The 123,832-nt window shown below is 48.8% G+C and overlaps 1 protein-coding gene and 1 non-coding gene across 2 annotated transcripts; one reads left to right on the top strand and one right to left on the bottom strand.

Moving 5' to 3' along the window:
- Window positions 1–29,991: 29,991 nt before the first annotated feature.
- CLIP2 (CAP-Gly domain containing linker protein 2) lies at window positions 29,992–89,149 on the top strand. The gene is made up of 16 exons (XM_054394282.1): window positions 29,992–30,103; window positions 51,237–51,775; window positions 63,496–63,620; window positions 66,997–67,210; window positions 68,132–68,329; window positions 69,427–69,530; window positions 71,600–71,660; window positions 76,114–76,218; window positions 77,788–78,732; window positions 80,325–80,382; window positions 82,081–82,164; window positions 82,588–82,744; window positions 83,247–83,406; window positions 84,527–84,712; window positions 88,442–88,504; window positions 89,120–89,149. The coding sequence occupies exons 1-16, from the start codon at window positions 29,992–29,994 to the stop codon at window positions 89,129–89,131; spliced, it is 3,123 nt and encodes a 1,040-aa protein (XP_054250257.1). The 3' UTR covers window positions 89,132–89,149.
- Window positions 85,260–85,341, bottom strand: TRNAS-AGA (transfer RNA serine (anticodon AGA)). Its single transcript has one exon. It is a non-coding gene; the product is annotated as a tRNA-Ser (tRNA).
- Window positions 89,150–123,832: the final 34,683 nt, after the last annotated feature.

Below are 123,832 nucleotides of genomic sequence, written 5' to 3' on the forward strand. Positions count from 1 at the left end.
TCACAGAAAACATCTGGTTGGAAGAGACCTGAAAGATCACCCAGTCCAACCCTCAACCCAGCACTGAAACCATGTCCCTAAGTGCTAGGTCCTCAAGCTGCTTAAACACTTCCAGGGATGGTGACTCCACCACTGCCCTGGGCAGACCATTCCAGTGTCTGATAACCCTCTCCATGAAGAAATATTTCCTAGTATCTCCAGCCCAGGAGATGTTGGAGTGGAATGGAGAAAGGCAGAGCTGCACACGGAATTTTTGCTGTAAAATGAATGTGGAGCAGCCACATGAACAGCTTTGGTTGTGTGGTTTTATCAGTCAGCTGCTTCACTGGGCTCAACTGTCAGTGGAGGGTTTAACAAAACATGACCACAATAAGGCAAAAGGCCCTTCAGGAGCATCTTTTGTCTCAGTGCATTGTAAGGGACCCAACTGTGCTTTGTAAATCTCAACTCAGAATGGGAGCCTTGCCCATTGAAAGCACCCTCATGATAAAGGTGCTGCAGGATGGAATGTGCTTACATGGGCATGTGAGCAGTCCAGATGAACTAGACACACATCAGCTGGCAGGGCTGCAGGTTGTAAATGGGTTTATTACAGCTGGGGTTGAATGGAAATGAAGGATTGAAAAGACATAGCTGCCAGAAGTACTCTTTATTTCCCCAGTACATCAGGCAGTGTAACCTTGAGTAAGGCATCTTATGCAGCTGGAAAACATGGTGAAAGGCAGGGATATAGAATCATAGAATCAAGAAGGCTGGAAGAGACCTCAAAGTTCATCGAGTCCAACCTGTCACCCTACACCTCATGACTATCTAAACCATGGCACCAAGTGCCACGTCCAATCCCCTCTTGAACACCTCCAGGGATGGTGACTCCACCACCTCCCTGGGCAGCACATCCCAATGGCCAACATCTCTCTGTGAAGAACTTTCTCCTCACCTCCAGCCTAAACCTCCCCTGGCGCAGCTTGAGATTGTGCCCTCTTGTTCTGGTGCTGGTTGCCTGGGAGAAGAGACCAACCCCCACCTGGCTACAACCTCCCTTCAGGTAGTTGTAGACAGCAATGAGGTCTGCCCTGAGCCTCCTCTTCTCCAGGCTAAACAGTCCCAGCTCCCTCAGCCTCTCCTCATAGGGCTTGTGCTCAAGGCCTCTCCCCAGCCTCCTTGCCCTTCTCTGGACATGCTCCAGCAATTCAACATCTTTCCTAAACTGAGGGGCCCAGAACTGGACACAGGACTCAAGGTGTGGCCTAACCAGTGCTGTGTACAGGGGTACAATGACCTCCCTGCTCCTGCTGGCCACACTATTCCTGATGCAGGCCAGGATGCCATTGGCCTTCTTGGCCACCTGGGCACACTGCTGGCTCATGTTTAGCCTACTGTCAACCAGTACCCCCAGGTCCCTTTCCACCTGGCTGCTCTCCAGCCACTCTGACCCCAGCCTGTAGCTCTGCATGGGGTTGTTGTGGCCAAAGTGCAGCACCCAGCACTTGGATTTGTTGAATGCCATCCTGTTGGACTCTGCCCATCTGTCCAGCCTGTCAAGGTCCCTCTGCAGAGCCCTTCTACCTTCTAACAGATCAACACCTGCTCCCAGCTTGGTGTCATCTGCAAATTTACTGATGATGGACTCAATCCCCTCATCCAGATCATCAATAAAGATATTGAACAGGATGGGGCCCAGCACTGATCCCTGGGGGACACCACTAGTGACAGGCTATCAGTGACAGATGTCATTGGAAAATCAAAGGCTGGAGCAAAGAGGATCTTTTTTGAGGAAATGAAGGATTTACAAACGAAAAGCTTCATGCTGCCTCTAACAGCATCCTGTTGCTCATGTGTTCTGCTGCCTTAAATAATGTAACAGAGGGAAAGGCCTGATCCTGACAGGGAGCTGTGCACCTGCAAGGCAAAGCACAACAGTGCACACTTGGTATGGAGCTGACTTTCACTGTGTCTCTGATGTAATTAATTTCACAGGGGTTGCTCCTCCCGGTGAAGTTAAGCCTGCTCTTAGGAATTCTGCCACATGGGAACCTAAGTTTCCTACTAAATCAGCAGACTGGAAGCATGAAGTGCTTCCCAGCACCAGGAGCTTGGCACTGTTTAATTGGAAAGGGTGGCAGAAGCATCCTCCTCACTGGTGTAATTGTACAGTCTGCTGCAGGCCAGAGGGCTGTGGAGGTGGAAGATGACTGCAAAGCTGCTGCAGAGATCAGAGACTGGCTTCCAGCAGAGCTGGGTGGCAGCACATCCTAGCTAGGCTCAGGGCTTTGGCAGTCTGCAGGCACAGTTCCAGTGAAAACAAATGCCAGAATCGTGGGATGGGTCTTGTTTTGTCTTGGGAATGGCACCCACCTCCTTCAAGGCCTGCACTGGCACAGGAGAAGAATTTGACCCTTCTGTCTGCTTCTGTGATAGAGGCTTACAGTATTTTGTATACACTCCACACCTCTCTAAACAGTATAATCTTAAGGCAGCAACAATGGAATGAATCCAACAAGGTTCTGGCTTCATTTCATCTGCTGTCCAGATTGACCTGCTGATGTGCTTCCAGATCTACCAGGTACACAAAGTGAACTTTAAATACAGTGAGATGAGGGGCACAGAGTGAAAACCCCCTATAAGTTTGAAGTGCTGCTTCCAGGGGTTAACATCTAATACCCTCCATATTCTGTGGACACAACTGCAGGGCAGAGCCCTGCATTCCAAACCTCCTTGGCTGTTCTTCCCCAGATCAGTCAAGTCAGTCTTGTGGAGGGGCATCTGCATGAGCTGGGGACTGTGAGTGGGGGAAATTGTCAGGCTTCAGCTCCTTGACTACTGGGACCTGAAGGTCACTGCAGTATGTCATTCCCAAGGCAGTTTTCTCTGGAACTGCAATGTGCTCATGGCTTTGTTTTACAACCTTGATGTCACAAAATATTCATCAGCTCTTAAAGCAAGCCCGTTTGCAAAAAAAACCCAAAACAACTCCACCAAAAACTAACCCAAACAAACAAATGCAGCAAGGTTTGATCATTTGTTTAGTTGTTTTTTTTTTTTTTTTTTTGATCAGTATTTGTAGTCTGCTTAAATAGCACAGCTTTTGGTGTGATAGGTGTGGATGTGAGTGGCTGGGTTTCTGTGCCATACTTGCCTGTATACAACAAAGAAATGAATTTTCAGTCTGCTAGGAGGGCAGCTGTTTCCATGACATTTTTAAGCCTAATTTGCAAATATCTCCACCTCTTTTCTGTAGCTGTACATACCATTTGCATGCTAGATGAGTGTGACATGACTTAATTCATGTTTTTAAGTGTTTTTAACAACCAAAAAACAAGACTCTTTTAATGTCTTGTTTCCTTTCTTCAATGAATACCTTGGGTAGTAATTCATTATTTCTGTACTTTTGCCACAAGTATTCTTAGATGTGTGGCAAAGAATATAAAATGAAAAGTAGAGGAAAGTTACCTACTGGGACAGACCAGAAGCCTGTTCCAAGTGGACATCCCCTCTGGGAAGCTGGCTATTGTCACAAGCTCCAAGAAAAGAGAGGCCAACCTGGAGTGTGGTATCAAACAATTACAGAATCTGTTTATTTTTCAGCAGGAGTTAAGGGTTGTCTCCCCTTTTTTAAATTCTAATTAGAATTAACATAGCTACCACTGCAACATCCTTTCCTTAATTACCTCTAATGTATTCTGCCATTGAGTTCCAAAGGTTAATTCCCCTTAATTGTATTTTTCCACTTGTTAACTTCATATTTGCTGCCACCCTCCTCAAATTCTTGTTTCTTCTGAAGAGGCTAACACACACTTTACCTCCTTTGTTTTATTTTTATCTTCATAACTAAGAAGCTGGCATTCTCTAAGCCATGCATGCTGCATTTGTGCTGTCTGCAATGCAAGCTGGCATGACTGAGCCCTGACACTTGCAGAGAGGGGCATACAGCACAGTCTGGTCAGGAATATTGGGTGTAATTACCATGTCCCCTGTTTCTAGACACACTCCTGGTGTGCCTGCATGCCTTTCACTATTAAAATGGAGTAAGTATGGTCTTTAATGGGCTCTGTGAAAGGGCTGTCAGATTAGTGTAGCCTGAAGATCAGGGCTAGCTGTAAGTTCTGACAGGACTGAGCATTTGCAGCATTCATTGAGCTTGTCTGTGAGCACTTAGGGCTGAGTTGGAGTGGGCAGCATAAGCTGTTTGAATGGGTGCCTTCCACATTTAGTCTGGCCAGCTCAAAGCACTTGACAGATCAGGTTGGCATCATTGTTCCTTTTTCACTGTCAGTTGTTGAGGTGGAGGGAATTCCCATTCCTCACCAGCAGTAAAACCAAACTAAATTAGAATGCAACTGCCCTGCATCTATTATAAAGCCACACTGCCAGCATTCTTGTGATGATTCTTCCTTATTGGAACATAAAATGCAATTTATATAGAGAGCAATTAATAAAACTAAATTGGCAGGGAACTGAAGGAGTGTGTGCAAGTGCCTGGATCTGGGCTGTATCCCACTATGTGACAGATAAAGAGCCCCCACAAAACCACCCAACAACATTTTAAAGGATTTTCTGCAATAAGTATTCTAAAATGAAACCAAACACCCTGATCCTTTAATCAGGCTTTCCCAACCTTTCTATGTTCATTGTAGCAAGGCTGGGATTTTGGGGGGGAGGGCATGAGTGCCCTTTCCAACCTGGCAATCACTGCAGCAATATCCAGTTGGTGAGTGAGCTCATTTGGGGGGGCATCTTGTTACTCTGCTGTCACATGAGGTATTTCTGTGTGAAGAAATAATCTCCTTTTTTTTTATGAAGGCATCACACCAATTCTTTAAACCTTTTAATTTCATGCTGAAAAAAAATAAAAATGACAGCTGGGATCAGAGGAGGGTTGAATGGACTGAAACGTACTATGGAAATACACAGTGGAAATATACTGTGGTGGGAAAACTGAAATTCTCACATATGGTCCACGGTTCCCTGGTACCAGAACAGAATGCTGCTGTTGCAAATGGACGTTTCTGTGGCAAGGGAACAAAATGCAGTTTCATTTGCCATCCAGTGCTCTCCCCCAGACAGGATAGCAGCCCATTCTCCTTCCCATTCCATGCTGACACAAGATGTGCTGTGGTTTTTGAGCTCTGTATTTGTGCCGTGCTCATTACTGCAGCGTTTCAGTTGGTTAGAGACTTTGGTTGGAACCTCTCCTTAATTAAAGACATGCATATGTTTGCAGGAAGTAGAGGGCAGCTAGTTGTGCTGTTGATGGCTTCCTTCCTTTCCCATTCTGCTTTTGCATTACACAAGAAAACTGCTAACATTCCACAACTGGATACAGAGCCAGCACGCCTCTAGCAGAGCTCCTTGACATAGGCTCAAGTCTCACCCAGCATGCAGAGCTGGCTGGGAAGAACAAGGTATCAGCTGCTTTAGTGACTGGAAATTAGTGAACTGTAGGTGATCCTGCATAGGACTAAGTCACGTAAATGTCTTTATGCTTCAGTTGTCTCATCTGCAAATTGCTACTAAACTCCTCTGGTACAAGGACAGGCTGAGGGAGCTGGAGAAGAGAAGGCTCTGGGGAGACCTAATAGTGACCTTCCAGTGCCTGAAGAGGACTATAGAAGGATGGAGAGAGACTGTTTACAAAGGCCTGTGGTGATAGGATGAGGGGCAATGGCTTCAAACTAGAGAAGAGCAGATTTAGATTGGATGTTAGAAACAGGTTCTTTACTATGAGGGTGGTGGAAGACTGGAAAAGGTTGCCCAAGGAGGTGGTTGGGGCCACATCCCTGGAGATATGCAAGGTGAGGCTTGACAGGGCTCTGGGCAACCTGAGCTAGTTGAGGTTCCCCCTGCTGACTGCAGGGGGGGGTTGGAGTGGATGACCTTTGGAGGTCCCTTCCAACCCAGACCATTCTATGATTACCTAGGACAGATGGACCAGATGATCCTTGGGGTCCCCCTTGGCATTCTGTGATTCTGTGTGTTTCTGTGACTGTGTCTCATGTGCTTTGGGATCTTCTGGGAAAGCATGCCCTGTGTTAAATTACAATGTCAGGGCCCTTTTGGGGATAGCCTTGCCTTTCTGCAGATTTAAAGGCTAAGAAACTGCTGTGGCAGGGCTGGAGGTTTCAGTGGGCAGTGCCCACAGTCAGGCCAGCCCTCCAAACTACCTCCACGCATTGCCTGCTGAAAAGTCTGGCTTTTCTCTGTCAAAATTGGAGCTCATTCCCCTTTCTCAATAAAAACAGCCTTGGTTGTAGGCACTGAAATCTTTTTTTCAAGTTCTAGACACAGATAGGAAGCTTTTTTTGACCCTGCTCCCAAACCTCATCTTTGATCTAACACACTCCAGTTCATGTGAAGGAAACTGGACTCTCTTGCCTTTCACAGGCACATTCTGTACCCCTGGTAGAAAACATCTGGTGCTTCTATTTGGTCTGAAATAGTATTTGTGTCAGGGCTCAAACAACAGGAAAACAAACTGCTTTTTATTGCTGTTTTTTTTTTTCCCATAAAGTACAGCCTGGCTCAAGTTTCTTACAGACACAGTTTGACTGTGTCAGAGAAAACAATAAATCCTCACCCCCCTGGCAACAATGGAAAAGGTCTGGTGGCACATTCCTAGAGAAGTGGGGAATCCTTTTTTTTTTTTTTTTCGTACAATGAAAAATGGTAAGCAAGCCAGAAGGAATTTTGCTTTGCAATGCAGAGACAGAGCTTGGATGGTTTGCAAACATCTGGGGCTGGTGTATGTGGTGCTTTGGCAAGGGGAAAAATGTAGGGATGCTCTGTAATGAGTGAGTTGTGTCTCCCTGTGTTTTCCTGAGGAGACACTGAGCTCCATGCAGGTATGCAGAGAACTACCAGAGGCCTTATGAAATAGGCTGCATCTTCATGCTGAATAGACTATATAGGAAGCCATGCTGGAGGCTCTAGAGCTGGCTTTCTTCTCTGACTTGAATGTGTATAAAAAGAAATGCACCAAGTGAGTGAATGATAATACCCAGAGTGTGGCAAGCGAGGTTCTGCTGAGCTGCTGCATTACAGTGAGTCTTAGGAAGAGAAACCAGTCCCTCCCAGTTTGAGTTCCCAAGTCTACAAACCATAGAAGTAATGTTTGCTCACCTTTGAGGTCAGTAAGCATAAGAGGCCCTTTATTAGTGCAAGCCTGGCTAAGTGCAACTGTCAATTGTTTTATCTTTGGGAAAAGGACAAAGCAAAATACAGCCTGATCTTTAGTCTGGACTCAGACAAGCAACAAGCTTAAGGGTAATAACAAAGAACATGAAAATAAATACGTGGTGCTGAGATGGGAGGGCTGCTGAGAATGATTTATCCACTACTTAACCTCTGTTTTTTTGCTGTTATTGCCCCCTGTCAGCCCATATCTAAAATATTCTTCTCATTAGTGCCAACTTTCCCTTTTCCATGCTCTGATTCTCCTGTATGACTTTCTCTTGGTCATGCCTAGTTCGACACTGAAAGGAGGATGTTGACCAACTTCTTTTTGTGTCAGCTGGATGATCACGAATATGTTATGTTTGTGACTCATTTACTTCATCTAGTTTCACCTTCGAATTAAATATGGGTGATAATCTTCTGACTTTAAAAAAAGAACTAATCCAAGTTCTCCACTGCCAGTGTGACCTTGTGTAGGTCACTTGGACAAATGTGGTATTGCAGGACAGAACTTTTGAAGGCCTCCTCTCAATGGATACTGAATTTCCTTGGGAATCCACTTGCCTTTGGGCTCCTGGATAGGGAACAGTCTTTGTGGTGGATATTACACTCTTGCTTTGACCATGCAATGTGGCCCATTTTCCTGTTTTGCATTTGTGTGGAGTGCTGTCCCACATTCCTCAGCACCATTGCTACTGCAGCAGGGTAGTTTGTTTTAAAAATGCAGAACAGGAACCAGACTGTGCTAACTGTTAAATTATATGCTGGTTGGAGTTTAAGTAACAGTTAATGCATTAATTTCAGTATAGGAAATACTATAAAAAAAGCAGTAAGAGCTCCTCTTGATCTTCAGAATTAATGAGAGCTGCCATGATCCTTCAACAGATTTCCACCCACACTTTCTTTTATGTTTACAAGTGTGTAGGAGTGCACAACAGCCAGCCCAGTAGAAAGCCTTCTTTCAGAGCACTTTCTGTCACAAAGTACAAACCACATGTGCTCCCCTGAAGGCTTTTGGAGCCAGATCTTGCCCATGTTGAAACTTGGTCAACAGTCTGATGTCTCACAGTGAAACAGACCAAGTGAAACAGGCATTCAGACAAGAACATACATAACACATGTGCTTGATCTATGTGCACCCAAATAAACATCAGCAGCTGTGCTGGGCATTTCTGGGGGAAGATGAGTGGAATTATATCACCTGACCTTAAACATCTCATTTGGGCTAATTCTTGACTACCCCTGTAATTCCTGGGTGGAAGCAAGGGTTGTTAGAGAGAAATTAATCCATTCTAGCTGTCTGCAATGAGGTGATCTGCACCCCAGTGCCTGTTTTCCTGCACTCATTAGCTAGGAAGTCTAGACAGTTGGCTCAGATATAGGTGTCAAAAGAGAGATTTCTTTCGCCTAACGAGATGCAACAGAATCTGCTGGACATTAGAGGCTTTGCAATGACTCTCAGCTGGATAACAAATCCCACTTGGGCATGGAAAACATAGTGCCACGTGGCTAAATCATTGCAACTGTGCAAGATCTTAACAGTTTAAGAGCTGTTTACACAGATTCTGAACTTTAGCCTTGGCCTAGAATGAGTAAGGCATAAAGCAAGCACTGATCCTTAAGATAAGAAATTCTTCCAGCAGCTCTGTCATCAAGGGAAGAAACCAGCTTCTCTTTAAATCACCCCTTTAATCTTGTTTCTCCCACCGATGCTGGAATTTTGTGCTTTGCCACCAAATGCAGCAGGCTATTTATAGTGTCAGCTGGAATGAATAGTAAGAAGTTATCTTCTTGTTGTGGCTGCATCTTTGACGTGATGGAAATCACATAACTGCAAGCTGACAGTAAGGAAGTTGCAGAATATTTTTCAGATGTAGCTCTTTCTGCCACCACTCAGTTCCCACAGCACGTTGGCAATGGGATATATTTGGTGGGGATTTCTAGGGATGTGGTAGGGAAAATGCTGAAAGGATTCAAGTTTGACGCTTGTGTTGATTTCCTGGGCCCTGATTTCTCCACTTTGTGTGGCCTCTGTACAGACTCCAAAGCCTTCAACTGTAGCTGCCTTTGGGGAGCAAGTGCAGGATCAGAGCTTTAGGAGGCTTAACACATCAACCTCTTTGCAGAGAGGTGCTTCATCTCCTGCTGCTGGGTGATAAAATGGAAAGAAACTTGAACACTTTGGCTATTGCTTATCCACTGTCTTTATTCAAACTGCAGAGATAAGAGCAAAAGATTTTCTCTAGTTACACGTGTGAGTATTCCCTTGGGTTTTGCATTACTTTGTCTTGTGTTCTTCAGTTTGTTGGAATAATTTAAAAGCAAACAGCTCTGAAGCTTTTCAGTGATCCCAACAGCTAATGCAAATAGTCACCAAATCAGAAGAGTGGCTCAGTCAAGTGGAGACAGTTTAGGCTCTCTGTTAGAAGCTACTTTTCAAAACAAAATGCATATATCTCTCCATAAAACAGGAGGGTAGGATATAGCAAGAAATTTATCAGGCAAATATGATAGCCCAGAAATGTCAAGAGCCTGCATGCCAGCTTTCTACATCTACTGGCTTAATTGAAAGCCATGGCTCTCTGTGAAATTAACAAATCCTCATCAATTCATAGACTGAAGCTTAAGTGTCTCCTCTGCTTCTCTGCATTGGGGATCATCAGTGCAGCCTCTGGGAATAAACAAATGTTTCTTTGGAAACAGCAGCGTCGCTCTGTAAAATGATGCAGCTTCTACATTTACCTTTGTCCTGAAGCTTTGTTTTTAAAAAGCAAGTACCACAAAAGCTAAGGATAGCTTTGTGGGAGAGCACTTGATGGCTAGGGGGTAAGTTCAAATCTATGGGTACTTCAGCCATGTCGCAGTGAGTGCTCTGGCCTGAGATGATCTTTCCTTCTGTCCCTGGAAATTCCCCTGAGAAAGTTGAGTCAGAGGCAGATTTGTCAAAGCTATTCTAGGAAATTACTTAAAAACTGTGAAATCTTTCAAGCTTCATTTTATGGAAGGCAGTGGGCTCGATTTTCCTCTTGCTTTTGCACCAGCTTTGCAGAATGCATGAGCATGAGGGAAGCCTGAACGCATGGTGTGCAGCTCTGCCTCTTCTTCAGGGAGCAAGCAGGACCTGCACAGTGGCCTTGAGTCGCAGGACACCTCAGGTCACCTCTGGAACATAAAATAAAGCAGGCATTGCAATATATGACTGTAAAACTCAAGACAACTTCTGCTGAGATGGAGAAAGCAGGAGAAAGATGTCAGCTTGCAATACAGCAGGTCCATCCTGGGCCCCATCCCACAACAGTTCAAGACTGCGGATGGGAATGGCACCAGGCTGCTGCAGGCAAAACAAAACCCCAGACTTGCTGACCTCCTTTGTTGAGAGGTAGACATAGGGCTGTAAATTAAATGTCGATATGGACATCTGTGTAATAAGAACAAATTAGTTCTATTAGTTTTATGCCATATAAGATATGGCATAAAATTTGGGCAATTGATCAAAAATGAGAAGGTTTAACTTCTGAGCAATACCTGTTTTGAAATTCTACCCTGAAGCACCTAAAAACATCAAAGAGGATTTTTTTCCCCCAAACCTGCTTTACATTTACATTTATGCATGGCTATGTGTAGCATTTCTTGTTAGTCTCTCTGGAGCTTGTAAAGGGAGGTTACCACAGAATAACAGAAGTAGAAGAGAAGTAGAATAGAGGTAGAAATGGAATGGAATGGAATGGAATGGAATGGAATGGAATGGAATAGAATAGAATGGAATAGAATAGAATGGAATAGAATAGAATGGAATAGAATAGAATGGAATAGAATAGAATGGAATAGAATAGAATGGAATAGAATAGAATAGAATAGAATAGAATAGAATAGAATAGAATAGAATAGAATAGAATAGAATAGAATAGAATAGAATAGAATAGAATAGAATAATCAAATGCTTTAGGTTGGAAGGGACCTCCTTCATCACTCCTATTTTGATAAGGAAAGAAAGTCAGACATTAGGATACACACTGGCAGAGCTGGCAAGCCAGGGCTGAAGCTATCTCCTGTGGGAGTCCAGGGCTTGATTCAGTAGACACCTTCTCATCTAGCTCTTCTCCTGGTGACATACTGTCTCCCTAGGCAACTGTAGATTAGAGGAGAAACAAAATCTTGCATCCAGAACTGCAAAGCGATGCCTTGAGCTTGGATGTAGGGAAAATATCAGTGAACTAACAGTTGAAGCAGAGGCGTCAGAGTCAGGTGCTTCAGCTTCTATTTTTGACTTGGACCAGCCATTTCACTTCTCTTTGGCTTCCCTTTCTGCAAGATGGAAAATGAGGATGCCTGTGGCTGCCTCATGGGCCTGGATTGTCTTGCAGAGGCCAGGGCTGTCAAATCCCATATTCTGGACAATGCTCAGTAGAACCCAGCCTTGTTCTTCTCTGCTTTGCTGCCTGCATCTTCTGTGGAGCAGAACCACAGCAACAAATTTTTGGACTGTTGCCAGGTGGGACTCTCCTCACTCACTCCACGGCCTGGGGCCTTCTTCCATAGTGTCTAATGTGCAAAATCTCCTGCACTGCCTCTTGGGTGGTGCAGGATGTCAGTGGAGCTAATGAAGCATATTGGATGGAGCTGTGACCCTTGCACAAAGCTCTTCCACCGCTCTCTGAATGGAAGATGCAATCTCGGGGCACAAGCAGTAGATACCACCCTGCGCGGTTGTATCTCCACCTGATGTCAGTGCAGATACAGCTGCGGGAGCTATCAGCAGAGGGACCAGTGATGGTTATCATCTCTGCCTGCCGTTCTTGCCTTTCAATGAAGACGTTTCCAATGTTGCAGGTGCCTTTTTTTTTTTTTTTTTTTTGCTGCATTTCCCAGAAAATCCCTGGCAATTAGGGCACTGTCCCCTTTCTCCAGGAAGGCATCGCCACCTTCTCCCCTTCTCGCATCAACCACACTCGTTACCCGCTACATCCAGGTGTTCTGGGAGAGCTCCTTTTTCCCAGAGCCGCAGGGAAGGGAGGCCGCACCCCAGCCGAGCGGAAAGATGAACTTCATGGCTATTGCTTTATTTTTTAAGGCATGAGCGCTAAGGGCTGCGGGCTGCCAGGAGGAGCCTCCGCGCCGCCTTTCCACCCTCCCACCCGGCTTCCGGCGGTGCCGGGGCTCGGCAACCAGGAGGATTTCGGCGCGGGGCCGCCCCGGGCCCGGCCCCTTTGTTCGTACGGGGCGCAGGGCCCGGCTGTACTGCGGCCGGGAGGCGGGAGCCGCGCTGCCGGCCCCGCCATCCTCATCCTCCTCCTCCGGCCCCGCCAATCCGGGCCGCCCGCCCAGAGCCCTCCTTCCCGGCTCAGCTCAGCTCGGCTCTCTCCGCCGCGGCCGCGCAGGGAGTGGCATCGGCGGCCGCCTGCCAGGGGCTGCAGCCTGCGGACGCTCCGGCTTCGCTCCCCGGCGGGCTGCCAGAAGGTAAGGAGGGGGGGATTGGGGAGGGCACCGGGGGAGCGCCTCTGCCAGCCCGCGCCGCGCCGGTAACAAAGGAGGGGATGAATGGAGGTGGGGAGCGGGGGCTGTCAGCGCCGCGATCCGCCGCTCCGTCTCCTTGTTGGAGGAGGCTCGACCCCGGCAGAGCATTGTCCTTGCTCGGAGGAGGAGCGGCCCCGTCCTCACGATGCGGGTGCGTTCGGTGTGGGGAGGGATGGAGCTCCCGGCGTGCCCTTCTGGCACTGGGACAGGGAGCTGCGGTGGGAGCGGGCGGCGGCGGGGTCTGCTCGGCTGCTGCCCGGCCCGGGGCACACCCACCCGACAGCCACCCACCTGCACACACCCAGCCCTGCCCGGGACCTGCAGGCACAGGGGGCTCCAGCCCTGCCCTGCCCGCACCTCGTAGCCAGGTGATGGTTTGGGGATGAACGCCCTCCCTGGGTCACAGCAAATGGCCCTGACTGGGAGCAGCTGGAGAAGCAGGGGGCTGCTGCTGGGAAGATGGAGATAAGAGTGGGTGTCAGCATCGATTGCTCAGTGCCAAGTGAGTTTTGGGGTTGAAATGGGAGGAAATTTTTCTTTTGTCTCTGGGAACCTGGACTGCTTGCTGGGCTCTGTCTCCTCTCTGGATTTTTGTTCTCTAATGATCTGGATATCGACATTATACTGCAGGATTTGATGGTTTCTTTTTGTCTGTAGCAAGGAGCTGCTGAGGAAGGCCCAGCTGGGTCAGGCAGCTGGCAGTCACATCCTGCTTAGGTTGTGCACGTGAGGGCAGCTCCAGCAGATCTCTGCCCATTGCAGCTCCTGGTACAAAGCAGCAAATGGTCTGTTTGGGGAAGCATCCAGGGCTGGAGGCAGAGGCACGCGTTGTTATCTCCAGGGTATCTAGGCAGGCTGCAACAGCCTTTGGGAAGTGCTGAGAGACAAAGCACTGTGTCAGCACTGACTGTTATTTGCTGCTCTGTTGAGCATCAGTCTTGTAGGCCTGAAAACCTTGTCTCAGAAACTCATCCTGCTTGAATGGATGTCAAGTTTCACCAGCTCATCCTTCACTGTTGAGTAGAAGCCTTTGCTTGAGGGTGACTGGCACTTTGAGAAGAACTGTTATGTATATGGACAAAGATATATCCAGGGTGCCTAACCAGGCCTGTTGGCCTTAGCCTCTGCTGCAGTATTTCTGTGCCCAGCAGTGCTCCAGCAGTGCCCCTTTGATCAGCATGGATCAGTCCTGCCCTGTCATTGCTGGGGAGGTTATGCTTTACACGTGGTGCAGCTTCCTCTTCCTAAACTTGGGTCTGAGATTTGGCATTTTAAGAAGTTACCTGCCTGCTGTTACCACCTGCCAGGGCTAGGAAGGAAAGAGTGTGCATCAAACAGCTCTGTTCTCATGAAAGGATGTCACTGTGCCTGTCAGAAGTCACCGAGAGTACAAAACTCCAAAGGCTCAGCTCTGAGACAAGCCACAAGTTAAAATATTAACACCAGTCCTTACAGGCATGTCAGAGAGAAGCTGTGCTTGAACCAGCCTGTCATCCCAGGAGCACTCGTGTGTGGGGCCTGCCTTCAATTAAGGGAAAACCTGTGTGTTTCAGAGATGCTCTTTGGATAAGTATGGACTGGATTATCTACTGAGGCCAAGGGTTTGTATACTCTCCTCTTCTGCTTGGCTTCCTGCCACCTCTAGCTCAGAGGCTGCCATAATTTACTCCAGCAAGTAGCAGTTCCTGGTCCATTTCCTCTTTCTCCCCACTTGTGCTTTTGCTCTGGCAGAAGAAAGGAAGAAAGAGCCAAAGGGGGATTCTCCAATGTCAAGGGGTGGGGCTGCTTATGGGTATGCATAAGCAGTTCTCCCCTTGTGTTACTGGGTGGTTAAAATGGGTAAGGGCACAGATTCCACCTCCTGACCGGGCTTGCTGCTTTTATTCATCAAAATGCCTCCTCTGTCCATGAAACTCAGGGAAATGAATAAATTTTGGGGAAGGAAGTGTCATAATTCTGGTGAGCACAAGAGATAATACATATAAAGCAAATTCCACCCTCCAGTTGCATGGTGTCAGTACCACTTTGCAAAGTGTATGCAACGCATGGCAAGGTTTATGTGCTGACTTTTAAAGCTCTGGGAAAGCCCAGGTACAGGTAGCTAGACCTGAACATGAGTTGTTGCTAACCTGTATTAAGACACTGGTATGGACTTACTTGCAGAGATACCTATTGTTCATAAATATCTTCTGTAACTATCTTCTCCCTCCATCTCCTGACGGGTTTTGAGTACAAGATAGACCAAGAAGTTGCTGATATGAAACAAGAAAGCATTTTTTTCTGCTGCTCTGTTGACGAGTTAAAGACAGCCAACCATCTCAGGCTGTTGTTCTTTTATTGCTGTTCTCATGACATTTACTGTAGAATTTCAGCTTCTTTCAGTTCTTTGAAGCTGTTGCTTCAAGGACAGCACCTTGGCTGGTGGTTCTGGTGATGTTGGACTCAAACAAGACTGGAGCTTTGTTTTACTGGTCAGTTTTGCACAACAATCAAATTAGGTAGGTTGCTGAATAGAGGATGCAAACTGTCCAAGGTCACTGCAGAAGCCCTTAGAGAAGGGAATTGATCTTGGTCTTCCTGAGTCCTACCCTAATGCTGCCTGCTCCATGCAGCCATCCTTCCCATCCTGTGTGAATGCTGTCCTCTGTGGCTGATGCTGACAGAGGAACACAGAAATCTGCCAGGGCATTGATGTGCAGTATCTCTCTGCAGTACCACCATGTTCTCAGCAATTTCCCCTGCTCTGCTGAGAGGACCCTGTGTGTTGTTTGTCTTTTGTACTTTGTGTAACTGCAGTGCTCAACAGGACAAACCAAATTTCCTTTTCTCAGTTTCATTTCATTTCTTGCTCTTACCATTATTGTGCAGTAGCTCTTGCTGTAGCTCCCAGTGGAAAAATGACTTCATTGCATGTGATTCTGACTTTGGCACCTTAAACTGATACTTACTGCTATTCCTGGGGAAAAAAAATTCCAAGAAACCCCATTAAAAAAAAAACCAACCAACAAAAACTCAAACCACAAACCAACCACAACCCAAACCTACAACATTTCTGCATCAGACTTTTTGGAAATCATTCCCATGCTCCTTCTATCTCCTTCTAAATGAGTGAAGCTGTCTGTGAAAGGGCCATGGTTGTTTCAGACACAGATGTTTCAGTAAGATGTGTGAAGAAATAAACTCAAGCGCTGTCAAATTTTGTTGTCAAAGTTTAATTTTTTTTTCACTTCAGTATGATGGAATAAAATACAATGCTGACTTGAATTGGTACTGAAATTAGGTGGTACTTTCAGTGCTTTAGTTTTTATTATGCTAGTGTTTAACCACCTAGATGGTTACAACAAAACCTGGCATAGACCAGTGAAATGCCCTTCTGTGGGTTCTGAACCAGCAGCAGAATCCCCATCTCCCTGTCCCCATCCCCCCATTCCATCTGTGCTGAAGCACAAAGGGAATCTTCAATTTGTTTAGTTTATTTTGAGAGTTAATGTTCTGAACTCTGATGCTGACTCCCTTGATAACTCCATTTTTGCCTGGGAAAGCCAAATGATTCTTTTTGAGAAGTATTTATACTCTGTGTCTATAAAGTAAACATTTCAGAAAGTCTTTCCAAGTCCTTTGATGTGTTGGATATTCAGGGCAATAGTGATGCCTGATAGACTCAGGCAACTCTTCATCTCTGATGCAGTTTTTTGAGTAATCCTGGGAAAAGTCTTTCCCTTCCTTATCTCTTTCTCCCAGGTACAAACTGGGTGATGCAGTTCTGACCTCCTTTGAGGTCTGTGAAGGAAATAATCTGTGGATGTTGGATATTTGCATCTTGCAACTCTTTCATTGTTTTCTGGTGTTTTTAATCCCCCCCCCTCTGTGCTCCCTCAGACCATTCCTTTAGAAAGATGACATAAATAAAATTGTACTGTTTGTGCCAGAGCTCTTGGTCAAAAATAATCCTGTTTTATTGTGGAGAATAACTTCTGTTGTGTAGTAAAGGCTGACTGGATATTGGCTATACACCGAAAGGACTTCACAAAAAATTTGGGGGTGCAGAAACTTCAAGAGGTCGTCTGATCCATGAGTCCCAGGTTAGAAACTTCTTCATCTCTGCCATTCAAAGCAGAGGTTTGAAGATTTTTCTTTTTTAAAGAATAGTGTGAGCAGTGAGGGAGTTTTGCAGTGAGGGAGTTTTTCAGCTTCTCTGGACAGTCATGCTCAGTCTGAACTGGTGTTGCAGCTAGAAGTGCCTAGTCTGTGTCTTCGCCTTTGTTTTATTTGTTGTCATTGTCACTTGGTATGTCTGCCTGCACAAAGGACCAATACAAAGATGTTTCATTGACAAAACCAGCAGTTGCATTTGCAGCATGAACTCCTCTTGCAGCACATCCTCTGTAGGGGCAGAGGAAGGCTTCTGACCCAGTGCACCAACTTCTGGCATAGTCACTAACAAAGGCTTTCTCTGGCTGCTCTGTTCTTTCTCTTCCTGTGACATAGTCCTCCCTCCCTGCTCTTTATTTTTGTTGCATCATGCTCTGAAAAATTCGGTGTCCGCCAATTAGTGCTGGAAACTTTTCAGTAATCCTGAAATCCAGGCTCAAAAAGCAGCTGCCTCTTGAAACAAGCAGCACTTTTCCCATCCCTTGCAAACACTCCCATTCATGACCTGCCAGCGTGTCCCCTGGGTGCGGCGCCTGCCCTGCCTGGGGAGAAAACCTCTGTAGAGAAGGAGGCCTCTCATGGAAGATTTGGAGAGGCACTTCCATCAGCAGATGCATTTAAGGGACTTTCTAGCTTCATATTTGGCTGTCATGCAGTGTGTGCTATGCTGCCTCAGTGGCTCCTGTCAGCCCTCTGTGTGAAGCCTGTCCTGGTGATTAAAGTCTGCTCCTTAGCTATATTTAGCAGGTAGTTATTTGTTTTATAGCTGAGGTCCTTGCTATGCAAACTAGAGTAGGTCAATCTGCAACCTTCAATAAGTACTTTCCCCTCCCCTCCCCCCCCCCCCTTGGACTCCTGTTTCCCAGCTGGTAAGTTTAGGCTGTTCTAGCTGATGACCAGTCTGCCAGCCATTCCTAATGGAGATTTAGTGATGGGCAATATGGCACAAACTGGCAGGCTTGTGTGGGACATGCTGCTGAGGCAGAGGAAGCTGCTTGGCCTTCCCCAGGTTCTTATTTTACATGTCCATTTCTGAAGGCTTTTACTGGGATCTGTGGAGTCACTCTTTGAACTTACTGAATCTCTTCCCTAGGAAAATTTAAGTTTCTATGTATATTTGTGTATATTTCTAGTAAATTATGTATAGCAATAGCATGCTTTAATCTTGGTCTTGGTGTCTCAGAGGCAGCTGCCATTATATTTTTCCTTTTTATCCCTGAATCTCCCCTCAAAGCACATTGGCTAGGTGGCAGGAAGGTGAGGGAGCACTTCCAGCACACTGAAATGGTGCTTTTGGGTGATTGTAAGGTTCAGGTTTATGGACTGCTATGATACATTGTGCCTCAGGATGCTGGCAGTGTTGGTTGCTGTTGTTAGAAGTGACATCTTGGTGTTTGCCCTTCCTTTTTGGTTGAAACAAGACCAAGTCTGTGTTCCTGATGTCAGGCCAGCTCTCTGCATTGTAGAGAGGCTGCTGGTTGTAACCACTCTACACTTGCTTGGCTCAATCAGTTTATATCTTGATCTCTGTACAAAGTCCTGGCTGTGGTCTTGCCTGTATTAGAGGAGAGATAAACAACACTTGTGGTGTAGAAGCAACCCATATCTGTAAGAAGTGAAGGACACTTGGTGGCTCTGTAAAGTTCTCACTTGAACATGCAGTGCTGCAGTACCCCAAGAGTCATCTGGATTGATGTCTCTGTCCTGCCTATCTGCATGCAGGCTGGGTTCACCCCACCAGCATCACTCTTTATCTCCAGAGATATGAAATGTTAAATCCCATTTTTAGCACTGACCCATCTAGCCAGACCTGTTCCTTTTGGCTGCCAGCATCTGTACATCAAGCACTGCTGTTACATGTTCTTCCCAATGGCACAGTCATGTATAGATGGAAATGTTGATTAAAACCTGGCTTTGGAGCAGTGCAGCTCTGGCAAGGTCCCTGCTGCTGGAGGAGGCTGGGATTGACAACCTTTCCCAGCTGTGCTCAGCCCCTGTTGTGACAACCTCTCTTGTCCTAACCAGCCCAGCAAGTCCCACCAGAGCACGGGCAGCACCCTGAGCATGTTCAGTCTCCACACCTGCATTGCAATCTGACTGTGAAGGATGGTGCTTTATTTTTTTCACCTCCTAGAGACTGTAATCTCTAACCTCCCCTGGTGTAACATACTGGGTACCCATCCTATGGTGCTGTCATGGCTTAGTGCTTAGAGGCTTTGAGCTGGGATCTGCTCCTCTGCACGTCCACAGTAGATGACGACCTGTGCAAAGCAGATGGTGAGGTCTGGGTGAAAGGAACCACAAAGCAGGAGAGGATAACAGTATTGACAGATGAGATCAAATTCAGTACAACTTGCCAAAATGGTGATGGTTTTGGTCATTGATAGGAATGTGATGTGAATAAGAAGCAGGCTCCTTCTTGTACTGTAAGGTTTATGAGTGTCTCAACTCCTGGCTTTTCTTAGCTCCTTTGTGCTGGGGCTGCAGGTTGTAAAATAGGAAACTCCTGCCCAAAAGCAGACTTGCTGGATTCCTGGACTCCCTGCCTCCACCAGTAGTTATGGTGGGAGTTGTAGAGGCATGTTGGTGTCAGCCAAGGTCTGGGGAAATGGCAGCATTAGTCGAGAGGCTCAGGAGAAAGCAGCAATTAGTGCATGTAGTCCAGTGGTCAGCTTCCTAAGTGGGAGGCTGAGTGCAGGGTGGTGAATCAGTGAGGAGGAGGAGGAAGAGGGTGCTCCAGGGAGCAACTGCATCCAGCATTGCTCTGCTGCTGCCAGCACAGTGATGGGGGGATGTGCCTTGGTGCTCTGGAGAGAGAGTGGGCTTGCTCTTCCCTAGCAGTTTTGGTTTGGTGGTCACAGATCTTTCACTAGGTACCAGTGTTCTACCAGCCTTCTAGTCACAGGCTTGGTACCATTATCATCCTTCTTTGTGTGGCAAGGAGATTGCTGACTGCTGTGGAAGAAGAAAGCAGAGTTGTGGCTGCCAGTGCTGCAGGTTTGTATTTCCTTTCCAGCTTGCCTCCTGTTGTATCTCAGCTTACTCTTAACAGCCAGAGTGTGAAGGTGGCTTAGTTATTCTTTCAGCTTTGAGGGACAGTTGCTTTGGTTGAAGGATGATGTTAGCTTCTGTTTGTCCAAGGCCTGGGGAGAGGTTGCTTGGGTTCCAGAATTCATTTTGAGTTGTTGGTGTCCAAATCAGACTGAATTCAAGTGATGGTGGTTTAGAGAAGGTCTCCTAAGTTGAAGCAGGGAATGGTGAGTTTTGTATCTCAGGACCTCTCAAAGGAAAGCATTGCTTGTTCAGAATGGCACAGTGAGGGTGACAAAAGGGCAAAGCTGTCTCATGGGGGTTGGACATAAGGGGAGAGGGTCAGAGTTGTGCAAAGGGCAGAGCAGCAGATCATCTGGACTGGCAACTGGTGGGGGGCTCGCAGGCAGCAGAAGCTGAAACTAAGGCTGCTGAACTGCAGGAATAAAAAATTGTGTAAGGTGGCTTTATAACTAAACAAAAGGGTGCGGGGTAGGCCCTTCCCATCCTGCTTCCCTGCCTGTACTTTCAGCAGCTTCTGGAGCTGCAGGGTCAGTTTGCCTTTGATTGTGACATTGCTTGCATCAGGATTCTTCTGAGGAGGATTCTTACCAGAGGCTACACCTGCAGTACTGATGGCCCAGGGCAAGGCTTTGCTGTTCCTGCTGTAATGACCACATCTCCACTGCATTAAACGTGTGACTGCATCAACAATGTGTCCTCTCCTAGTGCACTGGAGGGTGTGTGTAGGTGTTAGGCAACATTAATGGGGCACAGCAGAATCTTCAGTGCCAAACCCAGCATGTCCCAAGGTGCTTTCTGTTACACCAGAAACATATTTCATTCCACTGGGATTTTCTTTGCTTTTAAACAAATCATCTGCAGGTTTGAACCAGCACAACCATCAGACAGGCTGTCATAACACTCTGCTGAAAAGGAAAACAGAATTCTTAGTTTCAAAAAACTTAGATGTGCAAAGAGAAAGAGACTTGCCAGACTAGTTGTTTCCCATTTTCAGCTTTGTTGTTCCAGACTTTCAGTGACAGCCTACAGAGCAAGGCTGACCTGCAAAGAAGTCTTCATTGCAGGTGCAGGTTGTAAAAAGGGGAGAAAATTTGAGACAAGAGGGACCTGGGTTCTGGTTTTTTGCTTAATGACCAAAGTCCATGGCAGAGGTTAGGTTACAGAAGTGCACAAATCAAAATCTCTGCTAACCTGAGCTCCAGGGAATCACAGATTAACAAGCAGGGTGAACTTTTAATGCTGCACTAAATCAAGCAGTCAAAAAGGCAGGAAATTCCAAAAGTTCAGATCCTTCTGCAGCTCTGCAGTGTGTGCAGCATGGCTGAGTTATTGCATAGCTCATATTTAATTAAAGAAATTGTTTCTCCAGCAGTAAACTACCAAGCCATTATAATGGAATGTGTTTATCATGTGTCATTGTCTTTGCTGCACTCTGCCTGCTCTCCTCATGTTTCTTTTCTGACAAATCACACTTTCTGTGAGCAGGAGACTTGGATTTTCACATTTTGTCAGAGGCTCTTGTATGGTAGAGAAACCTTCCAAGCAGCCATTGGATCAAGTCTAAACTGACCTTGGAGGACAGCAAAGTGTCTGTGGATCATGCTCCCTTCCCATGTGAACCATGCAATTGTGGTGCCCTGACCCTGTGTTTTTCTGTAGGGACACTGCCCTAGGGCTAAACTCCAGGGAGCAGAAGCTCATGTAGATAGATCCAAGACCATCCCCAGGATTTTTCCCACAAATTAGAGATAGTTTTGCTCTCCAATTAGTGCAGAACTGTTGCTATCTACTATGTCAGTCTTCAGTAGGCATTTTGCCAGCATGGGGAGTGTGGGCTCCTCAGCAAGCCCATAATAACTCCCCAGTTTGTGTATGATGACTTCCTTGAATGTCCTTTGTGTTCTTGGCCCTTGCTTTGCCTCAGGTTTTGCGTTGTGGCTTTTAGTTAGAGTGCAGTGGGATGTTTTTGCACATTCTTCCTTTAATAACCATTCCTTGATAACTAAATCACAGGGTGATTAGTCTATTTATAGTGGTTAGAGCTAGCTTTAAAATTACCTGAGTTTTTAAATAAAAAGCCTCTAGGCTTTCCCTTTGTGCTTTGTGCTAATTATGACAGAGCTCAAGTGAGAAAGACTAAAGCTTTGCTAGAGGTGAGCAACCTTTCAGAGGTGTAAGGGAGACTACATAGTGACGACAGAGCTCTGTGGCTGAAGAACCTTTGTGAATCCTTCAACTGCAAGATCCTGATGGCTGACAGGATTCCCTGGTTCTCCCTGGGTGTAACTGAAGGTGTTTCATTCTTCTGGATCTGGGATCCCCTGATTTTCCCTATGTGTAACTGAAGGCATTTCATTCCTCTAGTACTTTACCTCCATTCCCTTGATGGGAGGAGGAGAGGTTTTCTCTGGAGAAGAGTCTGTCCTTAATTAAGAGTGTGTGCCTCTTATTTCCTCTCTTCTTCAATTAAGTGAAAGGATGTAATCCTAATCTGTCATGTGCTGCAGCATTGGGTTTTCGATTGCTTGCTGGAAGGAGGAACCAATTGGAGAAGTGAGAAGGCAATGGCATGATTACCCTGGATCAGATGGAATGTCTTAAGGAATAAAAAGATAAAACTGCCCTTTCTTCCCAGCATAATCCCTGTCTCTATTAGCAAAGCTGCAGTTTGGCTTTATCAGATCCTATCTCGATGTCTATTCAGTTTCATTTCCTGTCCCTGTCACAGAAGGCTGAGTGGTTTGAGCCTGGCCTTTGGATTTGGATTGCAAGGCAAAATACTCTTCTTAAAACCCCTGGCCTGTCTTTGCAGCATGGTCAGTGGTGTGGGGTCATGAGCCTGGGGCACCAAACCTTTACCTGGCTGTGGCTCTGGTGTGTGGTGAAGTGGGCAGCAATCTATCCCCAGAGCTCTAGGAGATGGCACTTTACTGCCTGAAAATCTTTTTCCTGCAGGAGGGGAAGGTGCAGAAAAGCTTGGAAATACAAAGTGCATACAGCAGAATGAACAGAAACAGAATCAAATGAAATAAATTCACATAACTTAAAAAAAATTAAATAGATCAATGTCTTTAGGCCAGTAAAGGTTTTGTAGAAGGCCTCATTACTGATTAGCAGAGTTAGCACTGAAAACCTTTTCCCTTTATTCCCTATGCTTATTGCAGGAGCGGGTGAAGGGCTCCTCCAGGGATCAGTGGACTAAATTCTTCTCTAGCAGTTTGTTTTCATGGAGTTGTTTGGTTTCAGGTATCATTTTCAGCATTTGCAGTGCCTGATGCTGAAGGGTTCTGCAAACAGTAATGCTCTTTTCAGAGGGAGATTCTGCACAGGGAGTGCAAGAATGAATTGCTGGAAGAAGCAGCTGTGGGTGTTGTGGGGAGCAGGAGTTGCTCCTGGGCTGTGCTAAGGTAGGTTCAGTCTTGTCCAGCATCCCAGAGGTTCTTGAATGACAGAGCCAAGGAGACCAAACCCAGAAAGCTCTTCAAGGCTCTGTACTGAGCAAAATACAAAGCCAGAACATGGGGAGAAAATGAAGCTCCTGCTTTTAGATTTAGCTCTCCTGCATGCAAAGGATGTGTTGAAACCAAAGGGCTGTTGGAATTTCCCCAGCTACACCTTGTGTGGCCACATGTGGGATTGTTTCCCTTTCCTGCAGAGGATGGGGATTCACCTTGCAGGCCTAAAGTGCACTTTGCATTGCTCCGTACGGAGTCGCTGTTATGACACTGTCAGAGCAGCTGCAGACAGAATTCCTGGGCTTTCCCAGCCATGTCTTTATTACTAATCCAGGAGTCTTTGTGGAGATTCAGCCACACCACCACATCTCCCAACAGCCCTGTAAAGGGCTGAAATGCTGCTTACAGATGTGCTGCCATAGGGCTGCATCCCAAACCCTGGTGTTCCTCATCCTTGCTGGGAACCTGAGGAAAGCTGGCACAGGGTTTGAAATAATGGCACAAGCAATTGCTTCTCCATGGTTATCTTAGATGGGAGTAGGTATAAACAGAAAGACTATTGTGCAAACCTTTCCCAGTCCAAACAGTTGTCTTTTGAAGTCACTGACTGATTTTGCATCAGTCAGGATTGTTTTAAATGGGAAAAAAAAAAGATTTCACTGCTTCTCTGCATTGTCTTTGTTTATTATGAACCTTCCATACAACATGATCACCTTGATTTCCTTCACTTTAAAATCTAGGTACTGTTCTTTACCTCTTTTATGGGCCCTTGTCCACACCACACATTCTTAAGAGTGAATTTCCAAATGTTGGCAATTAGAACCCTGAGTTTTGGTACTCACTTTTGGGACTATCTAATCTAATCTTAAGAAATAAGGAGTTTTAAGGCCAGGCTGGATGAGGCTGTGGCCAGCCTGATCTAGTGTGAGGTGTCTCTGCCCATGGCAGGGGGGTTGGAACTGGATGATCCTTGTGGTCCCTTCCAACCCTGACTGATTCTATGATTCTATGAGTTGTTTTCCCCACAAAATCCTGTACATAGCCAACTGCTATGGCAGTGTTCAGATACAGCTAAATTCCACTTGGGTCTGCATTCAGAAGGAAATCCCTTGTGCCTTGCCTGGAGTTTCACATCAAGAAAACACTTCTTACATCTAGATCCAGAAGGAAGCAGCAGGCACAGGGTGGGATTTGGGCCAGCTCAATCTGGTGTCTGTTCCTGTGTCTTGCAGTTGTTTCACTCAAGATGTCGAGGTGAAGAGATCCTTAGATTGGCATTTACTCATGAAGGTTTTCTTCTGGGAAGGGTGCTGAATCTGGGAGTCTGCTTTGTTGCTTATGTCTGTCTCAAATGGGATGGCCTTCCATGTGGCAAGCAAGCACCCAGGTGCCTTGCTGAGGGTAGGAGGGTTTGGATGAAGCAGAACTCATGGATAAATTGCCATGAGGGTGGTCAGAGGGCTGGAGCTCCTCTCCTATGGGGACAGACTGAGAGAGTTGGGGCTGTTCAGCCTGGGGAAGAGAAGGCTCCAAGGAGACCTTATTGTGGCCTTCCAGTATCTTAAGGGGGCTACAAGAAAGCTGGGGAGGGACTTTATAGGGTGTCAGGGAGTGATAGGACTAGGGGGAATGGAACAAAACTAGAAATGGGTAGATTCAGATTGGATGTTAGGAAGAAGCCATGAGGGTGCTGAGAGCCTGGCACAGGTTGCCCAGGGAGGTGGTGGAAGACTCATCCCTGGAGGTTTTTGCAGCCAGGCTGGATGAGGCTCTGGCCAGCCTGATCTAGTGTGAGGTGTCCCTGCCCCATTGCAGGGAGGTTGGAACCTTGAGGTTCATTCCAACCCTGATTCTATGATTGTATAATTCTATGACTCGAAATTATATTGCCAAAACTTGGCAAAGGCTTTTGCTTCCAACCCTTCTTTTGTGTTACTCCTCTACTATTTGAGAACTAATCGAAGTTCGAGCACTTCCAATTGTCTCTGTTTTTAATGTGTGTTTTTCTGATGCCTGGCCAGCCTTGTGGATGCTTGTGGATCCAGATATATTGCTTCTGGAGAAACATCTGTTCTTAGTTGAGCACTCTTCCCCTCTTTGAATCTGTGCCTAGGTGACTCAGATCCAGCTGTCCCCTTTTCTGATGGAAAAATGGAGAACAGAGTATTTTGATCATTTGAAGCAGGCTTTCACATTGTGCATTCCTGGGATGCTTTCCTTGGTTGTGGGAACAGACAGAACCATTCATCCAGTCTGAAAAGATTGCAGGAAGAATCTAGCAGAGATCCAGAAAATCCTCGTAATCTGTGTCCTCTTGGAAAAGGAAGAAAACCAAAACAAACAGAGCTGGTGGCCTGGGAGTATCCAGAGGGACAGATGTTTAGTGTTTTTTTTAACAGTGTCTGGACAAAGCTGCATTTCCATGAAGTTATAGAGAAGGGCAAAGCTTTGGTAGTCTTGGAGTATCCAGAGGGGCAGATGTTTAGGGTTTTTTTTTTTACAGTGTCTGGACAAATCTGCATTTCCATGAAGTTATGGAGAATCACAGAATGAACCAGGTTGGAAAAGACCTTCAAGATCATCAAGTCCAACCTATCACCCAACACCATCTAATCAGCTAAATCATGGCACTAAGGGCCTCATCCAGTCTTATTTTAAACACTTCTAGGGACAGGGACTCTACCTCCTCCCTGGGCAGCCCATCCCCATGGCCAATCTCTCATTCTGTGAAGAACTTTTGTCTAAGATCAAGCCTAAACTTCTCCTTGCTCAGCTTGAGACTGTGTCCTCTCGTTCTGTCACTGATTGCTTAGGAGAAGAGACCAACCCCCACCTGGTTACAGCTTGTGCAGGTAACAGAGGGAGTAGGAAGGAGCAAACTGCTTGTGTGGCACAAGTGGCATCATGTTTGGCTGTGTTCAGCATCTGCTGCTGGAAACATTTCTCTGAAGGGCTCCGTTAATAGAGGCTGAGGCTACGATACAGGAGCTCAGGGCAAGTTGTTATCTCTAATGGAGCAGGGCAGTGCCCTGTGGAGATGCTGGCCTGTGTCCCAGGCTGAGGATAATTCTGCAGCACAAAAGCTGCACCACTCAGCTGGGAGCTAGCGTGGGACTTGGATGGCTCTGAGCAGCGTTGCTCTGGGTGGTGAAGATGACCTAATGGTGTCATTCAGAAAAGCTCCGTATCCAGTGTTCAGAGCTTCCTAAAACTCTGCTCTTACACTGTTAATGTTGAAGTGGAGGGGAAACCAGTGACAAAGGGAGGAGTGTCTGTCCCCTAGCAGCAGGCATAGCCTTCCTTAAAAACAGTCCAGACAAGTGCTTTTATCTATGCATTTCTGAGGATCTGCATTTACAGTAAAGTTTCCTCAAGTTCATCCTCATTTCCCTGTGTGCTAATGAGTGTGCAGGCATACCCCAAGGCAGTTTTCCCTCTTTCCTGGCTTTGGTCAGTTCACTCTGCAGTTCACAGAGGTGAGAATGTCCCTGTGGCTGCATGAGTTAGCTCCACGTGGGCTGATGTGCAGTGAGTGTATCTGGGCAGGGGTATCTGCTGAGGGGCCTGCAGCATCTCTGTGAGGAGGAAAGGCTGACAGCCCTGGGACTGTTTAGCCTGGAGAAGAGCAGCCTGAGAGGGGATCTTTTCAATACTGATCAATATCCAAAGGGTGAGGGGCAGGAGAAGGTGGCCAGACTCTTCAGTGGTGCCCAGCAATAGGACAAGCAACCACAGGTACAATGGAAATCTGAACGAGAGGGGAAAAAATTCTTCATGTTGAGGGTGACAGAGCACTGGAATAGGCTGCCCAGAGAGGCTGTGGAGTCTCCTTCTCTGGAGAGATTCCAAACCCTCTTGGATTCAACACTGGGCCACCTGCTGTGGATGACCCTGCTTTAGCAGAGAGGGTGGACTAGGTGATCTCCAGAGGTCCCCTCCAACCCCCATCATGTTGGGATTCTGATCTGGCTGTGATGTTTTCAAATCTGATGTGTGGTGTGGGGACCCCAGTGAGCACTGCTCTGAGCCAGTTGTGGTGATAAAAGCAGCTGTCTGTTCTGGGGGCAGCTTCATTAGCAGCCTGTGGAGTTTGTTTGGTTTTCAGCATTAGGATGTTTGAAAGCAAATGTGTTTGCATAAGGGTTTCTGGCAGAAATCTTTATGCAGTGGGAATGGACTTCCTCTTACTTCTCCTTTCCTGTGTGAAAATTAAATCCAGCCATCCTGAGAAGGAGCAGAATATCACAATATCCTGTGGCTTCTCTGGCCAGCTGATCTTCAGGAATAAAGAGTAGTGGAGGGAGAATAAACTGAATTTCCTGTCTCTTTGTAGATGAGCACAAAACAGAGGAGCAGACTAAATTCCCTGTCTCCCTGAAGTCTGTGTGGTTCTGGCTGAGAAGTTAGGGATCCAGAGACTCCCTCTAACATAGGCCTGAAAAGCTGTAAAATATTTTTACTTTTTTTGGAATCTTTTCCATGCTTAATTTTTTCACTACTACTGTTTTTTACCCTTCCCCTCTGTCCTTTAATCCTTCCCCATCCAGGTTCCTGGTTGTGGATTCAAGCAGCCATCGTGTTTTGTCCGAAAGAAACAGCATCCCCAGCTTGCTTAATCCCAAACCTTGTAGCCAAAAGGTGGGACTGGGCAGTGAGATGGGTAAACCAAGAAGTGAGGGCATGTTATGAAGAGAGCAGACTTTCAGGTTGAAGGGGATGGAGGTGGGGTGAGGTCTTTGGTAGAACACGTCACCTGCCAGCAGAAGTGCTGGAAATCGAGTTGCTCTGTGTAAAATCAAAGCTAGCCTTGAGCAAAATGTGTCACATGAGATGGAGTGGGTGGGAAGGGGGACGTCTGATGACTTGACAGATGGGAGGAACCAGGCTGAGTGGTGTTTCTCACCTCCACATACTCTTACATGGCTCCCTATTTTATGCTAAGCAGCTGGAAGCTGCAGTGTCCAGTCCAGCTCTGACAGCATCTGGTCCTTGCTGGCTGTTTTCTCTTTTCCTTCACAAGGACTGTTTGCTCTTGTGCATTGTTCCTGCTGCTGGTGATGTGATCAGACCATCCTGCTTCTCATGAACATCCCTGACCTCTGTGTAAGCTGCTTAGGTGGTGCTGGTCTGCAGGTGTCTGAAGCCACCCCAGGTGTTGAACACCCTTTGTGGGGGCATGGGGAAGGGGCTTGTGACCCCTTGGCTTTTCACTGAGGCTCCCTCCCCAGGCTGACTCTGCTGAGTCCTCCTTGCTTTGTCTCTCTAAGCTGGTGTGGGATGACTGAGTATTACTGCTGAAACACTTTGGTGTCTCAGAGATTTGTGACCCCTCAGGAATACAGTTTTGGAATTCTCCTTGTGGTTTTTCCTCCTCTGTGTCTGCCTGCAGCTTTCCCTGGAGCCCTGCCAGCCCTCCCCTTGCTCTGAGCCAGCCTGTGTTGAAATTCTTGCTCATGCCTTAATCACTTCCCATCCCTGCTGTGGCAATTCCCCCCTCGCAGCATCTGTAAGTCTTTGCTCTGCTAATTCTCCAAAGTGCTTTCTGCAGCAGGCTCCCTCCTTCCTTGGCCTGGGAAGCAGGTCTGGGTGTCCCCCAGCTTCTGGCTGGTCCTCGCTTTGCTCTCTTTGCAATTCCCTTTGCTGTTACATCAGTGTTATCCCTGGCTCATGCTGCTGTCACCTTCTTCCCTCCACATCCAGCCTGCTCAGTCAGTCAGCCTCAGCTTCCTTTGGGCTGAAAAATCTCCATTTTTGGATTGGTTTTCTTTATCCATCAGGAATGTTTTTGCATTTTTTAAAAGCAACTTAGTCATTTCCTTTATTTTTCTTGAGGAGTTGTGTGCTCATTAATGCAACATCCTTGCAAGGCATTTGGAGGTTTTATTTTGTTTACCTACCAGGCAGGGAATGGCACAGGGCAGGGTTGTGTGACTTCACTAATGACTAGTTGATAGAGTCATGCTTTGGTTTCAAAAGGGTTGGTTTTTTTTCAGTCTTACTGCAAATCCATGGGGTCAGATGCCCTTTTTCCCTAACAAGGTTTGGGATTTGTCCTTAAGGAAGGGAACTGAAAGCCCCATCTTGGACACTGGCCTCTTCCTTCCTCCTCTGGTCAGTTTGGAGAGGCTGCCCTGAAGTCTTGTGGAGATAGGGGCCATGCTCCAAAGGTGCTCAGGGTCATTAGTGTGCTTTTGGTAGGGATTCTTCACAGCAATTGAGACTTTATAGTTTAAAATCAGTCAACAGTTTCAGTCACTCATGTCCCAAACTGAATTGAAATTCTTGCTCAGTGATTCTGTGAGGTTTCGTCTTTGGTTCAGAACTCCAGGGTGAAAGTGAGACTAAGCCTGGGGAAGAGAGTGTAGCATTAGGGTGGGAGATGAAGGCAATGATCACCCTTGTTTTACAGGAGGAGAAGTGAAAGATTCTGACTCTCCTAGGGATGCAAGAAGGAAGCTGAGCACTGCTTTCGGGGAGGCTGTTTGGAGCTCTCCCACCCATTCTCTATCTGATTTCTCTGTGCTTTCCTCTGCCAGGTCTGTGACAATGGAAGAAGAGGTCCATCATGGAGAAGCCTGAACAGTAATACCAGGACAGCTCTTTGAGGCACTGGCCACATAAGCCTGAGCTACAGGAGACAGCAAACATGCTGAAACCAAGTGGACTTAAAATCCCTGGCAGGGCTGGGAAGCACTCCAGCCCAGTGGGACGGGCGTCAGGGACCACTGCTGCTGCTGTCACCACTGGCTCAAAAGAAGGTAAGGACATGAGCTGACCAGGTGATCTGGCTTAAAGGGAAAGGTAGTAGGATGTGAAATTCCCCAGCTGTACATAGATTGGTCATTAGCATGGATTAAAACCAGTGCAGTGAGTGAGCAAATGGCCTTCCTCTCCCAACTGACTCAAAGACCCAGCAGGTTGTGGGGGAGACAGGTGGATCTTCTGATGTTTAGGGGTGACAGAGAGAGGTGCTGCTCCTGTCTTGCTTGTTTGTGTATGCATACATGTACAGACACCAATATCTGAAGAGCTGGTGTGATAATCAGGCAGATGGGAACCTCAGCCATGACCTTCTTAAGCACTGTCCTGTAGCCATTCCTTTGGCCTGTGATAATGCAAGACCAAGAACCAGGCACTTAAGGTGATTTCTGCTGTGCTGATTACCTCAGATTAGTGCCTTTGTTTGAACAGAATAATTTGAAGCATGGGAATTCAAGTAATGACTTACCTAGACCTATATACATAGCTTTACTGTCTGCTGATCTATATCCAGTGTATAGCTCAGCTGGCCAGGATGCCATTATGCAGCGTAATTATCACTTGAGAAGTATTTGAGGTGTGTTTCGCTGAGACTTTTTTTTTTTTTCTGGCTTCTTTGACTGTTGGGATGTTGTGGTTTTTTTGGGTTTTTTTTTTTTTTTTTCTTAAATTGGGTATGATTTAGCAAATAATCAAAGTGCAAGTTTTGTATGCAGTGGTTTTTGTTTCACTTTGTTTAAGGCTTTGTATGCAAGTTTTGTATGCAGTGGTTTTTGTTTCACTTTGTTTAAGGCTTTTCTGTTGATTCTGAGGAAAAGCACCAGGATGATGTGTGTCCTGTTAATCACTGTATTAGACTTTGAGAATGTCACTCGTTGCTTCATGAAATCTGTCAGCCTCTTGTCCCATAATAATTCAGACCACTGCCTTCATGCCTGGTGACTCTGCTATGTGTTTTAAACCCCAAAATACAATAGTGCTTGGCAGAAGCAGGAAAGCCTTGTACCTGTCAGACAATATTTTTAGTACAGGGCACAGTATTGGTCAAATTTTGCTGTAGTGTGCCATGACAAATCAGTGTTTCTGCAAACATGAGGGTCATCAGGCAACACTATCTCGTCAGGGGATTGCAGAAGTGTTATCTGAACAACCCTCTCCTCCCATCTCTGAAGTTTCTGTTGTGTTGGAACATGTGTGCCTCTCCCCTGAACATCCCCCATTGAGCTGGTGTTGCAGGACGTCCATTCTAAGACCCTGCTTGCTGCTGAGAGACTCTGGATCTGCTCTGTTATTACACATCAGGGGCTTGGCTTTGCTCGTGGAGTTCTTCAGCTGAGCTTTCTCTTCTTTCAGTGGCAGGCAGAGTATGCATCATCTCTCTAAGGTCTTTTCCTAGAACAATGTTGTAAAAGCCATAGTTTTCACTTGGGTTTGTGCACATGTGCAAGGTCTGACTTGAGGGCTCAGCCACCGCATGAGATCATGGGCTGAGTTCCAGATCCTTTGGTGTAATGCAGCACTGTAGGGAGTGGAGCAGCATTGCTCTGTCTTGGCTGAGGACATGGCCCTAGATGGAGAGACAAACTCTTGAATTGCACTTTTCTGTCTTTGATTGGGTTTTATTATCAGAAAGACTAACTTAATTCAGTATCCAAATCAAAGATGCTGAAGTCTTCTTAGGTGTGTTTGTCAGAGGGCAGTGCAAACTGACTGAGGGAATTCTTAGGGTGAGGTTTATAGGTTTGGCCTTTTATTTTGAAGTGATCTCCAAACCCATTTCTCTGTTTCCCTCTTGCTTCTCCTAAGTGCTTAACTCTGACAGAAAGGAGCTTGAAGTGCTCCACGGAGTGAGTGTTTAGCTACCAGTTGTGCATCCCTCATGGTGCTTCATGCCGGATTTATAGTCGCAGTGTGACATGGGGGTCGCTTTCAGTTGATTTTTATCACTTTAGAAAAACCCAACAAACCCAAAAGAAGGGAAAAGATCCAAGGCCTGTCTTCCCTTTGGAGGCTCTGCACAGAGGCATCTGGGCAGACACAGGCAGTGAGTGTATTTTGGTGTCAAAGAGTCAGGGCAGCACCGCCAGCCAGCACCGGCGCCCGCCGCAGCCTTACCACTGAATGCTGCACTTGTTTGCTGGAGCCTCTTTGTGCCTTGTGCAGCCCCAGCCATCTGTCTCTGAGAGAGATGCAGCAGAGCTGGCCTAGCGTGGGCAGGATCTGCTCCAAACTGAGTCTGACCTTTGCCTGAGAAGTTCTAACATCAGTTTTATTCCTGGAAAAATGCGTATGGGGAAGGGGAGAAGTTTCGGGATGATGGGTTGGTACTGTGCAGCCAGGCTGCTGTGAGCTGTGCTGCTGCTCCTCTGCCTCTCAGGACGGTGCAGAGGGCTTTAGGGAGTAGTGGAGCTGCTGGAGCAATCACAGCACTGAGCTGTTCCTTCCTAGAAGGTGTTCCTAGAAGGTGAGGACAGAGCACCAGGGTGTGCTAGATGGATAGCTGCAACAGGATGTGCAGTGCCCTCTTTGACGTCACCCTAGCATCATCACCTTGCTCTGTGTCCCCACTGAGGTTGTATCTTCCAGGCTGGGTGTCAGCAGAAGGTGCTTGTTCTCCAGTGGTACCTGAGAGCTGTCAGAGAGCCAGTAGATGCAAATGAATTTTGAAAAGATTCACACTTTCTTCCTCCTGCCTTCCCATAAGCTGATCAATCTTGTCTGCAGAAGTGCAAGTACCTTTCCTTCATTCTTAGTCTGGAACACACAAAGATGCTTTGGTTTCTGCTTTCTCTTTCCCCCAGCATTCTGTTCATAGTCTTGTGTAGGAAGTCAAGTGTCTCTCATCCATCTCTCTCCCTTTCCCAGGCAGTGGAGATTGTACCTTGTTAAACACTTCCACGTGCTCTTGACAACTTGCTCTTATGTAACAGAGCAGAGGGCTGATGCAGATGTGAGATGCTCTGTGTGTATCCATATGGAATTTCACAATTGCCAGTAGGTTGCTGGCAATAGGTAGGACCAAGCATGATGTAGTCTGGCTCATTCTGTCAGAATTATTTCTCATGATAACTTACTTGGAGCCCCTGTTTCCTATCAGCTTGTGGAGTGTCCTCTTTGAACTTCCCTGGAGTGGAGAGTCACTGTGTCTCCTACCTGAGCTGGTGCTCTCAAAACCCCACCAGATGGGGTTCTGGGGTAGGTACATTGGCTTCTTGTAGGCAGAGCCTTTTGGTTTTGTCCAATAGAGCTGAAATGGTCATTTCCACTGAAATACAATGCAAGACTGGCACCTGGCATGGATTCTTGGAGAAAATTAGCCTTGCTGAGTGGTGTCCATGCTGACTATCCCCCTCTGTCTATCCCATAAAGTTGGAACAATGGAAAAATAAATTCTGCTGCTTTGTGGTAATGCTTTTCCTTAAATCCAGACTGAAAATTCATCTCTGGCCCTCACAGGGGAGGATTTCCTACAAATGTGTTGGCTTGTTTCCCATGCTTCAAGTCGAGGTGCTGCTCTCAACCTCATGTGCAAGAGAGGTTTGTGCAAAAGGTGTGGGTCACTGGTAAAGGGCTCAGTCTAATGTTTGGATTTCTGGCTGCTTACAGAGCTCATATGTCTTGATTTCTTTCCCACCCTCTTCCTGGAAAAGCTTTTGCCTGGAGTTGCAAGATGGAGAGAGAATGGAAGCTGTGATGAATGGGTCCACACAGCCCTCCCAGCTGGTGGAGCAGGTGAAAGCTGCTGGGAATGGAAGTGTTCACATTTCAGAGTGGTTTTTGTCTGCTCAGAGCAGCATTGGAGTAACTTGGTTAGAGGAGAAGTTCTTGCCTTTCACATTGTGTTTTGCTGCTTTTTGAGTCTTAAATCTCTTCTGCGATTTAAGAATTCTGGCAAAAAGGGAAGAAAAAAAAAAAAGAAAATTAGTATTTGCAGATGGAGCTGGGGAATACTGGGTCATCAGTGCTGGAGGCAAAAAAGGTGACTGGCTCCATAGGGCAACTAAAATATGCATGTTATGAGCCTGAGCTGTGCTAGTTAGTGAGGTTGGTTAGTTGTGCTTGGCTTCTGGTTGCTAATCAGCTGAGGCTGGTTGGGTCCTGGGGGATGGTTACTGCTGTGCTGATAGGATGAGTTTCACAGTGCTCAGGTGTGGTCAGAGCTGTCAGCCCAGCCTGAGTGGGATCAGCTGCTCCTAGCTTTGGAGAACAAGGGGAAGAGGCCAGGAGAGGGTTGGTCAGAGGGGGCTACATGGCTTGCAACTCATGCCTCTCTTTGCATTTAGAGGTTTCCTTTGGGTATTGTGTGGTATAATCTTTTTATCAGGGTTGAGTCTGACTATGAGTGTCTCAGAGTGGGGTGCAGAGGGAGTTAACTTTGCTTTCAGATTTGTTTTTTAGAAATGCAGTTACCTTCTGAGGACTGCTTCTAGTTTCAGAGACTCAGCAATTCTATATGGCTAGATGTCTTTGTATACATCTAGAGTCTTCCTTTAATGAGCTCTACCTGCATGAATTCTGCTGGAGGACTCAAAAATATCTTCATCCCCTTAGCAGCTGTAAAATCCATGTCTTGTTCTTACCTTCCCCAAGAGGAAATCTTAATTCCTTTGTAGTTATCTGCAACAGGGTTAGCAGCAACATCTTGGCAAATTAACCTGGAAGTCAGCTGCTTGCCCCTCAAGTTTCTCAGGATTTTGTTGGAGTAAATTGGCTGGATGCATAGCAATAAGAAGTCTTCTCTGTTGCCTCTAGGATTATTTTGCAGTAAAACAGAGAGAGAGAAGGTGTCCTTGATGAAGAATTCATTAATGAGCGAGCTTGGGCAGATTATTCTCAGGTAATCACTGGTGGTTTGGGAGTGTCTTACCATAGACTTTTTTTTTTTTTTTTATCAAACTGCAAGAAAGAATGCAGAAGCTGGTTTTGTAGCAATCTCTTCATTCTCATTCCCAAACAAATAGGAAAAAAAACCCACAAAACTGCTGTTTTGTCCAAAACAAAAGAAATAGGATTGCAGTGTCCGCAGCAGCTGATTGACTTGCACAGGCACAGGGAGCTAATTCTTGTCTATTCAAAGGCTTTGTGGCTCTTGATTAATATTAACTTGGGGTGTTGTGCACTGGTGAATTGAGAGAAAGGACCCCACATGGTGGGGCCAGGGGCTGCTATTATTTCTAGCAAACATTTGGGTTTGCTGTTTTGCTTCAGGCCTCATGGAGCGCTCGGTATTGTCAGCTCTCGTCTGAGCTCTGTCCTCAATTAAATCCATGCTGCAAGCATGAATGGACATTCCTGCAGTGGGATTAGGGAATCCTTGCTGGAAGGGCATCACTGCTTGCTCCAAGTTTGATTAGCTCTTGCTTTATCCTAGCAGGTCTGTGTACATAGCATACTCAGCTCCTAGGCGAGTTGGGAGGATGAGGTGCCAAGGAGTGTGTTTGAAGATCAAATGCCTCTGGCAACTACAGGATCAGCAGATGATCTATCCATTAGTAGCAAGAGCTACAGCTCCCAGGTACAAACAGGCAGTCACCTGTCCAAGAAGTTACCAGATATCTGAAAGAAAGCAAGGCTGTGTTTTCAAGGGCTGCACAGCAAAAAAACCTACTGGTTTGGTGATTCAGGATTGATGTGCAGCTCAGATCATAGCATCATAGAATTGCTTTGGCTGGAAAAGACCTCTGAGTCCAACCATTGATCTAGCCACCACCATGGCAGAGCCCAGAGAGTGGTGGTGAATGGTGCCACATCCAGCTGGCAGCCTGTCACTAGTGGTGTCCCCCAGGGATCAGTGCTGGGCCCCATCCTGTTCAATATCTTTATTGATGATCTGGATGAGGGGATTGAGTCCATCATCAGTAAATTTGCAGATGACACCAAGCTGGGAGCAGGTGTTGATCTGTTAGAAGGTAGAAGGGCTCTGCAGAGGGACCTTGACAGGCTGGACAGATGGGCAGAGTCCAACAGGATGGCATTCAACAAATCCAAGTGCTGGGTGCTGCACTTTGGCCACAACAACCCCATGCAGAGCTACAGGCTGGGGTCAGAGTGGCTGGAGAGCAGCCAGGTGGAAAGGGACCTGGGGGTACTGGTTGACAGCAGCTGAACATGAGCCAGCAGTGTGCCCAGGTGGCCAAGAGAGCCAATGGCATCCTGGCCTGCATCAGGAATAGTGTGGCCAGCAGGAGCAGGGAGGTCATTGTACCCCTGTACACGGCACTGGTTAGGCCACACCTTGAGTACTGTGTCCAGTTCTGGGCCCCTCAGTTTAGGAAAGATGTTGAATTGCTGGAGCATGTCCAGAGAAGGGCAAGGAGGCTGGGGAGAGGCCTTGAGCACAGCCCTGTGAGGAGAGGCTGAGGGAGCTGGGACTGTTTAGCCTGGAGAAGAGGAGGCTCAGGGGAGACCTCATTGCTGTCTACAACTACCTGAAGGGAGGTTGTAGCCAGGAGGGGGTTGGTCTCTTCTCCCAGGCAACCAGCACCAGAACAAGAGGACACAGTCTCAAGCTGTGCCAGGGGAGGTTTAGGCTGGAGGTGAGGAGAAAGTTCTTCACAGAGAGAGTGGTTGGCCATTGGAATGGGCTGCCCAGGGAGGTGGTGGAGTCACCATCCCTGGAGGTGTTCAAGAGGGGATTGGACGTGGCACTTGGTGCCATGGTTTAGATAGTCATGAGGTGTAGGGTGACAGGTTGGACTCGATGATCCTTGAGGTCTCTTCCAGCCTTCTTGATTCTATGATTCTATGGTCACTAAAACATGCCCTGAAGGGCTGTGTCCACATGGTTTTGTGAACACCTCCAGGAAAGGTGACTTCACCACCTCCCTGGCCAGCCTATTCCAATGCCTGACCAACAGGGAATGGAACCATGGTGGCTGGTGGTCAGTGCAGCTGAGGTGTAGGAACTGCCAACAACCCCTGGAGAAGCTCTTCTGGGTGGTTGTTGGAGCTTGAGTGTGTTGGTTCGTTGATGCTGCGGGGTGGCTGAAGTGCCCTGTGTGTAGGTCCCATCATGCTGTACAAATCCACTCCACTGATGCTCTTGTGAGCCCCTCTGTGTTTGCTTCTCATCCCCACTGTACCCAGAAGCCAAATCTTTTCTGGCATGGCTGTGGACCAACCATTTGTCTGTTGTTTGCATAGGGCTTGTGTTCAGCTCACGTGTCCCTTGCATGAACCACTCTGCCATCCTGCAGTCTGGAACATGATTTAAACTGAGGGTTGTAGGGGGGTATTTTGGAGGTGGTGGTTTCCCCCCTCCTTCCAGTCCTCCCCTTGAAGAGGGAAAGGACCTTTGGCCCCATTCCTCTCCCAAGGAGGAGCAGTTTGATGCCTTCTAAGCAATCTAAAAGGGCAGTGACTCAGTCTTGATTTAATCAGCTTTACAGGTGACATCTAGAGACACCTGGGAATGTGCTTTTAATTGTCTTAATCATTAGATGCTCTTAGAAGGATTTGATATAGTTAATCCTTAATATTCAGTGCACTCATTGTAGAATGAGACACGAGCAGACTCTGAAGGCCTATGGAGGTCAGACACCCTCCTGCTCTCTCTGTCTGTAGCTCCTTGCAGAACAGCAGGGAAAGAAAATCTGCTTCTCACAGATGTTCAGCTTATGGTGGTTTGAATACAATGAACTGAATCCTATTGAGCTGGGCTGGTGTAAGTCTGGAGTAACCTCAGTACGCTGCTGGTTACACCCATTGGAGTAAGGCTGCAGCTTCAGGGCAGGATCTGCCCCTGCATGTTCTGCCTTCAACAGTTGAGCTAATCCTGCAAGAGCTGATTAATCATTAGAGGCCTGAGCCAATGTTCCTTGGAATCAAGGGAAAAATTCCCTTTGCATTAGATGGATTTGGGATGAGAAACCATAGGCTTACAGGGGCATTAGGCTGTTACCACATTGACAATATTGACTATTGGTTGGATTTAACCATCACACACTGACCCTGCATGTGAACATCCTCCTTGCAAGCACTTAAATAGGTCTCCACAAAAGCCTTAACATACTTAGAAGCCAGGTATTTTTTTCTGTAGTTATATTGGATTCACTGGGGTGTTTATTTTCTTTTCTTATAAAGGTGCTAGCAAATAATATCCCCTTAAAAGAAAGAAATTGAGTTTGTAGGTGGTAGTGAGGTCTGTAAGAAAACTCCAATTATATCCCAGTCTTCACTATAAAATAATAAAGAGTTCTCACAATTGGACTGTGGCTTAAGCAGCTCCATTCAGAACACAGCTGATGGTCACTCCACTACAGAATGTGACTGTTTTGGCACAATAAATGTGTCCCCTGTGTGCTACCTCCGGGTGGTGGATGGCCTGGAGGATGAAGCAGAGCAATTTGCTCACATCAGCTTGCTTACAGAAGTCTCCCTGAGACAGGAAATATTTGTGCATGGGGATTTTTAAAGGCTTGCAGAGGAAGTCAGGGATGAACTTTTGCCACAAGCACCTCTTAAAAACTGAACCTACACCAGGAATCCAGGAATTAATTTGTCTGATCTGGTGCACAGTGCTCTAATTTGCAGGCAGTGTTAGCAGGAGTTAACTGCTGCTGCTGGAGCGTTCCCCAGCTGCTTTATGGACTCCTACCAAGCAGGAGCTGTAAGTCATTTCTCACTTTCTGTAATTAGAAGCCTGCTATGCACACATGAAATCTCCCTGTTTAGACACTCCAAATGCTTCACCACCAGCTGTGAAGCCTGGGGCTATGAGGTAGGTCAGTATTAACTCTGCTTTTACAGAGGCACCTTAGAGAACTAGGTCTTGCCCCATCACCCTGTGAGTCAGGGGTGAATGTTGGAACAGTCATCCTGGCCAGCAGGGTTTTCTGGCCTTTTGTCCTTCTGGTCCTGGCACCAGGAGCAGCAGTTTCCCTCTCTGATGCTGCTTCCCCTGTTCCTTTTCACTGACTGAAGTGCTGTGTCTGCAAGCAGGAGTGCAGTTGTAATTTGGCTGAGGATGCCCAGTCATTGAGCACTTAAGTGTCTCAGCCCTGCACTTTGCAGTGTGTTTGTCTTATTTCACACTTAAACCTGTATAGTTGTTTAGGATTCACATCCCTGAAGATAAGAAGAGTCTTATGTATTGCTGATTAGTTTATTTCATAGAATTTCTTATTGCAGAATATTATGTTTGGAGATATTTACTCAAAAACACCCGCCAGAAATTTAGAAGGGGTTGATAGAGACTTTGAACAACAAAAAAATTCAGCTAAGGATGGTAAGATGTTGAGAGAATCTTGACCCCTGAAAAGGGCTTGGGGGACATCATCCTCACTGACTGTGCTGCTTTGGCTGGGTGTGTTCAGAGGGCAAAGCATAAAACTGATCATCTGAGAAGGTTCTGAAGAAAGTGGCGTAGAGAGAGGGTAGTTGACCTGTGAGTCTTTCAAACCAGTAAGGTGTACTGGGATTGGGAGCATACTGTGTGATGGTGGGTAGTCAGGGTGCATGGTGGGACCATATACCAAAGTTTTGGTACAGCTCACCTAGTCAGCTCCTACAGCTTTGTCCATGACCTCTCCCTTCACATTACAAATTTCACCACCATCCCTTCTCACTTCACCCACCATCACTCCTGCAAGGGGTAGGCTATCGTTGCTGGTGATCCCTGAGACTTAGAGCTGTTGAGTTTGTGATACCTGCTGTGGGTTTCCATGCTCATGTCATAGCTCAGGTATTTTTTAGGGTCAGATCTGGATCATGGTCGTGTATTTTCTCAAAAGGAAAGGAAAAAAAAAAAAGGATTAGATATCTGCTGCAAATAGGTGATTGGATTTGCTGCAAATAGCACCTGATCATGTACAGCTCATGTTGGCTTTGGAACTGGATACTTAGCTGTTTAAGCCAGATATTTGGAATAAAGTAGATGAGTCAGTGTTAATCTGCTCTCAAATATCCTTTTTATTAGATTAGGCCAAACAAACCCAGCCCAACACACTGCATTCTGCATGGCGTGGCTGTGTGGACAATCAGCCCATTGTGAGGCCTTCGCAGGAGAGGTGGAGTCTGCGCAGGGATGGATGGCTGCAAAAAGAAATGGCTGATGGAGTCATGAATCCAAGCTGTGTTTCAGCACGGAGCAGCCCGAGGCTTGTGTGCCAGTTTATTTGGCAATTAAGAGATGTTGGTCTTTAGCTCTCCCGTGGTTCCCCTGGGATTCTGGTCCCTCTTTCAGGCAAGTTGGATGGATGATTCGAGGGATGGTCTAATTGTGTTGCTGGCGTGTTTCTAGTGAGAAGGGGAAAAAACCTAGAGACAAGACAGAAAGCATGCTGCTTGCCTTTCTGCTGGTACCATCCCAGTGATTCACTTAACTCTGCTGTCTTCCAGGATAGCTGATTCCACGGATAACAAGCCTCTCAGCATCTAATAAGGAGCTAATCAAGCATCCTTCTTCATTGCTACACATTAAGCGTTAAGTTTTTGTACTTTTTTCTCCTCAAGACTAGCTGCAGACAGGGCATGAGAAAGTACTTTCCGTGGCTGCAGGCTGAGTTCTTGCAAAGAGCCCCAGTCCTGTCAGAAGGAAGCAAAGTATTATTGAAGACCTGGGGAAAAACCTTGTGCTTCTACCTAGGAAAAGTATCTGAGGGTCAGGAGGTAGAAATAAGAAGTTGTCAGTCAAGAGAGTAAAAATAGGGAAGATCTTAACTCATGGTCTGTTGCTACATGTCTAGTCCTTAAATGGGGAAGACCTCCCAGGTACCAGCAGAGCATTCATTGCCTTGCAACTTCTACCTGCACAAATGGCTTGAATTAAAGGATGCTTTAAGCTTGAGCTGGAGGCACATAGACCTCCCAAATGCTGCTAGTCCTGAACTGATAGTGCAGCAGGAGCACAGGTATGAAGGACATGGCTTATCAACTGTCATGTCAGGCAGAATGCTTCCATGCAGAGAGCTGATCTGACTTGGGTGGGGAAATCAGATCATCTGAGAGCTGTAAGAGATGTTTATAATGCTTGTTACATAGCTGGAGTGAATGCTGTGCCCAGAGGCAGCCGATGCCAAAGTCAGAGTGGATCTAGGCTCTCTCCTGGTCATTTAACCTTCCTTTCCCCTGGATTAGGGATGTGGCCACTTTGCTTGTGCCTGGCTGCTCAGGCTATGTCCTGGGAGTAAATATCCTGAGTCAATGCACACACAGCAACTTCTCCTGCAGCACATCCTTTGCACAGGTTGCTGTTCTTGGGGCTGCTCATGCCCTGCTCTGGCCCCAGTCTGCTTGTCAAGTAATAATTACTCTGCAGATGGACCAAGCCAGGCTATTTTTTGGTACTTTCTCTTCTGTGTTTTATTGATAGTGAGCTAATTCCATCATTTCTAAGTGAATAAGTCAGTGGCCTTTCTGTTTGCACCTGCTTGAGCAATGTACTGCTTGGCTGCTCATCTCTTTCAGATAGTGCTGTAGCTGGTTAGGAATGGCACCAGAGTCCGTCCAAGTAGATTTTGTTTGGGAATGATGCCCGAGCAAGAATCCTACACTTTAAAAGGCTGTGAAATTTCAAACCCCTGCTGCTTGATTGCTTTTTTTTTTTTTTTTTTGGTGGAGAGAAATCGCTTGTGCTGTGCTTGGCTGCTCTTTACAACGTTTGGTGCTCAAGATAAATTTCTCCGGTTCAGAAGGTGTCCTGAGACCGCTCCTCAATCTGTGCTAGTGGCAACGCTCTGCCTGGGAAATCGTTTATAAATGTCTCATTAAAGACCTGTGTCTGCCTCCTTTTCTTTCTTTTTGTCATCGGATCAGCTCGCTGAGAGCAGCTGTCCTCACTTCCGTACGAGCAGCCCCCAAACCACGCCGGTGCCGTGCAAATTCCCACAGCCTCAGCAGACAACTGTGTGTGCTGGGGTCTGCAGGCATGGCAGGCTGAGCCTTCCCAAGCCTTGCTGTGCTTCTTTTAGACTCTTTTTTTTTTTTTTTCCCCCCCCTCAGAAGTTTGCTTTGTGCTAGGTTTATAAAGAAGCTGAACATATGTTGTGACTGCAGCTCTGCGAGCGGAGAGCCGGCGAGGCGCGAGCGGTGCTGGTGAGTCAAGGGGAGGTTGTGCTCTGTGGTGTCGTTTGGGCTGCTGAAGGAAGCTCACTGTGTGTGGGGCAGGAGCCATCCCTCTGAGTGGATCTCTTCCAGGTGTGGTGTTCTTGGGGCTGTCTCATGGGTTACCCCCATACTGGGTTACCCCAGGCTGCTTTCTAATGACCCTTTCTGACCTTAGGTCTGCGACGGTCTGGGGAGAGTAATCCAGACATGGAGCTGGGTGGGGGACAGGACTCAGTGAATCTCCACAGCTAAAGGCTTGGTTAAATGGAAACAGATATCCTCTAGTTTGGAACAAGCTATGGTGACTGGTGCTTTCAAGTGGAATATTCTCTAGCTGAAGTGATTTTTATTACTTATTTATGGAACAATGAAGCCTGTATTGTTCCACAATACACCAGAGGTTACTTTAGTACAGTCCTAGTTATTCAAATGTGTCTGTGACTTATTTCTAGAGGCAAGAGGTGGCACAAGCTGGGGAGGAAGGCATGGGTACTCCATTCTGTTGTCAAATCCCACCTTAAGGTGGTGGGCTTTTTTGTTTTCTTTACTTTCTGGGAAAGCAGGGTGCTGCTCCAGAGGTGATAGATGGGCTGGCTAATGTTGAACAGCATATTGAAGCATGAGTGGTGGTGGAAGAATATGCCTAATGGTTTTAAAAATAACTCTGGTGTAAAAATTGAGACTCTGATCTTGAGATGAATGGATCCAGCCATATGCTGCAGGTTAATAATCCCTCAGTAAAGGAAACCTTGTGCATTTCCTACCAGTCGCTTGCCTCCCTATCGCTTTGTGCTGCCAAATCCTCTCCGCTTTTGCATATTTTGTTGCACTGTTGGTTATTGGAAAAACTTGGAACTCCTCATTCATAACAAATGCATACCTTTGCTGTTTCTTGCTTTGAAGAATTATACCAGATCTGATCTAGCAGAGCTGGTAAACCCCAGAGTCCTCCATCCCTCCCGTCTCCAGTGGGCACCAAGAATGTGCCTCTCGCCTGTGGCAGAGCAGATTTCGTACCAGTCAGCCTCTTGAATGAGACCTTTATAAGAAAGCCTTTGTTCAGCACTTCTGTTTGAGGTTCAGTGCCCTTCCCAGCTGCCCTTGTGAAAACAAATATCTGCCTCAACGGGCATCTCCTTGCATTCAGTACAAAGTAACTTTGCAGTGGCTCTCATTCACCTTTGCTTGCTCATTCATACTTCTCGCTCCTTTTCTTCTTGTCCTTTTTTCCTTTCTCCTTGTCACAGGTTTCTTTCTAGGTATGTCTCCTCTCTTCAAAGGAGCTAGAGCCAGCAGTGCTGAAGTTGTATCAGATCTTAATATTCACACCATGGGGGTTATTCCAGAGAACAGCAGGGGCAATACATTTCCAGGGTGCCAGATGCAGAGCTCGTCTCCGTGCCAGATTACAGCCCCAACTTTTCAGCTTTGAACTTGCAGAGCTTTCAGCCGTTGTTTCCAAGTCAGCCATAAATCTCTTGGGCTGCTTCCTCCCACAATGTGCTGCCAGGCATTCAGCAGTTGCCTGCAAAGCATTGCTTTTTCTCCAGTCACCTCTTCTCTCTCCAGTTCTGCCTTATCCTACAGCTTGAAAGCACTGTGATAAATCTTGCAGAAAACAGCTGCTTCATTGCTGTGCTCCACGATTTGAATTTGGGTATGGGAGAGTGGGCTGGCTTTCATTTGATTGCCAACAGCATCATGTCTGTGTAATCCAAGCTGCTCTGAGAAGCTCCAATCCCATTGTGGGAACCTGGAAATTATATCTGGTGAGACCTTGCTGTTGCCAAATGTTGTGGAGGCAGCAAGCAGCCAGCTCTTCTCCCCTGGGACACCCTGTCAGCCTGTGTGGCGGCTGCTGCTGCCAAGTGAAGCCCTGTGCCCCTCTCTGCAGAGGTGGCAGCTGCTGGAGGTGCAGCATCTTGTACCTCCTTGTCTCTTGCCTGGTAGTCCAACTAGTGGAGTGAATAGGAACTCTGAGTCTTTGACAACAGATACTCTGGGCTGTCCTTCATTCCCTTCTCTGTGGGGGAAGCTCTCATCAGCTTTGCTCTCCATCAGGTAGTGCATTTGTGTGGTGTTATGCCTGGAGATGAAGTGGCATTGCAGGCCCAGAGAGCCTTACAGTAACTGCAATGTAAAAGCAGTAGGTAAAAACCCCAGAGCCAGAAGCTGGTAGGTCCTTGGTCGTCGAGACAGCAGGCTGCTATTCCACACCTTCAGCTCAGTGGAGGTGGTGGTCTGTTGAATGGGAAAGCATCATCCACCACAAGTGCTTGATGTCCCAAATACAGGCTGCAGTGTGAACAGTGTCTGATATCCCAGCTGAGACCACATCCCCATGTTACTACCTGAGCACTGAATCAAGCAGCAGGGCAGGCTGCTCTCCTGGCTCTTAAGCTTGTAGTTAAGCCTTGGTCAGTAAAAGTGTACACAATATTCATTTAGCTGGCACCCCTGGGGCCAGTAGTGGAGTTTTTTAGCTGGCAAAATCTGTTTTGGCTTCAAATGGGCACTATGGTCCCCTGGTCATGGGACTGTCCTCAAGCCCTGCCCAGGTGGGAGGGAGCAGAGCTCAAATGTTTTGGGTTTTTTTTCACTAGTTAGCATGGTGACAGGGCTGTCACCCTGAGAGATGCTCATGGTCTGCAAGGCCTGCTGCCCTGTCACAGGTTAGTGACATCTATAGCATGGACCAGCAAGATGAGGATGTGGTGACTTCAGGTCTTGTGCCAGTGACACTTCGGCCAGGCTGGTACACTTTCCCTTGCTGGCTGGTGGATAAGAAGCTTCCTGCTTGCCATGGAGAGGGAAGGCAGCCCAGGAGTGGGCAGGCAGTTCTGTGCTGCATGTCAGGCTGTCTGGTGATGTGGTGGGATTTGAGGGTAAAAACCTCTGAAAATGACAACAGAGAAGGAAAAAACTCTCTCCTAGGAGCACTGTAAAACTCTTCTATAAATATTGTGCCTTTTCTCATTTCTCCCTCCCTCCCTGGCATAAGGCCTGCTCTGGTATATCTCTTTTTTCCCTCCTCCTTTCTTTTTCTTTTTTCCCCCTCCTTTCTTTTTCTTTTTTCCCCCTCCTTTCTTTTTCTTTTTTCCCCCTCCTTTCTTTTTCTTTTTTCCCCCTCCTTTCTTTTTCTTTTTTCCCCCTCCTTTCTTTTTCTTTTTTCCCCCCTCCTTTCTTTTTCTTTTTTCCCCCCTCCTTTCTTTTTCTTTTTTCCCCCCTCCTTTCTTTTTCTTTTTTCCCCCCTCCTTTCTTTTTCTTTTTTCCCCCCTCCTTTCTTTTTCTTTTTTCCCCCCTCCTTTCTTTTTCTTTTTTCCCCCCTCCTTTCTTTTTCTTTTTTCCCCCCTCCTTTCTTTTTCTTTTTTCCCCCCTCCTTTCTTTTTCTTTTTTCCCCCCTCCTTTCTTTTTCTTTTTTCCCCCCTCCTTTCTTTTTCTTTTTTCCCCCCTCCTTTCTTTTTCTTTTTTCCCCCCTCCTTTCTTTTTCTTTTTTCCCCCCTCCTTCCTTTTTCTTTTTTCCCCCCTCCTTTCTTTTTCTTTTTTCCCCCCTCCTTTCTTTTAAATCTAATGTGCCTCCATTTTATCAACTAACTGCCTGTCTCCTGATTCCCATGGCAACACGACAGGCTGTTGCGTTTCTGTTTCCTTTGGCAGTTGGGGTGCCTGGCATGTGTCTTGGGAGCAGTAAGATCACAAAAGGGTTCTGCAGGGAGTAGGAAATACACGGGCAACGTTCACTAGGCACCACTTCTCATGCTAAACTATTTTTCTCTTCCTCTCCCTCCTCCTCTTTAGAAACAAGTTTCCTTTCCCCTTTGTTTCAATTGCCTGGTGATAAGAAATGAGCAACTGAAGTGCTGTGGGAGGTCGAAAGATGTGGAGGGAGTGAAGGGATGCATGGCTTTGCTGGATGTGGATGGCACTTAAATAAATAGCTTGGGGCTGAGCATCTCATTGGGCATCCTGCAAAGAAGGTTATGTTCCTGCTGATGCAAGTGCTCTGATCCTCCAACTTTCAGAGCTTAGTTAAAGTTTGGGTTTTTTGTTTTTATTTGCTCCTGTCCTGTACAAAGTTGTATCTTCACCCCTTCCTACCCCAGACATTTGCAAGAGCTGGAAGAGTCCATCCCCTGTTTGCAGAAGTTTTTGTGCTCCCAGGGATTTTGGACACATGGCTTTCATTGACACGGTAATGAGAGCCATGTGAACAGGCTGAGGCTTCAGTTAAAACCTTTAACCTCTCCAGCTCTTGGCTGGTAGGAATTTATTTGGCTCTTAAAGTCTTGGTGCCCTGTCAGCATGGGATACCCCGTCACTGTGGGCCCTTAAAACTGATGAGTTCCACAAAGGGCCCTAAGCACCACGTCTGCCGTGGTGGTTATTAATGCATCATGCTTGGGCTTTATGAAAGCTGAAGGGAAAACCAGAGATCTGGAGCTGGGTAAGATGTGCCTCGAGCTGATACTGTGCATGACTTTGATTTACAAGTTGTTGTTCAGCCCTGAAAGCTGTGACCTACAGGAAGACCCTTTGGACCAAAAAGAATGAGCCTGGCTAATGAACACAATAGGCTTGTGGAGTTGGAAAGCCCAAGCTGTAGAGATCCTGCTTACTGCTTGTGGTGTCTTGGAGCCTGGTCACAGTGAGAGGGAGTGAGGAGCTGCCACTGCAGTGCTGTGAGGGTTGTGTTGGACAGAGCAGCAGAGGGAGATCCTCCTGGACCTTTCCTGGAGGAAAGAGCTTCCCCCATCGCTGGCTTCCAGGTGAGTTGCTGAGTTAGATGCCTAATAGTGACAATCACAGAGTTCCTGTAGCTTCTTTCTTGGCATCAAATGACAGGGTTGGAGTAGGAAGTACTCAGTTTCTGTTGTATTTGGTTTGTTTCTGTTGTGTAACTCTGCTCAGCTTCATACCTGACATCTGTACCCTTGTGTTGCTGGTAAGAAGTTCCTTGGTACTTGGTATTTAACTGGGGGGTCTGACTAGAACAGGAAGATTTTCCTTCTTCACAAACAGCAAATCCAAACAATACAGGCAGAGACCAGCTTTAGCTGCCTGTAGGCTGGAGAAAGCTCAGAAGTTCTGGGGGCTTGGGTGGCTTTCCCTTAAGCTGTAAGGACTGCTTGGAGAGTGGGTAACTCCAGATTTCAGGTCTTGGAGAGCAGTGCTGTCAGCTCATGTCTGGTGTGGGCTGTCCTAAGATGCTTGTGGGATGAAGGGCAAGTTGTTTATCACTACCTTCTGCCCTTCTGAAGAGCTGGTGACTAAATACCTACCTGGTAGGATCAGAGCATAGTCCACTAAGACTACTCTGGGTGGATGTTGTCTGGCCATCCAGTTAATGTGTTCATCAGATCTGAAGCTGAGAAGAATGAGTTTTGGCTTGATCATACTGACTCTTGGCTCCTCTGAAAACCTAGTGCACTGTAGGAAAATTGGAGGCTTGCTTATTATTTTATATGTAGATAATGAAGGTCATTTAAAACACCAAGCTTCTCCACCAGGGCCATAATGAAGAAGGTGACCCTGCTGGCAGTTCCTCACTTAAATCCTACCTTCTAGAATAATCCACCTCATGCTAAAGAATAATCATGCTTCTGCCTGCATGGCTGTGCTCAGGAGCCTGTCATTAGATAATTTCCCTGTGATCATTACTGTAGCTTGGCAGCCCTGCCTGTCAGACAGGCACCTAAGCTAAAGAGAGTGCACAAGGGCACACTAAAATGTTGGGGGGTTAGGGAACATGGTGTGGCACCAGGGTACTGAGAATTGTTGTGGTGTTATTTTTTCAAAGGTCCAAGTCAGAGTTTTGAAGGATTTTTTTTCTCATGCAGTAAGCCTAGATGTGGTTTTAAATCCTGCTGTGTTGTTTGTTCAGCCTTGGGTAACCTTCCTGTCTTTCTTTGCTTGAGCTTCACTGCTGAAGGCTTTGCTTATCCCAGCCATGTTTGCAGAGGTGTTCATGAGGGCTAATGGAACCTGGATCCTGGTCATTAACTGACAGCTATAATAAAGACTGCTAGTGTGCTGAACCCCAGGCTCCAGCAGGACCAGCAAAATAGCTTTGATCTTCTGTGAATACAGAAGCAGAGCCCCCTACCCCCCTGATTTCTGTGCTTATAGTCCCCTGTACAGCAGAGCTGGACTGGGCTGTTCTGCTTGGCACGTCGCACACGTGTGGCACAACCATGTCAGCAGCATGAGGTCTGTGTTATGGTGCTGTGCTGAGCATGAAACCAGGATGTAAGCTGTGTTTCTAATTTAATTTAATTTCTTTCATACCTATGAAAGGGGAGAGATGCCTATCAAAGACCCCTGTAGCCATCTCTGGATATTAAACTGAAGGAGTCTTTAAATTGTAGCTTGCTGGTTCCTAATCTGGCTGCTTTAGTGTCTTCTGCTGTTGAGAAGTGAAGTGAAAATGGTGGCCTTGCTTTCTGCTTGTGGTTGATTTTTGTGGTTCACATGGATGGAGCCCTGTTTCCTTCTCACCCCTTTTTATTTAAAGCCTTTTGCAAAGATCAAAAGCTCCAAGTGTCCTCCAGGTCTTTGTTTCTCAGTTTTTAAGGTGAAAATTATTCTAATGGAGCTCATCCTGAGGTATTGTCTTTTACAAGACTGAGAGTAACACAAGCTTGAATGTCAGACATTTGCCAAAAAAAAAAAAAAAAACCCAAAGAAGTTAATGAAGAACATATGAGGTTAAGGAAACTTGCAGAGCAGGACCCAAAGGCCAAGGGAAGGTTTCTGCAGGGAGCTGGCTGAGTTCTGTCAGGAGCACTGCAGTGATACAGTCTCAGCTGCCACTACCAATTTCAGTTGGGAACAGTATTTACACATTACTCTCCCTGTGCCCATCACGGGATGGGCCTCTTGAGCATGCCCCATGTGCATGCTCTGTTTCAATAATTTTCTCAAGTTGTTCCAGCTCCAGCCCCCCAAGCCTAGTGAGCAGGTTGGAGGCAATGCTGTTCACAAGAGGGATTTGTGTGATCATGTCTTAACTGCTGCTCTGTCCTTGTTCAGATGAGATTCAGACCAGCCAGAGGTACTGCTGACTTCTGAGAGCCAAAAACAAATGGGTGGAACTGTGCCATAGAGATTTGTCAAGAGTGTTGACTCTGGAGTCTAATGAGAACCAAAGTGTCACTATTAATCCCTCTTACCACAGCTGGTCTAGCAGAAACTCCAAGTTCTTTATGCTGGTGCTGAAGCGCTGGTGCTTTTCTTTCTCCTGACCTCAGACCTTTAGCAAAGCTTTGAAGTACTTTGGTTTGAGAGCTTTGATGTTCTTCAGGCTTTCTAGGAGCTGAGCCTGATCTGTCAGGCCCATTACTTCTGAAAGAGCTGTAGAAATGGGGCAGGCTGAGCCATAGTGATGGCTGAGGCTGCACAAGTTTCACAGTTCATTTCAAATAAGCACTAAAGTTTGGTTTGTCTCTGCAGCTGCTCAGTCTTTCTCTGTCAGCCTCCTCTGGCAGCAAATGGAAATTCCTCCCTGGGTGTGCTTTAGGCTTTTCTGTGTGGTGGCACCCAGACATTTCAGCTTAAAGTTTGGCTGAGGAGTCCTGGTAGCTTTCATTGAACACAAGATGTGTGGGGCCAAGTCTCATGCAAATACCCCTGGAGCGGCTGTATCACAGTACACCAAGAGCTGAGGGTAACTGAAAGTCTACAGTATGCAGAGTCATTGAGTGGTTTGGGTTGGAAGAGAGCTTTAAAGGTCATCTTGTCCAACCCCCCTGCACTGAGTATCTTTAACCAGAGCAGGTTGCTCAAAGCCTTGTCCAGCCCGACCTGGAATATTTCCAGGGATGGATATGACTTGCTGGGTCTGATTTTGCAAGCTGATTTCCTCAGTTGCTTGATTGGTTTCTTTTAGAGCTTTATTTAACCTCTTCCTTTAAACTTCAGAGGGTTTTAATGAAGTCCTTCTGTCCTTGTCTTTCATTCCCTTTGGGCCTAGGTTGAACATTTGTGCTAGAGAGCTTGACACAGGGGTCAGCAAGAGTGGGGTCACTGCTGACTCATTTGCTTGGGTTGTCTTTATTCCCCTTCAGGCACCAGTCATTTAAGGGCCTCCTTATGTGTTACAGAGTTTGGCCAACGAGGGGTGTGCTGGCGAGTGAGTGGAACAATGGATTTCCAGCATTACCTGCAGCTTTCCTTCTCCCAGCACAGCAAAGCATCGCCAGAGATCTGGCTCTGACTTGATGAGCTGAGGCTGGAATTGGAGCATTCTTTGCTGCAGGTTTTATGGATCTCAGGGCACAGCAGGTCAGGCCATGCATGCAGGGCTTGGTAGATGCTTCCTGTTTATAGACAGGCTGTTTATACTGAACATACCCCAGGTGTCTGCTCACCGCTGGGTTCTGCTCCTGCAAAGGGCATTGCAGCCACTGGGAAAAACCAAATCGTTTGCAGAGGCAGCTGTGTGGTCCCACAGGAGCTGTTAGTGCCCTGGGTGGGACTGTCAGTGCTTGGACTAACTCTGCTTGTATCCAAACACATGGAGTTCTCATAGCACCAGTGCCTCCCTCATTTGTAGTATTCTTTTTAATTTTTTTTTTTTTTACATTTTTTTCTTGGATGAAAGGGTGACTTTGGCATCTCTCTTCAAAGCTGCAGTGCATTGGTCTGCTTTTGATCCCTAAAGCACTTGCCACCACTCCTGTCCTTTGGAGCTTAGTCACACCACTGCTGCCCTACAAAGTAGCCTTTGGTGCTGTGAGGGGAGCGGGGGTAAGTGGGCGTTATGAAGGGAGATGAAGACCTGGGGCTGGTTCTTTCTGTTGTGTGCAAGAGCTGCAGAAAGTGGGCAACAGAGGGAGATTCCTGTGTGGATTGCCGAGCTGCAGAAAGTGGGCAGCAGGCGGAGATTCCTGTGTGGATTGCCTTGCTGCCGAGGAAGATGTGTAAGTAAGGAGGTCACTCAGGTTTTAACCTTCACCTGGTGTAAAGCTGCAGCCCAAGCTGTAGTTCCAGATGTTTCTTTTATTTTTTTGCAAATGCCCTTTCCTGATGTTTTGGCTGCCTTTGAGGATTTCTCCTCGTATCAAAAGCTCTTTTTCCCTTGCTTCCCAGGCTCACCTTTACACAAGCAGGGCACCACCTCCACCGCCAGCGCCGAGAAGTCAGCTTCGAAGGTTGCCGAGGTGGGCGATGATTTCCTGGGAGACTTCGTGGTGGGCGAACGCGTCTGGGTGAACGGAGTGAAGCCAGGGGTGATTCAGTACCTCGGGGAGACGCAGTTTGCTCCGGGCCAGTGGGCAGGGGTGGTTCTGGATGAGCCTGTGGGTAAGAATGACGGCTCTGTGGGCGGAGTGCGGTACTTCGAGTGCCAGCCGCTGCAGGGGATTTTCACGCGACCCTCCAAGCTGACGCGGCAGCCGGTGGCCGAGGGCTCGGGGAGCGACGCCCCCTCCGTGGACTCGCTGACGGCTCAGAACTTGTCGCTGCACTCGGGCACGGCCACGCCGCCTCTCTCCACTCGCGTCATCCCCCTGCGGGAGAGCGTCCTGAACAGCGCCATGAAGACAGGCAACGAGTCCGGCTCCAACCTGTCCGACAGCGGCTCCGTCAAGAAGGGGGAGAAGGACTTACGGCTCGGAGATCGCGTGCTGGTGAGTTGAGCCTGGGGTCTCCCGCTGCGAAGGCAAAGGGCAAGGATTTGGCCCCTCCCTGAGCGCTCCTGGTCAGGACTGGAGGAGGAAAGAGTTGGTGATGAGGTGTGGGATAGAGCTTGGTCTTGGAAAGGGGTGTCTGGAGCAAGCAGGCATGGAACATCTGCATGGGGTCATCTGGGATGCTGTCTCCTGGATGTCTCTCTCTCTCTCTTTAAAGAGAACACTTTCCGGAGTGTTTCTTGTACTGGCCAAGTCATGAGCAGTAGAATGAGGGCAGATAGAGCAACTCAAACAGGAGAAGGAAATAGAAAAATCATTGATTATGGACATGTCTCTCTCTCTCTGAAGAGAACACCTTCCAGAGTGGTTCTTGTATTGGCCAAGTCATGAGCAGTAGAATGAGGGCAGATAGAGCAACTCAAACAAGAGAAGGAAATAGAAGAAAAATCATTGATTATGGGTGTTTCTCTTTCAAGAGAACATATTCCAGAGTGTTCCTTGTATTGACCAAGTCATGAGCAGTAGAATGAGGGCAGATAGAGTGACTCAAATAGAAGAAGGAAATAGAAAAATCATTGATTATGGACATGTCTCTCTCTCTTTCAAGAGAACACCTCCCAGGGTGTTTCTTGTACTGGCCAAGTCATGAGCAGTAGAGTGAGGTCTGAGGTCAGATAGAGCAACTCAAACAAGAGAAGGAAATAGAAGAAAAATCATTGATTATGGGTGTTTCTCTTTCAAGAGAACATATTCCAGAGTGTTCCTTGTATTGGCCAAGTCATGAGCAGTAGAATGAGGGCAGATAGAGCAACTCAAACAGGAGAAGGAAATAGAAGAGAAATCATTGATTGTTATGTTCTAATCCAGTGATGCTCCCCTTAATGGTGTGTATCAGCGTTTCTGAGGAATTTACAGTGCAGTGTCTTGGTGCATGAGGTCCAACATACTGCAAATATTTCTGAGTGAGAATCTCTCCTAGCTGGTTTGGGCTTTTTTGGTTTGGGTTTTTTGTTTTGTTTTGTTTTGTTTTTTAATGAAATTGCATCCTTAAAAGCCTTCCCTTCCTGCCTGCTAATTTATCTACCCTAGATGTTCTAAGATAACATTTGTGCTATGATTTGTTAGTGTAATAAAGTTCAAACTTGGAAGGAGCTCAGCATCACTCTGGCTCTAGCAAGAATGCTCAGCTTACAGAAACACTGGGAATTGTTTGCATGCAATAGGGGAGGTCCAGAAAAAGAACAGATAATGACAACAAAAAGAAATAACTTGCTGGTTTGGTTCTGTAACATGTGCTTGGCTTGGCAGGCAGCTTTTTTCAGTAATGGAGATGTCAGCTAATCATGTTTGGTGTTTGAGTACATAAACAGTCATTTAGAGTTAACCTGAGTTGCTTTAAAATCCCTGACTAAATCTTTGCTCTGGTCCTCTGTGGATTGGTACAGTTTTAGTTGTCTTTATTTCTTCATTGCTCCTGCTCTGTGCAGCTGTTCTCTGTTTGAGAATAGCTTTCAGGCAGATGGGATCCACCAAAGGCTTTTCAAGTTCAGGAGGACATGTGTTCTCTGTAATTGCTCAGTGGATGGAGCACAAGGTTGCAAGGAGCCCTTCCAGGTCTGTAAGACCAACACCTGGCTGGCTGTGTTCTGCTCATTTCCTGCTAGTGGTTTTGTTTAACTTCATTAAAGTCCATTATAGCTTGAAGACATTTTGGCTTTTCAGTGGCATTGTTCTGAGACCCTTTCTGACTCTGTAGCAGTTGCAAAAAGTGACTTTTAGCTTTCCATTAGAAGCTTTCCATTAGAAGAATTAGATAATATTTGCCTTTGGCACTTCCTATCTCAGCCTTTTTCCCAGAGATGCAAAAATTGCATTAAAGAGGTGAAAACCCCATCCTGATATTGTAGACCTCATCTCTGGAAGTCTGGCAAATGAATGTGGAACAATTAACCTTTGCTGTAGTAAGAATGGAGCTTCCCAAAGTAATCACTGGAGTGCTGTGAGGCTGGCTTGTTGCCTTTCTCCAGAGAAAGAAGGGATGGAAACAGAGCAATGGAACAGTTGAGCTTGGGAACAATCTCTGCTGTGTTTTTTACCTAAGAAAATGCATTTTTACAGGCTTTGAATGGGAGGCTCTCAGCAGCTGAACTCATTCCACTCTAGATATGGTCGCTTTCTAAAGAAGGGTGGGAAGGAGATAGCTGTTCTCTATATGTCAGTCTAAATTAAAAATAATTAAAATTAAAAGTTTCTCTTAACAGAGGTATTTTGCTCTTCAGCCTAACTGTGACTGAACTCTCCAGTACTGAAATGGAGTAATAAAGAAGACAGTTTGAGGTCCAGGTTCCATCCCTGGTGGCTGTTTTATTCCACTGCTGTGGGTTTTCTTTTCCTGGACACCCTTTGGGTGGGTTGTAGGTTTGTGATTTTTGCTATGAGGCCAAAACCAGAACAGGTGTTGGAACAGCAGAAGGAGCACTAGCAAGGAGGTTGTGACAGAGCGGTGCCTCAGGTGATGGCCAGGCAGGACTGCTGTGGTGAGCTGGCCAGGCTGCTGGGAATGGACTCTGGGCTCCTAACTTGAGCCTGGGGTTTTTAATAATTTTCTCCTCTGTATGCTGCAAAGTTTTTTTGCCTGTGGTGTGTTGCATCCTCTTGCTCCTGGCAAACAGCATAAGTCTGCTTGCATGAATAGATGTAAAATGTTCTTTTCTTTAGCGTCCCCTCTGCATGTCTCCCCTCCTACCCTGCTCTGCCAGCCTGAAGCTGCAGAAAGCCTTTAACCACCTGAATGAAAGATGATATCCCTTAGAAGCTCCTCATCAAGAATTGCAGCCTAAGCTTGAACTTTGCAAAGAAAAATTAAAAAGTCAGTTTCAAACCATCACACCCTTCTCCCTGGGCAGAGACAGCTACTTGCTCTGCTGCTGTCAGTTCACTTTGAGCTATTTCAGTGCCTGACACTGAAGCCTTGCTGCTGTAAAGGCATGTGAGGTGTTACAAAGGAAAGATTCATGCTCTTTGTTTTCCTGGTTGCCCTTCAGAGCTTTCCCAGCTTGTTGGAGTTTTGGAAGCGCAGCAATGCTCCTGTATGGACTTTACAGACAATCACAAGGCTTATTTCCTTACTGCAAAGCAGGCAGTAAAGAAGGAAGTATCCTAGTCAGTAGTTCTATCGAGGTGGTATTTTCAAGGAAGGTGTTTTCAGTCTTCCACTGCCTGCTTTCAGCTCAGTCCATCAGGAGACCAACAATTGCTGTGTCATGACTGGAGAATGTAGCAGTACAGCAGAGCTCAGGACCTTGCACGAGGGCCTGGGAGTGATGGAGCTGTGCAGGCTTGTGATGGGCAATGGGAAGTGGAGTCTTCCAGTGGCTTGTAGGATTCAAGAAACAGGAAAACATCTAGTTTTAGGCTGCTCTTGTAGCACAGATAGGAGTAGATTGTTGCCTTTGTGTGGAGTGAAACACAGTATGACTGCTATTGTCCCAGGGGCAGTGTTCCCTGTCACTGCAGCCCAACTAAGAGGAAATAAATAGCCCAAAGCAGCCGCCCGGCCCTGCCCTGCTGCCACATGAACCCTTCCAGGCTTTTTGTGCACACACTCCCCCTTTCCCAACCATTCATTTGGGCTGATGCTTTGACTGGTTTTGTCTTCTGTGTGCAGTATCTGTCATTAAATAGGAGTTGTGAGTGGCCTGTGGTGGAGCAAACTCTGTCATTAACGTGGGCGGACTTGTATCGGCACAGCCTCGGGAGGGGATGCTGTAATTCCAGGCTTTCCTCTAACACCACATCCCTGGGATATTATTTTCTCACTGGTGCCTGAAAGATAAATGTGCACAAATGTCTTGCATCAGCAGTGTTGTCAGACTCGTCCCTGTGCAGTGCTGAATTGTGCTGTGGGGATGGGAAGGCACAAAGATAGGTGCCTGGCTTAAAAGAAGTAATAAAAATTCCTCTTAACTACATACAGGGAGAACTGTCCTGTAATTCCTGGCTGTCTTTCTCCCCTTACCCTAAACAGCAGCTCTGGTGCTCACAGATGACATAGTGAGCATCTGGGCAGATGAAACCACTCATGGTCAGATGTCACCTGATGTAAGTTGCATTTACAAAGCTGACCACAAGCCAGATCTCTCCACCTTACTACCAGCTTGCTGTCAGCTGGGACAGTCCCAGTAAGCAATGGCATTCATTTCCCACAGGGATGTGCATTTACCCCCTCTTGCTTCCAGATCATTGTTTCATGTGATCTGTTATGGCTGGGCACCTCACACCACTGCAGAAAGCACCATTTGTAGGTAAGGGTTTGTGCAATAATCTGCTGCTGGTAGTGCTGGAAAGAGCTGAATCATGTCAGTGCTTCGGAGAGCATGACCATGGAGTGGGGAAACACAGCTTCTACCACTCAGAGCTCAGGTAGGAACAAGCTCCTTGTCTGGGTAGATGAGGTGGGGGTGAAACCCTTGTTTGCCCAAGGGAAGGGTTGTCTGCTTCAGTTCACACATTGGATACAGCCTGCAGCTCAAACAGGAGCAAGCAGCACTTGTCCACTAAAGGTGAGCTCCTGTTTCTTGTTGCTGTCATCCACTGATAGTGTAGGACAGGATTATGTGCTGCACTTGAAAAGTAGTTGAAAGCCCTCAGAGTAAAGGAAGTGTTCTGTGTCTGCCCTTTCTCCACCGTCCCCTTCCCCTCTCTCCCCACAGGTGAGCAGTAGGAGAGTGTCACAGCTCCACCAGACCCAACATGAGGCACAGGAGCCCTGCAGAAGAGACATGTCAGTGTGTTGTACTGGGGCACTGATTGTTCCCACCTCAGCCCTCTGGTCAGCAGCATGGTCCTGTGGAAATGTTTTGGGTAGAAATGTAGTTGGGTAAACTAAGAATTGTAAGCAGGCAGCACAGCATCATCTGGGTGGATCTTGCCTGGGGATGTGCTCAGGCAGGTGTCCCCTGAGCCATGCATGACGTGAGCTCCTGTCCCTGCTGCCCTGAGTGACACTTAATGTTTTATTTTCCTTTTCTCCCTGAGCACTATTGGAGTTTACTGCAAGCAGTGCATTGCCCACAAGCCCTGAGTTGAGGACAGCTGTTGAAAGGTTCTTGCAGAGAGCAAGAAACTGCTGAGGGGTGAGCAGGGAGGACAGAGGTGGAAAAGAGCAAACGCAGGCTGGAGGGAGTCCATGCACAGGATTGAGATAGGGCCTGGTGCTAATTTGGTAAATGGTTTAAATGATACATTAGCAGCTCCAATGAAGACAATGTCTGGAAGGATTAACATCATTGTCTCTTCACCCCTGGGATATGCTGGGCTGGTTCCAGTTTTGTCATTTTGATGAGGAAACTGTAGTGAAACATGGTGTCAGTGACAGAGCAGTTAGCAGGGGAGGTGCATGGATGCCCTTCCTCTCTGGCTACACACTTTTTTCCTGACTCACCAGGTAGGACACAGACCTGTTAAGTATTCCAGACTTCATTTTGTTGTGAAGGTCAAACCCAAGACTGTCTCTTGAGACTATTTGTGATCTTTGCTTGAGGAAAGTTCAGGTGAGGAAGATGCTTTAGTGAAAGGCATCAGAACTAAGGCAGAGAACTTCAATCTGGAACTGAACTTTCCAACGTGTGGCTCGGAGGCTGCTTGAATCCAGCTGGAGAGGGCAGACCACCAAGACCTTCTTTATTCCTGAGTGTTTTTACCTGAAAGCAGAGAAACTGGAAACATTGATGCTGGTCAAATACCCACCAAAACAAACAAATCCCTCTTTATCAGTATGTCAGTGTATTTTCTGTTTCTTGGAGCTTCAATGAAGAGCCATTTTGGGCAGCTTTTGGGTATTTTTTCAAAACCAACCACAACTAAACCCAGTAACGCTTTACATGTGGTCAAATCGTGTTCTCCTGGACATAAATAATCTCAGCTATAGTCTAGAATCATAGAGTTGTTAGGGTTGAAAGGGACCTCAAGGGTCATCTAGTTCTAAGCCCCCTGCCATGGGCAGGGACACCTCACACTACATCAGCTTCGTCACAGCCACATCCAGCCTGGCTGCAAAACCCTCCAGGGATGAGGCTTCCACCACCTCCCTGGGCAACCTGTGCCAGTGTCTCCCCACCCTCATGGGGAAGAACTTCTTCCTGACATCCAATCTGAATCTACCAACTTCTAGTTTTGCTCCATTTGCCCTAGTCCTATCACTCCCTGACACCCTAAAAAGTTTTGGTAAGGTAACTCTTAAAGGCTTCTCAGAAAAGCTTTGGGAGTTTTCTTTTTTGAATGAAACCTGTCAGCTATAGATGTTGTGGCTGTCTGAGCTGCTGGGGTGTAGCTGAGCTCACTGGCAGCCTTGTTAACTCTGTGCTGTCTGCTGCTCTAGCAAAGAGATGGATTGTCCTGTCCAGTTTGTCTTTGCTTTAGTCCAGACAGCCAAGCAAGCTGAAGGTGTGGTTGTGGCTCTGATTTGTGTACCAGGCAGAGAGATGCAGACAAGACTTCCAAGAGAAAGTCATAGAATAGAATCACAGAATCATTTTGGTTGGGAAAGACCTTTAAAATCATTGAGTCCAACTGTTATGTAACTACCAGAAGACAGGCTGAGGGGGTTGGGGTTGTTCAGCCTGGAGAAGAGAAGGCTCCAGGGAGACCTTATTGTAGCCTTTCAGTACTTAAAGGGGTTGATAATAAAGATGGAGACAGGCTTTTTAGCAGGGCCTCTTTTGACAGGACAAGGGGTGATGGTTTTCAACTAGAGAAGGGAAGGTTTAGGTTGGACATTAAGAAGAAGCTCTTTACTATGAGGGTGGTGGAAAGCAGGGTGCCCAGGGAGATGGTGGGAGTCCCATTGCTGGGGACATTCCAGGTCAGGGTAGATGGGGCTCTGAGCAACCTGCTCTAGTTGGACATGTCCCTGATCACTGCAAAGGGGTGGACTAGATGGCCTTTAAAGGTCCCTTCCAGCTCAATGCATCCTATGATTCTACCAAGTCTGGTGCTAAACCATGTCCTTTAGCATCCTCTCTGTATGATTTGAGGTGCCACTGATGCTGGTGACTGTCTGGGATGGGAAATCCTCTGGTCTTTGGGGTGATGGTGCAGTTGTGTTAGTGCAGCGGGAGCCATCCACGCTGGGCTGTGGAGCATGGCATCAGAGCTAGGCATGGGCAGAAGGCACAGCTGTGAGCTACTGTGAGTTATGCTCCCTGGCTCTTACAAGCTGCCTTTTTCGCTCCTTCCAAGGTGATACCTCTGATGTATTGAAGTGTCTGATAGAAACAAAGGCTTCTGTTTTGATGAGGGTGTATTGTGCACTGATACAACCTGCCAGCTGTTTTTTTCCAAAAGGCATTACTTACTTTAGCAGCATTAGCAGATTATCAGGGCTGAACAAATCTGCACGTCTGAGGCAGATGAATATTCTAGACTCTCCATCCATGAGAGTTTTGTGTGCCTGCCTAGAGAGGGGGAGATCAACGAGAGGGTTGAGCACTGGCATGTGAATGTGACAGCCCAACATTGACTTCTGGCTGTACTCTCAGCCCCTTTGGCATGTGAGACCCCACCTGGAGTGGTGAGACCCCACCTGGAGTACGGCATCCAGTTCTGACACCCCTGTTACAAGAAGGATCTGGAGGTGCTGGAACGTGTCCAGAGAAGGGCCATGAGGATGAGCAGAGGGCTGGAGCACCTCTCCTGTGAGGACAGACTGAGAGAGTTGGGGCTGTTCAGTCTGGAGAGGAGAAGGCTCCAAGGAGACCTTCTTGTGGCTTTCTAGTATTTGAAGGGGGCTACAAGAAAGCTGAGGAGGGACTTTTTAGGGTGTCAGGGAGCGATAGGACTGGGGGGAGTGGAGCAAAACTAGAAATGAGTAGATTCAGATTGGATGTTAGGAAGAAGTTTTACACCATGAGGGTGGTGAGAGACTGACACAGGTTGCCCAGGGAGGTGGTGGAAGCCTCATCCCTGGAGGTTTTTGCAGCCAGGCTGGATGTGGCTGTGAGCAACCTGCTGTAGTGTGAGGTGTCCCTGCCCATGGCAGGGGGATTGGAACTAGATGACCCTTGAGGTCCCTTCCAACCCTAACAATTCTGTGATTCTATGTGGGGAGCCCAGGCTGTGGCAGAGCAGGTGTGTCTGTCCTGGCTTGGGAGAGATGATGTGGTGAGGGTGTGTTTAGTAGCAAAGCTGGCAGAATCACTAATGCTTGGAAGAGGACAGAAAATACATGGGAAGCAGCAAATCACATTGCTGTTGGAGGGAGCATTAGACCTGATCTGCACTGAGCATCTTCACTGATGTGTGGCTTTGGGGCAGGAATGTGACCTGCTCTCTTGCTGCACAGTTCTGGTATTGGCATAATGAGATAATGTGTCTGTTAAGTCAATAGGGTCAGTTGTTTTCTTTCCTGTTTGGAAACAGCTTTCTCAAAGTCAGTGGCATCTGTGGAGATGTAACTGAGCAGCCCTGTTGTTTGTGTGGATGGAGGAGTGAGGCCCTGGAATCAGACAGTCATTAAGGTTAGAGAAGACCTCTAAGGATCCTGCTCACTGCAGGGGGTTTGGATTAGACGACCTCTAAAGATCTCTTCCAACCCAAACCATCCACCCTCTAGTAGTCACCTCAGAATAACATTGTAAGGACAGGCTGCAGGAGTTGGGGTTGTTCAGCCTGGAGAAGAGAAGGCTCTAGGGAGACCTTAGAGCAGCCTTCTACTACCTGAAGGGGGTTACAGGAAAGCTGGGGAGGGACTTTTTACAAGTGATAGGACAAGGGGCAATGGCTTTGAGCTGCAAGAGGGCATATTGAGACTGGGTATTAGGAAGAAATTCTTTACAGTGAGGGTGGTGAGACACTGGAACAGGTTGCCCAGGGAGGTCATGAACCTCCCTAGCGGTGTTCAAGACCAGGTTGGATGAAGCCTTGAGCAACCTGGGCTAGTGGAAGGTGTCTCTGGCTGTGGCAGGGGGCTGGAACTAGATGATCTTTGAGGTCCCTTCCAACCCAAACCAATTTATGAACCTGTGAGTCACCCTGATGGAGGGAGCTCATCAGGCTTTTAAGGTGTTCACATGAGGCTCTGTGGGTTTGGGATCATGGGGCTTGGTGAAGGAAATGGGGCTCAATATCTGTAATTAAAACTCAATAAAAATAAAACTTATTATATGCTTACCAACAATGGCATTAAGATGAATGGCAGCTGTATTGGGTTCAACTTGCTGCTAAAGAAACGTATTAGAATGGCCTTAAATCATTGCATTAATATTAAGAGGCTAAATCTGTATAAACTCAAATCAATCAAAAAGGGGACTGCTGTTGGACTGTGAGTGATAGGTGAAGAATTTTTCTGCAGCTGTTCAAACCTAAAACTTGCCAAGTACCTAACCTAGAAATGGAATAATTTTTTTTTTATTCCTGGATGAAGTGTAGGTTATTCAGTCTGGAGAAGAGAGGGCTCTGAGGAGACCTAATTGTGTCCTTCCAGTATCTTAGGGGGGCTACAGGAAAGCTGGGGAGGGACTTTTTAGGATGTTGGTAATGATAGGACTAGAGGGAATGGAATAAAACTAGAAGTGGGTAGATTCAGATTGGATGTTAGGAAGAAATTCTTCCCCATGAGGGTGGTGAGACACTGGAACAGGTTGTCCAGGGAGGTGGTGGAAGCCTCATCCCTGGAGGTTTTTGCAGCCAGGCTGGATGTGGCTCTGAGCAACCTGATATAGTGTGAGGGTTTGGAACTGGATGATCTTTGAGGTCCTTTCCAACCCTGACAATTCTGTGAAAACTTTCTCACTTTCCTGCTGGCAAGTATTTTCCTCCTTCCTTATAGCAAGGAGGACAACATCAAGAAAGGTCTTCCCATAAGCAACGCTTTGAATCCCTAGTGAGAGGTGTTACAGAAAACTAATTCAAGCTGTGTGCTCCCAGGGCTTGAGATAGGACCCAGACTTCTGAGCTGTGTTCTCCAGTCTTTTCAGGTGCAGTTATTTTTAGGCTGGGAAAACTCCTATTCCTTTAAGAATTGTTCAGAATTTTTAGGGATTCAGAACTGGTAAATTTGTAACATCCCTACCCCAGAATACACAATTTGGAGATTTCTGTCTTTGGCTATCTGTTCTCTGTAGGAGAGTATTATTCTTACTGATACCTGTTTATTTACCTGTAAATTTTACTGTTTAAGTAAAATTTAATGTTAAGAAATATTTACATTCAAGATAAAGCTGCAAACTTAATCTTAAATTGCTTTCAAGCTTTTTGCCTCGAACCTAGGCTCTAGCAAGGATAGGCTAAAAAAGGTGTAAAGCCATTGCTGATTTACCTGAAGTACAAACCTTTAGATCCACTCTGCTACTTTTCCATTCTTCTTTTTTTTTTCTTCCATCAGCTCATATATCTAAGGTAGAGCTTCTAGAGCAAAGGCAGAGGCAGCTGCTGCTCACTGCGATGTTCTCTCACAGCAGTGATCAAAGCACAGCTTCCTACATTCCTGACTTCTGCTCTTCCAGACTCAATTTTGCATGTTGAAAGCTTTAAGCTTTAATGTGAGAGCAAAAGGTGTGATCCTTATTTCTCCATGGAGGGGGAGAAATCTCTGGCAGTGGAAGCCTAGCAGGCAGATAAGCCTCTTTACTTGGCTCCTACTGCCATGAGTTGCTGTAGGATGTGTAGGTAAAAGTGGAGTTGCTTTTTCTGTACACAACACTTCTATTCTGAGAGGCTTGCTGGGAGGGCTGTTCACTGTGTCCTAGCAAACCCTGCATGGTGAGGCCTGCCTCAGCTTGTCACTTTGATGTCCTGTCCCAGTATTGCTCAGAAATGGCAGGTGAAAGAGCACAAGTCTGAAATCTTAGTGCAGATCTTGGTTCTTTATATAAGTCAGGTGTAAGCTGAGCTTGGAGGCCTTAAACTTCTTCGTGGCCTCACAAGTAATTTTGTGCAATTAGCTGACACCTTGGAATAGGTTTTTATATTTGTTCTGACATCTTCCAGGCAGTCAGGTCCAAAAGTGGGAGTTCATGAGCTAGCTTGTAGTTATTGGAAAGACATCTTTAGTGCTAGGAGAACTTGAGATCACACCTATCTGTTCTGCTTTCATTAAATCTGAAACAGAACATACTGAGGTTGTGGCCCCTGGGGAGACCACATCTGGAATATTGTGTCCAGTTCTGGGCCCCTCAGTTCAAGAAGGATAGGGAACTGCTTGAGAGAGTCCAGCACAGAGCCAAGAAAATGATTAAGGGAGTGGAACATCTTCCTTAAGAGAACAGACTGAGGAAGCTGGGGCTATTTAGCTTGGAGAAGAGGAGACTGAGGGTAACCTCGTTCATGTTTATAAATACATAAAGGGTGAGTGCCAAGGAGATGGAGCCAGGCTCTGCTCAGTGATGCCCAGTGACAGCACAAGAGGCATGGGTGGAAGATAAAGCATAGGAAGTTCCATGGAAACAGGAGGAAGAATTATTTCACTGTGAGGGTGACAGAACACTGGAACAGGCTGCCCAGGGTGGGTTGTGGAGTCTCCCTCTCTGGGGATATTCAGGACCTGCCTGGATGAGTTCCTGTGTGCTCTGCTCTAGGTGCTCCTGCTCTGGCAGGGGGATTGGACTGGATGATCTCTCATAACATTCTGTGATTCTTTTCCCCTCCTCTCCTTAACTGCAGTCCTTGTGTGGCAGTGCCAGTGCTGACATCTCTAACCTTCAGCATCTTCTCTCCAACAGGTTGGTGGCACAAAGACAGGAGTTGTGCGCTACGTGGGCGAGACGGACTTTGCCAAAGGAGAGTGGTGTGGTGTGGAGCTGGATGAGCCCCTGGGGAAGAACGATGGGGCAGTGGCTGGGACAAGGTACTGTGTGCTCTCCAACCCAGCCTGGGCATGGAGGGCCTCCTAGGGTGGCTGTGGCCACTTGGAGCTGGCAGGAAAAGTCAGGGCTGTGTTTGGTGTTAGGTAATGTGGGTTGGGAGGAAGAGCCCAGTTTTGAGTCTTGTAGGCTTTGGGATAGCTTTGCAGGGAGATCAATAGAAACCTCCTCACTGGAGCATTTTAAAGCAGGCTCAGATAACCTCTGTGAAGAAGTAACCTGAGTGGCTTCAGGAAACAGGAGAGAGGAGGGAGAGGAAAAAAAAAACTTAGAGTGGGGTTTAGATTTTGCTGGACATTGATGCTGTGATTGTATTAGCTCTGCTTTCAACCACACCTTCCCAGCATAAACTTTCTTCTTGCTCTGTTTCTGTAACTCACCTTGTCAGAACTATGGAAGATAAGGATTTGATTTTTTTTTTTCCCCTTAGCTTAATGTTATTTGTTCTGTTCTTCCTGGGACAGATTTCCAGAGAGCTGAAAGAACAGTCAGTGGTGGTTTTCTGTCCTTGTACTAATTGTGTAGTGTGACAGCTGTCTGCTGATTTGATTTTACCACCTCTGACTCCATGGGCACCTCCACTACTTTCTTTTTGAAAAGAGCCCTTGTTAGCATTTTTAAAACTAAGCAGGGACATCTCACAGGCTTGCTGGAAGCTGTTTTGGTTCATGTGGAAGGAAATGACCCCCAGTCTCAGATCTGGAGCTTGGGGGTCAAGCTTGGGAACTCAGATCTGAGTTTTACGTATTAGCAATTTGACCCTGCTTCAGATACATGCCCCTCAGAGAGTCTTCCCCATGTCTGCTGTGGCCATGGGACTCCTGATACAGTCCTGACAGAAGGGGACTGGGCAGAGACCATGTGGGACTGGTGCTTTGGTGGTTGTTGCCATCTAGTGAGCATCCCTGGCCTGCCTGCCCAAGCCCAGCGCTTGCTGCTGCAGGAGCAGTCTCCTGCCGAAGGAGAGCTGAGCCCAGAGAGCTGCCTCTGAGTGGAGGCTGAGGCAACATGTGGGCAAATGAGCAAGCAAAGGACATTGTCACCACCATTGCCACCACAGGCAGCTCCAGCTGAGTTGGTGGTGAATTGGCTGGATTTGTGCAGGGTCACTCTGATTCTTCTGCAGGTTCAGGAAGGGGCTCCAGGGCTGGATTTGCACCCGAGTTGAAGGGCCAGGGTTTCCTGAGCAGCTTGTGGCTGTCTGGTGGAGGCTGCCTGCAGGCTGTGGTTCAGCAGCAGTGCCTGAGAGGACAGGACAGGACAGTGGTGAGCCCCTCTCCATACAATGCTGAGGTTTGCTGCATCTGCTTTCCTGTCTGCACAGGAGGCTAGAGAGCTGCTGGTGTGGCAGTTTGGATTTCTTATCCACAAAGCCATGCAAGTTACCTCTGGTGTATTAACCTTTACCTGCTGATTTTATTGATCTTCCTTCTCTGCCTCTGCTCCTAGAGGAGTTGGTGCCTACCAAACTACTCATTGCTTTGCTTTCACATAGTCTGGAACATCTCAGCCTTGGACACTGAAGATTGATTATTGTAATGTTTTTTTAAGATCTCTTTCCAAATTTCCTGTGCCGTTTCCCACCTGCAGTTTGCATTACCATTGCAACACCACTTTGCTGCCCTGTTTCTTTCCTGTAATGTGACTATGAAAGTCATAGAGCTCCTTAGCACTCTGCGAGAGCAGCTCTTGGTTTTCAAGCAGATATTTTTTTTTTCTTTCCTTCTGCCAAGTGTTCAGGACCCAGTTGCTGCTTCTGAACTATAAAACATAATTGCGACCACTTCTAGTCTGGACTAAAAGAAAATGAGCAGACAGAGTGATGCAAGTTTGGACTTGCTAAGAGCTGTCAGAGGGCTTTTAAGGGGCTTAACCTTTGGCATTGTTGTACAGCCACAAGTACCAGCCTCTGCTCAGCCCAGATGGACCTGTGGAAGGGGCTGTGCCATGCTGTTGGTCCACCTGTGCCTGCTGCAGTTTGAGGATATGATGCTGAGCAGGGCTTTGGCTGGTTTGCAGGAGGTCATCCTGATTTTCTTCCTTGGGTCCCTGTTCTGCAGTGGGCTCAGCCTGTGGTGTGGCTGGTTTCCAACCCAGGGGCCTGTGGTGACAACAAACAGAGAGGGCTGAGGGTCTTGGGGCTGTAAAGGTGGGTTTTGGTTTTGTTTTTTAATGATTGTTATAGAAAAAATGGGCCTTGAGCAGATGTTTGAAAATGAATCACTTTCTCATCTGGCTGGAGGTCAGGCTGTTCCCTGGCCTCCCAAGCACAAAAACGTCTCCCTGAGACACAGCCATGTGGCTGCCAGCACTTGAAAAGGGAATTGGGGAAGCAGCTGCTTACATCTGGAAAGAGGGGACTTGTGCTAGCCAAGCTGGATTTGTCAGTTTCTCATTAGGACCTGGTTTTTATGGTAACATAGGACAGGTTATTATATGGCCCAATCTTTAGTTCTAGCCTTGCTAAGAAGCCTGTGAGAAAGAACTCAAGGGAGAGAGTCCTCTGTGTTGGCTACTCCCTTGAAACAAGGGGATGTGATCTGCAGATGAGCTGTTTTGACTTGCTGCAGTACAGCTGGCCAGCAGCAGATAAACCCTGGCCTGAGCCACTGGGCCCAAGCTCTGAAGGGGTTTCCAAGGTTTGGTTCATTTGTGTTCTGAAAGAGAGCTCTAGAGAGACATAATCATTGGGCTCACTGCAGTTATGGAAGAGAGGTTGCACTGTAATTAACTGATCCTCCCTTTTTCATTCTTGCTTCTTTCAATTTTTATTCATTTTTTTATGCCTGGGACCTAGTTTCTCTTTCTCTGGCAGCCAGAGGAGATGGCACACACTGGAATTTGCTGTAATGACATTTTTAGCTTCAAAGTTAGGACCTACCATTTTCCCCTTCTGTTTTGGAGGAAAGATTTTTACCCTATAGAACATTTACACAGAGCTGTGTGATTATTTGACAGACCTTACTGTGTGACTTGATTGCAAAGCAGGGCAGAGGTTTGGCGGGCAGGAGCGTGTGTGCCCTCACTGTGTTTATGTACCAGGATCTTTGTGCTATCCAGGCTACCAGATGGGGCTCTCCTGGCATCTCACCAGAGCATGCAGCAGCCAGTGCCTGGCAATTACCTCGGGTTTCCCTGCTCAAGCACCACCAGTGAAAACAGAGAGATTGCCACAACTCTGAGCAGCAGGAGAGGAGAAGAACCCAACCATGTTTACAACCCAGCTAGCCATGTCACAGCAAAGCACCCAGAGCTGGTCTGAGGGCTGGGGTTGTGTGCTGCTTAGCAATGCCATCCTGCAAGGCTTGGGTGAGGTGGATGCTCCACCACTCCTGACTCGGTGCATCTCCTGTCCTGCAGGTATTTCCAGTGCCCCCCCAAGTTTGGCCTCTTCGCTCCCATCCACAAGGTGATCCGCATCGGGTTCCCCTCCACCAGCCCTGCCAAGGCCAAGAAGAGCAAACGAATGGCCATGGGAGTGTCTGCCCTAACCCACAGCCCCAGCAGCTCCTCCATCAGCTCTGTCAGCTCCGTGGCATCGTCTGTTGGGGGCAGGCCCAGCCGCAGTGGGCTGGTAAGTGACTCTGTCCATCGGCTCTGCACCCACAGTCCCCTTCTGCTGTGACCCAGCTCCACAGGGTGGCAAGGCTGGGGCTGTGGTTCAGCAGCTGCACTGGGGCAGTTGCTCCTTCACTGTCAATGAGATGCGGAGAGGGGAGGGTCCTGTCCATGGACGCAAGAGTCATGACAGACACAGAGCAATTGTGACCACTGAAGAGCCTCAACGGCTATTTGCAGTGGGGCAAACCTCAGCTCTGTGTAGGATCCCTGCAGAAAATGCCTTTGCTCCTTGTCCTGTGTGGTTGTGTAACAGTGTGCTGCTGTGTGGAACAGCCAGCCCAAAGCTCTGTAATGACTGTGCTTCACTGTGGAGGGTGACACTGTCCTGGGTCACATGCCTTGTGCCTTGGCAGGTGCTCAAGAAGGCAGACACCAGAGCAGGCAGCAATGTTATGAAAAGCTCTGACTCTGCTCTAGTATGTGCTGCAGTGCACCTGCAGTCATCTGGGCTGGGGATGAGGGTGCAGTACCTGGGAGTGGATCAGAATAGTCCATACTTGTATCCAGTTGAGATCAGTTCTTCCAGCTGAGCTCACTATTTGAGTCTGCACCAGAGCAGATCATCAGTAAAATGCATTTAAGAGGGCAGATGATGCAATACCTGATAATCTTCCTGACCTAGTTCCCACCCTGCATCCTGTCCTTTGGGAAATGGTCCTTTCATAGCAGTGTAGGAGAGCTATTGAGCTTATGAGCAGTGTCCAGATGTTTTGCAGACTTGTTAACCCTACCTGTAGGATCCAGAGCTGGAACTGCAGCTGTGTACAGCCTGGTAGAGGATCTGTAGGTGGGCTGAATTCTAGATTTAACAGGGGACTTCTCGACTGGGAAGGACAGAGCTTGACCCTTGTCTCCTTTGTTTAACTCTTTCCAGCTGACAGAGACCTCTTCCCGCTATGCCCGGAAAATCTCTGGCACCACAGCTCTCCAGGAGGCCCTGAAGGAGAAGCAGCAGCACATTGAGCAGCTGCTGGCAGAGCGTGACCTGGAGCGGGCTGAGGTTGCCAAAGCCACCAGCCACATCTGTGAGGTGGAGAAAGAGATTGCCATCATGAAGGCCCAACACGAGCAGGTAGGAAATGATGTGGCTTTACCACTAGCACTCAAATATCTGGTGTCCTCTGGAAGTTTTGGATCTTAACATTACCCCTGTACAACTTCCTGATGGGAAACCTGGGCTTTGGATTTCTGGTTTTTTATGCTGAGACAGTTTCCAGCATGGTGAGTTCAGCTGAGGCTCTTTATCCACTCCTGCCAGTGTCACATGTGTGCTCTCTGCCCCAAGCCAGGAGCAGAAAAAGGGCTGTGCTAGGAAAAAAGACAGTGGGGAGTTTGTGTCTGGTGGATCAATACATTTGAAAGCTGAAATGCAAGTGAAGGGCAAACCTGTTCCCCTTGGCCACCCAATCTGGCCTTGGCTGGGACTGCATTGCAGTGGTTTTTTTTATGCTGTCAGACACTGCTGAGAACCATCAGCTCAGTTCATATGTCCCCACTTTCCTGCCAGAGAGGATCTTTTAGCACTCTTTTAGTCAAGAGGGCTGTAGTAAAAGCAGGCTGATCATACTAGCTTTTGTACAGATGATATTTTATGCACTTCAATGCTTAAATGTTCAGTCTGTGGCTCTTCAATGACTGCTGTTGCCCTAATTCCTTGCTCATGTTTAGAAACCCCAGTCAGCTACTAGGGAGCAGGGCATGGCACTGTATGTCTGTGTGGTGTGTTCCACCACCCCTGCCTGTCAGAAATGCAGGAGAAATTGGCAGAGCAGCTGCAAGCTGACAGCTTCCTTGTGTGTAGCATTTTCCAGCAATTCCCAGGAACAAATGAATTAACTGAAATGTCTCTCTTGCTTCGTGGCCAGGGCTGAATTGCATCTGGCACCTTCAGAGGAGATTTTCAAAACTCTTCAGGCTTCAAGTTCTTTACTTTTAATCAGAGCAGGATTCTCCAAAGGGCTCAAGCCAGAGAGGCACTCAAGCATGGATCAAATCTGCAGCTGCTGGAGATGGAGCAGTTTTTAACTTTTTGATACCTACATGCTGGATTCTTTGGAAAAATCTTCCTTCTTGCCATCAAACCCTTCTCTTGTTCTCATCCTTTTATGAAACAACTCTGTACCTCAAACATTGTTAACTTTTGTGGCTTGGGCTCTTTTTTCCCTGCAGTACGTGACGGAGGCAGAAGGAAATCTCCAGCGAGCACGAGCACTGGTGGATGGGATGCAGAAGGAGAAGATTGAACTCTTGAACCAGCTGGAGGAGGAGAAGAGGTAAAGCAGGAGTGGATAGGTGTGGAGGAGATGAAGTCATGGGGGAGATGAGGCTCTTACCTGAGAACATTGTTCATTGGATCTAGGAAAAAAGTGACGAAGAAAGGCATCTTAGATATCTTCCAGTACTTGAGCTGTGCCTTGTTTCACTCTTCTGGCCACTGCTGTCTGCCTGCATGTAGAGTCCTGATTAGGACTCTCTAGTGCTGGCACTTCTGTGATGACCCTGCCAGGCTACTTGCATGTCCAAGAGCATTTGGCCACAGCAAGTGTTGCACTGACAGTACAATGGTGGCCAACAGTTGATCTTCCACAGCTAGCAGAAGGCCAAGTAGTCTTGGTCTGGGCAGTGAAGTGATTGAGGGTTTTCTCTTCCTTGTCGTTCAGTTCCCAGTACAAAGCAGGGAGAAGCAGCATTATTTGCCTGAAGGAACAAAGGGTTCCAGTAGTGTCACTTACTCTGAGATTGGATACTTTGGCCAAACTCAGCTGGGTCACTGTGTGAAGTGGAATTAGTCAGTAAAGGTGGAACTAACTCCTGCAAAGGTGTGGGCAGTGCCTTCAGATGTTGCCCAGGGAGGTGGCTGGGGCCCCATCCCTGAAGATATTCAAAGTGAGGCTCAACAGGGCTCGGTGCAGCTTGATCTAACTGAGGATGCCCCTGCTGACTGCAGAGGGGGTTGGACTGGATGACCTCTGGAGGTCCCTTCTGACCCAGACCAGTCTATGATTCTTGGCTAAGGATGCAGTATAAAATAACAGTCCTGGGGGATAAACAGAACTATGCAGCTTGGGCCATCCCAGACCCCTCCCCCAGGCTTCTGTACAACCTGGCTTGGCCAAAGATGACTTCTTTGTGCTGTGCTGATTTTAAGGACATTCCTTCAGAGGAAGGGCAGTCAGGCTGGAGTACAGCCTCACTGTAGTCTGATTCATCATCTCCCCACCTCCCAGAGGCCCCATCCATGTATATATGATGATGCATACATTTCCTCTCTGGACAAGAATTGAAGCTCTGCTTGTCATTCTGGGAGTCCAATTGCTCCATATAGATAATTAAACTCTTCAGTGGGAATAGGAAGACATTTCTGAGTATTAAGTAAGTGAAAACAGTTTTGATTTCAATTGAATGATGCCCCTTCTGAGGATGAATTGTTCTTTCACACACAAGTCTCCTCGTTCTCCTGGTGGGCAGCTCGATTTCCCAGCTCCAGGAGGCCTTTTAGCCCAAGACAGCCAAGTTCTTTCCTAAATATCAACAGATGCCTCCTCTAATTAGAGGAGGTTTAGACAAAGCAGCTTGTTTCTGAAGCTAGATGTGTATACCCACAGCTATTTTTATTTGTAACCAAATCAGAGTCTTTGCAACTGGCTACCAGCTCAACATCTTTGTTACTGCCTTTTGTAAATCAGTACAGAGAACAAAAGAGGACTGAGTTTGGCAGAAAATTGAATTATTTTGCATTGTTAGTGGATTTTCTCTTCAGACTTTGCAGGCAGCCCTAGGCTTGTCTGCATGTTTGGATGTGGTGCTATGTGCATTTCTGTGCAACCTGTGGTGAAGGTTTTTTTGCCCAGGTTGCTTCCCCATTTTCTATGTTGTGCAAACATTAAGCATTGCCTACCCTCTGCCAGGGAGACAGAGGCTCTAATTCCCTTGGAATATTTTGCATGGACCCTGAGGATTCAGCACAGGAATTGCCTAGTGCTTGGCTGCAGGGTAACAAGGTCTAAGGAAACCAGGGAAACCTGGTTGTGGTTTTCATGTCTTCAGGATCTGAGTGTCAGTGAACAGGAGCTGAGCAGTGGTGCAGCAGAAACAGGAGGTCTCTGAGCATGTACCTTGCAAGGCAGTAAATGTTTGCTATGTGCAAAACTTAGATATTAGCTGTCTTGCTCCATGGGTCTTGCTGGTTAGCTTCTGCTGAGCTGTTGGTATCCAGAAGTTGCCTCTGTCCTCTCCTCTTGGACTTTGGTTGTTCAGGAGAAGCTGATATGCACTGACTGCTTAGAAACAGGATGCTGCTTGCTGTTACTGATTGCTCTTTGTATCTTTTTCCACTCCCCAGGAAGGTGGAGGACTTGCAGTTCCGTGTGGAGGAAGAATCCATCACAAAGGGGGATCTGGAGGTAACTCCTCACCAAAACGTGGGGTCAAAACCTAAGACTGCATGTGGGGCCTCTCTTGTGTAACTGCTGCCACCTTTTGCTCAACTCTATGTAATACTTGGCCTTTATTGATGGCTTTGGACCTGCTGTGAACACTGTGGTATAAACTGTGAAGATTGTTCTTTGGTGTGTTGCCCAATGACTAATATTGCTGGGAGCTGCCTAGAATTAATCCCACTCAGCCAGCCTGGCTTTGAATGTCTCCATGAGTAGCCAAGCCACATTAAAATCTGCCTGGATCTGAATGCATCTCAGCATAGGTTTTTGCACTGTAACAATGAACTGACTGCTCACTCCCTGTCCCTGCAGTGTCCTGCTTTAGCAGCTAATGGGCATGCACAGCCTCCCAGTTGGATGCTGTTCCATTCCAGCTGGAATGCTGGGTGTTGTTTGACCTGCAGTACCCTCTCATGGAGTCCTCTGCCCACGGGAGAGGGGTTTGACACCAGGATACCCTTTCATTTGGAAGGGCTGTTGCTCAGTAATGCTGTTGCAGTGAATATTGAGTAAACTGGAAGTGGTGTTGGGAGCTTGCCCTTGGCTGAGAGGCTTTTCTGGGGTTTAAAAAAGGAAAGGATTGTATTTTTGTGTACAGCAAGGCTCTGCTCTACATGTGTAAATCAAGGCTTTCCCTTGTCTTTAGCTAGAGTACTAGCTTAGTAACAGCCAGACACATCAAGGGACCTGCTCCTGGGCTTCACTTGTCTGTCCTATCACTAAAAGCCCAGGAAAATGGGAAAACTAGGCAATGGAGTATGTTGCTATGGCTGTGACCCTCTTGGCATAATCCTCTCCTCTTTATCCAGAAGCTGAAGCAGAGCAATGTGTTTGACAGGATGTAAATCAGTGATGCACTGAGACACCTTTGCTAAAGGACAGCCAGTGCTGTTTCTGCCTGGTGTGTGGATATAAAATCAAGTTTCTGTTGACTCCTGAGCTTAGGTGACAGGTTTCCCCCAGTGCCTTAGAAATGGGTAGTTGATCCATCTATCATTCCCTTTGAGAGCAGTAAATTGTCCCTGTGTAAGCTCCAAGTGTTGAAGCCTGGCTGCGTAATAATGGAAATGGCACCAGGGCTAGCTGCCAGCTATATTTAGATAGATTTATTTTTTTTTTTTTTAAAGCCACCACATTTTAGAAGGTGCTGAGCTGCTGTGACAGAAGTGCTGCAATGACTGCAGGTCTCAAACTGAGGATAGATTTGATTTTCATGTGGGCTGGGAAGGAGTTGCTTTGCAATGAGGATGTGGCCAGGTTGCATGTAGGCTGCCAGGGTCCTGTCCCCACTTTCATCTGTACAGGAGAACAAATAACTAGTTAGGAAAGAGTCATGGAGCAGCTTGGCTCCCTGCAATACTAGCTCCAGCACCAGTGACAGCACAGACACTGTCAGAGGACTTTGATGGGGACAGTTTTTCCCTTTTGTCCACTCTAATTTGGGTGCTCAGACTGAAGGATTGATTCATTGGAGTTAATTCTTACCTTCCTGCTTTGTTAGGGAGACAGACAGAATTTCCAGAAGCAAGTAATTCACTTAAAGCAAAAAAAAAAAAAAATCTCTCACTGAAAATCAGAGGGCTGAGTGCTCCTTCATGTTGCAGTGTGTTTGTTTCCTGGGAAATGGTTGTCCCTGATATTCTTCCCAAAGCCAAGCAGTGGCTGCCAGCACAGCCCTGTGGCAGTTGTCTCCCCTCCTCTGGTCCTGTAGCACTCTTACAGCAACACCTCTCTGCTGAGTACTCAGAGGAGGACATTTATCTTGTACTCAACCAGTTACAGACATGATGGTAAGAAAAGTTCCTCTCCTCTGTGGCCCCTGGTTGTAGGGTGTCTGCTGAAGGCTGAGCTCAATCTCATGATATTTCTCATAACATTATATAGGTTTTGGAGCAAACTGGGACTCTCAAGTGTTGGCTGTGGCAGGCAACATCTCTAGACTCTCTTTGACCAAGGAAATCAATGTGTCTGAAGCCTGGAGATAGGGGTCTGGTTTTTGGACCCCTGATAAAAGAGAAGAAGCTGTGGATTTAGCCTTGCAATGTGGTTGTGAATTCAAACTGTCCTTGATCCTGGTTGCCAGTACTTTTGCTACAGTGCTTTGGAAGGGGAAAAGCACTTGCAGGAAAACAAAACCTTTAAGAAAGGCTTTCCATGGTAGAAGGAAATGTTCTAGGAAATACTAACCTCTTCAAGGACTTATCTGCTGGAACCCACCTCATCCCTTGCATACCAGTGGGAAGTGTGTTTGTAATTTGTGAATAATAATTTAAGGCTAAGAGCAAGAGGTAAGTCTGAATTTCAGAGCTGAACTTCTTCCAAGGGGCAGGAAAACTTATGGATTTGAGGCTCTGAGTACACTGGCTGGGCACAGCAATTTGCATAAAGCAAGAAATACCACAAGACTTGATGCAGATCTGAAGTGAAGATGTGTTTAAGGACTGTAAACCAGTTGATCTTTCTTCCCTGGTTATTTTTCTCCTCTATTTTCATCTGTTTTTCCAGACTTGGAAAATAGCAGGATTGGTAGATACTGAGCAAGCTTGGCTGGGAACTTTGAAGTGTCAACCTTGGGAGTCTTGAGAGAGGTTTTTTTGGGAGATTGAGAGATTAGTTTTGCCAGCAGCTTCAGGTAGCCAATATCTGGAGTGCTGCCACCTCTTAAGGTAACTTCCAAAGCCTGTGTTGCTGAAGTTTCACTTGAGCAGTTGGAAACTGAGGAAAAGTGATAAATACCAATGGAATCATTATCCCTCTGACTAAAATCAAGCCTGGAGCTCCATCTTGAGCTATGGATCTTTGAGCTTTGCAGAGAGCAAGAGAAGCCACTCAATGTAAAAGGAAATTCCTTTATTTTTCTTACTAGGATGCATTCAGCCAATTTTTGCACTTCAGTATTATTTTAGGGGGGTTGATAATGTTTGGGGGGTTGAGACCACGTGTTTCTTAACTCTTTCAGGGGTCAAATAGTCTGAATGTCTCTGACAGATGTGATCTTGATCATGTATGGATACATCTATGGTGTTACCATTCAAGCCATAAGAGAAAGCAAACTTTGGTTTCATTTGTTTGTACACAAATGACCAAACCTTTACTGCAGGAAAGGACAGAAAATCCCCAACTCTGGTCCCAATAGAAAGAGGAAGGGAAGCAAATAATTAAATGGAAAACAAAAGGCAGAAAATGGGGGTGAAAAAAAATTTAAAAGGCTCTGACCAGGTTTATTTGCTTTTCTTGAAGCCCAGTTTAATTTAAAGGAAAATGTTGGGTTTTGTAAGCTGAAAAAACAACAGTGTGCAAGCCAGATGCAGTCTGCATGCATTTTCCTGTGTCTCCTCTCCTCTCTTATTTATGGGAAATTTTACATGATATTACAGTGGTTGCTTTGGAGTCCTGAAGTTTGCCACCAAGTGCAGCTGCATGGCTCTTCTGCTTTAAAAGTGACAGGCACTGAAGCGATGCCCTGAGGCAGTGCTCCTGCATTTGGGCAGCTTACATGAACTTCTTGTGCTTGGTTTGATCATCCCTCTAAATAAAATAAAATCAACAACAGCAGCTAAATGAACCAAAAATCCCCAAGCAAACAAAAAAAAAATCTCCACACAAACCCAAAACAACACTTCTGTTTTCTTGTGTGTAGAAAAAAAAAATCACTTTGGAGTTCCTAGCAGCCCTCTTCAAACTAAAAGCAGTGGCTTATGTAACTCTTTGGTGTCTAAAAAAGAAGACTACTTTGGAGTTCCTAGCAGCTCTCTTCACTGGTTTGTGTAACACTTTGGTGTCTGAATTTCTCTGGTTTGCTCCCAGTGGAGTGTATTTTTGGTTTCAGCAACATGCTGTGTACAGTGTGACCTGCTTTTTAGTTTAGGCTTTTTTTTTTTGTTTTGTTTTCCCCACTTAGTGCAGGGTTCAAGCTGTCTCCAGAGCGAAAAAAAGAATGGGAACTTCCAACCCTTTTTCAGCCAAGCTCGTGATTCTTCTGGAGGAGAGATGCAGAGAATCATTGCAAGGTCTTTGCGTTCTCTTATGAGGTGCAAGGGTCTTGTACTGGTGGTCTGCAGCAATGGGAGCTTTGCTTCAGTGAGAGCTTTGCTTCTTAGGAAGTGTCTTCAGTATAGTCTTGATGCAGGAAAACACTGAAGCAGCTTTCTGATTCAGAGGGCTGTTTTCCCATCACAGGTTCCATTTTCTTGTGCCTAGCCACTGTGAGTACCATGTAAAATCCCTCAGTGACCATTTTCTGTTTGGTTGGATTTTTCCTGCTTGTTTAGATCTTTATTCTCCTCCTGTTGTGAACTGCCTTTCCTTGTCTTGTACATGAAGATGATGTTGCAGCCTTCTCTTTCCTTCTCTTTCTCTCTCCCTCTCCCCCTCTCCCCATCTCCACTCTTGTTCTTTTTTCCCTCTGTGTGACCAGACTCAGACGCAGTTGGAGCATGCCCGAATACGGGAGCTCGAGCAGAGCCTGCTGTTTGAGAAGGCACAGGCTGAAAAACTCCTCAGAGAATTAGAGGACACCAGGGTAATCGACCCCCACTTGCCCTGCCTGCAGAACAGCCTGCTTGCCCCCTGCCTTGATGCTCATGATGCCTCGCTTTGGGTTTCTTTCTTTTGGTTTTCGTGGGGTTGATTCATTTTTTTGGCTTGAATTTAGGCTTCCCTGGGTTGTTTTTGGTTGGGTTTTTTTTCTTTTGTTTGGTTTGGGTTTTATTTGCTCTCTCTCTCTCCTGGAAACAGCAGTACAATGTAATTTCTAGCTTTGCTTCCTGTGTGGGGCCTTTGTTTCTCAGACTGAGTTTGCTTCTCTGCCCCATGCCACCATTTGACACATGAGCTCTTCACAATTCATCTCTCAATTAACATGCCCCAACAATAGCTGCACCCTGCACAATCCATTCTGCCTTGAGGCTCCCCCAGGCTGTGAGAAAGAAGTAACATTGCACTCAGCATTCCCTTTGTCCCCCTCTCCAGTTGTGGGAGCTGCCACCTGAGATGGAAGCTACTGGTGAGTGCAGGTGGACCAGCTCTGATCCTTGGCCATGCCTGCAGTGGGAGAGGCTGCCCAGATGAATGTCCTAAAAGCAGCCAGATGTGGAAAAGGCTCTTTGATGCTTGGATGGTGTGGGAAGCAGCAAATGTGCTACAAGTGAGGTGGCTTCTCACCAGTGGACTTTAGAGCTGTAGAAAACACAGACCTGAGGTTCTCCAAGTGGGCTAAAGGGTTTGAATGCCCTTCTGCCCATCAAAAATAAAAAAACCACCCAGCCTCCTGGGCTGATGGCTAAGTGGGGAAGATGGCAATTGAAACAAAATGGAATTGCTATAGTTTGTGGTTTGGTTTGGCTTCCTTGCTTCTTCTGCCTTTTTCTGATATTTCATCTAGTCAAATCTCCTCTTCTCCACCCACAGCTGCAGCACCCTGAGCTCCCTGTGACCAGCAGGCAGTTCAGCCTTGTAGGGTTACATTGATCCATAGCCCTTCTGCTCCATGCTAACCATAGCCAGATTTATTGTCTTGCATCCTCCAGCCTTCTACGTCACTTTCACTTGGCTAATAAACTCTAACAAGTACTTCGTGTGTAAAAAACCCTTTTCCCTTTTTACACCAGGGTAAACAAATTATTTGTGATGCAGAGGAGAGGGCTGTAGGCTGAGGATTGCTGAGCAATAAAGGAAACATGGTCTGCTTACTGCTGGGTTTGGTGCTTGTGATATTCCTGCATGTGGAGTCACCTGGCACGATGCCTGGTCTGGAAATCTAATGCCCCTCAGGACATTACTTTTCTTAAACTGTTGCTCTCTAGTGAATTTCTAAAGGTTGTTTCCAAGATGTGTGTTTGCCTGTGGGAAACAGGAGGTTCCTATTGGAAGAAGTCATTTAACTGCAATTGGCACAAAGATGTAACTGTTAGTCACTGGTGATGGTTACCCTGGTGCAAAACTGTGCTCAGACTGGAGGATGCTGGTGCTGAGTTTGTTTCAACTCTGGCTGCTGTACTTTGGATTTTCTTCCACCAGAGCACGCTTACGGAATGGGAGGATGCAGCCATGGGAGGTGGGGACTGACTTTGTCTTCTCTGTCATGTTGCAGTTGACCACAGTAGCAGAGCAGTCCCGAATCCTGCAGCTGGAGGAGGAGCTGAGCCTCCGGCGCAGCGAGGTGGATGAGCTGCGGCAGTGCCTCAGGAGCTCTCACCAAGCAGAGACCCCAGAGCATAGCCTTGGCTTGCAGTCAGAGGCTCTTCGCCTGCGAGATCAGCTGCTGTCTGCCAACAAGGAGCATCAGAAGGAGAGCAGCCAGCTGAAGGAGAAGTATGAGAAGACGTTAAAGAAGTACCAGCAGGAGATGGAGAAGCTGAAATCTGTCAATGAGAAGTACTCACAGGAGATCGTTGACCTAAAGCATAAAGTTCAGCAAGCCACCAATGAGAACATGGGGCTCATGGACAATTGGAAGTCCAAGTTGGACACGTTAGCTTCTGACCACCAGAAGTCTCTGGAGGACCTGAAAGCCACTTTGAACACAGGCACTGATACCCAGCATAAGGAGATCGTAGAGCTGAAGGCAGTGGTGGAGAGTATAAAGATGGAGCACCAGCTTGAGCTGGAGAACCTGAAAGCAAAACATGATATTGAGACAGCTGTTCATATAAAGGAGAAAGAAAGTCTCAAACTGAAGCTACAGGAGGCTGTGGAAGAAGTGGAAAAAAGCAACAGCAACTGGAAAGTGCAACTGGAAACCAAAAGCAATCAGCACCTTCTTGAGCTCCAAGACGTGAAGGACAAGTGCCGAGACGCTGAGCTGAGGGTGCATGAACTGGAGAAACTTCACAGTGAATATAATGATCAGACAGAAGCAATAGCTTTCTTGAAAGAGCAGATTTCTTTGGCTGAGAAGAAGATGTTTGACTATGAAACGTTACAGAAAGCAGAAGCCCAGAGCAAACAGGAGATCCACAGACTGCAGGAAAAAGTGCTTGTCTTAGAGAACAAGTTGCAGTCCATGGAGGCCCTGCATCCCTCTCAGCATGCAAATGTATGGCTTTGGGGTCATTTTGCTTAGCATCACTGTCAGTAACCCTTCCTAGGAGTAGCCCTCAGCTGCTGCCTTGTGCAGTTTCCTGAGGCTTTTATGCCTCAGGGCATCTGGATGGGTTTGCCTTCTGTTGATAGTGGGGTTTCTGCACTGCATCTTCATACTGAAGGTGTCTTCCCACCCTTGAGAGCTCAACATGTTTCACCTAGTAAAGACAACTGAGACCAAGAAGTGCAGCCCAGGACCCTGGGAAAGGGGGGTTGTTTTTATAACATGTCACATGTTATAGCCAATATTAAAACAGGATTGAATTATAGCATCATTTTGGTTGGAAAAGATCATCAAGTCCAGCCATTCTCTAATTCTGCCAAGGCTGGTGCTAAACCATGGTCCTCAGCACCACATCTCTGTGTTTTTCAAACACTTCCAGGGAGGGGGTTTCAACCACCTCCCTCAGGAGCCTGTTCCAGGCCTTGACAACCTTTTCAGTGAAGAATTTTCTTCTAGATATCCAACCTAAACCTCCTTGCTCCAGAGGCCATTAGATCAATGAGAGGGCACTGGAGGTGGGGGGAGGGATATTGGTATTGGATTAGAACCAGGGAGCCTTGAAATAATTCTTTTAGCTGTGTGTCAATTAAACTCAGGAAAATGTGGGAAGAAGGGCATGGCTGAAAGCCTTTGAGTAGCACAGGGCACATTGTATTTTGAAATGTCTTACCTAAATTGCATGTGGCTGCAGTATTAACTATCCAGATATTTTAAACAAGCAAATAAGTCTTGTCACCACCTTTTCTAGACCTTCAGCAGCACTTCCAAAGAGCCATTAAATAGTTCTTCCATACCAAAAGCAAATCAGGAGGTTGATTTCCCCTTTGACTGTGCTCCTGCCTCTATTGGACATATCCAGCAGCCCACTGAAGCTCTTGGGGACTGACCTCAGAGCTTTCAGTGGTGGTGGCTGCAGCAACTATTTGATCTGGGGCATCTACTAAGGTGCCACTGAAGGCTGCTGGATATTAAGAGGCTTGAAATGCAGAATTGTGGCATCTGCAATGGAAAGCTTGGCTGGAAGCTCTGTGATCTTTGTCTTTTCATTGCAATATAGACAAAAGAGAATGGGGAAAAGGCAGAATCCTCTATATGGACCAGCACTTGCTTGGATTTTATGAATATATTCATTCTCTAATTCTTTCATCAATGGTTTGTTACTGCTTCTGTAACTTTGGGCACAGTTAAATTCTTCAGAAGTTGAGGCACTTCTTTGCCTGTTAGGTCTCAAGCTAATGCCAAAGAGCATTTGGACCTGAATATTTGCCCTGGTTAAGCCTGGTCTGAAGGAGAGCATCTCTTTCATCACTCTGCACAAACTGAGGGTGTGGAAGCTGGAAACAGACCTTGCAGGGAAAGCCTGAGCTCTTTTCCCTGCTGGGTGAATGTTGCTCTTGTGCTTAGCTGCCTGTTGTCCCTGGGCACTCTCAGATGGTACCAGTTACCCTTTGGCAGTCCCCAACTGTAGAAGTGACTCCTCAAAAGCCTTTCTTTCCCTCTGCTTTGAATCCTTCTTTACATCTATTTTACATCTGTTTCAGATGATTGAAACTAATGATATTTCAGAAGAAAAGATAAAGATGAAGCAGACTATGGAAGGTAGGAAATTTTATTGGTGTGTTTTAATTTTTGGCTTGCTTGCTTTTTTTTTCTTGGAACACCTTATTCTAGTGACTTATGAGCCTTCTATCTTCTGCCTCTGCTCTTGCAGAGGTGGCTGTGTGGAAGGGGCTTAGGAAGCTCTCAGATGTTGCTGGATGGCATTTGTTGTCTGGGCTTTTTTTGTTCCCTAATCCATCTGAGCATATGCAGGGGTGGATGGATGTTTTCACTTGTTTTGCACCCCCACCATTCAGATGGTGCAGGTTGGAGACAGGGCTGGGGAAATGGGCACACTTCAATCCCATCACTGATTTTTAACAGCAGGTAAAACCCAGACATGAAAATGTAATTTGTTCATAGGAGAGGACTGCTAATGGTAGATGTTCATGGGGCTGGCTTAAAATAATGGGGGTTAGAGTTTTAAATTAAGCTTAGTATAAATCAAATCCATCCTTTTAACAAACCAGGATTTATGCATTCAGAAAATGGGTATGAAGTAGCTGTAACATTGAATTGCATTCAGCCTGACTCACAGACAGGGTAAGCTGTAACACCTTATCTGAGCAGCAGCAGACCTGGCAAGGTTAGAGCTGGGTGGCTCAGAAGATCTCTGTTAGGAGCAATGTCCTACCACATCACTGTGTGTGGCATACTCTCTTGGGGGTCTGTGAAGGATTCAGGGCTGTTCCAAGACACGTAAGGTGCTTCCAGATCACTTCTTCCCTTGCTCATTCCCAGGTGACTCAGATGTCTTCATTCTTCCTTAGCTTGATATTTAGCAGAAGATATGATCAGTGTGGATCACAAAGAGTTAACTTATCACTTCCCTTTGCAAATGGGTTTGGCTTATGTGGCTTAGCTTTTTCTCAAGTATTCACCTCCAAGGATTCTGTTCTTTGCAAGGTCCTTGCTAAAGTCCTGGTGAGGATGTAGCACCCTAAACTTCTACTGACTTAAAACTTCACTTAATAGAATCTTTGTTCAGTTTGAGCATCCCCCCAGCTGTTTGTGGGCTCAGGCAGATGTTGTGTCCTATTTCCATCTGCTCTCAATGCTCACTAGGCATTGCCAGTCAACCCCATCACACTTTGCAGGTACAGGATTGCACACTGCTGCCCCAAATTGTGTGAGTCCTGCCTAGTGAGGGCAGAGCATAACCAGCTCCAGCAGCCACTGCTCTTAGAAAGGCCACTTGGTCCATGTGCTTGTTGTTTCCTCGCTGAGTAAGTCGTATGGAGATGTACTAAAACCAGCCAGTCCAGTGACTCGAGCCACAAGAGCATCATACTTCAAATCCAGAGCTCTGAGTGTGGAAATCCATCAGTTCCAGAAAATATGTGTTTTAAACCTGTCTCTGCCTTCCAGTGTGGGAGATTACATAAAGAAATGTGCTGAAAGTGCCTTTCTCTGGATTTTAATAATGTTTTATTCCCTTCCGCCTCCCACCCCCCCACTACCTTTGGTTCCTTTCTTAAACCTGTCTGATATGGCTTCCCAGCTGTGTACCTTGCTTCCTGATGCCTGGATGGTGGTGAGAAACACCTCTCACCTGTCTCCTGCTGCTTCTCCTGATGGAGGTTTCCACCACCATGCCCTTGTTGCCCCCCATCAGCCCACGCTGGACACTTGATACCTTCCTGATTTGCATCAAGCGTTTCCCAGAATTCCAATCTTTGTCTTTTCATTCTCCCACAGACCTCCAAGACAAGCTGAGTAAAAGAGACAAGGAGGTGTCCTCACTGGTGTCCCAGACTGAAAGTCTAAGGGCCCAAGTAAGTGGTAAGTTTCCCTAATCCAGTGCTGGTGGGAATGAGTTGTTTCCAAGCTCATCCTCTGTCCTGGTGTTGAACAAGAGCCCAGGTGCTGAAATGGGCTGGTGTAAAACATGGCACTGCCAGACTTTTAATGGGTATTGTTGGGAAAAATGTGTTCAGAAGTTCCAGTCTATTTCCAGGAGCTGGACACAATCACTACAGCAGATATTTGTGTCCTGTGTGGGAGGGTTTGGACTCATTGAATGACAAAAGCTGGAAGAGGCAGAAGTAAATGCAGCTGGGTGTGGAGCTCCTCTTAAACAGGGCCAGATCCAGGGCTAACCAGGTCTGTGCTGCTAGGAGTGGGAGCTGGGAAAGGCAAAAAGCAGGAATGTAAGTAAAGGACTGAGTGACCTTTTTTCCCACTGTTATCTTCTGCTTCTCCTAGCTTTGGAAAATAAATGCAAAACAGCAGAAAAGAAGGCAGATTCGGTGTTAAAAGAGAAGAAGAGGCTGGAAGGTGAACTGGAAGCCTTGACCAAGAAAACACACGATGCTTCAGGGCAGCTGGTCCTCATCAGCCAGGAGCTGCTCAAGAAGGAAAGGTCAGTCTGCAGGGCTGAAGGACAGAGCTGGAGATGCAGGCTCTCTGTGTCTTCCTATTCATCCAGGGTGCTGTCATTTACCACCAAAACAAATCTGGAGGTTGAACTGTTGAAGTCGAGCCTCAGCTTTCCTCTTCTTGAGAGATACTCAAGAATTTGCTTGAAATCAGGGGCTGTGAATTCTCAAAGGGACTGTTCCTGCACTGCTTGCCAGGAGCTGCTGGACAGCTCAGTGCACACAGAGATGCTGAATGAAGTCACCTACAAGCCAGCTAAGCTGATGGCTGCCCTGTTCTGAAACGTGGTGCCCTGCACAGGTCCCAGCCTTTTTCCAGCTGGCACAGTGGGGAGGACAGGAGATCTGACACCCCCAAAGTGGTGGGAGTTGGGTCAGGTTTGCTTGCTGGCTTTTTTTTGGATCTGTGGCAGCGGTGGGAGGGAGTGCAGCAGGACTTGAGTGGTGTGTGAAACGTCCCCCACGTTCTCACGCTGCTTTTCCCAGGAGCCTGAACGAGCTGCGGGTGCTGCTGCTGGAGGCGAACCGGCACTCGCCCGGCCCCGAGCGGGACCTGAGCCGGGAAGTGCACAAAGCCGAGTGGCGCCTGAAGGAGCAGAAGCTCAAGGACGACATCAAGGGGCTGCGAGAGAAACTGGTCGTGCTGGTAAGGGCACCAACCCCCCTCCTCGTCCTGGCCTAGGGACTGGAGGGCTCTGCTGCTCAGGGAGGGTCCCAGCTCTTCACCTTGCTCCAAGGCTTCATGATTTCTTTTGGTTTACTGATGGAACTGCCTTGACAGATCCTGTGAGCTGTGGCCTGGCCTAGTGGCACCTCATTAAGCAGCAAAAGTATCCATAGGTCCTTCTCCAGTCCTTTTTTGCTCTCCATGGGGTTTAGATCCATGGCTAAATTGTGAGAGAAAGCAGGTGTAGGGAGGTTCTCCTCCCCCTCTACTCAGCTCTGGTAAGACCACACCTGGAATACTGTATCCAGTTTTGGGCTCCCCATTTCACGAAAGACAGGGATCTGCTGGAGAGAGTCCAACAAAGAGCTACGAGGATGATTCATGGGCTTGAACATCTCTCCTATGAAGAAAAACTGAGAGAACTGGGACTGTTTAGTCTGGAGAAGAGAAAGCTGAGAGGGGATCTTATTAATGTCTATAAATCCCTGAGGGGTGGGTGTCAAGAGGAAGAGGAGAGGCTCTTTTCAGTGGCACCCAGTAAGAGGACAAGAAATAATGGGTGTAAGCTAGAACACAGAAGGTTCCACCTCCACATGAGGAGAAACTTCTTTACTGTGAGGGTGATGGAGCACTGAAGAGGCTGCCTAGAGAAGTTGTGGATTTTCCTTCTCTGGAGACTTTCAAAGCCAGCCTGGACATGTTCCTGTGTGACCTGTCCTAGGTGATCCTGCTTTGGACCTCTATAGAGGTCCTTTCCAACCCCTAACATTCTGTGATTCTGTAATGGTTGGTCAGCCTCACCAGGTTGTGTTGCAGGTTGTCTGATCTAGCCATAAGCAACGTGCTTTAGCTCCTGTGTGCTCCAGTGTCCTCCAGCGGCTGAAATGTGAATAATTTCTTTGGATTCTGCTGGGAGCAGACTGGAGCTGCTGCTGGTGGCGCTGGGTTCGCTTTGCCTTCAGAGTTGTGCTCTGACCCCATCTACTGTTGAAATCCGAGCACGGTTGTGCGAGTTACTGAGGAGGGGTTCTGCTTTGTTTGGTTCCCGCAGTCACTGGTGCTCATCTAATGAGCTTCTCTTTTCTCTCTGCTGTGTAAGGACAAGGAGAAGTCGGTAGGGGACCAGCGGCGATACTCCCTGATCGACCCCTCCTCGGAGTCAGAAGTGATCCGGCTGCAGCACCGCCTCGTCAGCACCGAGGATGTGCTGCGCAACGCCCTGGAGCAGGGCCACCAGATGGAGAAGCTCATGGAGGCGATGAGGCTGTCCTCAGAGAAAACACAGGTAGAGCCTCAGCTGTCATTGCCTGGGCTGCTCAGCCCTCAGTGGTCATCTTGAGCAGTCTTCAGGGGTCTTACCCTGTGCTCTGGGGTGATGCAGTCAGCTGGGTCCCTTTCTCTCTGCTGGAAACAGACTAGAAAAGACTTTGTTGTGGCCTCGCTAGTTGGTAGTTATGGATCCTTTGTGCTCTGCAAGAATGGTTACTAAATCATGGCATCGCTGTCAGGCACTGGAATAGGCTGCCCGGGGAGGTGGTGGAGTCACCATCCCTGCCAACCAGAACAATTCTATAATGGAAGTGTTATGATTAAGGTTGGAAAAGACCTTGAAGACCCTCAAGTCCAACCATCAACCCAACACCACCATGCCCACTAAACCATGCCCCAAACTACTGTGGCTGCATTTCCTGAACACCTCTAGGGATGGTGACACCACCACCTCCCTGGGCAGCCTGTTCCAGTGCCTGACCCAAAAGGGACCTGCAGCCTGTAGTTGGCAGGGCTCAGGGGTGGTGACTCCACCATGTTCCAATGGCTGGCCCAAAAGGGAACGTAGTTGGCAGGACTCGAACCTGCGCGGGGAAACCCCAATGGATTTCTAGTCCATCGCCTTGACCACTCGGCCACAACTACCTGCTGTGGGCAAGGCAGCGCTGGGAAAGTTTGCAGGGTGAGTACATTCTCTGTGTGCAGGGACATGCAGCTGCATGTCCTTGCGGTACAAGTGAAATATGAGACTTGAGGCTTTCTGCCATCCCTGCTCTTTGAGAGGTTTATTTCCTTGCAGTCCATCAACAGACTCTTTGGAGGTGACTCTGGGAAAATGTTTTCCATTCCTCTTACCAGCTGCTGGAGGCATCTCTGTGTCTGGTTATTTGCTGATGGACTATGTATGTTCCCACTTCAGTTTACTGTCTTCTCTTCCCAGCTTCCTCTGGTCTCCCTTTGTTTCTTCTGAAGGAAGCAAACCTGCTTCTGTGTTTGTCTTGCATCCTTCTTTCTGAAATGGAAGGTTGAAATAACTTGACTTTTCCCATCTGATCCCTGCAGTGTCTAAGCCCTGACTGATTTCTCCTGCCAAGTGACCTGCCCTTGTGCCAAGCTTTGTGCTTCGTGTCCTTGTAGCTGGGTTGCCTGCAACCAGGTCATGGCTTTCAGAGCCCAGATGCACCAGTGCTCTTCTCGTTCTGGCTCATTTAAATTCTTAGCTGAAAATATTTTTCTTTTGCAGTAATGAGCAACCATTCACATTCAAGCAGACCCCTTAGGATAGTACAGAACAAGCCACTAGACATGGAGAACAGGCAAGGAGCTTGTTTTCCCTGATGCATGTGCAGGTCTGCAGGTGGTAGGTAATCTGGAGGGTATCAAATGATCTCCTCCCATGCCACAGTTTGCAGATGCACCCAGTGGCTGTTTGCATTGCAGCAGTAGGTGCAGGGAGGCAATGGGGAGGCACAGGAAGGACTGCAGCCCTGAGAGCTCTGCTGGCTCAGCTGAGCATCTGTGTGGTGCAGAGAAGTCTCTTTATGTCCCGCAGTGCAGCGGCTGCAGCCGTCTGCCAGCACCAGGCAGGACAGCTGTAGTCGTGGTGACAAGTTGGTGGCAGCCCAAGATGTGCTATAATCCTGTCAGTACCTCCAGAGTGACTTGAGCTTCTGCTGTAATTGCCATGTGTCAAGAGAAAATGCATCCTGACAGCCTCATCTGTTGGAAGCTGTGGGAGGGAGGAGGGGAGTTATGCTCTGTGTGCTTTAATTCCGAAGTCCCTCGAGAAAGGGAAATCTTCCCTTTTACATTCCTGGCTCCAGAGGTGGGGCAGCTGGTAATTATTTCTTCCCCAACTCTAGAAAATAACTAACCTTACATAAAGTGAGTTGGAATGGACCTTCTGAGGTCAGCTAATGTATCCTTGGTGTTATTTTGATACTTTCATGCTGAAGAAATCTCAGAGATGGGACAAGATAGTGTTACGACTTCAGCTACAAGCTGTGGTACTAGAAGACAGACAGAGGATTACTGTGGGAAGCCAGGCTTCAAACTTCCATTCATGTCAGGTTTTTTAAGTACCCAGTCACAAGGAAGTCTGGATCAAAGCTTCCTAGTTTCAGTGTGATCTCTTCATCCTTTCCCTTATAAAGGGAAGTTCTTAACCAGGGGCTTTCAAGGTGAGCCTGACAACATTGCTGACCTAAAGAGATCCTGGTGCAATAGTTAGGGAATGGATAGTTCTTGCCCAGAAGCCACATTTCCACTGTAACCCATCCTGCACTACCTTCTCACCTCCTGTCTCCCCTCTGACAGCAGCAGCTCTTGCCCAGGGATCTGTCTTGGCATCTCTCTCCCTTCATCTGCAGAGTCTTCACTTTTCAGCATGCTCAAGAAAGAAATCTCTAATCACCAGGAGCTGCTGCTGCTGCTGCTGCTGCTCTGCCCTGGCAGGCAGAGGCAACCACCTCTGCAGCCCCTGATGTGTGGCTGCCCTTGCTGTTAGACAAGGAGCTGCAGGAGCAGGGTGGCTTCGTGTCTTCATCTCCTTGTGGACTAATTGCTGCCTTGCTGTTTCCATGCCTGCAGCTAGAGCATTTGCCCTGTAGTAGAGGAAGAGGATCTTTGCCTGACCTCACAGCTTTGCAGGAAATGAAAAGGGTTTGACACTTTGGGCCTTTTCTTAGGCAATTTGCAGTGATTGCTCTGGGAGCTATTTCACTGAATTTCAGGCAAATCTGCACCATTTATTTCATTGTGGCCGTGCACTGAGACCAGATTTCAAACCTGAGAGCTGCCTGGTGCAGAGACTGGGTGTGCTGCAGCCAGGGGGGGATTTATTTGCTTCTGCAAGGCCTGAATCACCTGTGGCACTAGGTGCTGACCCCAAAGCTGTCACTGCAGTGGCACTGTTCTTCCCCTCCATCCAGGCAGGGATTCACTGCCTGCAAACAGATCAGGCTCTCAAAGCAGAGCTCAGTTTGAACCTCTGCTTGTCTTTCCTGCTCAAATTAAACCTCTGTCCCCTAAGGTTGATTATGCACCTTTATGGTCATGCTAAGAATGGAAGCTGGGTAGCTGGGACTCATCTAATGATGGGTTTTAAACCTTGCAGTCTTGTCTTCCCATAATGTCTGCTTTTGCTGCCATCAGCAATTCACCAACAACTGTGAATCTGATTACCAAGGCCCAAGCAACTGACATCTGGCATGCTGTGACTTCAGGCTGCAGCTTTCTTCTCTTGTTTGTGCTGCCTGTGCTGTCATTTTTGAAGCTGAAGGGCTCCAAATTATCCCTGCTAAAGAAACACTATAAATGTTTAAAAGTTCTTGTGCTTTGTAAAGATAGAACAGCCTGTCCTGGCTGCTAGACTTGTCCCCAGAGATGGGAAATGAGGAGCAGCAAATGTCCTTTGCACTGCTGGGATGTTCACTGTGCCGTGATCTGCAGCTAGCACTTGCCTTTGGCTGAGGGTTGTTTACTGGGATTTGAGAGTCTGAAGTGAAGAGCCAGGCTGTGGCTGTAAAGGAACAGGGGAGATGTTTTGTAGCTGGGAAGGATGCAACCCAGCACATGGGGTTTGGGCCAGGGTGCAGAGTCTTGCCAAAAGCAAGGTGGGATATTTGCATTCCCCTTTCCCTGTGTGGAGTGGGCTGCTGAGGCAGGAGATGGCAGTCTTGGCAGATTTCAGTGCTTGCAGGATCTGTGTCCCTCTTCAGTAAGCATTGTCCCTTCTCCCTTGCAGACTGTTGGAAATTCTGGGTCTGCTAACGGGATTCACCAGCAGGATAAATCCCACAAGCAAGAGGTAAGTTATAAGCAAAATGTTGCTCGAAACTGTGACTGCTTCCTGTGATTTCTTGTCTGCTGTGCTGGGGACAGCTCTTGGGTGGAGGCACTTCTGCTAGCAAAGCTTGGCTATGTCATTCCCACAGCAAAAACAAGGGCCTCTGCACAGCTCCAAGCGTGGTGGCAGCCTCACCATTCCATTAGCACCTTCCTGATGGCTTCAAGTGGTTTAGTGAGATGCACACCAAAGTGCAATGGGTGCTCTGGGAGAAGCAGTTGGAAGGGAGCTTCCCCTCAGTCTCCTGGGTGACTCTTCTGCTGGCAGCACCAGCTAGAACCTGCTCAGCCTCAGATCTCTGCCATCCCCTTTACATTGGGTGGCATTTGTGGGATGTGCTGTCCTGCTCTCCTGTGATTTTCACAATTCAGAGCAAGACCTGTAGCCTCAAACGTCCTCACAGGCAGGATGGCCAGCCTGAGGAAGAGGCAGTATGGTTTACTGGGCAGAGCAGTGGATCAGGACACAGCAGGCCTGGTGGCATTCCACTGTGTGCCTCAGTTTTCTCTTCTGTAAAAATACCTTTGTGCTTGTCCTCATTTTGCCTAACCAAGGCCTTGTGGTTTTTTCTTCCAGGAGAAGCTCTGATAGAGAAGAGGTGAAGAGGATCATTTCATGCCAGTATCAGCTCCTGTGCAGAGTCAGGAAAAACAATATCACATCTGGCTTTAGCACCTCCAAAAGACCAGACACAGTATTTTCACTTTAAAGCAGGACAATGTTTATAATACACTAACTGATGTGATCAGGACAATCCTGGAGTCTAGTTTTCCACCACAGCCATTGTTCCAGGAGGGAGCAGAAAGATCTCTCTGGGTTTGGTTTCTTACTTGTATTGGTTTTGACTGTGGAATTTGTATTGCTTGAGCTGCCCTTGTCCCACCAGCTGACGTGGTCCAGACGACACCTGCCCCGAAGGGTGGCTGAGGTGTCAGCAAGTCCCAGCGGCCCCACAGGAGCTACAAAGGGATTTGCTTGTGGCGTTCAGCTCCAAGGGCTGTCCCTTCCCTTCCACCCACCCCAGTGTCCTGAAGACCTGCACAAGCAAGTGCAACCTGCTGGGCTGCCTGTTGACGCTGGCACAGGTGGGCTGAGGAGGGCAGGGCGTGGGGGTGTGCCTCCCTCCTCCCCTTGGAGAAGAGATCACAGTAACAGAGCACAGAGGCTGCACTCAGTGCTGGGGTTGTAGCATGTCATGGGAAATAATCTGGTGGCAGAGGGATGTTTGTTCTCTTGCTCACTCACTGCTGTTTGGGGAAGGAGCTGTGGTGGCCCTGAGTTAGGGGACAGGCACACCTCGCTTGGGTCTGCTTGGTCTTTCTTCCTGCAGAGAGGTTGCCAAGCAGGCCTGTGGTGCCCTGCATCACAGCCAGGCTGCCCAGCCTGGTGCCCTCACTTGTTTGTGTTTCACTAGGTCTTTCTTGAGCACAGGACTCCACAAACAGCTGGATCTTAGCATCACCAGCCCCAGAGCTCCGTGCTGGCTGCAGACAGTGTGGGGCAGATGCCTTGAGGAGGTGGCTCCCTCCTTGCTTGTTCAACTTAACAGTGAATCAGGGATTGCCTGGAGAATCTGGGATTCTCCAGCTCTGTCTTTGGCTCTTCACTATGATGCCCATCCCCTCCTGCCAGCAGTGGAGGAGACTAAGGTGCTGCTGTAGCATCCATGCAGCAGTGGCTCTCTGTACTGGATGGGTACAGCAGTCCTCTGTGCATGACCTGATTACAAGCACCTGAAGCAGAAGGAGCCCAAGACTGGAGCCCACACAGCTCTTGTGTCCATACACAGCAGTGCAGACCCAGTCTTGCTTGTTCTTCTGGAGGCTTTAGCCTTCTCTTTAACGTTACATCACAGATCCCAAGGGACATTAGGCTGGAGGAAGGGGACAATATGTTTTTAAAGGTGAGAGTCCAGGTCACATTCACTGCTCAGTACCACAGGGAACAATCACAGCAATATTTTACTAGGCTTCCTGTAGCTAAGTGCCCAACTCTTCCAGTCTTCAGAAGCTCTTGTGTTATGATGGGGCTCTGTGAAAGAGGACAAGACAGAAGAGACCACTGAGAGATGGGATCTGAGCCAGAACACAGGCAGATGAACCTCATGGCATGTCAGCTTCATTGCTTTTTATGCCCTGATTTCCTACAAAGTTGTGTTACTTAGTAAGTTGCCAGGCTCCTACTTCCTTGAAGGATGGACAGCTAGAGGCAACCTGGGAAAGACTTGGGCTTCATGGTTGCAGTTCTGCCCTGAGGAGGACGTTGCTGAATCTGGGCTATGATACAACACTGCTCCCTGGGTGAAGGGTTGGTGATGTCCCTCCATTAGAGAGGAAGGTGGCTGCAGGGGAGTAAAGCAGGTCAGAAAGCACAGCTTAAATCTGGTGCATGGCAGGGGAAGGCAGAGCTTGGGACTTAACTGGCTGGGAATATTTCAAGTGGGATCCCATCCTGCCTTGTAGAAGCATTTCATCAGCTCTTACTAATCACCAGGAAGACTTTGACATCTCTGCTTAGCTCTGGGACTTTCCCAAAGGATCATAAGGGTGGTCTCCAAAATCCTCCTGGCTCTCCTAAGTGATTTAGGAAAATCCCAGAGGAACTGCTTGTTGTCACAGCCTGTGACAGTGAGTACCTCACTGGGAGCTGTTGTGCCTAAGAACTTAGGGCTGTGTGTCCCAAAGTCTCTCAAGTCATGTCTACAGTTCCAGCTGGCTTGAGTAGAGCTAACAGAGTGCTTTCTGTGCTGCCTGTCTCCAAGTCCAGGGCTTCCTGAGCACCTGTGTGGGGGAGAGCCCATTTTGGTGTGTAACCTCCTTCCCCTGATAGGTCTTCTAGTGACTTGTGACCAGCTGCCTTCCCCTCCAGAGGAAGGGTACCTGCATTTTCCACCTCCCTTGACAAACCTTTGGCTCTGCACAGGGTGGGATCTACCAGGAGTGGTTATGAGGACTACATATTTGATTCCATTAATCAGATCCAAGGTTGTCAGAGTGGCAGTGGTTCAGGCTGGAGGAGCCTCTGGTTCATGCCTCCTTTCTGTGAGCAGCTCAGACCTATGGCTCTTCCCAGTCAGCTCAGGTGACAATGCAGAACAGCAGCAGATGTGTCAGAGCAGGTTTAAAGTTAGTGCTGATGGTCTTCTCTGGCTGTAAATAGCTGTGCTGATCTCTGAGGATCAGCCAGGAGCTGATGGCACTTCTTGTGTGTGGTCTTTGTGCTGCAGGGCTGTACCGAAGTGGGCAGCAAGGCAAAGCCAGGTCCCCTGTGTCCCCACTCCTTGGGGTGCAGGTCCATGGGAGCTGCTCTCCAGAGAGGACTGAGTGCAGTGTCAACAAGACACTGTCCCATGCATCATCTGGGTTTCAGCTCAACCCTCTATAAAGTGGCCAGGAGGGGATTTGGACACCAGCTGTGTCCTCCCTCTCCAAAACTGGCACAGACTTCCTACGGGCTCCTGCCTCTGGTTGCCATTCTGAGGTTGTAAGAGACCAAACTAGGGACAAAGTTGGAAAGGAAGAGGAGGAGATTCCCCAGCCCCTCTATTTATTTGTAAGTTTAAGTGCTATTTTTGCCTATGTGGTGGTGTATAAAGTATTTCATGATATTTGGTCTTACTGGCTTGGTTCTTTGGGGGAGATTTGCAAGGGTGCTGGAGCACTGGTGCACCCATCTCCTGTTGTGGGTCAAGGGCTGGTTCCTGATTGTGCCTTCACTCCCACTGTGGCTTCAGCCTTGTTCTTATCTTGATCCCTGAAAGCTGGCAGCAGGGGGGCTGTGCTCTCCCCAACCCTTCTCCCAGCTCCTGTGTGCCATGCTGGTTTTTGCATCTGGAGCCAAGTCCTGAGCGTCGTGCCTCAGAGCACCAGTGCAGGGTGGGGAGCAGGAGGTAGCACTGCTGGAGTCCTGGGCACCAGGGCAAGGACCGGACCCCAGGCGTGAGACCAGCTGCGATACCCCAACGGTTAGTGATGCTCTTCTGCTGACAGCTGTGATCCAGGAAAAAAAACCAAAAGGCTTTGAATGGGAGACTGCTCCATGTTTAGTGCTTTCTTTAACCCTCTAGACCAAAGGGAAAAGAACCTTGGCTGGTGATTCCAGCTTCATCCCTCCTACAGCACCCAGAGAGCTGGAGCGAGGGGCAGCGCCGCACCGGTGCCAAACCACAGGTGCAAAGGTGCCAGCCAAGGCTTTCCAGCTCTTGCCTACCCCCACCACCAGCAGTCCCTCTGGCTTGCAGTAGAGATGCATGAGGGTTTCATTCCAACACAAGGATGCAAATTACACTGTAAAAGTCTTACCAGAAATTCCAGTGCTCTGTTGTTCAGCAGCTTTAGCAGCTCAGCACTATCCTGTAGGGAGTTATTAATACACTAAGATCCTATAGGCCTCTTGTAAGTTACCAGAATAAAGCTGATACTAGATGTATAAATGGATGATAACCTTTTACCCCCTTCCAGTATGTATCACAATTTTGTAGCTTAGTCATTTTTTGGCTATCAGATTTTGTTAGTATGATATAAAAAAGGAAAAAAAAAAAAGACACCTCCCCACCCCCCCCACCAAAAAAAAAAAAAAAAAAAAAAGGTTTGACTGCTAATGTCTATTTTGTTATTTGATTCATTTTTCTTTCTCCCTCTGTACAAAAGCTGTACAAATCTCAAGTCTGTGTAACTACTACAGATGTGTATCCATGTACCATCCACCCCTGTCCTGGCTTGCTGGTGTGGTGAGCTCATTACTAAACAATAAAATCTGTGGCTGGAGTCGGCACCCCCAGGGCTGCTGGGGAGTGTTCAGGGTGTTTTGCACTGCACGAGCCATGCTGAGGTGAAAATGGTTGGGGGGCAGGGGAGGCTTTCCTTTGCAGCTCAAATGTGGGGCTTTGGCAAGTGCCTCTTGTCCTGGCCTTCAGCTGTGACCTGGAGCCGTCAGCCTTTAGGTCCTGCAAACAGGTGAGAGGCCACAGAGCTGTCCTCAGGGAGGAGATGTACCAGGACCCAGTCTGCCCTTCACCCTGGGCTAGAGGAACCTGACCAAACACCAGCAGCTCTCATGGCCCACTTGCTGCCAGCTATCTCCTGAGCTATGTGGTGATGGTGCTGTTTATTAATCCATGATTATTCTGCTTCTCTTGATTTCACCAGTCCCCCTCTGACACATCTACCCTGAGGTGAGGAGTGTCGCAGTGTGCTGCACTAGACCCACCTCATCTCCAGACTGGCACCTACTTGTGTGAGCAGTGCCACCTTGATTTACAGGGGCAGAGGCAGTGGTTGGGTCACTCTCATCCCTTCCAACTCACTGCAGACCTTTAGAGCACAGGGAAGTGGAAAGTGCTGTGGGTCAGTCCTGCCGGGGAGCTGCATTTGCTGCCAGGGTTGGTGCAGGTCTGGGGCAGCCACACTGCTGCCCAGCCCAGCCTCTGCCCTTCTTCCCCTGTGTTTCCACCTTATGTCCATATGGATGCTCTCAGCATGGTGGGGTTACACTGTCCCCCATGGGGCAGGACTGGGGAACTTTACTCCAGGTTGTGGTGCTTTATTCATGGTACAGCACCTCATAGTTGGGAATTTCCTTGACTAGCCATGGTTTGTACCCAAGCTCAGCAGCACACCTTAGAGCCATGAAACATTCCTGCTGTGGTTTCCTGCACCCAGGGGCTGTAGATCCTTTCCAGAAAGGCAGAGCTTTCATATTACTGCCACCTGCCTTAACAGAAGAAAAAAAAGGGGTGCCTTTTCCCATGCTTCCTGGCTGCTTCTTTCCCTGGACTTAAAATTCTCCACTACCAGGATTATCTGAAAGTTAAACTCTTTCTGACTAGCTGGTGAGCTTTGCAGGTGATGGGTTGATTCCAGAGATAGGCCTCAGAAAAATCACAGAATGATGGGGGTTGGAAGGGACCTCTGGGGATCATCCACTCCAACCCCTCTGCTAAGGCAGGTTCATCTAGAGCAGGTTGCACAAGAACATGTCCAGCTGGGTTTGCTTTTGCTGCTGAGCTCCAGATTTTCTTGCAGCTGGACTCAGCAGCTACTGGCCTTATTTGTCTGGAAGTAGAAACAAAGCCAGCTACCTTAAAGCCTGGAGAGATCCAGTGGAGTGTGGCTGATGACACAACACCACTGTGGAAGCTGCCTGTGCAGCCTCGTCCTGGAGCTGTAGCACAGTCTGTACAGCATGGTCCATGGTATCCTGCTCTTGTGTTTTCTCAAGGGGTGTTTAAAGAGTTGCTGTCAAATAACTTGAGACTTTCTGTTTCTTCACCAGCTCTGCATTGCAGGGTCCCAGGATCTCCTAAAACAGCTGGCCAGGAACAGCAGGTCCCTGGGTCGCCACTTTGCTTGTTTGTAGAGCTGATGGTGCAGATGCCATCTGCTGCTGCCGTGGGTTTCGCTGTCCTCCAGCGGCTGGAAGGGGAATAATTCATGTGAACTTTGCTCGGGTGAAATCTCTGGGCACAGGAAGGTCCATCCAGGCTCAGCCCAGCACCGGTGCTGGTCGGGGAGCTGATGAAGTTGTCACTTCCCCTGCTCTTTGCTTTCAGGGGCTGGTGCTGCTCGCTCGCATCGCACCCTGAGACAGTGCTGCTGGAGGCGGGGGTCCCCCCCAGCCAAACTGGTGTGGGGAGCTGGGTGGGGGCTCCTGTGCGTGATCCCACTGTCACATCTTGACCCCCAAATAGCTGTGATCCTCTGCTCCATCGGTCCTGTGTTTGCTGCTGAGCCTGCCAGCGAGGGGACGACTGCTGAGCAGCAGCTGCTGAGCTCTGCCTATGCTGGCTGTGAGGCCACCATCCAGTCCCATTTTGCAGCCAACGCTGCTCCTGGAGGGAGCTGTACCTGGGAAAAGAGAGGGTTTGGGGACAGGAGGCTTTATCCAGCACAGCTGGCAGAAAGCAGAGTTTGCCATCAAGCCTGGGCTCTGCGCAGGGGCTGGGCTGGCTGGGGCAGGTCCCCGCTCGGTGTGGGTGACGCCAGCTCCATCGTTGATGCAGTTCCATGCTACAATTGGTTAAGGTGCACGTTTGCAATCGAGTGCCCAAGCCCTGGTATCTCCAGCGATAAGAGTCTAGCACATGCTTTGTTTGCAGACATGGCATCTCGCTGCCGTTAATCGTACAGCAAGGATTAATAAAACATGAAGTTTAAAGATGCCTAAATCGCAGTGGGGGAGCTGGTAATCTCTGCCAACAATAATATTTGCTCTTTATTTTCATCCCAGCATCCAACCAGGGAGCAGAGCCTGGGCCTCCGAGCAGCACTGCTGTGTGGAAATGGATGGGGTGAGGATGGCTCGGGGATCCCAGCCTGCTCCTTAGCCATCACAGGTGGCTCAGAGGAGGCAAGGGGAGGGATGCCCTCCTTTATCCACGTTAGAGCCTCATGCCCTGAGCTGGACAGGTGCTTCAGGGATGGATTTAGTCCAGGGGTGAAGTAGGGATGAGACATGAAGTGGTCTCTCTGCATGGGGACACATGCAGGGTGACATCTCTGTGTGGATGTGGCCACTGTGCTCTAACCGCACATCCTGCAGCCACCCATGGTCCATGTTCCTGCAGGATCTGTCTCTTTAAGAAGTCCCTTCTCAAGGGGGTGGGTGCACCAGAGTGTCTGCTTGGTGCTAGGACACCCCTGGGCCACCACAGGTGCCATTCTGTTTTTGCAGGAGCTGCCCTTGTCCCCTCCCCACTGGAGCCCCAACACCAGCGAGCTCAGCAGCCCCAGTGCCAAAATCAGGGCTGGGAACGCACTGCTTCCCTGGCAGGACTGTTTCCTCCCTATCTCTTTGCTCCCTAATAAGCATCCTTGTCAAAATAGCTAATTTCCTTCCAGAACAAAAAGTCACCTGAATACATTTGGAAGCTGTATTGCACTATCAGGGTAATCAGAATTTAATTTGATGCAGTCAAGGCTCTAAAAAGATGTTATCAAGGGGAACATCAAAGCTGGATTCCTGTGCTTGGAAATGCAACTGGAATGCTTAGTCCAGAATTCTCATTTTGTTAGAGACTTTCAAAATATCAGTCCAAATAACAGAAAAAAAAAAAAAGAAAGAATATTAAGAATATTTGCAAATTAATGTCTTTTGTAGCTGAACAAAGGCCACTGTCTAACCTACTTCTTTTGCATGTCTGGGACAGTGTCTTATTAAATCTTACTAATTATACAATTTTGTTGTGTCTAATCATTTCTGCACTTGCAGGAATTAAAACTGAAGCTCGTTTCCCTGTTGTGGCACCACACTGCTCTTCAGGGTCCCAATCCTGCAGAGCCAGGCTGCTCCTACCCCAGACAGGGAGACCCTGTGGGTACAGAGACAAGGGAAGGTGGGATGGGCACCTGGCCTCATTCTTTCTCTCCTCTGTCTGTGTTATATCCTTGGGGATTTGTATCATTCCCAGCTCTTCGAGGAGAAGCTCCAGCTCTTAGTAGTGAACATAATTGTGTGATGTTTTCAGGGTTTATTTTTCAGGTACAGTTTCAAGAATGAAGAAAGGCATCCCTGGGCCTTTTCTGTGCCAAGAAGGTTGAAAATGTGGCTAAAATATGGCCCTGGAGAGGGATTGCTCCTTTTTGGGGAGGTTTTGTTTGACCCAGAGAGGGGCACAGCTGTGTTATTTCAGCAGCTAGTGCTGGAGCAGGGGACAGTAGAGCCTGGGCCATATTCACTTCAAATGCCACAATTCTGGTGCCAAGCTCAGGCTGTTGTGCCACCTGGTGTGTGCCCGTGAGTGATGGCACAGCAGCCCCTACCCAGCACTGCAGTATTGGCTCCCTCCTACCCCGTCTTCTCTTAGCTCCCATTTCTGCAGAGCCTGATCCCAAACACCATCATCCCCCTGCACAGGGGACAGAGGGGACAGATCAGTCCCTGGCTTTAGCCCTCGGAAACATGGCAGGGGAGCTTTGGGGGAAAGAAGGTTCAGTCAACTTCGTTAGGGAAATAGCACGGATCCTGTGTTCAAACCTTTGAAGTGTTAATTAAAAAGAATTATGCAAAGGAGCAAGGATTTGAAACATTCATTTGAATCTCAATAAGGCATCTGTATTAAAAATAGCAGCGGGACCAAGTAAAGACACAGCAGTTTCGGAGCACTGCGTTCCCACTGCCACCGGGCAGCAGGCTTCTGCCTGCTCCCTGCCCCGAATGGGCACTGCAGAGCATGGCAGGCAAGAGCCTGGAAAAGCAATTCTTGCCTAATATTTAAAGATCTTAAAAGCATCTAATTTGAAAAAAAGAAAAAAAACCAACAAAAACAGTAGGGTCTGGCATGAAGCTTAGCTGCAGTGCATGTGGAGGGAGAGTGAAGGGCACAGGCTGGTGAAGTGTGTGCAGGGCGGCGGCCACCTTACATAGGGCATGAGGCACTCCATACAGAACATAGCACAGCCCATTCCAGGGCAATCCAGGGGATGCACCTCTCCAGCATGGCCTGTCATTAAAACCCCCAGCATGTCCTGGCCTTTGCTTGTTCCAGTAAAGAGCATCCAGGGTATTAATTACCAGATCGTGGGATAACGTCGTTAAGTTTACTTTTGCGCTGCCTGGACCCAGCTGGAATGTCAATGGCTCCTGCCCTTGGTGTTGGTGCTGCAAGGACACCAGCAGCTGGGCATCCCAGCCGCAGCTGGGTGGGCTGTGCCTGGCTGGCAGTGCCATGGGGGCACTGGCACCCAGACCCCACACCTGCAGAGAACCAATGCTCTTGGTTCATTCCTGGGATGGAAGCAGGTGAGCTGTGAGGGTCTGGGTCCTCTGGTGGGGATGGCTTTGTGGGGCATGAGCTGGGGATGTTGTAATTGGGGAATGGGGGAGGGGAGGGGGAGCTGAGGAGCTTTGCTGGGGACACAGCCCTGGGGGGCAGGTGCTGGGGGGCAAAGCTAGAGCCTTGCTGAGAAATTACTTGGTGATTTCAAAAGCTGGGGCTGTAACCTCAGCTGTGAGGTTGATTAAAAATGTATGAATATCAGTCTGACCTTGGGTGGGGCTCAGGGCCAGCAGCCCCACTGCTGGAGGAGGTGATGCTCTTGGCCAGAAGGCAGTGCAGGGATAACCCCAGTGCCTGCCTTCCTTTGCCAAGATATGAGATTTCCACAGATGGGGCTCTCTCAGTCCTGTTTGGATGCCTGAAGTCTGCAGAGAGGACCCTGTGGCCAGGGACTGGGCTCTTAGACCCCACCAAGGATACTGCCAGTATCCACAGCAGGCTCCCTGCCCATGCAAGGGTGTGAAGGGTTCCCCATCCTTGCACCAATGAGCCCAAACCAACCCTGGTGAAAAGGTCATCTTAGGAAAGGGCTTTTCCTCCTGCCAGGTGAGGTGGAGCTGGGAAGAATGGCAGGGGTAAGAACCTGAAATCTCCCTGGTATGCTCTCCAGGACCCTGTCCAGAGGCTCTGATTTGGGAGTGGTGCTGGAGCAGGTCCAGAGAAGAGCAACAAAGCTGCTGAAGGGTCTTGAGAATAAGTCTTGTGAGGAGCAGCTGAGGGAGCTGGGATTGTTGAGTCTCATTCTCTACAACTACCCAAAAGAAGGTTGTAGAGAGGTGGATGATGGTCTCTTCTCACAAGTCATAACAGATAGGACAGGAGGAAATGGCCTCAAGTTATGCCAGGGGAAGTTTAGGTTGGACATTAGGAAAAACTGCATGGAAGAGGCTCTCAAAGACTGGCACAGGCTGCCCAGAGAAGTGCTTGAATCACCATCCCTGGTTGTATTTCAAAGCCCTCTGGATATGGTGCTGAAGGCTATGGTGTCGTAGTGGCCCTGGTAGAGTTAGAGGATGGTCGGACTTGATGATCTTCGAGATCTTTCCCAACTACGGTGATTCTGTGTGATTCTCTATCACCAGGCTCTCATTAGCATGGAAATAAGCCAAGGGGCAAAGGCAGACAGCTGGAAAAGCATTTCTCTGTTGTGCTGGAGTGAGCTCTTCCTGCAGCACAGGGCTGAAAGGCCGGCGTGGCACCACCGCCAGCAGCTGGCAGCGCCCAGGTAGGTGACAGGCAGCTAGGCAGAGCAAATACCCACCGTGAGCCAGCCCTGTGCCCCAGCAGACAGGGAATGGGGAGGTGGGGAGGGGTGTTTGGATCACTCTACAAATCTGTTAGGGAGCAGCAGCTACCAGCTGGGGGTTTGCAGGGAGTCCTTGCCTGTTTGACTCCACAGCAGGCAGCTTTTGGCTGCACAGCTCTCCCTGCAGCGGCTGTTTGCAGTGCAGGACGGACTCGCTCTAAACACAGCCCCCAAACCAGAGGTTAATTTGCTGCACGCAAAATCTTGTTCCTGCAAGTGCAAGTGATGGCTTGAAAGCTCTTTTTTTGTTTGCCCCCCACCCTTTAACCCTCAAGGCTTCCACCCAGAGCCACAGACCCCAGCACTTTCTCCTCCAGGCTTTTCCTCACATGGTTTTTGCATCTCCCAGCCCTGCTCCAGGTGATGCCAGCTCCCCACATCCACACTGCTCGCCTGAGACGTGCCCAGCAGCAAGGAGCTGGGGGTGGAGGGGCTTGCAGAAATGTCCCACTCTTTGATCTATAATTTAAAAACCATTTTGTTTTGCCTTGGTCGTTTTAACTAGCAATTTGCTATAGCAAAAGAACACAATACCCCCGCAGGAAAGAAGAAATAAACTCATTCTTTCAATTAAATTTCTCCTGACCTTACTAAAACTTTCTCCCTGTTCTTTTTGCTAAAGAAGCAGGGTTTTTTTTTCCCTTTTTTTTCTCCTTTTTTTTCTCTCTTTTTTTTTTTTTTAGTTTTGTGATCTCCAATTCCACTGAGAGACAGAAGAAATCAGCATATCAGAGAAAACAACGGCTCTTGTGATGCCCAGCAGTCACTAATTAACAAATTAAAAAAAAAAGAGAGAGAAAAAAAAGAGAGGGGGGGGGGAAAAGAAAGAAAGAAATCTTGCTGCAGATAGGATTGTTTCCTGGTGATGTTGCCTTTTCTTTTGTTGGCACTGTGACAAGGAACTTCTTTATTGCTGCAGATAGAGCAGATTAAACCGTCCCTCTCGCACCATTCCCCTCCTTGCATGGGTTTGTGCACCAGCTCGCTGATTTTGGCCCCCACATCAAATGCTTTGGCCCCCACTTTTATCCTCTTGTGCTGCAGAGATGTGTGGAGATGGGAAGGTTGCAAGAGAGTGTTGAAGCCATCGTCTCTGTCCCTGGGCTGGACGAGGTACCTTTAGAGAAGCGTGAGCATCCCTACAAGATGGGGGCTCAGGAGGGCTGAGTTCACCTCTGTGGACTCTGTTCCAACGGAGAACATCTGGGGACCCACCAGATGGTTTACCTCCCACTGAAGTCCATAGCTTCCAGCAGGCAGCAGCCCCAGGAAACCTCTCTAAGCTGCTGAGCTTTGGCTTAGTCTATCCATCCTGGCACTGCTGCAGTCTGACCTCATCCACACCAACTTCCTAGGCTGCTTCTCCAAATTTCAGGATCATCTGGCCTCTGTCTTTCCCAGCCACTCAGAGCCCAAGATGGGGACAGCACCCAAAGCAGAATCACTGTTGGGAGCCAATGCCAGCCATTGGGGCTGAACTCTGTTCACACACTGGGGACCAAAGGTGGCACCTGTGGGTCCCCAACTTTTATTTCAGTTCATGTTCCCTGGGCCAGCCAGCACAGAGCTGTCCCTGGGCTCAGTGCTAGGGTCCCAGCCTTGTCCTGAGAGGGATCTGCTGGAATGATGCAGAAGACCAGGACAGTTCCCTGTGTCTTTGGAGCAAGCCATCTCCTGGTCTTTGACCAAAGGACCTTGGAGACCCTCTTTGCCAAGGTCCCCTCCAAGGGCTGCTATCCCTTGGGGGGCTCCAGGAAGTGTCACCCTGCAGTGTACTTGCAGCAGTGAGGAGTCAGACACATTCCTCAATGCTGATACCATCTTTGACCAGGCCACAAACATTCCCATGGGGCTGCTGGCACCCACGGGTGCCCCTGGGGATGGGAGTGCAGGGCTGGCCCAGGGGAGGGCAGGCTTGAGGAACAATGACAAGCACAAACCTGATCTGAGCACGGCAGCAGGTAGGACCCCAGCACTGCCTGAAACCTCTGCCTGCTGCAGTGGGCACCATGGGGCCACAGCCCTCCTGGCGATGCCAGTGCTGCCTGAAATCTCTGCCTGCTGCAATGGACACCATAGGGCCACAGTCCTCCCAAGGTGCAGAGCAGGGACACACACACAGCTACAGCAGCTGGATATCGCATCACAACACAATTTTCTTCCCCCCTTTTATTAAATTGCAGCAGTTTCCCCAGTCAGGGGCTGTAGGTTTGGGCTGGCAATGTGCTGGGGAGGTGGTGGAGAGATGGGCAAAGCCTAGCATGGAGCCCTGCACAGAAACCTGTCTGTCCTTTGCAGGCAGCTCCCCCTTCCTCAGCTCCTGCGCTTGGATGACCTAATTAAATTAATTTTGGTGGATTTCTTTTTTTTTTTTTTTGGGTCTGGCTTAAAGATAATTATCCAAAAGATGCCCTGATTTCTTTCTTTGGAGGAAGAAATTATTCAGCCAGTGTGTTTTCACTCCTGTGTGCACACCCAGGGACAGTCCATCATGGGTGTAAGTTAGGGACTGGCCTTGGCCACCCTGGTAGGACCCATCCTCACCCAGCCAACCCTGTCCCACCAACCTCTTTGTCCCTGCTGAAGTTTTACTGGGACCTTGTGTAGCCCCAAGACTGATGTACCAGTGCAATGAGTTTGCCAGGCCTGGGGCAATAAAGAGGAATGCAGAGGGTACCAAGTGCTTGCATGGGGCTTGGCAGCTCTGAAAAGCCCCTTCTCTGCTCTTCCAAAAACTGGGGGTGGGGGAGTGGGGGGAAGTGTTTTCTCTTAAAATGTTTTGTTGTTTTTTTTTTCCCCCCTCCCTGTGGCCCCAGAGCAGTAATAAATCATCACTTATTTAAAGCAAACCCCAGCTAATGGAGCAGCTGCATAATGCCAGCTTCAAAGGGGAAAAGCGTCAGCAGTTTCCAAACTCTGGAGGTTAAAACGCTGTCAAGTTATTTTTTAATAGTTTCTCATTTGTTTTAATTTGCCCTTTTCCTTAATGCACAGCGAGCAACACGGGACAGCAGCGTTCCCTCTCGTCCCAGCTGCAGAAGGCTGCTGTGACTGTAGGCACAGGGATGCTGGCAGTGCCCACGGGGTGGATGGGGCTACAGTGCTTGGCACTGGGGAATGAGGAGCTCCAAATGGGCTGTGCCAGGGAATGAGGGGCTCCAAATGGGCTGTGCCAGGCTGAGCTGGGCCATGCTGTGGTGAGCTCAGGTGTGCCATCTCACGCCATGCTGAGCCACGCACTGATGAGCTGTGCCGTGCCATACCGAGTCAAACCATGCTGAGCTATGCCAAGCCAAGCCATGTCAACACCAACAGGTGGCGACAAGTCCCCCCAGTAGCCAACTGGGCAACCGCGCCGGGACTGTGCCGAGCCGTGCCGAGCATTTTCGACTCGGCACGGCTCGGCACAGCCTCGGCGCGGTGTAAAAGCGTTTAACACAGTTTGCCCCCCCCTTACGAAACCCCCCCGTCCGGTTATCGGGCTGGTTAATCCCGTATGTAAATGGCAGCCAATGGATGGTGCCGTTGAGCGGGGCTGGGATTAGCGGCGGGGCGAATGGCTGGCACTTTTACTGGGATTACAGAACAAAGAGCTGCTCCCCACCTTGGGGTGGGCTGGGGAAAAGAAAAAAAAAACAAAACACCAACCCACAAATCACGCACCTCCCCCCTCTTCCCTTCCTCCTTCCCTTCATCTTTCCTTTAAACCCCCACCGGGTCGTACCGGCTCCGCCCGGGGAGGAGGGAAGCGGCGGGAGGCGGCGGGAGGCGGCTCCATCCCGGCCCCCGCCCGCCCGCCCCCGCCGCTCCCGCGCAGCCTCGCCGGGGGAGGCAGGAGCGCCGCGCCCCAGCCGCCCGCGGTAAGGAAAAGTTTTGCCCCCCCCATCCCTTCATATTTCCTTCTGGTCTCCCCCTCCCCATACACGTCCTCTGGTCCTAGGCTTGGGGGAGCGCGGGGGGACATGCGAGGCTGGGGGGATGCTGGGTGGGATGGGGTTTGGGGGGGCTGTTAGGGCTTGCAAGGGGTGTGCTGGGGGCAATAGGGCTAGGGGGGTGCTGGGGGTGATAGGGCTGGGGGATGCAGGGGGGCGTTAGGGCATCTGGGGGGCGGTAGGGTTGGGGGGATGCTGGCGAGATGCTGGGGGTTGTTAGAGCTGCGGGGGTGCAGGGGGGTGATAGGATTAGGGGCTGCAGTGGGGGCATTAGGGCTGTCGGAGAGTGCTCAGGATATGGGGATGCAGGAGAGCATCAAGGCCTGGGGGATATTAGGGGGCAGCGGGGCTGGGGGGCGACTCTGGGAGCTATCGAGGCTTGGGGGATGTTGGGGAGTAGCAAGGGCTCGTTGGGACTGGGAGAGTGTGAGAGGGTAATAGGGGTACTGGGGGAGGATAGGTGCTGGGCAGGGGAATAGGGCTGCAGAGGTGGGTGCAGTGTGGCACCAAGGCTTGGGGAATGTTGGACTCATTAGGGCTGGGGGTTGCAGGGAGGTATTAGGGCTTGAGGGATGCTGGGGGCAGACAGGGCTGGAGGGTTGCTGTGAGGGGACGTTAGGGCTACTGGAGGATGATGGGGCTGTGAAGGTGCAGGGGGTATCGAGGCTTGGGGTTGTTGGGGGGCAATAGGGCTGGGGGGATGCTGGGGTGTATTTGAGCTGGCGAGGATGTTGGGAAGATAGAGAGCTTGGGGAGGCTGGGGGGGGGCGGGATATTGGGCTCCTTTGAGCTGGGGGGGAACATTAAGGCTGGTGGAGGGGAATGCTAGTGGTGGTGGGAGGGCTTGGGGTTGGATGGGTCCATAAGGGTCCACACATAGGTGTGGAGTGATGCCAGGAGGCAGCAAGACGTTAGGGGTGGGAGATGATGGTGCTGCAGGGAAGATAGAAGTAAGGCAGGGGTTTGCTGGGGCAGTAGGGCTGCCATGGGGGTGATAGTGCTGGGGCAGTCGGGCAGGGTATGTCGGGCTGACCCTTGGTGCCCACCGCCGCAGCGGCGTCCCTACGGCAGCTCCAGGGCTGCCACCTGCCCCGGCCGCGTCTGGTGGTGCGGGGCTGGAGGGGAAGCTGGGAGCGGAGCTTTGCCGGGGCTCGGCTCCCTCTCCGCCGGCGCGGGGAAAGGTGGCAGCGCGGCTGGAAATAAACAGGCAGGGTTGAGCTGACGAAGCGCTCGGGGCTCCGCTGGGCTGCTCACCCGGCCTCGGCACCGCGGGTGGAGGGATGGACATCCTCCGTGGCTCGTCAGTGCTGCTGGGGACAAGCTGAGGTTTCTCGTTGTGCGGGGACAACCGTGATGGGCAGAAAGTTGCTGCTGGGGGAGGCAGTGCCCCTGTCCTTCCCGTGCACAGGGCTGGCGGTGGGTTTATCTGGGATAAGCTGTAGATCGGAGCGATCCTATTAATGTGCCTTGCGCCGGAGTGAGCCCCGGACCCGACGGTGCCATGCAGGTGATCCTGGTTGCTTAGGCATGGCTGGGTGAGAGTGCTCTGGGAAGTGTTGGTGCCACCAAGCAGTGCTGCACAGCCATGGGGCTGAGTGTTGTGGGCACTTTGGGGCTGGTCACTCGATCTCTTGTTGCATCCATTACCCATTGGTTGCCCGCTCTGGACATTGAAATGGTCTGGGGACATCAGCTCGGACCCATGTGCGACAGGAGCCCCCACTTCAGGGTCTCTGTTCCCTGAACCACTCCTGCTGGAGCTGCTGGAAGTGCTGCAGCCAGGGAATAATGCCGTGGACATGAGTGCCTTTAATTCCACAGGACCCTGGGTCTCCACTCGGGCCAGCATGGCCAGACCCACTGTCGGCTGTTGCCTGTCCAAGCCCATGGAACTCCCTGTTCCTGTGGAAACTACCTCAGTGCTTGCTCTGAAATGAGGAGTGGCAGCAGCCACTGCCATTGAACCCAATCCTGCTGGTGGGCGAGGGGCTGAGAGCTGAAGGCCACAGCCCGTGGGCCCTGCTGCTGGAGCAGTGAGCCTTGGCACAGCTGCCTGTGCCACTGTCGGGGCCATACCAGCTGGTCGCGTGTCGGAGTCACCTCTGAGCTGTGGCAGAGCAGCCTGGCTCCGTGGGCACCCATGAGTCCCCCACTCCTCTTCCTTTGCCTGGGGTCCTGGTGACTGCCAGGGGACGGGTGCCCCAGTTTGGGGCTGTGCCACTGGCTTTCCTGTGCACTGCTGTCTGAGCTGACATTGCCTCTCAGGGCCATGGGTTGGGGGTGAGCCTGCCCAGGAAGTGTCACTGCTGGGTGCAGGGGAGGGGGTTGGGCAGCTGCCTGTACAGGGTGCTTTCAGGAGCCAGGGGGTGATGAAGGGGACACATGCTGGTGGCCACCACCACCTGTCTCTACTGTCCCTCCTTAGGAGGACTTTCACATCTTGGTGGAGGAGCTGCTGATGCTGACCTGGGTCACTGCTGCTTGTTCAGGATTGCTAATGAGAAGCTGGGAGAGGAGGGAAGGAACCTGCCCTACCAGCCTGGGCAAGAGACGCAGTGCCCTTGCTGGCAGCCCAGCACAGTGCTGGCAGGCATCTGGTGGGACCTTGGCAGAGCAGGAGGTGATGAGGACAGTGGGCTTTGGGGCCAGCACGGAGGGCACAGTTCTGTCTGTCCCACATGATGTGCATCACATGTGACTCAAGTGATGTTCTGCTCAAAGGAAGGATGCAAAAAAAAGCCCAAACCCCCAAAATTCCAGACCAAAACAGATGACCTCTTGCAGTTGGAGCTAATGGGGGTTTCCCATCTGCTGCTCCCGCAGGAAATAGCTCGGATTTTTTTTGGCAATTATCAATGCCCTGTACTTCCTTTGGGAATTTTGGCGGCTGCACCCCTGAAGCCAGGCTGGAGGAATGTGGAGGGCCTCTGTTTGCCATCCAGGTCATTCCCAGCTGGTTGTCTGCTGCAGGGCTGCCCCCTGGGGTTGGTGCAGGGCCTGGTCCTGGCTGCTGCCAGCTTGGGCAGCAGTTCCCTGCCCTGCCCATTGGCCAACTGGTGTGGTTGTTCCTTGTTCCAGCAGCCATTTGCAGATGCCTGTGGTGATGGTTGATCATGGAAGAAAAGGTGTGGATGGGCGTTGCTGCTCCCAAGATGGCTGGGCTTGGGGGTACGTGGTGGGTGATGTTTTGGGGAAGGGGATGAGAGGGCAAGGGGCTGTGTTGCTGTCCATGCTGTTCTCCTGGCACTCCAGTCAAGTCTACTTGTGTTGCACCTTGTTGGCAATGATAAACCTCTGGGACTTGGGAGGAGTACAGGCAGGTGCTGAAGACTTATGGAGTTGGTTTGCCACCACCAGATGCCTTCCTCTTGAGGTCAGTGAGGAGGAGAGGAAAGGACCTACTGGAGTCCTTTCTAAGGATGAAGATATTCATCTGGGAGCTAAAAAAAATTATTGATTAATTTATTTGAAAGGGCCTCTGGTGTCCACCAGGATTTATCGGTTGGACTTGATGATCTTGGAGGTCTCCTCCACCCTGGTTGATTCTGTGAGGATGCTGGCCCAAGCAGTGGGGCTGGGAGCAGTGAGCAGCCCTGGCCAGAGGTCTGCTGGGGAGGTGGCAGGTCTTTGCAAACTGGAGCAAGGCTTCTCAGGACCTTGCTCTGCACTGTTACAGCCTCTCCCTTCACAGGACTTCTTCTATTTACATCTCTTGAAACACTGTCTTTGAAAAAAACCACAACAGGTCAGGAGCCCTCAGTCTGGTCAGAAGCTGTAGGAGGCTGTGGGCTGTGTGGTGGCCAGCATCCAAGTGGACTTCATGGATTGGGGGGTTTGGGATTTTTTGCTTGCCAGTTCAGTGCTTCATTTCTTAGTGCAGCCCTGTTGGCTGAGTTTGCTTTCCAGCCCAAGAGAAAAAATGTCACTTGTGAGTCCAGGCAGGCGTTTAGCCCTGCTGCACAGTGGCTCCGTGGTGGTGTAGCAACGGACTGGGACGAGCTGCTGGAGGAATCCCCAGAGCAGCTGGGGCAGCAGCCTTGTGGGAATAGCCCTGTGTCTCATCCTGGTTCAGGAGCTGCTGCCAGCTGCCACCTTGGAAACGCTTTGGTGGAGATTGCTGAGGGACTTGAGTACAGCAGCAGCAGCAGCAGCAGCAAGGCTTTCCCACAGGGAATGTGCCATGAAGAAAAGCCCTTGGAACACGAATCCCCTCCTCGAGAGCAGGCTGTGCCGAGGTGGGATTTACATTCCTGCACGCAAACAGCTTCTGTTGGAGTTTCTGGCTTCGTGTTGCCTTGTCTGGCTGGTTGGAGAAGAGAATTAACCTCAGCAGGAAGAGCAGGGGACCAGTGAGGAGCATTGCTCTGCTGCTCTGTGTCCACACAGATGTCATCATCCTTTACCAGGGCTTCCTTCTTCAGAGCTCTTCTCACCTGAAGGGTGAGGTGTCTGCCTTTATTTTCTTTAAATCTGCAACATCAAAAGGAGCAAAAGCCAGTGGGGAGGTCAGTGTGGACCCAGGGGTGGTCCTGGAAATGTCATCCAGCACCTACCTGTGTGCCTGGGACCTCTCCCAGAAGATATCCATATGTCCTCTGCCCATGGGTCACATCCCCTGTGGCATGTGCCAGGGTCTGGCTGTGCCATCCATGTGGGTGTGAGTGGGTGGAAGGCTTGTGGTGGGCACCATGGACCTGCTGCTGATCGTCTCCTGGAGCCCCACAAGCAGTGTGGAAGCTAGGAGCTCTGAGGGTGCTTTGGGGCATAGATGCTGCTGGGGATGGCCAGGAGAAAAACTGGTGGGTGAGATATTTTGTAGCCCTTTCATCTTTTCAGATCATTTCTTTTGCCTTTTGGTGATGTGTGCGGGTGCTGGTCACTGTCAGGGGTTGTGTGCTCTGCTTAGCTGGGATGTTCCTGGAGGAAAAACCTCCACCTGTGATGGGTGGATGGAAGTTGGAGGGGTTTGCATGCTTCCAAGAGAAATGCATAATGCCCAGGGCCTGACAACTGGCAGCTTTATGGAGGAGTTTGAAGTGAGGCTGAAAAACCCTTCTACATGAGCAGAACGTGTTTGGTAGAGAGGATGGAGCTAAGTCCTGTCCATGGCTGAGGCAAGGGATGGACGTGTGGGATCCCAGCCATGGGTTGTGCAAGTGATGAGTCCATCGAGGAGTCCTTGGATTCTTTCTCCCTTGCTAAAAAACCTTGAAAATCCCCAAACCTCAAAGCTTTCCTTCTGGTAACTGCTGGTTAGAAGAACACAGAGGCAGTCAGCTTGCCTTAGGGAAAAGTCATGGTGAGTGAAGAGGGAGTTCTCTGGAGCAAGGTAACACTGGGAAAATGAAACCATGGCAGTGGGTGAAGAAGACCTCCATGGTTTTGCCCAGCTGCTGTGCAAGAAGGTGCTTCACCCATTTTTGAAGGGTAGCATGTGAGATGAGTGTGTCTCCATGCCCAGGTCCTGGCAGAGCTCACATCTTGCCTTCACCTCCAGCTATGTCTCTGTGGATGCATCTCCTGGCCAGGAAACCACCCACTCCTCAGTGCCTGCGTGGGGTGACCTTGCCTTGGGCCACTGGGTTGCTCATCTGCTTCTGGAGCTCCAGCCTGGTGGCACCAAAGGGGTTGGGTCTGGCTGGTGGGGACGGCTCTGGCCGTTGCACTGGGGATGGAGATGGCTCCCTGGAGATGGGCAGTGCCCCCTTCACCAACACACAAAGATCAAAGAGGCAAACCCAGCCTCGCTTCTAATTAGCGTCAAGCCTCGCGCCTCCAATTAGGCCTGGCCGCTTCATAAGAGCTTGGCACCAGGGAGCACGCGTGGCACGTCCCATCCATGACAGCACCTGGGAGCCGCGCTGGTAAGGCAGGCACTGCCCTCCTCTGCCTACCCGCTGCCGGGGAGAGCTCTGGGATGCTGGAAGGTTTGGGATGAGGTTTGGGATGAGCTGCTGGACATTGGGTCTGTACCCCACTGTAGGGTGGAGATGTCAGAGGGATGTGTGTGGCAAGGGTGGGGTTTTCCCTGCATGGATGCTGCTGCTCAGCCCTTTCCAAAGGGGACCCTGAAGGCTGGTTTGCATTTGGGGCTGGACTGGCACCGAGCCCTCTAGGATGGGTGTTTTGGCATATCACCCTCAGCACCAGTACAAAGGGGCTCTACCCACTGCTGTTGGGTTTTAGGACCTATTTGAGGTTCCCTTCAATGTCACACTCCTCCTCCTTGGGTTGGTTTTCTGCTTGCTTCATTGCAGGGGATAGAAAAACCTGTAGGAAAGGCAGGATTATGTCTCCTTAATTAGTAGGGGCCTCATTATCATGTCTACCCAGAGCTCTGGTAATGATTAAATATGTGGGAATTATCTGTATTATTTGGATTGCATTAGTATTTAGGAGGCTGGGACCCCTTTTGCTGTGCCAACAATGAACGATAGTCCTTGCCCGGAGGAACGCTGTCACTGGCACAGCCATCGCCTATCCTGGGCCAGGGAGACTGGAGATTGATCCCTGTGTGCCCATGGCATGGCTACTGCAGCTCCACTCCTTTTGCACTTTGAAGGATTTAAAGCATGGAACTGGATCTTGTTTTCCTTGCATACCTCTAGTATGGGAGGAAAAAAAAAAAAAAGAATGGGTGTGTTAAGATGACCTCTGAAATAATGACTTTATGTAGGGCTTTAAAAGAGAGAGAATTTCTGTCAGCACCTGGGTTGTCACAGCCCAGGAGTTGGGCTTTAGATGCTACCTTTGGATGCTCTCACTTCATTGTTGGAGGGCTACAATAAAGCAATCTCGTTAGGTAAATATAATGATGTTACGATCCACCATCTGCTAAAGTGCTGCTGCCTGGCGCTGGCGGAGCGGTGGGAGCTGCCTGGCAGCGTGGTGGGAGCTGCCTGGCAGAGTGGTGGGAGCTGCCTGCCATGCCACCTCTCCCCTGCTCTTTCTTGCCAGTGTCTGCCGTGGGTCTTGCACAGCCTGACAGAGAAAGGATTTTGTCTCATGGTTTCCTCCCTCATCATGAGGGGTGAGCTGTTGAGCTCTTCCAGCTGATGAGGACCAGTTCCCATGAGAGTGTGGTGGGGCTCTTGGGATGGTGGTAGGGTCATTGGCAAGTCCCCTAAAAACTGGGTCACCACATTGCTGAGCCACGGAGAGCCCGGTGTGTGGAGATGCTGTGTTCCACAGGGATTCCCTGAGATGCCATGAGATCCCAGGATCCCACAGCATCATCTTGGCTCCCATTGGAGAGGTGGGACAACTCTGGCATGGTGGCAGCAGGACCCTCCCCCTGCCGCCCCCCACACCTCCCCGGGCACAGGAAGCCCTTTTGCAATCGACAGCAGGAAGGATCGTGCTCAGTCGGCAAAATATGTGAGGAACTCTGCTTGTTTAAAGTGCCTTTGGGGTTTTGGGCCTTAAATAAACATCCTGGTTGGGGTTTGGGTTGGAGGTTTTCATCCTGGGAAAGGCAGGCAGGGGGAAGGGAGCTGCGCCAGTGCCCCAAGTCTGCATGCACCTTCTGACAAGGTTATAAATTAGCTTCATTAGAGGAGGATCACTGAAAATAAATTGCTCTGCACCCTTTAGGGGCATGGCCAGGCTGTAATTTCATCTCTTCTTCCTGGGGACAAATGCCTAGAAACCCCCAAGGTGGAATTACAGCATTTTACCCTGTGTTAGAACTTGGTGGGTTTACCCTCAAAAAGGCAAACCACCTCTGTGCTCCCAGATGAAACTTGGCTGGGGGCTTACCTCAGAAGCTGGGGGGTTAGAGGGGGTTTGCTGCAGGTTTTGCACTGGTCCTCTGCCACTGCTGCCCGATGGCTTCCTTGGGAGACACCTGGCCAGGGAGAAGACCATGCTGGGCATTGGAACTGTGGTGAAAGAGCAGGGTTCAAACCAAGGGACCCATGTGCTGGCAGTACAGATCTGCAGCGGGTGACCTTTAACAGGACATTAAACATTTATTAAACCCGTTAGAATTAGTGTCAGGTTTTATTTATTTGGTTTATTTAAAAAGAGAGGAGAGGGAAAAAGACATCTAAGAGAGGTGAGCATGACCTGAGAGTCCTGTGAGCCGGTGTGGTACAACCACAGCCCTTCCTCTGGAAGCTCCCGGAGCAAAGACCTGGCTCCAGGATAGATCCAGCATCCACCCATGCCCTTCCCAGGGCTCCTTGCTGGATCCTGCTGCAGAACAGAGCAGTGCGGGCAGCCCAGCATCCAATCCCATCTCCATCCAGAGCCCCTCAAATAATTATCATTTAGGTGGGTTATTTTTTTTTCCCCCCACCCACCCAAAGGTTTATTCCTTTACAGGGGAGGGGGTGGGTGGGAGAGAAGGAAATGAGCCCCACATCCCTCCTGCATCCTCTTCCCGCAGCCACCCGCCGGCTTTCCCCGCGCCGCCCCTCGGAGGATTACGCCGTCTCTTGAAAACCTCTTTGTTTCCCCATGTTTGCTGTTGTAATTTATGTACGATGCTGCTGCTTGTTGAAAAACAAGGTCTTTATCTCCGTGGGAAACACACCTGCAGAAATCCAGCCCTGTCGCTGCCTGCGCGCCAGGCGCTCCCGCAGAAAAGCCAGCGCCAGCCTTGCTGCAGTGATGCAAAAGTTTCCTCCACTCGAGCTGCTGCTGGCGAGGCTGATGCTTGCCTCCCCTCCACACCTTGTAGCAACACAAATCCCCTCCTCTTTTCAAGCGCTCCCTACAAGCAGGCTGCTTGGCTTGTGGCTTCCTCACCGATGCGTTTTCTTTCTCTTGATTTCTTTCTTTCTGTCCTAGCAGCAGAGATATTGTTGAATATTTTCTTTTTTTTTTTTTTTTTTTTTTGTTCCCTGATTTCTGGTTGATTTATTTCTTCTCCCCCACCCCTTGCATGTAAGATACATCTTTCCATGCTCACTGACCTTCCGGTGTGCTGTGGACCTGGCGCGGTGATGCTGATGGATGGAGCGGAGAGTAACGTTCCCGTGGGGCCAAGGGTGCCTGTGGGTGGCTGCCTGGCAGCCGTGCTCCTGCAAAGGACTATTTTTAACAGCTGGGATTGTGCTGGGTTGCCATCGATGTGCTGGAGCACGTAGGCAGCCTTCAGTATTTTCAACCTGATAATTAAAAATAATGCAGAATTCTCTCTGCTGGCAGGGGAGGAGGTAGCTGCTGCTGAGGATGCTCCACGATATCAGCTTTCCTCTGATGTAGAAATCTCATCCCTGGACCAGGGGGTGGCCTTTGCTGTGTGACTTGTGCCCAGCTGCCCCAACTTGCTGTCCCCACTGGGGCAGGGAAGCTGATGCCCGTTGGCAGCTGAAGGTGCAGGACCAGAAGAGCAGGAAGGGAAATAGCTCCTGTCAGGGCTGCGGGTGAGGAGAGCAGTAGGAGGGTGACTGTCCCTCCCTCCCTCCTAGTGCTGGCTGATGGCTGGCTGTCCCCATCTGCCCCCTTCCTGCAGCTTCACTCCCCCCAAAAGCAAAATGGCTGCAGCTGGGGTGAACATTGGCATTGCCCAGGTGGAAGGCAGGATGCAGTGCTGCAGTTTCCCTCCTCTTCTTCCTCCTCGTCACTATAACTCTTTGCCTGCAGTCGAATCAGGCATGGAGGGGTGCAAGGCTGAATTTCCACCCCCTCTGTGTGCTCCCTGACTAGAAGCCATCAGTGATGGGTATGGAAAACCTTAGGGCAAACACTGTTCCTCTTAAACCTCTGTGCTGTGGGTGTACCAAGGGTTCTTCTGCCCTTTCACCCCCCCTCTTCTTCACTAACCTGCTTTTCACCAGTGATGATACAGAAGGCGTTGAAGCCCAGAACCTTCCTTCTTGGTATTGATTTTGCTTTCTGCTTCAGTGTCTCTGGCTTGCCCTTGGTGTTTTGAGTAGCTGGAAGGATGCTGGGGAGAGCCAGAGTGACTCTCTGGGGGCTTTGCACAAGGCGATAGGCAGGGGCCTGAGGGAGGTATTCATGGGGATGGAGCAGTACTCCTCCTTGGACGTGCTGATGTCCCAGGAGTTGTGGGTTTGGGCTGCAAGAACAGTTCCTTGAAGATACTGGAGAGATGTGGGATTATGCTCAGTGCCTGGGGAAACCTCTTGTAGGGCAGCCAGGGCCATTTCCCATCCCAATTTCATATCACCAGCCTTGAGGAAAGGTTAAAGTGCTTCCTTCCACCTTGAGGAAAAGCATCGTTTTGCTTTTCGTCAGGTTTTTGGGATCTACCCACACTAGCAGCTTCACTGAGGATGAGACAGGGTGGCAGAGTGGCTGAAATCAACTCTCCTTTTAAGTATTGGCTTGCCCTGTGGCTGCTTGTGGCATGAAGAGCTATGCTGAGAGCTTGCTGGCTCTGCTAGTCTTGGCATCCATGCTGCTGGGTGGTGGGTGCCCCTTCACTGATTGCTTGCCACCCACTAAAGGGGAACTGATCAATAATTAATTCACAGTCTCAGGCTCTGTGAGTCGCAGTCTGATGTGGGTGAGTGCAGTGCTTCCCATCCTGGCTGAAGCAAGAGGTTACTTGGGAGGCTGTTGGGGTGATTTGGTATTTGAGAATTTTCTTTTTCATTAGGTGTTGCTATGAGTTCTGTGGTGTGTGAGGCTGTGTGGATCTCAGCAGGGTTTGGGGGTATGGATCTGTGCTTGGTGGCACCCTGATTTGGGGTGATGGAGAGCCTGTGCTGATCACTGGTGGTGCAGCCACTTGTTTGCCACCTCATGGATGGAGAGGAGATGTCAGAGGGTTTTCGGTTTCCGACGTGGCAGTGCGTGTGTGAAAAGTAAGCTTTGAGTCTAAAAAATCATCTGTGTGCCCTCTGCCTTTCCTGTGACAAGGTGTCCTCCCTTTGGACAGCCTCCAAAAATCTTTTGTTTTGAGGGGCTGCTATCACCTCTCCTGCAAGCATCACCACCCTGCAGCTAAATCAGCATTGAGCCGTGTCCCATACACAAACCACAACGTCCATGTGTTTATTTTCTGCTGTTTATGGGGCACCTAAGCCAGGCTTTTGCATTCCTCAGTGAGGAGGAGCCAGGCTGCCTTACAGCCACCTCAGCACCCTCCAAACTCACCCCAGGCACCCCAAAGATGGATGCTGGGTGTTTATTTCCCTACCCTCGCACCTAAAGCAGGCTCCAAATGTGGGACGCCGCTGCTGCTGGTGCTCCATCGGGCGCCGGAGCTGCCAACGAAGGGAAATGTGCCACGAGGCAGGTTTGCTCTGCAGGATTAAAAGCAAATAAATATTTATGTGCTATGCAAAGCAGCCCCGACGAGATGTGCGTATCAGTGGGAATTTGAAGCAGTTTTTGGTCTGGGCCCATGACGAAGGGCTGTGCGTGGCACTGCGGTGTGGGGGTTTGAAGCGATGTTTTCTCTCTCTTGCTGCACGAAAAAGCAGAGAGGGAAAAACCAAGGATTTCTTTTGTTGTTGTTATTGTTGCTACTTGGGCTGCTCTAGTCTTGGGTTTCACCATCTCCCTGCATCCTCATGTCTTTGACTGCAGGGATGGAGAGGAGCCAGAGAGAGAGGGCAGTGCAGGCAGCATTTCGTATGCAAATCGAATGCTGGCCCCGTTCCTAACGTTTGCTGTGTTTACACGTAAATGCAAACAACTGTTGACTTAGTTTCAACAGATAATGTGTTTCATAGCACAATGGAAATGAGAATTAAGCTGGAATTTAGCAGGGGGGAACATGTGTTTCTGCAAAACCTCAGGCTCCCACCGCCCCGTGCCCGTGTGCCGTGCTGTGGTCCTGGTGGCGCCGGCACTGTGAAGGCTTGGGGCTAGGCACTGGCATGCTCTGGGGTTATCCCTTCGTGCTGGTTTGAAGGACGTGGCAGCTGACTGATTCCCCTTGCTAAACCACCCTGAAATGGGGTGGGGGAGACTAGGGCAGGGTGGCTATGGGGTCAGTGTTTGAACCAGCCCACTGGTGAGGCTGAGGAGGGGGCTGGCATCTGAGGTTCTGGGGACTGGAGCTGATCCCAGGCTGGAAAGAAAAGGACTTGTGTGCTTTGGGGGGTTCGGGGCACCAGAGGAAGGGAAACACTGTCCCAGGCTGGAGCCTGAGCACTGGCGTGTCCCAGGAGGGAGGAGGTGACAGTGGCAGAAGTGCCTTGTCCTGGAGTGACTCTGAGCAGAAGCATGTGGGAGAGGCCCCAGCTGTGTTTTAGGGCTGGATCCTGGCCAGCCTGGGGCAATTCTTGCAGGGCTCCCCGGGGCTGACGCTGACCTGGGCAGCCTTTGAGTCACGGCTCCAGTCGCTGGCTATCAGCCGCTCCCACCTGCCGCCTTCCCCACCCCAAAGCCTGCTGGAGAGGCAGGACCCCAGCACCACCAGGCACCCCCCTGGGATGTTGCTTTGCCCTTCCCTGGTGAAAGCACAAACGTAAGTGGAGGCATTGCCAAGGACTTGGCATTTGGGGACCCATGGGTGTGTAATCACTGTCTGTGGGTGTGGGTTTGTCCTCATCTGTCTGTATCCCTGTCCCTTGCTGGCAGCTACCCAGTGTGGCAGGGCTGTGGCATGACTCATGGTGCTCAGGTGGTAAAAAATCCAAGCCCCTGTGAACATGGCACAGGGAAGTCTTGTGATGTGCAACACAAGTTCTGTTCGACACCAGCAGATCTTCCCCCAAGAGCTGTAGGGACAGTCATACCATAGAAGACACCTTGGCTGGAGGTGCAGGCTCTACCAGCCACTAGGGAGCCCAACCGTGATCTGGGGACCCCCCTTCCCTCCCTGGCTCTGGAGATGCTGCTCCCAGCATGCAGCAGCAGTGCAGCAGGATGCAGCCCTGCAGACCTGACCGTGATACCAGGGCCCAAAGGAGCCAGAGCCATCCTCATCCAGACCCAGTGGCTCCAGGCATGTTGTCTCACCATGGAGGGTGATGATGGGGTGGGTGGGGGCCAACCAGAACCTGCGGCTGTTTGTGTCTGGCAGCTGGCAGTGATGCCGAGCCCTGATAGTGGCGAGGTAATGGCAGGGTTTGCATGAGAAGCAGCAGGTTTCAGGGCTGGTGCCACAGCCAGAGGCTGCCTGGGAAGGAAATGGGGATCCTGGACAGCATGGGCAGCTGCTGGCCACCTTCCTTCTCTTCCTGGTTCCCTTCACAGGTCATACTAGGGTGGGTGCACACTTAGCTTTACCAAAGGCTCCTCCATTGCTGGTGGTGAAACACCTGCCCACACAGGATGCCTGATTCTGGGCATCCTGCACAGGCAGGTGACTCACCACCAGCAATGGTGGATTTGTGGTGAAGCTGAGGTGACAAGGTGCAGCCAGCACCAGCTCTCAGCACATGTGCTCCCTGCAGATAGCAAGCACCAGGACAACCTGGGATCTGCTCTTGTCTTTCCGACTCATCCTGCAAAATAAAATAATAGAGGAGGGAGCAGGCAGGAGCAGGGAGCTTGGAGCACAGGATGCGCCTCTCACTGAGCCTCCTTTCATCCTTTTAGAAAGCCATTTTATTTCTTTATTGAGCTTATTTATGTGGCAGAGAGCCAGGCCTGGGATTAGCAAATAGCCCATCCTGTAACAGAGGGAATACTCAATACTGAGACACCAGTAACTGGAGAGAAATGTTAGAGATAAAATTAAACCATAATGAGATTAGGTAGCAGCTCTCTATCAGAGACCTCCTTACGCAGAGGTAATTACCTGAGCAGAGCAGAGAGCAGGTGATGAGCAGTGGTGGCCATGAGCTGGGGTTGGCTGGAGGGAGATGGGGTCACCCCAGCCCTGCCCAGAATCTGGGGGCTTGGTGCCATCAACAGTGGCTTTGCAAATGAAAAAAGCATCGGGGTTGAATGTTGAGGAGCGAGCGAAGGTGCCCACTGGCATCTGCTCCCACAGTGAGGACTGGGGTGGGTGCCTGTGTAAACTTGCTACCCCCACCCTGGGTGCTGTGTCTTTGTATATTTGCAGTTTGGGGATTTTTGGGGCTAGTTAATTCTGAGTAATAATAGATATAATTATTATTATCAAATGGAGCAGCTCCCAGTTAGGTGGACACAAGATGGGCAGGCAAACAGATGACAGCCAGGATGGGACACTGGAGAAAGCAAACCTTGTACTGGGATGTGGGACCAATGCTGCAGCACCTGTGGGCATCGTGCACATGGGGTTTTTCCCTAATTTAGGGGGGGAAAAAAAAATGAGGGGGCGTTGGGCGAAGGCAAAAAAGGCAAAGCCCAATGTGCCTTTGTGATATAAAATTCAAGTTAGGCTCTCAGTGACTGCTTGGAAAACAACAAGCTTTTTATGTTGGCTCTTGGGGTAGGAGGAGAGCAGGCTAGAATAAAGATTTACAGTGTTTGGGAGATTAAAGGCCCTTGGTACATTGTTCAAATACCACGAGATTAGTTTCCAAGGAGACGGATACCAGTTGCCATAGGCACCGGGGGGCCAGGAATTAGGATTGCGATTTTTTATCCTGATCACGCAACCAGTAGCTGAACGCTGCTCAAACTCAGGCTTTAAATAACCCCAGTGTTAGCTTACGCCCTGCTGAACCTGGGCCTGGCACTCTACCTCCCTTCCTTCCCCTGTCCCGGTGCCCGCCTGAGTGTGCAGTGTTGCACCCAGGTATTGACAGAGGGGGCTGAGCACCCAGGTCGGTGCAACCTCGGGACCTGCCTTGTGTGCTATCCTGTGGCTTCCAGGCTTGTTTCACCTCATTTTCTCTCTAGACAAGAGGTTGTGGCATCTTCCTGCGACAGCCTGGACACCCTGTTGCCCGTCAGCAGTTGCTGTGGTGCAGGAGATGTGCTGAGGGGCAGAATTAAGTCGCCTTCTAATTTTGGCTTCCCCCAGTCATCCGATTCTGGGAAGTGCAACCTGAACCCTGGCGCGTGGGACGCCGGATCCGTGCCCTCGCTGCCTGCCTCTCCTTCTAGGAACCATATAGAGATGGGGTTTGTCCAGGCTCTGCAGGAACGGGTGCTGAGCTCCCCACCCTAGGCTGGGTTTGGGGGCTGGGCATTCCCTTGGGATGGGAAGTTCGACCCTGCAGCCACGCAGACATCCAGATCCTCATGGCTGGGTGCTGTTGGGTACCATGAGGCTGCCCCCATCCACCTGTGTGGGGCTGCTGGGTCAGGATCCACCTCAGCTGCTTTCCACGCAGGATGCTTACAGCATCCCTCCCCTGCAATGGTGGGAATGCTCTGGTTAACACTTCTTTCTCCCCCCATCCCTCCCCCTCCCCCTTGTTTTTCTCTTTTCTTTAATAAATGAAGAGGCAGTTGCTGGAAGCGAGAGCTCCTGCGCCTGCCTGCCCTGAGATTGCGGCGTGGAAACTTGTCTGGAGCTGAGAGCTGCACGGGCAGAGATCCCCCCAGCAGCCGCCGTGACATGAAAGTGTTTATCCTGGGGGAGATGAGACGCAGCTTCTGAAGGGCACTCGATCCTCATCTGTCTCTCTTTGCACCAGACAGAAGCCTGCTCTAATTTTACTATGTTGGATCTGTGTGCACCTAGGCCAGGCTTAAGAAAACCAAGGCAGCAGCAGCACAGAATGTCCTGCTTGGGGAGGGAAAGCTGAATTCCTGCGGTGGGACATGTTCCCTCCTGGTTTACTCTTTGCTTTTTTTTCTAAGTGGGACTAAACCTTGGCGGGAATCAGGTTACCCAGGAAAGCAGAGCTGAGGTGGGGATGCTGTGGTACCAGTGTGTACATGAGGAGCTTTTCCAGCTCCAGCAGGGGCCCTGGGTTGTGTTGGTAAAATACAACAAGGGAGGACGTGTCTGGTGGTGGGAGCTTGTTCTGCTCAGTGCTACTTGGCTGGAAAGGGCTGGGGGGAAATATAGGGTTTAGAGGACCCCGTGAGGTAAGGGCTGCTGGCACATTTGGCCAAAGTGGTTGAATGTCCCAGACTGTGCCAGAGGCTGCCCCCCAGCACTGCTGCTTTCAGACTTTTACAGAAAGCTATTCGCTTGAAAAGCAACAAAACAAAACAATGGAGAATCTGTGGCTGTGGGGAGAGACAGGGCAGTTGGACCAGGTTATGGGGCTGGGGTGTCCCAGACCATGGTTATCTGCTGTACTGCTGGCATCAGGGCTGACTGCACAGCTCACCCACCGCCTGCTAACGAAGCATCGTTAGTGAAGCAATAAACCACCCTGGCAGGAGTTGTTTTGTCACCCCATCTCCTGCTCGGGATGGAGAGGATGTGGCTACAGGGGCCAGAGGCTGGTGCTGAATTTGGCACAAGGGATGAAGGTTTTGGCTGGGTGACACGGGCAGGTCGAGGCCATCATGCTGCGAGTGAGTTGCCTGCACGGAGCAGAAATCTCCATCGCCGTGACAAAAGCCCAGGGCTGGTTATTGATCGAGCGTGGGGCCGTGCCCTGGTGCCCCTGTGCCAGAGGTGTCTTCGGCCGCTTCCGCTGGCTCCACTGATACTGGTGTTTGCTTAAGTGATTAGAAAAAAACCACAAGGTGAAACTCAAGCCTGGTCCCTACGCCTGGCTTTCACCCCGCTGCGGTTTGTGTGGTTTCCAGGGCTTTCTGCTCAAGCAGCTCCAGCTCACCGGGCACCTCGCGGCTAAGAGCCACTGGCCAAGAGTGACCTCAGAAGGCCCTGAGACGTGGTGGGGCAGAGAAATAACTTCTGAGTCAGAGGTCCTTCCTCCTCCATGAGACAGCCCTTAGTGTGGGTCCTGTCCCAGAGCAATGCCCCCAGCAGGGACCCTGGGGACTGGCTTCTTGCTTGGAGGGGAGATGCTGTCCCAGTAATAGCAGAGGACATTATTTGTCCCTCTAGCTCCTATCAGGATGGCTCCTGGTGGATTTTAAAGCATGTTTAATGATAGCCAGGGCTAATTGCTTAAATGTCCTCCAGGGTTGGTGTAATTTTTTTAAATCCCCTTTAAATATGCCCTCCTGGAGTAAAAGGCAATTACAAGTACAATCACTGTCTCATTTTGTGCAGGTCATCATTACATGCATGAGCTGGGTGCTGTGTTGCATCCCTTCCCACCACATGGGCTGCAGGTGCTGGTCCTGCTCCCTCAGTTCCAGAGGGAATGGAGCCAGGTGAATGTGACAGCTGATGTCCCATGGCTCATTGATTGTTTTGGGAGGCCAAAATGCCCAAATGCTCCCTTCAAAAGTCTGTTTGGTGCCTGGAAGCCTAATTGGCCCCCACCCAGCAGTCCCTGTCCCTGCTTTAGAGCATCCTCCCCTCTCCACAGGAGGGGAAATGGCTGCTAAGTCCATCTCAAGACCTACCTCTAATATATATTATATATAGATATATATGCACACAGGAATATTTGGTTTTTTTATTTATACTCAAATATTCCTCTGTGTATATGTGTGTGTGTGTGTATATATATATATATATATATATATACACAGTATCTATATTCCGTATGTACTGATATATATATTTTTAATATATATTTTTTTACATATGTATTTATAATATTTTATATATTCTATATATTTTGCTGGAATGGAGGCTGGCTCACTTGGGCTTCCTGTGGTCTCCCCCAGCACCATTGAAGCAACAGGCAGAACTTTCCTGGAAAAACAAGTAAGTGGATAATTTCCAGCCCCTCTTGTGTGGAGCTGCAGGCAGGGCTGGTGCAATGGCCTGGGTTTTTTTAAATTATTTGGTTGTTTTGTTTTTGGTTTTGTTTTTTTTTCCCCTCAACATGCTGAATGGTCACAGCTCTTGGTAATTTAAATTCCTCTTTGGCTCCCTGAACTGGGAGCCAGCCCACGCTGTCGGAGGCTTTATAAACATCCCAGGGGGTGATTTCCGTGGGGTTGCTGCAACATGCTGGAACAGACTGCCCAGGGAGGTGGTGGAGTTGCCATCACTGGAGGTTGTAAAGAAAAGATTGGATGTGGCACTTGGTGGCATGGTTTAGCTGATGCCGTGGTGTTAGGTCATAGGCTGGGCTTGATGATCTCAGAGGTCTTTTCCAGCCTCAATAATTCTGTGATTCTGTAACATCTGCAGGGCAAGTGGGGAGCATTGGGAGCCTCTCTTGGGGCTGTCCATGTTGCTCCCCTGCCTCTCACCTCTCTCTTGCTGCCATCAGACCCTGACATGCTCTGTGGTGCCAGTGGCCTTTCCTTGGTGCTGTGCTGTTGTCCTCCAGCTTGTCACCCTTGGGTGCAGCTGATGATTTAAGAGCTGAGCTGGAGGATGTGACTGTTGCACCCACCCGGTGCTTGTGGGTTAGGGTCAGGGCATTGGCTGTCAGATGCTTTGCCCTGCAATGGTTTTGAGTGGCCTGCTGTCCTCATTTAAGGAGATGTTACACTTTTAAGATACAGTACAGCTGCAGGAAAAAAAAAATAAGTCACTCAGTTCAATTTAGAACCAGTATTGGCAGAAAGCAATATAAGAAGCAGCAGATGCAGGATGTCCTCAGTCCCTCCTGGGCATTTGGTTGTTCCCACCTCACAGCATCCCCTGCCCTGCACTGGGTTTGGCCTTGGGTAATTCCCAAGAAAGGGTTTATTGCCCTTTTTTTTCTGGTGGTGAGAGTGGCCTAAGGAAACAGCGGGCATGGGAAGAGGCTCCAACAAGTTCAGCCTAGTGCCGAGTGAGCTCAGGGCTCCCTTTGGGACACTGGATTTGGGGGTTTGTGCTAGGTAAGGCTTTTGTACATGGCAGTGTGAAGGTGGTGGGAGGGCAGCAGTGGAGCATCTTCAAGCTCTGCCGTGCTTGTGAGATAGCAGCAGCTTGCCGTAACAAATAAGACACTGGTGCTTCTGGTTGTGGTGTGGGGCTGGAAATTGCTGTAAGGTTTGAAGAGATGAGCGAGAAGGTGGGGAACAGAAGTCAACACCAGGAGCTTGCAGCATCCATCTTTGCCACGAAGCGAGCCCCAGCCTGACAGGCGATGCCGGGGCTGCGCCGCGCGAGCTGCTGGCTCACGTCAAGTCCCCTCGGTTCCTCCTCACTGAACCTGTTTATAATTTAGGGGCTGCAATAATGCAGTTTTCTGCTTGGAAGTTTCCTTTGGGGGGTTGTTGTTGGCTTTTTTTTCCACTGTTTTGTTTGCTCCAAACACTTTGGAAATGGTGACGCAGCGCACGAAGCTGGAGGATGTTTATTCGGGGGGGAGCGGGGATGGGGATGCTGTCCCACAGCAGTGGTTGCAGGGACAGAGAGGGGATGTGCAGGGGTGGGGGGACAGCTGCTCTTGCTGCAGGGGTTCTGCAGCCTCCCCACGTGCCTGTTTTTCCCTTTGCTGCAGCACAGGTGATTCACGAGCGAAACTCCCCCGGGGCCAAATTTATCATCTTTCTGAGGATTACAAAAGGGAGGTGAGCAAGGAGGTGTTGTAAGGCTTGGGTCCTGTGGCAGCCCCATCCCCACACTGCTTGTCCTGTCCCCATAAGGTTCAGCTGGGGGGAGCAATAATTTAATAATCAAATTAAATAACAAACAAACAATATATTTTAAAGAAATAAACCAAATCCGCAGCTGTTTGCTTTGGCCCTGTGACAGCAACGTGACAGTCCCTGAGTCACCCTGTGCCCTGGGGACAGGACTTGGCATGCAGAGGTGGGATGGGGCTGGAGCTGGAGCTGAAGCTAAACCCCTGTGGGACATCAACCCTTTACTGGGTGCCCCAGGCTGGGATTTCCACAGGACGAATGTGTGGAGCCCTGGGAAGAAGGCAGGATGCTCTGCACTCACCCTACCCACCTTGCTCCCTGCCACCAGCCCCAAGTGCTCTAAGAATGGTTTACCCCAGTTTCCTGAAGACTCCTTTCCCTTTGATTAGACAAACAACTGCAAGCCATACGTCTTAATTTGATTTGACTAAGCCTAGTGCTTGCTGTGAAGTTTTGTTCCTCCTTTTTATTCCCCCCTTTTCTAATTCTGCTGTCACTGCTCTTCGTGACCGTAAATGATTAAAAGCCTTACAGGAATATTGTCCTCCACCACCCCTTAAAGTCCTGGTTTATTACTTGGGTCATATTTTCATTATTTTTTTTTTTTCCTTGTTGAATACTTCTCCCTTTTCTTTATTAAACAACCAGCCAGGTGAAAAGGGTTCTTTCAGTGCTGGTCTCCTGCAAAGCAGGGAGTGGATACTGAGAGTGTGCAGGGACCCAGCCCCACTTCCCACTGATGTTATCCTGGGTTCTCCCCAGGGCCAGATCTAGTTCTTGGATTTTCTTTTTGCAAGTGAGGGAAGAGCAGCTCTTCTTGTAGGAGGCCATGGCCAAGCAGGTTGGTACAGCTTAAGCTCACTGGGGGGTCATGAGGCAGGGACCAGCTCTCCAAACCA

The sequence above is a fragment of the Indicator indicator genome, chromosome 30 (assembly GCF_027791375.1).
Source record: "Indicator indicator isolate 239-I01 chromosome 30, UM_Iind_1.1, whole genome shotgun sequence".
NCBI classification, from domain to species: Eukaryota; Metazoa; Chordata; class Aves; order Piciformes; family Indicatoridae; genus Indicator; species Indicator indicator.

Coding starts and splice junctions, on each gene's coding strand:
- CLIP2 (XM_054394282.1), top strand. CDS start 29,992: ATGCTGAAACCAAGTGGACTTAAAATCCCTGGCAGGGCTGGGAAGCAC. Junction 30,104..51,236: donor CACCACTGGCTCAAAAGAAG/GTAAGGACATGA, acceptor CTTGCTTCCCAG/GCTCACCTTTACACAAGCAG. Junction 80,383..82,080: donor GATGAAGCAGACTATGGAAG/GTAGGAAATTTT, acceptor ATTCTCCCACAG/ACCTCCAAGACAAGCTGAGT.